This window comes from Phalacrocorax aristotelis, chromosome 15 (genome assembly GCF_949628215.1).
Source record: "Phalacrocorax aristotelis chromosome 15, bGulAri2.1, whole genome shotgun sequence".
Lineage (NCBI taxonomy): Eukaryota > Metazoa > Chordata > Aves > Suliformes > Phalacrocoracidae > Phalacrocorax > Phalacrocorax aristotelis.
In genome coordinates this window covers 1,150,846-1,292,270 of record NC_134290.1, presented here as the reverse complement: position 1 = coordinate 1,292,270, position 141,425 = coordinate 1,150,846, and the positions used below count along the sequence as shown (strand labels likewise).

General features: G+C 42.4%; 4 protein-coding genes across 16 annotated transcripts in view; all 4 read left to right on the top strand.

Moving 5' to 3' along the window:
- DEPDC5 (DEP domain containing 5, GATOR1 subcomplex subunit) overlaps nucleotides 1-43,426 on the top strand; it is a 47,274-nt gene extending 3,848 nt beyond the window's left edge. Inside the window, exons 6-43 of one of the 7 annotated variants that reach the window (XM_075110073.1) lie at nucleotides 510-593; nucleotides 1,264-1,313; nucleotides 1,844-1,913; nucleotides 2,260-2,338; nucleotides 3,274-3,335; nucleotides 4,791-4,860; nucleotides 5,235-5,307; nucleotides 6,007-6,110; nucleotides 6,229-6,303; nucleotides 7,155-7,289; nucleotides 7,773-7,834; nucleotides 7,938-8,011; nucleotides 9,175-9,244; nucleotides 9,753-9,789; nucleotides 10,534-10,654; nucleotides 11,716-11,936; nucleotides 13,495-13,698; nucleotides 14,221-14,356; nucleotides 16,067-16,164; nucleotides 19,307-19,372; nucleotides 20,718-20,874; nucleotides 22,048-22,208; nucleotides 23,267-23,384; nucleotides 23,548-23,715; nucleotides 24,589-24,808; nucleotides 25,709-25,842; nucleotides 26,690-26,798; nucleotides 29,660-29,722; nucleotides 31,291-31,442; nucleotides 32,209-32,286; nucleotides 32,721-32,853; nucleotides 33,706-33,814; nucleotides 34,110-34,334; nucleotides 38,291-38,460; nucleotides 39,405-39,576; nucleotides 40,644-40,704; nucleotides 41,689-41,771; nucleotides 42,624-43,426. In XM_075110073.1, coding sequence (XP_074966174.1) covers nucleotides 510-593; nucleotides 1,264-1,313; nucleotides 1,844-1,913; nucleotides 2,260-2,338; nucleotides 3,274-3,335; nucleotides 4,791-4,860; nucleotides 5,235-5,307; nucleotides 6,007-6,110; nucleotides 6,229-6,303; nucleotides 7,155-7,289; nucleotides 7,773-7,834; nucleotides 7,938-8,011; nucleotides 9,175-9,244; nucleotides 9,753-9,789; nucleotides 10,534-10,654; nucleotides 11,716-11,936; nucleotides 13,495-13,698; nucleotides 14,221-14,356; nucleotides 16,067-16,164; nucleotides 19,307-19,372; nucleotides 20,718-20,874; nucleotides 22,048-22,208; nucleotides 23,267-23,384; nucleotides 23,548-23,715; nucleotides 24,589-24,808; nucleotides 25,709-25,842; nucleotides 26,690-26,798; nucleotides 29,660-29,722; nucleotides 31,291-31,442; nucleotides 32,209-32,286; nucleotides 32,721-32,853; nucleotides 33,706-33,814; nucleotides 34,110-34,334; nucleotides 38,291-38,460; nucleotides 39,405-39,576; nucleotides 40,644-40,704; nucleotides 41,689-41,771; nucleotides 42,624-42,919 — 4,500 coding nt within the window. In that variant the 3' untranslated portion in view covers nucleotides 42,920-43,426. Of the gene's footprint in view, nucleotides 1-509; nucleotides 594-1,263; nucleotides 1,314-1,843; nucleotides 1,914-2,259; nucleotides 2,339-3,273; nucleotides 3,336-4,790; nucleotides 4,861-5,234; nucleotides 5,308-6,006; nucleotides 6,111-6,228; nucleotides 6,304-7,154; nucleotides 7,290-7,772; nucleotides 7,835-7,937; nucleotides 8,012-9,174; nucleotides 9,245-9,752; nucleotides 9,790-10,533; nucleotides 10,655-11,712; nucleotides 11,937-13,494; nucleotides 13,699-14,220; nucleotides 14,357-16,066; nucleotides 16,165-19,306; nucleotides 19,373-20,717; nucleotides 20,875-22,047; nucleotides 22,209-23,266; nucleotides 23,385-23,547; nucleotides 23,716-24,588; nucleotides 24,809-25,708; nucleotides 25,843-26,689; nucleotides 26,799-29,659; nucleotides 29,723-31,290; nucleotides 31,443-32,208; nucleotides 32,287-32,720; nucleotides 32,854-33,705; nucleotides 33,815-34,109; nucleotides 34,335-38,290; nucleotides 38,461-39,404; nucleotides 39,577-40,643; nucleotides 40,705-41,688; nucleotides 41,772-42,623 lie in introns of all 7 variants that reach the window. The other 6 variants (XM_075110074.1, XM_075110072.1, XM_075110078.1 and 3 more) reach the window with 6 other exon arrangements.
- Nucleotides 43,427-43,630: 204 nt separating this feature from the next.
- Nucleotides 43,631-57,416, top strand: ANHX (anomalous homeobox). 4 transcript variants are annotated; one of them, XM_075110082.1, is made up of 10 exons: nucleotides 43,631-43,783; nucleotides 45,655-45,928; nucleotides 46,567-46,691; nucleotides 46,910-47,033; nucleotides 48,277-48,463; nucleotides 48,941-49,073; nucleotides 49,345-49,646; nucleotides 50,379-50,526; nucleotides 53,972-54,059; nucleotides 55,967-57,416. In XM_075110082.1, the coding sequence occupies exons 1-10, from the start codon at nucleotides 43,770-43,772 to the stop codon at nucleotides 56,057-56,059; spliced, it is 1,488 nt and encodes a 495-aa protein (XP_074966183.1). In that variant the 5' UTR covers nucleotides 43,631-43,769; the 3' UTR covers nucleotides 56,060-57,416. The 4 variants fall into 4 exon arrangements, with proteins under 4 accessions (XP_074966183.1, XP_074966186.1, XP_074966185.1 ...); XM_075110083.1 differs by lacking the exon at nucleotides 43,631-43,783 and adding an exon at nucleotides 44,322-44,372; XM_075110085.1 differs by lacking the exon at nucleotides 50,379-50,526.
- Nucleotides 57,417-64,369: 6,953 nt separating this feature from the next.
- On the top strand, nucleotides 64,370-75,195 carry YWHAH (tyrosine 3-monooxygenase/tryptophan 5-monooxygenase activation protein eta). The gene is made up of 2 exons (XM_075110086.1): nucleotides 64,370-64,765; nucleotides 73,747-75,195. The coding sequence occupies exons 1-2, from the start codon at nucleotides 64,679-64,681 to the stop codon at nucleotides 74,401-74,403; spliced, it is 744 nt and encodes a 247-aa protein (XP_074966187.1). The 5' UTR covers nucleotides 64,370-64,678; the 3' UTR covers nucleotides 74,404-75,195.
- A 17,452-nt stretch (nucleotides 75,196-92,647) lies between these two features.
- Nucleotides 92,648-140,465, top strand: SLC5A1 (solute carrier family 5 member 1). 4 transcript variants are annotated; one of them, XM_075110486.1, is made up of 15 exons: nucleotides 92,648-92,720; nucleotides 114,646-114,717; nucleotides 122,670-122,774; nucleotides 125,105-125,164; nucleotides 125,515-125,619; nucleotides 130,230-130,335; nucleotides 130,547-130,627; nucleotides 131,770-131,990; nucleotides 132,967-133,102; nucleotides 133,888-133,995; nucleotides 135,062-135,212; nucleotides 135,830-135,998; nucleotides 137,938-138,153; nucleotides 138,462-138,564; nucleotides 139,420-140,465. In XM_075110486.1, exons 1-15 carry the CDS (start codon nucleotides 92,676-92,678, stop codon nucleotides 139,641-139,643), a joined length of 1,902 nt encoding a protein of 633 aa, XP_074966587.1. In that variant the 5' UTR covers nucleotides 92,648-92,675; the 3' UTR covers nucleotides 139,644-140,465. The 4 variants fall into 4 exon arrangements, with proteins under 4 accessions (XP_074966587.1, XP_074966586.1, XP_074966588.1 ...); XM_075110485.1 differs by lacking the exon at nucleotides 92,648-92,720 and adding an exon at nucleotides 112,083-112,393; XM_075110487.1 differs by lacking the exons at nucleotides 92,648-92,720; nucleotides 114,646-114,717 and adding an exon at nucleotides 118,570-118,646.
- The last annotated feature ends 960 nt before the right edge of the window (nucleotides 140,466-141,425 follow it).

Genomic DNA, 141,425 nt, shown 5'->3' with positions numbered 1-141,425 from the left:
ACATTCCAGAAATTCAGGATAGCCAGGCAGAGTAAAGAGAAACAGCAAGTGGCCTAGTCAAAAGAAGAGCCATGGCACGGATTTGCATTATCTGACACCAGAAAGCCCTGTAAGAGACATCTCTTGTAAATGTCCCAGCTATCAAAAGAGCTTCAGTCAGAGCTTACATGCAGCACAAGACGAAAATCTGCAGGAAACAAAGCTTCCTTAATGTCATGAACCACAGAAGTAATTTGTTTTACCTGTGCTTCCAATTTGCACTGAGACTTGTAGTACAGATTTAGTGGTCACATTGTGCAGTGTCTTGCAGCTCACAGTAGTTCCAGGTATGTGCACAACTTTGGCAGTTATTCGGATGGGACTTCCCTTTTATCTTATATCTGCTAGGAGTGTTGACTTGACTTAGAATGGCCCTCCCTGTGACGTTTGGTTCTTAACAGAACAGATTGAAGAGGGCTACTTAGAAACAACAAGTAAAACCTAAGCACTGTTTTCCTTCTCTTTGCTAGGAGGTGACCTTGGACTTGGTTGAGCTGACCTTTAAAGATCAGTATATTGGGCGCGGGGATATGTGGCGGCTGAAGAAAAGTTTGGTAAGGCCTCTGCTGTCCTTGTGTGTTGGGTGGAGGAGATTATATACCTTCTCCTTTGCTTGCTGCAAAAGAAAATAAGTGTTTTACAAAATACAGAAAGAGACCAGTATCAGCAGCTCCTGAGGAATTTATGCTGTAAGTGGTACATCAGAGCTGGAAAAATGGGTGTAAATGTGTTGCAGCAAAAATTAATCCCATGATTTCCTACTCCATTGCAGGAATGTTAATTGCTGATGTTGAGGGTTTTTTTTCTTATGTTCTGAATTTTAGTGTTTTACTACATTTGGAGGGAATTGATTCCAAATGTTTTTCAAGTAGGGGTATGCTAAAGTACCCCCTCTCCGATAGTACCTCTTGGTAAGCAGCTGTTAGAATATTTTGTTTCTGGATCTCTGAAGCGCAGTCTTTGGCTCTTCGAAGTGCAGTGAATTAGGTGGATGATCCCAATAAAAGCTTGTATCTGTTAAAAACTATTTTCTGTTGTCTGTTGCAGAGGTTCTGTAGGCTGAGATATCAGTAGTGAATATGCTCAGTGTTTTTTGTGATTTTATAGCAGAAGTCAGGCGTCTGAGTATGAATGTTTGGGGGGGTTGTTTTGTTTGTTTTTGTAAATTGGTCTGCTCACTCTGAGCCTACCGTGCTATTAACACGTGTAACTATTCTTTCTTAGGTCAGCACATGTGCATATGTCACCCAAAAAGTTGAATTTGCGGGTATCAGGTCAGTGCCTCCTTTGAGGGCTTACTGTTACGTATGACTTCAGATTAATGAATTCAGAGTATCCAACTGGAGAATATTCTTGGAAAAAATGCTTCATGTTTTATTGCTCTCTTACTCTTCTACAGATTTCTGTCTGCATCATGGGGTGGGGAAAGGCTTCTATCTGATTTGGGGTGGAAGAAGCTAATGGTAGGACAGCCAGCCACACTTGTTGCTTCTGATGAATACAAAATAATTTTCTTTTTACCTCTTATAATATTCCCCCCTTCCCAAGATGTATTAATAGTTCAGATGAGGGTTACTTTAGTTGCTGTTAAGATGAAAAAGGGACAAGAAAATGTGTAGATGCAGAGGGAAGCAGCTATTTGACACCTTTTGGATTAAAGATCAGGTTTTAACCAAATAAATTACTCTGTCTTCAAGTCATCCTTGAATGCGGATGTTGGTACATCCCATATTGCTCAAACGTTGATTCTCTCATCTTCATCTTCACTCTGGTTAGCAAATATTCTGCACTTCTTTTCTTCCAGGGCACAGGCAGGTGAGCTGTGGGTAAAGAGTGAGAAAGTCACTTGCGGATACATCAGTGAGGACACCCGGGTAAGATTTCAGGGAGCAGGGGAAAAGAAGTTTTTCCCTCCCTTTCCTTGCTGGGTTTCTTGTAATTCTGTCTTGCTTGCAGATGTGTATGGATCATTTGAATTGGCTGTGTTGTAAGAGGAAGAATGGCAGTAAATTCAGGAGAATGAATGATTAGTGAACTTCAACTCTTCTGTGCTGGCAGCACTAGGAGTTACTCGGGCTGTCAAAATGCCAACTCACTAGAGGGGAAGTGTCCCGTGATGCAGTAGAAACAGCCATATAAGTTGCTCTGTAGTTAACTTCTGCATTTGGCCCTTTCAGAGAATGTGCCTTGTTTTAAATAAGATCTTTCATTCCTTTGCAGGTGGTCTTCCGCTCCACTTCTGCCATGGTTTATATTTTTATCCAGATGAGCTGTGAAATGTGGGATTTTGATATTTACGGTATGTAAAGTAACTGACCTGCGTGGTTGTGAATGTGGATGGCAGCAGCTATCCTTTCAGCCCCTACTAGAAAACTGTCACTACTATTTATTTCTGCCACTACTATAAAACTAAAATATCCTGCCTTTGGCCTAGGCAGCGCTCCGAGGTATGCTATGGTGCCCTCTTAGATCCTTGTTTGCGGTGCCATGCTTTTCGGTCTCCATGATTTTCCTGTCCCTGCTGTAGGGCCTGGGTACCATTGTCTCAGTGATGAAATCAAGGGGGCCAACTGACTTTCATAGTCAAGCCCGTGGAATGGTTTTCTGTGGATAAAAACATGTTTGGTGTTGAGGGGAAGTGCAAGCCTATATGAATCCTGAAACCAGAAACGTGGAGGTCCTGTGCAAAAAGGACCTTCGTGTTTTAGATTTCTCTTGACTTAGGCTTAGCGAGGAAGCAAAGATCCTGCTTTAGCCCAGGTAGAGTCAGCTAGAAGTATTAAAACTTCAGGCATTAAGAATGAGTCACTTAGCTGTGTCATTGCCCTATTTTTTTTCTGGCTTAATTCTTCAGTAAACCTCTTACCACTTCCTTTGGCCATGTGTTTAGGCATATGTAACTGGGCAACTATTCAAAACTGAGCAGGGGATCAGTTGTGCATACTATGCCTAAAAGATAGTACAGGTGCTTTCCCAGCATGCTGCGGATGTGTTGGAAAAATGAATTTAAAGGTCAGATCTTTTTGGCAGTAAGAGTCTTGTTTACACTCTCTGAAACATAGTCATGCTTTTTAATCTTTTTATCATCTTTGCTTTAGTGATACTCGCATTCATTATGCACGCAGCTGCTCTGATTCTAATTTAAAAAAATTGTCCTAAAATCTCAGGGTTAAATATACCCAGTAGTTGAAGTAACTGCTGTTGTTTGATGCTTTGGAAATGCTTACTTTGCAGGGGACCTATACTTTGAGAAAGCTGTGAACGGTTTCCTTGCTGACCTCTTCACGAAGTGGAAGGTAAGTAACTGCTTGAGTTCATCCTGTTCGGAAAGAGCAAGACAATGGCATCTTAATGAGCCCGTTGATGTGCCAGTTTGAGGAAGACCCAGGTTGTGTCAGGCCGTGCTGAGATTTGCGGGCCTATGAGAGGTGGCTCCTGGGCATCAAAAGAGTGGTTACTGCAGGTCTGCATGAAATCATATATGTGCCAAGTGATCCCAATACTGATCTGCTGTATCTGCTGTGTTTGTGTCATACACTTTGTTTGCGTGGAGGCTCTGACTGGACTAAAGGCACTAAATGTGTGATACAGTTGGTTGTGCTTGTGCCGTAACGCACAGGTCTGTTTTACACAATTTGTTTCAGGACTCGGTTCCAAATATTTCCCTGGTACGGTGTGTAATCTGTTTAGTGCTGCTGTCTTTTAGCATGAGGGGAATCCAGGTTGTAGTACATGGGCCACTGACAATGTGCAAGCTTCTTGAAAGCGAGCTGCTTCAAAAACAAAGCCTCACTACCTCTTACGGCTGAACAGCCCAGAGCTGTCTCCTGTCTCAGTGCGTGACCTGGTTCAGAGCCAGGTACAGCTGCTGTTAGCAGTTGTGCAGCAGACTTCCACTGACTTGAGAGTGCTATATCACTACTCAAAAAAAGGCATACATAAAATCTGCAACCTAAATGAAAAGAATAGCTAGACAAGGCAAAAGAGTCCGAAATCCTACATGTGTAACATCTGTGCATAGTACAGCTCATGATGGTCCCAAACGTTATGGAGAGCAGGAGTGTGCCAACTGATTTGTCTCATTTTCATTGTGCTTTTTCCATTGGAAAGGTGTTATGTGCATTGTCCATTGCAGAGTTATTAGGAGCCCTGCATGACATGTCTGTAAAATGCTTGTTTTACTTTTAGTGCTGCTATACCACGTTGGACATGGGCCTGAGCGATGCTGGGGCTCACGGGGCTTTCCAAGCTTTCGCTTTCGAGGGGATGGCCAGTGTGCTCTTTACAGCTTAATTCCATTACGTGCATTAACACTGTAACTGTTTAGTAAGTTTTAATTGTTTATTTCCGTGGAATTGTTAGGGGCATGTCTCTAAACAGTAACAAATAAGAATATCTAATTGCCATGACTGAGTATAAACAAATTGAGTCAAGTCTCTCTTATTTTTTAAAACAAAAATCTTGTATCTTGCAAATATAGAGAGGAGTTTCTTTAGAGAATGGTAGAGAGTGCTCCTGTTAAATGTGATACAGCCTAGAAGCTCAGAATCTACGGGGCAGATCATTATGTTATTTCACAGAGGCATATGCAGCACTCATGCAGATATATTAATACAGCAATCTACCTTTTTCTAGTTACCTTTGATCCTGGGTGTGAGGAGAAAGAGAGTGTTTCTATATGTATATATACACAGTTTTCTACTGAATGGGACCATTAAGGTTTTAATTTTTCATCTGGTCTTCCTGGATAGGAGAAGAATTGCAGCCATGAAGTGACAGTGGTTCTATTTTCTAGAACATTTTACGAAGCAAAATGTATAGGTATGTAAGTCTTGTATTTTCATGTTTCTATTTTTAAACCTGTCTCCTTCTCCCTTGGAAGTTGGTCACAAGCTGCTAGTGACTTTTTTCCCCTATTTATTTATGCCTGTGTCCAAAGTATTTCCTACCAAGCAGTGGGGACACAGACATTCTTCTGAAAGTACTGCAGTGAAAGCTTACATAGAAGAATATATGGCAAATTTTCCTCATCATACAGAAGCTGTCGTACTGTTTTAATATTGTGTAGGAGGTCTGTTATTTCTCAAAGTTGTTGTTTTTTTTTTTTTTTAATGGAAATAACAGCTCCTTACTAGAAAAGATGAGTCATTTCTGTACAAAAGCGTAGCATAATAATGCTTTTGCTTCTGTTTCAGATGAGTTTCCTGAAACGCATCGTGCATCGATTCGGCAGGATCACGAGGGAAGATTTTATGAAGATTTTTACAAGTATGTCTTCCTCCCAGTTCGTTCACCTCTTGTCCCACAGTGTATGTGCAACTTCTGTGGAGAATATTGTGTTAGTAACTGTAGGACGTGGCAAGGAATTAAGATAGTGAAAAACATCTCTGCCTGCAACTGGCAGCAAATTGATGAGTAGTCCCCATTCCATCTGTGAGTGCATACCCGTATTTGCTAAGTTAGTCTTCCATGTGCATGTGAGTATTGTCTTGTGTAGTGTTGGGAGTAGTTTTTGCATGAGGCTTGGCTATTTTTCAGACCTTTATGTTCTTGCATAGTTGAAGAATAGATGGTGCCATTGCTGAAACCACAAGTGTTCCCAGTTAGGTACCGGAGCTCATTGGCGGATGGTCACAACAGATGCAGCTGCCGAAGCTGTATTTTGATTCTGAACTTGGACTTGTTAACGATCTTAGTGCTTTGCAGAACAGTGATGCTGTTTGACATACAATGTTGATCACCCATTTAGAAGCGAGGGATTATTCTGGGTGCGGATGTGCCCAGCTTTGTGTGTGCACACACACCTTAGTGATTGCTACAAGTATGCAGCAGTTCTAACGTGCTGCCTAGCAGAATGAAGAAACACTCACATTCTTGTACATTCCTTTTTCTAGAGTTTATTCATCCCTTCTCACTTCCTCTTCATAGCTTCCTTTCATGATACTCCTTAAGTTGTGCTCTTTCTAGAGTTGTAGTTCAGAATGAGAGACGAGAAGAGTGGACCTCATTGCTTGTGACCATTAAAAAGCTTTTCATTCAGTATCCTGTGTTGGTACGACTAGAGCAAGCAGGTACAAGAATCCTCCTTTCCCGTGCTTTTACCCTCCTCCCACCCCCCTTTCCCCCCCTGGTAGCCTATACAGAAATGATAATTCTTTTTTTTTTTTCCCCTCCTGAACACTTGTCCAGAGGGCTTTCCTCCAGGCTACAATTCTACCTCAGCACAAGGGAACTACCTGGAGGCCATAAATCTTTCATTCAATGGTATGTTATGAACAATGGGTAAAAATATTCAGGGGAGAAACCATTAAAGCAGCTGCCAATAAATGGGTGTGGACTTCTGTGGCCTGTTCCGTAACACTGGGAAGAGGAAGGAAATATTAGGTGGTGAAGTGATCATTTAATTTTCTGGACAGAAATTTTCTTGTGACTCTCTGGAAAACCAGTGGCTCTCAAATAACGGAGTATTTGGTGTTTCAGGCTTCAGGAACCATTTACAGGGCCTTGTTAGGATGAAACTACTCCTATCTGTGTGTCTATGAGAACCTCTTGGAATAGACATTGAAACTTTAAATTATGGAAGCATTTCAAAATCAGGTTAGATCAAATATGGTTTAGGTGAACATGATCCATCTTTTTTAGCAGGGAGATGGATTTGAGGGGTTGGAGATCCCAAAGATCTGGTTTTTGTGATTCTGTACATCAGGTGACATTCTGCCGCCTTAATGGCAGTCTTGTTACTCCCATGGGAGAGAGCACAGGATGTTATTTAAAATGATTAGTAATGGACTTTACCTTGTTGGACTTTTTTTGCGTTTGTTTGTTGGTTTGGGTATTTTTTGAGATGTTATAAAGGAAATGTTTAAACACATAAGAAAAATATTCCTTTTTATGTATCTGGTTCCCATCTCCTCTTCTGCCCAAACTCCTTTCTCTTCTGTAGCTTTATTAATATTTATTGGTTGGACAAGGCTGTGTACAAGTCCTCTCATGCTTGCATGTGCTTTGTGGGAACTTGCTTAATACCACTGTTAATACAGAGTCCCCTCCCTTGCTCTAAAAAAAACCATCCAGCGTCTTTTTTTTTTTAAGTATTCCATCATTCTTTCCCTTAGTGTTTGATAAGCATTACATAAACCGGAACTTTGATCGGACTGGCCAGATGTCTGTGGTTATCACACCTGGTGTGGGGGTATTTGAAGTTGATCGACTCCTTATGATTCTAACCAAACAGCGGATGATAGACAATGGTAAATAACTAATGATACTCTGCAGTCTTTATGAAGGGAAACAGATATATTTCGAAAAGCTCTAGCCTTTTCTTGCAATGCAAAGTATCTGTTGTAACTTGTGTACTCTAGAAAGAGAGGGGTTACAGGTGGAAGGCTTGTGTCCACACTTCACATCGAAATGGGCAGATTTTCAGAGATCTTATAGGTGTTTAGTTTCTTTTATTTGTCATAGAGAACTTCATCTGTCCATGCAGACGTTTCCCTTAAAGGATAATCTTGCGTGACTTGCATTAGTTCAGAAGAAACATTTCTCATACCCCCAGTGGCACTGTTGGTTTGTAACCATACCAGGGGGCTGGTAACTACCATTTTCAGTATAATTACATCTTAATCTGGTACGAATACAAATTGGACCTTCAGCTCAAATTGATTATCTGTTTTGGCCTAGCATATCTGTCCTGCTTGAGTAGATATCTGAACTCTACTGTTCTTTTTTTCCAGGGATAGGTGTGGACTTGGTATGCATGGGAGAACAACCATTGCATGCTGTACCACTCTTTAAGGTAATGCATGCTTCTTTTTCCTTCTCTCTGCTCCTACTAGAAATGTTACTCATTTTGTGACTAGCTGGACACTAGTTGCTGTGCTTCTGAATTACTCTTACAGCTTCATAATCGCTGTGGACCTGGCGACTCCAGGCTAGGTGATGACTACAATATTCCACACTGGATAAACCATAGGTAGGTGAACTCCATCAGCCTTTGCTAAACAATTCTGCTTTGCTTTCCTCTTTATAATATGTTGTATTCTCTTTCTTCTTTTACTGTTTATTTCCTCTGCTCTCCTTGCAAAACGAAGACATATATTATAATAGTCTTGCAGAACTAGGAGTGTTCTTGCAGAGCTCATGGCATTAATGCAACATATCAGAGATGATAGGCAATTTGCAGAGGAGAAGAGGTCTTGATCTTCAGCTCTCTTTCCAGCTAACTTAGTTTTAGCCTTTAGCTATGCTCAAAGGAAGTCTGGAAGCCAAACAAAAAATACAGTCACTTCAACTAGACTGGTTATTAGTGAAAACAAGTACTTCCCAAACGAACAGTTACGGGTAGAGAACATGTGGATAACGTGGATAAATGTTGGAACAGTTGCAGGAAACACTGAGGCTCAGTGTTACGTTCCTTTGCTCCAAGACATGGTAGGTTTCCTTCCTGCTTTCTGTTAAACATGCTGTACCATAATACTCCCTTCTTTCCCCACACATGGAGATCAGGTCTCAGGATGAAAACTACTTCCTCAGTCCTTGTTCTGGTGTAGCATTATTTTTTTCTCTCTCTCTTTTAATAGCTCATTTTATCTGCATGCATTAATTGACTGTCCTGACCGTTTACCATTCATAGGTTGCTTACGCCCAGTATTTTCCAGTGGCTGGAAGGCATTTGATCTTCGCCATAGGTGAAAAAGGTTTCAGACGAAGGCTTATAATAAGGCAGTATTTAAAAGATTCGGGTGATGAGAAACAAATCTTAATGAATAAATTGTTTCAAATGGGAGGAAATCTGTAGTTTTCAAGCAGCTGATGTGAGTCATTTGTCATGTAAACTGCACGGTACTGTATAGACAGTGAAAGCAGATACCTTTCTGTAGAAAGAGGAAGTGGGCTGGGGAATGCAGGTCTAAGTGCATTAAGGGGTCGAGACTGAGGCAGTACGGGAATCAAAGGCTGGTCTTTAAGGAAAGAGTAGCTTCTCTCAAGTTAACCATCCGTCAATGTTTTCCATGTGTTGTCTTATGCAGAGAAAGGTCTGATAGCTAGCTCAAATTCATGGGTTGTTTGCTGGGTAGCTAACCAGCTGGGTTCAGGTCTTAGAAGACAGCTAAGCCACCCTGTTTTTCCTTTCAGTTTCTACACATCCAAAAGCCAGCTCCTGTGTAACAGCTTCACTCCGCGGATCAAGCTGGCAGGAAGGAAAGTAGGTGTCTTTCTGCGTTATCTTTTCGTCTACTAGCTTGTCAGCTACCTTTTCTCAGCCACGCATCACAATCTTTCTAGCAAGTATTGCAACAGCTGTAACTAAGTTTCTGCGTTAGACAGTGGGAGCAAAACTGTAATGACTGTAGGGATTGTGAATGAGGGGCTAGTCTGTAGGTCTTTCTGGGGTGAAACTAGGTGAGAAATGTTTTAGCCACCATAAAAATTAGAGTTTCATTCTGTAATGAAGAATTCCTTGGAAAGGAAGAGAGGTGGTGACGAAGATGTGTTTTTTACACAGGTTTGTGACAGAGCGTCAGTATGTAACGCTTCTGAAGTGGTCTGGCTGCCTCACTGAGTCAGCAGGATAAACTTTAAGTCTAATGCTTGGTTAGACTGGGAGATATTTCCTTAGAACATGCTGACTGTCTCCCTTCTCTTTGTCTTTCTTTTCTCTTGCTCTCTTTTTGTTTTTTGCCACTTCACACCACCTTTGTTGGACCCTCCAGCCACTGACTGAGAAAGCAAAAAATAACCGAGATGCCTGTGAGTAATGTGTTCTGGAATGATCTGTCCCACTGACTCCCAAACTAACAAAGAGCTGTAGTAAGACAATGGCACTTCAGCAAAAACACTACTGATGAGACGTGGGATGGGACAACAGTTGCAGAAAAGCATCAAAACCACATAGTAATTATCCAGGATGTTAATGTGCATATATCAATTGCCTCCTTGGCAAATAACTAATAGGGAGGGGTGAGTTTCTGTCCTGGCTGCTTGTCACCTGGCTATAGGAATAGATTGTGTCAGGCTGGTGTGCTAGCAGTACTGTTCGTGGGAGTAGGACAGGAGGGCGTCCACTGGCTTGGTACACTGTCAGGGCTTGACCTCAGAAATACAGCGGGAGATGCCTGCATTACTCTAATACCACCTTGTTTCAGGAAGGTGTACATTCTAAAAGTGAGGCTGTCCATTCTTTCAAAGGCGCTTTAAAATGGGCAGCTCCATTGTGAGGGAACTTGAGGCATCTGTTCATACAAGGATTGATTTGTTGATTATTAGTTTAATGTCTTGAATATATGGGGGAGAGATGTTAGGGCCTCAGCAACCCTGATTCAGAGGCACCAACTTTGATAATTGAGCTGCTGCAGCTGTTCTGCTCATGAGAATTTTGTATGTGATTTCTTTTGGAATAGATGCCTTTCTTAGTTGTGAGAGTTGGATACTTCTACCTTGCAGATCTTGAACATTCTTGAAAGAGGCTCCACTGCTATATGATTTTTATTTCAGCATTAGGGGCTCCAAAAGATGCTGAGAACGCCCTGCCAATCCAGGTAGATTATGATGGCTATGATGCCCAGGTGTTCAGACTGCCAGGCCCATCCAGAGCCCAGCGCTGTACCACTTTCAGGTAAGAGGCATGTGAGTGTACTAGTTCTAGAGTAGCCATGTTATAGTGAGTTCTTGATGCATAAAATGCTTTGAAAAATACAAGGAAAATTAAGCTCCGCGTGCTTACAACTGAACAAAAAGCTTGATCTGTAGCTAGTACTGATGGCTGGTTGTCTGGTATTTTACTTGTAAGGTAGGGTGTGAATGTAGAATACTTTTTCCTTACATCTTTAATTTTGTCTGAAGTCTCCATTGCTAAGTTCCTAGCAGATTTTGCAAGCTGGGTGAGAAAGTACTTGCACAATAGACTTGCACAGAGTTGTAGAAGTACCATTAGTTTGATGCACTGCTTAGTAACTGGTGCTAAATGTAGAGTGGTGGGGAATCGTCCCTGAAAATGATGCCTTTCTGAATGAGAGAAGGAACAGAGAAGGTGAATACAGGTTTTCAAATATTCCATGGCCTTTCCTCTGAGAAGAAAGGCTAATTACCCTCAGGTCCTGGCCAAATTAATTAACCTATACGTTTTAGTCCTTTTTGAGGAATATCGGATTGATGAACTTGTTTTGAAGTTTGTACTAATTTTCTTTTCTTTCCTCCTTTCAGTAGTATTGCCTAAATCTCAGGAAGCTGTGCATGTGGACCCACTTGTTAATATGAGCAGCTTGTAGAAATCCATGCTGGAAGATGCCAGTACAATTTAATGTAGTTGTTAATTCTAAGTAGTTCCCCTATAGCTATGTGTTCTTGGAACTGTAGGCTCACATCTAGTATCTCCTAGACCACATCTATAGTACCAGCTTGGTGTGGTGTCTGTAGAATTGCATAGAGAGTTGAGCATGTTCTTTTCACAGCCCTTGTGCTGGAAGCATTTTAGTGTTCTCTTCTATTGTACGATGCACAAAAGTATATAGTACCCACATAGTCAAAAAAATAGCGATAGCTTCTTGTTGTCCTCTTCTTGAGTTCACCTGTTGAGTATTGAGCCTTTTACATGACTTGGGCCTGTTCAAGACCTTTGATAACCCAGGAATTAATCACTTTTTCATATCACTGGACATACCTGTTTATTTTCAGCAGGTCTGTGAGGGAGAGAGAAAGTCGTACCAGAAAGAGCTCTAGCTCCTATGACGTCTCCTGCAGCCCTTCTCTGCAGAGCCGCACACTGCCCCCGGAGGAGGTGAGGAGCCAGGCTTCTGATGACAGCTCACTGGGCAAGATCTCCAACATCCTGATGATCCCACGGCCTCATCTGCACCAGTGTGAAGTCAGCAGCTCTTTGGGCTATACCAGCACCAGAGGTCAGCCTAAGGCAGATGGGAAAGTACCTTAGGTGGTGAGAGGGGAGAGAGAAGAGGGAAGTCTGTGATGGCTACAGCCAGGCCAGCACAGGGAAGGTGGTGCTTATATTAGCATTTGTGGTACACCTTTTCTGCAACTCCAGCTCTGCCTGGGTGTGCATTCTCCCTTTCCTTCTCCAATTCCATAGCTTTTTTTTAAATGGCTTGTCCTAAATAGAAACGCCCTGACACTGATTTGCTCTTTCCCTTGCCTATTGCCTTCTTCAATATTTGACTATTCTCCTGTGCCTGCCTGCAAATGTGGACATATACAAGTAACTTTTTATTATCCAGGTCACCTATAATCTGCCAAATGAGAATTGGCCTTAGTAGTGAGCCCTGGGGGAGCCTGCTTATAACTTCTCTCTATGGGGATTTGTTGTCATTAAGAGTCACTTTCTGGATCCTTCCTTTTGACAATGTACTGCTGAGCTATCTTGGTGTGTTCTCAGACAGTATGCAGTTATCTTCCACAAGCCCAAATCATTTCTAGGTAAATTGTATTCCTCCTGCAATTCCTTCATCTTCTGTAAAAATCTATCTCTGAAGGCTCTTTATGCTTGGGTTTTGGTTTTGGGTTTTTGTTTTTTTGGGTTTAGTTTGGGTTTTTTTTTATGTATGACACCTGATACCATATTTATCCTGTTACAGGAACTGGTTTTACTGGTGTGGAACTGCTGCCACACAGTGTACTTCACGTTACATTTACCTTTCATGTTTTCCCCTGCTGTCAGTTAATACACACCTTTTTTATTTGTGTATTTCTGTTACTCTTTTAGTTTGAAGGGTAGCCTTGTGACCCAGCTGAAGGTGTGCAACTGAGTGGGGATGTGTGTGGAATAGGACTGGCAGGGAGGGGAGAGTCAGAGCAATTGAGGTTTTTCACATGTTCTAGTTGGCAGTATAGAGTGGTAAAAGAGACCCTTCTCTTTGGGATTTCCATTTGTTGAACAGAGTAATTGCTGTTTAGTCGTCTGGTTTATTTCTCTCTCCTATTTCTAAATAACATATCTTTTCCGCGCTGAATAGTAACGACTAACTGCTAGCTTGCTGGCATTGTGCCCCATGTCTTCTTGAAGTAATCACTTATTTCACTGGTCAAATCTGAATGTTACAAAAAAGGCATATGTTGCTCAGTTGTAGCTTCTGTTACGTTTCTGGTGCTCATTCTGAAGTTTCTGGTGTGGCAGTCTTTTGATTTCTCAGGAATTCTCAAAGCTCTGGGTAATTCTTCATACCTGAATTAGCAAGTGGTTTCTTTATGGCCTCACTTAGTATAAAGTGATGCAGCATACAGTGGTGCTGTAATTGCAGATTAAATAATTCTTTCTTGTCTGGGTTCTTGTTTATGTTGTAACTTGCAGACTGGATTGAAATCGCTTTCAGCTTCTCTCCCTGCCTGCTCCTCAGCTCTCCTTATTCCCACTTATCCTGGGGAACCCTTATATCCTTGAGCAATTCATTCTGTTTTGCTTGGCTTCTGTGTGATCTCATGCTGACTTTAAGTTGTGTTTTCTAGATGTCCTTGAGAACATGCTGGAGTCTCAGCAACGTGACTCCAGTGCCCCTGGGAGGTTCCATGTTGGCAGTGCAGAATCTATGCTGCACATTCGGCCTGGGGGATATACACCCCAGCGAGCACTAATAAACCCGTTTGCCCCGTCCCGCATGCCCATGAAGCTTACATCTAACAGGAGGCGCTGGATGCACACTTTTCCTGTGGGTAAGTCTGTTTCATAGCGTACTGGAATGCTGTTACTTTCTCCTTGTCCAAGCATTAACACAACGGAAGAACCAATGTGAACTCTGGCATCTTGAAGTACTCTGCGCTGTAGCAGAAGCTGAACCACGTGTGTAGGATTGATAAGTCAGAGATCCTCTTTTTGAAAATACTACCATCAATTGGCAAACTTGCAGCGTTAGGTACCGTGGAACAACCTTACAGTAAGTAGATGGAGGCTGTTGAAGTGAATCATAACTGTAATTTGGGCTGACTTTCAGATGCTGGATTGTTCTCATAGTTGTTTAGCGCCTTTTAAGTAGGCCCTCCAGAATGTTTAAAAGAATATTCTGCTTCGCTGGCTTCAGAGAAAATGCCAAAGGTTCAAGTCTTTGAAGATTTTGTAGACATGCTTGCTTAATTTCCATCAGTTAGCAATGCCTGTGTTGTTGACAGAAGGAGGGTACGAGCAACAGAGGAATCGATGCAGATGTGGTGATTAATGATCAAACTGTAACTGCGCAGGTCCATCAGGAGAAGCTATCCAGATCCATCATCAAACCCGTCAGAACATGGCAGAAATGCAGGGCAGTGGGCAGCAGGATTTGACACATTCCTCAGCTGAGCTGCTGGAGCTGGCTTACCACGAGGCAACTGGCAGGTGAGGTCCTCAGGATGAATCTGTGTAGACTTTGCATGAACATCCTTTTTCCTTAAAATTTTATATATGTAACAGTAAGGCAGTTATAGGCCGCAATCTTTAAGTTTTAATAATATGTTGTGTCAGTGCCACATATACAGTATGTACTTTCCTTTTGAGATATAAAGCTCTTTCGGCAAGGCTGGAGATGGTTTACCTCCCCCAGTTTGGGGAAGGTGGTAGTTCATCACAGAGCGCTTGCGGTGCACGAGCAGTACAACGCATCATTCATGAAATTGTTCAGAATCTCTTTATAAAAGCCTGTGTCTTTAATTCTTGACTTATTATCCCAATAGCTGTGACCTTCATCCCAGAATAGAACTTTTTTTTAGCACAGGGCATAGCTTTGCCTCACAGTAACTGTTGAGCAATTTCAGAGCTATCTGTTCAGTCCTGTCTTCCCCATGTAAGAAATACAGCCATCACAGGCATCGGGGATGGATTGCAAATGAAAGTAGCTGTTCATAAACTAGCTTGCTTTTGAAAAACAAGCTTTGGTCAGTGTTGGGAGCTTATACTGATTGTTGGCTCTGAGAAGCAAAAAAGATCCCAGTGTTACTGGATGTGGCATCGTTGTGGGGAGGCTGTTTTCACAGTGAGAGAAATTAGATTGCTTACTTCACCAAGGCCGTTTTTTGAGCTGTGCAGTTGTTCTTCAGTCTCCAGATATTTTCTTACCCATTTTTATCTGATTATTCTCTTATTGACAAAATTTTGTCCATGTTTCTCGCTCATCATTAAATGTTGCTTACCAAAAACATTTGGGTAGCTCAGGCAACTTTAGAATTGCCAATAAGTTTTTCTTTTATTGTTAACTTTGGTATCTTTCCTGCTGTGTGTTTCTTTCCTCTTGCATCGTTATAGAAATTCATGTTACATATAGTTTCTGGATGTCCAGCGTGAATGAGGACACTGCTTGTATCCTCTGCTTTTTTCAGGCCTTTATTTCCAGCTATCTTCAAGCAGTCCTTCAGGAAATTGCACTGCCTAATTAGTCTTCCGTGCTTCTTCCCCACCCCCCTCTTTATAGGGAAATTGCTGTCCTACTTTATATTTTGTATTATCCTTTAGAATACTCTAATCTCTGTGTTGCACAATTTTAATATGACATCCCCCTCACCAACTTTGTTCCCTAGTCCTACTTTAAAAAAAATATTGCCTTTTTATTACTTCATAAGTACATCCTAGTGTGCTAAAGTATCTTGTCATTAATGCCAATCTCCTGTATCATCTTCTTGATAATTCTGTTTCTTGATCTCTTTGTGGTCTCTGTGGATGAAGTACTCATCCAAAGCAATTTGCTCCGTCTGGAATATTGTTTTTATAGACCATGAAATCAGGTCTGTAAATAACTAGCTAAGTTTTATTTCTCTCCTGGGAGGTCTAAGAGTAGCTGGTTCTCCTCTGTCCTGCAAAGATAGTGCATTGGTTATCGCTAGAGGTAAAGAACAAACAGGATGGCAGAAACGGAACTCTGCCACAGCATTCTCTGTGCCACTTTTGTGGCTGTAACCATCTCTGCAAACGCCATGAAGGGCATGGTTTCACCACTGGCTCAACTGAGATGGCAGGCTGGTCGCTTATTATTTGTTGTATCAGCTCTTGTTAAAGGCAAGGAATGGCATGAGTGAGGGAAGTTTGTATAACACGGGCTATTTTGTTTGTCTTCAGACATACCAGCTCTCGACATCCAGGTGACGGTGCCTCTTTCCTGAGCTTCAGCGGAACAGAAGAGTACTCTAATGGTCTGGCTGGCAGCAACAGTGCAGGTAACAAAGCAATGATAAAGCACGGAGTTGGAAGAGAAGGCCCTTCCCTATTAGAAGTGACAAAGTAATAGAGCACTGGTATTGTTCAGAACTTTTTTTTTCTGGGTGGGGTTACCTTAAAGTGTCACACCTTGGATTAAGAAACTTGTTTGAATACATATATTCTACATGTACAAGCTAATGGAAGGCATAAAGTTTGGTCATATCTAGGTTTTGACAGAGACTGTAAAAAGGCAAGTTTATTTTGCGTGGGAAGTTCTGGAATTCAGTGTTTTCGAGCATTTCTTGTCATTATCTACAAAGGCACTTTCTCCAGATTTTAAGCATTTTGAACATGGCGCTGCTTATACTAAATGTTATTCACACAGACCAAGCGATTTCATCACATTTTTGAGAGAAGATACATGTCTGTACTTCCAGCTGAAGGTTAGCACTCTCTCTCTTACCTTACTCAGACACCTGAATTAGTGGAAAATCTCAACATTTCTTTGGAATCCTGTAAGTGGAACAGCACACCACACTAAGCGCTCTGTTGTGTCGGGGGTTTGTTTTGGTTTTGTTGTGGTGGGTTTTTCTTTTTTTTTTTTTTCTCCTTCAGCCTACCTTCTGATTTTATGGATGTGCTTTTTAGATAGGCAGATGGAAAAAGAAATTGATCTTTTGGCATTGAAGACTTCATTTTTCAAAACCAACTTAAAGATTTTTATTTTTTTAAAAAAGTTCATCCTTCTGAATTACATTTGGAAGAAAACAATTATGTTTTCCCCTGTGCTCATACTTTGGAAGAGCCATAAAGAAGACTCAATTTTCTTGTGTCTCTCTTGTCTTGTGTTCACATAGCGGCATTAAAAGTGATTCTGTTCTGTTGTTTCCTTCTGTGAATTTAATCTGAATACGTTTCAGTTTCTTGCTTTACTTCTTTTTTTTCTCTCCTGTCTTCCAGATAGAATTTCTTTGTTCTCGCAATTACTAAACTGCATTTCAGCTGCTGGATACAATTTGCACAGCATAGATGCAGAGCATATCCTGGCAGTAAACATGCTTGCGTTTTATAGAAGTCTTTTGTGTCTGTAGATTGGATATAAGTCATGTATGTGGTGGAAATTAGTGTGTGTCTGTCTTTGTGAAAGTCGTTATGAGCACCTTCCCTGGCTAAACACCCTCAGCCATCTGTAGCTGTCACGCTGTGACTCAGGGGTCTGAGTTATGTTTCTCCCTTATGGTTTGACTCACCTATGAAATGAAATTTATTTTTTTTCCAAAAATATGATTTGTCAGTGAGTCCAGTTCTCCTCTGCTGCCCACAGCATGTTTTGCTGCAACCTGGGCTCCACAGTGAAAAACCACCCCATCTATTTACATTGACATGCAGTATGTTGTCTCTGTTGTCCAGCAGATGGTAGATGATAGTTCAGAGAAAATAAATCTTGCTGCAATTCCCTGACTAGATGGCAGATGGCATGATGGCATCAGCGGAGTTGGTGAAAGATGAATGCCGATTTGAGCCAGCTCCTCTGTTTTACTGGCACCATCATGGAAGCAGATAACTATCCTTTCTGTTAGTGACTGCTATTTAGGGTAACAGCTACAGTGTTGATATCAATTTCCTGGATAAATCTACATAAGTTAGCTTTATAAAAATGGTTCCTTTTAAATGTTTGGAGGCTTCCTGAACTTTGTGTTTCGATAAATGCCTTTTAAGGCAGGAATTTTTCTTGTCTCCTTAGCTGCTTGTTGCCTCTCGTGTGGTACAACAGCTGTTTATACAGCAACATGGTGAACCAGCTCAGGGAACTGATCCAAACGAAGAGTGACGGGGGTTTTTCTTTGCTGTATGGATTGTTTCGCTGTAACTATGCAAATATTGATGCAAATATGGCAAACAGATGTGAAATGGGGACTAGGAAGAACTGGTCAGCGTGTACCATAGCATGATGTTGGCTTAATGTTCACTGAGCTCTAGTTTTAGTATCTGTTTTCCAGGTTGATAGGCTGCTTAGAATTAATCCATTTGGCAGGGAGAAAAAGCATAGTGTCTTAAGTCTTAATCAGACTTAAATTTAAATTCTCTCATTAGTCTTAAGTCCCTTACTAGTCTTTATTTAATTTAGTGTAAACTGGTTTATGCTCAAAACCACAGCATCTCTTCAATAGAGCATCTCTTCAATATCTTCAATATCACAGCATCTCTTCAATATCTTCAATATCACAGGATCTCTTCAATATCTCCTTTCACAATGAATAAAAACTTCCTTACTGTTCCTAGTGAAGCACGGACCAAGGTATACCTTACAGGTTGAAGCATAATGGAGATTGCTACCTGTTCAAAACATGATAGTTTTAAAGAGACTGTAATTAATATATTGGACTTACTTAGGAGCACTGAAGGCTTAATTAATACTTTTCAAATTTTTAGCCTGGCAAGGAATAAGAAGGTAGTTTGTATTCGCTGAATCAAGACAATCAGTTATTTGTTTTGTTTCCTCCCTGCCCCTGGCAGAGAGGTGAAATGCCTACTGGCAGTTTATGCCTAAAAATGTTGGAATTGGAGTAAATCTGTATTGTGATTTTCATAAATAACTTAGACTCTTTAGAGTCTTATATAATTAGAAGCTTATATATGGGTTTTCTTCTCCCACCAGGTGAAAGTCTCTTGTAATTTCCTTTCTTACTGCTCCAGTGTTTTATGAAATTCTTCCTCTTAACTTATCCCTTTTTCATAAAATGAGGAAATGAGTGAAAAAGATTCTGGTTTTGGGTACTGAATGTATTTAAAAGTACTAAGCTGCTGAGACTTGGAGATAAGCATGCTAAATAATTACAGCGGACTCTTCTTTTTTATTATTTGCATTTTTTATGGCACCTACTCTTCAAGATGTGTTTCACCATTTTGGGGAAGTTGTTTTTGCTTGTTTTTTCAGCTACGACACTTTTAATGAGATGTTCAAATTTCATACAAGGTCTTTTTGTTTTTCTCAGTATCTGGCTTTGTGTATTTTTCTGCTGTGCAGAGCCCCGACTTCATTCCAAGGAGAAAAACGCCATATTCTTAAAACATTTGCATGCTTTTGATCTATTTTTATTTTAAAGGAAACTTAAGTGTGTAATTGCTTAAAATAAAATAGGTATTTCATTCTTGTAGGGATGAACCTCAAAACTCAGAACAAGGATTCCATGGAAGATGCTGTCTCTACCTCTCCGGATCCAAGTAAGCAGGAGAAAGGTTTGGAAAAGGGTTTGCCTAGGTGGGAAGATAGGGAGGGAGAGGGCATGTACATACACAGAGGCATCAGGAAGTGGTAGGCAAGAAACTGAGGAGCCTACTGGCTTTTGGCAGTAGTTTGTTTTGCCCTGCAGTAATCTGCAGAATCTCCCTGTACTGTGTGCCTCACTGTGATTACGGTTCTATATCTCGTAAGAATATATGAAACTGGTTGTCGTATTAAATCTGAAATTCTTTCCCTACCAGACACTATTGTGCAATAAGCTAAAGGTGCTGAACTCTTATCTGCCTCTCAGTATGAAAGGTTTGCTTGGCACCAGCTAACTGAAGCAGACGTACAGTCAGTTTCTGAATTTGGTACCATTTACTGAGAAATGCCTGTCCTCACCTAGTACAGAAACAAGTGTGTGACTACTTCAGAAAACGTCTGTCCTGTATTAGTTTCTTGTGCAGTGTTCCTGCCCTTAATGTTAACATTCTTATAGTAAAATAACTTTCTCTCTGTAAGATCTCCATGACAAGAAGTTACGAATTAGTAGTTGGCAAAGTGCCTTGATATAGATCGTTTGAGGCAGGTTAGAATGTAGTGCAGTAGTGAACTGGTGATTTGATACAATTCAGTTAGCTTTTGCTTTTTAATGTCTAGTTTTAGATCTCTGTAATCTCAAAACTGCAACGTAACTCTAGGAAAGGGTGTGGGGAAGGATTGCTTTCCAAGTTACTATTTTTCTGGTCTTCCCACCCCTCTGGATCTGTCTTCTGTTTTTATAACTGTAGAAATACTCCCTTTTCTGCTGTTATACTATTCCAGAAAGAGGCTGGTCTGTCATTCTTTCTCTCCTTATTCCCAGCTCCTTCTGCAGTTGTCTAGGATGCAAAGCTGGTCTGATTTTCTTGTTCAGACTTGGAATGTTGATCTGGTTTATTAATAATGAGTAACTGCACCTGACTTGCTGTAATTCTGGAAGAGTGGTGGCTATGTCAGCTCTAGCTTTCAATCAACAGAAAATTAAATGTATTAACTTTGAATGCCATTTGCATGATGGGATTGAATTAGCATGTGCACTGCATTGTTTAACAAACTCTGTCTCTTTCTCTCCCTCCCTTCTTCCTATCCTACTCTCCTTTTCCCTTCCCATTTCACCCCTTTTTTGTTCCTGTTGACTTTATGCTGACTGTTGTTGTCCCTCATTCTTTCTAACATTCCTCTTCACACATTTATTTCATCTTCCTCTGCACCCTGTTTTTTCATGGGTGACCACATATGCCCCCGTTGTCTCCCCCCAATGATGCAACGAGGCAGTTCTGACGCTGTCTGCTCCCCCCGTAGTGCCAGGCTTCTGTTGTACAGTTGGAGTGGACTGGAAATCTCTCACTACTCCGGCATGTCTCCCTCTCACCACGGACTACTTCCCCGACCGTCAGAGCCTGCAGAATGATTACACTGAGGGTTGCTATGATCTCCTCCCAGAAGCTGACATTGACAGGTTTGGCCAGCACCTTCTCTCTAAAGTAACTTGCATTGAATTGAAGTGCTTAAGGAGCAGTTGATGGAAGAGGAACACGCTGGAGACTGTACAAGAGGAGGACGAATTGCTGACATAGTTAGCAGCAGAATACTTAGATTTTTCTCTCTTCAGTGGTGACTTTGCACCTTTTCTGACGTTACAGTTTGACAGTATTGTCCTCTGTCAATTTTATATTAGAAATCGTTTGCGTACAAAATTTTACATCTCTCTTCTTGTTCTGTTGTGTTTCCATCAAAAAATCAACCTCTTTGTTAATCTGTTTTCTAGCAAATATTTTGGAAAAACTAAATGAGCAAATATATGTGTACGCACAGTGTTTAAGATGCTTATCCTTGCTTTCAGGGATATTTGGTTTAAAGAATCTTTGTGGAAAATGGCGTTAGTGGGATAAATAGAACTTCTTGGCTTGCCAGGAGATATCTGGTAAATAATCTTTAATAGGGTCAGTTTGGTTCTTTTCTGAAGCTGTCTCATTTTCTTATATATTTTTCAAACTTTCCACAACTTGTAAGACTTCAGAAGGACCTGTTCGTGATGCTGCTTTATGGGAACAAAACAAAAATATTAGTCAGGGTGATGGAAATACATAGGAAATAGCAGGATTAATGAAGAAGCACCTAAAAGAAATGTCAAATCTCCCTTTTTAGCAGGAAGGCGAAGTTCGGAGCAGGAAGCAGTTGTAATAAGATGCCATAGTGATGTGTCTCTTAATCTCTCTCTCTGCTCTAGACTTCCCGCTGTGGGGGAGGGTGGAGCATTGCCTGCACACCTGCAGCCCTGAGCTCTGCTGAACATTTACAAACTGCACTGAGATTCTCTGCAAAATGCCATTAAAGTGATCATTGGTGAATTTACTGGAAGTTTTAAAAAGTGTTGTAAGCAAATTTGTTACTAGTTGCAAAACTGCTTTCACAGGCATTAAGAAGTATTGCCAGGCAGCTAATCATCACCTGTTTAAAATAGAGAGGTACCTGTTCTTCTCTCCTGTTCCTGCAGGTTGGTTTTCCCAGGCAGAGGGCTCCACTTGCACAGAGCCCAGCGCAGGCATAAATCCTCAACTAGGAAATGCAGAGCTAAGAATAGGTGTGTGGTCAGCTTCCTTATTCTAGTCTCCTTAACCTTTGTGTTCAGGAGAGATGAGGAAGGAGTGCAGATGACGGCCCAACAGGTGTTTGAGGAGTTTATTTGTCAGCGTCTCATGCAAGGCTATCAAATAATTGTGCAATCCAAACCACAGAAACCAGCCACAACTGTGCCACCCCCGCTCAGCAGCAGTCCCCTCTACAGTCGAGGTGAGTGACTTCGTATTGACAGCTCAGTCTTTTGCCTTTCTCTCCTTCTGCCGATCCCAGTAACCTCCATGAATTGGGCATAGATGCTCACTGAAGCCCTCTGTTCTTTTTGTCTTAATTTTTGTTGTTGTTTTATGAAAATCTTTCCTGGGAGAGAGCCTGATCTGGGGCACCGCAAACAACTCGGCTGCACCAGCAAGGGACAGGTGCAGGATTTTTGGACTGTAGTAAGAAACTGGCCTCATATTCATGATGGTGAACCTAAATGAAATATGGCTTGAGTGCCATTTGGGTGAATGCATCTTAAACACAATTCACATGGTGACTGCAGGGCAGGCACATCTCTAGAAGAAGGCAGACCCAAAGCTCCCAGATGTGCGTATCTAGAAGCAATTTCCTAACTCTAAAATAGCTGTGAAGTTCCCAGGTAGATAGGTGAAGCTTCATTGTCCTGAAACCATGAGTCAGCAAAACCTAGTTAAACCCCAGAGGACTGGAGGGGGTTGGGAGGGCATCATATTCCCTTGAGAGAATCTGACTTACTAGTTGGCTTCTGACTTTTTTTCTGGATATTCCCTAGACAAGTCAGTGTGATACAGAGCGCAGGGAATGCACGTGAATAGGGTATGGTTGTAGTTCACTGGTTTGGGAATGAGCAGCAAGGCTCCTTTGGTAAAGTGCCAAGCTGAAGTGGTTAGTTCCAGGAATGAAGCACAGAGAGGAAACAAAAGTGGAGCCCAGCTTTACTGTCATACCCACCAGTTTCTCAACACTTCATACTGTCTGTTCTGTAGTTGTCCTGACTAGAGAAGGTCTGTATTGGTGGTGTATGAATTGTAAATGCCCTTTTTCGGTTGTTATACTAGCAAATCTTAACTGTAAGAACAAAAGGCTCATTGTGCCATATGCTCCTTAAAAAGGTGGCCTGAAGGATGGCTTTTAGTTTGTCTTGAGCTGAGAAGCCCAGTTCTGGAGTCTTTCTCTAGGTGCAGTTTGATGGCAGAGTTCTGACTGTCGCAGTAGGCTGAAAGGGGGTGTGTTTTGCTTTTTACAATTAGGTCTTGTATCAAGAAATCGCCCTGAGGAAGAAGATCAGTACTGGCTGAGTATGGGCCGTACTTTCCACAAAGTAACATTAAAAGACAAAATAATTACTGTGACTCGATACCTGCCAAAGTGAGTATCCCTCTGGTTGAGCAGTTTGCTATTAATATTCAGATGAACATGCCTGTACTTGCTTGAAAGAACATACTGTAGGAACTGTCTTTCTCATTAGGAGAAGAAAGAGAAGCACTGCTATTGATGATGCCAGGACTAATGTTTGCATGTTCTCTTTTAGGTATCCATATGAATCTGCTCAGATAAACTACACTTACAGCTTGTGTCCCTCACACTCTGATTCTGAATTTGTCTCTTGCTGGGTAGAATTTTCCCATGAGAGACTAGAAGAGTACAAGTGGAATTACTTGGATCAGTATATCTGCTCTGCTGGCTCTGAGGACTTCAGGTGAGATCTCCTTTTCCATCCAGACTGTTCTGCGTCCTGATTGCCTATTTTCCTTCTTCACCTAAAATTTCTTCAGCAAGTTCAACCCACAAATGCTCAGAACTCCAGGGAGAGTAACCGGCCTGCTTTCACTCGTACGGTGCTAGCAGCTGCTCCCTTGTAGGAATCCCACTCTTTGTTGCTGTTGCATTATCTGATCTTTGATACAAAGTCTTGACCACAAAATTCAGCACAAACTTTTTTTTTTCTCTGCGACAAGTGCAAAGAAATATGATGGCATTTTGTACCACACAGATGCTTTTCTTGATTTCTTACTCATTTCTGGATCTGACTCAAAACTTCCATTTAGTTTGAATCTGTTGGAGGCTGCTTGAGTCCTAGGCTTATCTTGACTCTAGTCCTACTCCTAAGCTATGCAGAGCAGGGCTTATTACCCATGTGAAGTATCTCCACTAGTATCAATAGCCTTTTTGATATCTTCTTTCAACAAAACCAGTCTTTCTTTCTACTTTGTTTCTTTTCAGATCTCAAAATGCCTCCTCCTATAATGTGTACTGTTAAAATTCCTTTTTCTCTGCTTATTTTTAGAGAAAAAGCCTTTGTAGACTGTCTTTTACAGAAAATATACTTCTCTGATCTAGTTACTCTGAAGATAGCCTTGTTTTCTCTTCTGCATGTCAATGTTTTAATACTTCCCAGTGATATTCATATTGCTGACCATTCCTTTGCTTATCAGCCCTTTCTCACTCTGGGATAGCAGAATGAGATTGTCGCTATACTGGCTGAAATTTACAGTGATAGATATGTATATTATTTACTGGAAACTAATAGGAAACTGTGCTGAACTCTGTCCGGTCTTCCGTGTTCCTTCAGCCTTATTGAGTCACTGAAGTTTTGGAGGACCCGCTTTCTGCTTCTGCCTGCTTGCATCAGTGCCACAAAGCGCATTATGGAGGGAGAAGTGCACTGCGATGTGTATGGCGACAAGCCCCGTTCTGATGAGGAGGAGTGGCAGCTCCTAGATGGATTCATTCGCTTTGTGGAGGGTTTGAACCGCATTCGTCGACGCCATCGATCCGATCGAATGATTCGAGTGAGTCAGCTTTTAGTTGAGTGAGAAGCTGAGTTAGAGTTTTATCTCAACTTGATTTATCTGAACCGTCTAATGAAGCATTAGTAGAGAGACCCTGAGACAATCCCAAGCAAGCTGGGGGTAATATGTGTGTGTACGTGTGGGTAATCCATCCGCAAAGCACAGTGCTGACAGACGTACTATTTAAGATTTCAGATAGTATGGCCTTGTTAAGACCATGCTATTCTTGAGCTAATTAAATTCCCCTGGAATGGGTATCCCATGCTGCTGTGGCTGGAACCAGCATCAGAGCAGTTAGCTCACTCAGTGAGAAGCCAAGCTTTTCTGCATCGCGTAGCCATGCCTTAGCCTGTTGGTGCTCTACTTCTTACTCAGCTGGTCTTCTCTTACCACAAGCCTGGTGCCAGCTCCATGCAAATGTGCATTGCTTTATGCAGTAGATATGGTTAGCCTGGAAACGGTATTGCACCTTGTGATGCAGGTAACTGATACAAAGGGATCCGTGAGGTAGTTAAGCCGGTAACTTCTAGCTGGGTCGGCTGTGCGCTGCAGGCTTAGGGAAAGGATTGCGAAAAGAGAACCATACGGGTGAATTCCTGGTGAATGGTTTCAAGAGGGTGATGAGAAACTGGTTAGTGTGTATCAAATTCTCTTCCAGTTCACACACTGAATGGGGTAATTTATTTCCGAGTAAATCCACCTTTTTTGAAATAACATCCATTTTATTTTGAGAATAGCATCCACACAAGACACTAGGCTGTTCCATTTCTTGTGTACCAATGGTTTAACTTCCTTTTTAAAGTGTACCTAATAAAGCCCTGCTGACATGAGGTGGTGTGTTCTTGCTTACTAGTTAAGCCTAGCTTGCCTAAGTCTGTGCTTTCATTTTTCCTTTGTTAGAAAGGGTCTGCCATGAAAGGCTTGCAGATTGCTGGTCCAATACCCACCCACTCTCTGGAGCAGTCTGGGCCTCCCATTGGGAAGAAAGGAACCTCAGCACTCTCAGCTCTGCTGCAGATGGAAGCCAGTCAGAAGTGAGTCTCTGCAGCTAGGCTGTGTGAAGAGCACTAGAACATCCTTCCTAAGTATTGCACCCAGGCTGGCCAAAGCAGATTTGGGGAACTTTGCCTCCAAAAAAGGAATGTGGGATCCTGTTGCTTTAGTATCCTTGTGGCAGGGCTGGGGAAATAGTGGGCTTTTCCAATTACTTCCTTGTATTAGGTTTCCATAAATAGAATGAATACCAAAGACTAGAAAGGAACATGGAGACCAGAGACCTGAGTGTCCAGTAATTTAGGAGCATCTTTTTAAACAGCATTTCAGTCCATTACACATCAGATTTGTCATCTATTTGTGATTTGCCGGTACAGTTGTATCCACATAAGAAGAGCTTAACTGGGACATAAGTGTACACAAGTACACCACACCAGTTGAGTGGTCTCAGTGTGAACATTGGATAACAAATATAGCCTAAAGAAAACAGCTGGTTTGCACGGATAACATCTATTAAAATACCTGTGACACTTCTGGGGTTCTTTTTCAGAATTTATCTAGGATAGTTCAAAGAAAATCAGAGTGCTAATAGCAGATATGCTGTAAACACAATTTAAAACACTGCTGCAGTTAAGTACATAAGAGATTTTAATGTTTTTTTTAATAAGATAGTATTACACATACATAATAAGACTAAGTTGATGGGTCTGTGTTGTTTATGTGTGGGACAAAAGGTACTTACAGAACTCATTGGATTGACTCTGCTTGAGAGTGTGGGAAAGCAAATGTCTGAAAATAGAGTAGTACCCCTCTGCAACAGTTGCCTTCTGGTGGAAGCTGACAGAGAGTACGTTTGAACAAACTCTGGATTCCTTCCTTTCGTTTTAGGACACTGGGGGAGCAGCAAGCATCAATGCTTTCTGGGAAGAGCTCTGGGCAGCCTTCAGAGAGTGGGAGCATTGCTATCACACCCACCTATATGGACAGCCCTCGTAAGGTAAAGATTTTCTGGTCTGTCTTTAGCTACTCTTTTTATGCAAGAATTTTTCAAATAGTAGGAGATAATTTCTCCAGGCACATGGCTACATCACACCACATCTTACCCCCCTATCCAGCAAGGACTGGTCCTGTAATGGGAATGCCCTTAAGCCTTTGTGTCCAAGGGCATGAAAAGAGGTTGGGGCACAATCACCCTTTAATTCTTTAACACTGTGACAATGAGATGGAATCGCTGGGATGCTGTCTCAGCATGTTTTGCTAATTTAAGTGGTATTTGTTAATGAGTGCATTTCCTTTTCTGGTAGCACATTTCAGTTCAGTCAGGGTTTGATTTTTAGATTTAGTAGTACAGTGCTGTCTGCATCTATATGAAGGCTGTCTTTAAGAGCAAAATCAAGCTCTAGACTGTGACTGTGTGAAGCCTCAGTGGAATTTTAACAGCAGGAACTCCTGTCACTTACATCTGCTTAGAGGAGAGGATGTGTTCCAGAGTAGTGATTTAGATGTTATTCCTTCACTGGCTGGACTCCAGGCAGGAGAAAACTGTCTTCCTGGAGCTCTCTTCAGACACTTAAAGAAAAGACTGTGCTATCCCTCAGCCTTCCTGTCAACTGTCCTGGGAGTGCCAGGAGAGCAGAAACTCCACCTCCAAGTCCAACCAGAAATATTTGATGATTTTTCTGTATTCTGGCATGAAGGTCTTTCAGCAGAAGTAACAAGGAACTGAATGAAGATACAACACTTAAGTGTGACCTGTCTTTGGGTTCAACAGTTGGGAGTATTACAAACAAAAAGTTCTCAGATTCTTCACTATCAGCTTAAGCATCCATTTCAGTATTTTTCTCTTAGCATCTACTGTTTTGACATCTACCCTTTTTGCCACCACCAGGGACAAGTGTTGTGTCATTCTGGAGACCCGGGTATTGCTATTTGAAGTGATAGAGTAACTGCAATCGTCTTAGTAATAATACCCATTTTTGTAGAGTCAGTGTTTCCGATACACAGACAAGATTCTGGAGCAGGACATGCTAGGCTTGGAAAAAGTAGGGGCAGAAGCTGACTTCAGGCATGCTTGCAAACTTCCAGATCATAATTCAGGCTTTGCATTCTCCTTTTCTACCATTTTGGAAAAACAACTTCATCAAAATTCCTTCTTTAAATACAGAAATTGTAAATATCTCTTTCTACCAGTAAAATTGGTGAAAATTCCGTGTAAGACACAGAATGGAATGATGTTGTGTCTGGTTGCCCTTTGTGGCAGAGGGAAAAAGGGAAAATTGGGTTCCTCAGCAATGGCACGCTAGTGTGTTGGAAACAAAGCAGCACGCTCTGTGCTACCAGCAAGTGCTTGTAAGAAAATGTGATCCTGTGTAGTTTTAAAAGTAACTATATTCAGAAGCCTCTCGGGGGGGCTAACTGGAGGATCTGGAAGAGTGTGTTATCAATTGAAAGCCTTTCATACTACAGTAGTGAAGACCCCTATAAATATCTACACATAGGGACTGGGAGAGAAGCAATTGGGATCTCCAAATTGATGGCTCACGCGTATTGGAAAGGTGCCGGTGGACAGGTAGCCTTACCAGGCAACTTTGTGCTCACTTGGAAACATCAGCAAGTGTGTGCTTCATGTCTCTAGGACAGCACAACCCCTTTAGAGCTCACCAGCATGGGTTTGTCCATTGGCTGTCCAGAGGCTTGCAGCCAAAGTACTGACAAGTTGTCACAGCTGTGTGCTGTCAGCAGCCAAGGGAGCAAGTGCTTTTCTAGGATGCTATTCAGTGCTGGAGTTACTCCAAATCAAAACTGAGCCACTGGCTCCACCTTTACTCTGTTTCAGAGCAGAACTGACGAGTTACTTCAGCCAGTTACTCGGCAATACAATATGATTTTAACAGAGTGAGTTAGCTTGATGCATAACCTGTTTGGGAAGTCTTTTGCCCTTTTGAATACAGGGTGCTTGGCTCTGCTCCTGAACTGCATAAATTGCCAGACACATAGCCCTGGCATTGATTCTTTCCTGAAAATGTTCTATATGTACATACTAGGGTAAGCATCATCTTAACTGCAGGCTAGGCAAAATATTTTGCCTAGGGAACAGAATAAAGAATTGCAAATAGGGAATGAAAATCTAGTTGAGTTCCACTGCATTGTCTTATGTGATAAGAGAATCTTGACACATCTTTGAATAGCAGCCGGGGATAAATTCATCCAGGGTTTGCAAGTAGGCGCGGAACATAGCACAGGCAGCGTTTGTTTAATTTTGCATGGAGCATTAAACACAATGTTGGAAAGATCTTTGCGATGAATTTTTCTTCCCTTTTCTTTGCACCACACCAGACCTGCATTTGAGAGGAAGAGTGTGCTTCCTGAAGAGAGCTGCTTTCCTTCTCCCTCTTTACCACTTGAAGGACTGACAGACTAGGAAAAAAAGCTGGCCTCCTTTGGATATTTGTCATTATACATGCAGTTCTACAGGTTTCTCTATCGCTATTCAGCTTTGCATTTGGGATGGAAACTAACATACTTTAGAGCTTGAGTCTTTCTCCTGTGAAGAGTGGAGGGAAGGCTGTAGTTTCAGTTGGCTTCTGATCAGTATGGTTTCCAAAACTTTGGAAAAGCATCTGTGCTAAGGAAGAGCAATGTCTTGTTATAGAGAGAGAAAGTAAGGGTATGTGTGTGAGTAACTCCTGATGCTCTGCATTCTGCTGCATCTGACGTTCTGGGTCTGTCTGGGATTTGCATTCTCCTCATACTTTCTGTCTGTGGTCATTTCATTCTTTCACAACCTTATATTTGCTTTTCTTCAACTCCTTGTTCCTGTTGCCATTAATGGGCCTGCTTCCTCTGATGCCTTCTCAGGATGGGGCCTTCTTTATGGATTTTGTTCGCAGCCCACGTACAGCTTCAACCTTCTACTCACAGGTTAGTTTTGAATGGGGTCTTGTCATCTCTGGCTTTTGGACTGAGGTGATGGAGAGCATTTGTTGTCCTGAGCTTGCCACGCAGCCAGTTTCCAGATCTGCTTGTGGAGAGGGAGAAGCCCTGCATTAGCAGGACAGAGAGGTTGGAGGTGCTGGATGTGACTATTTCCTTTCACCATTCAGTGTTTGTGATGTGCTTTGGATGTTCATGTGCCCTGCCTTGCTGTCCTTTGCAGTACTGTCTTGTCAACTACTGAAGCTTCTCTTTTTGTGTTTCAGTAAGTACTTGTTTTCCATCTTCCTTTGCTAAACAAAATGGCAACAGCTTACTCATTCTTGGCTAAATTTCTTCTGTGGTGTTTGGCTGACAAGTGGCTCTGGGGAGATCCAAGTCAAATTGTGTCTTTAGATTCTTAAACAACTGAGGGCTGAAAATATTGGTGATACCTTGGTTTAAGAGTCATTGTGGCAGAAGTTGTTTGTACACTTAACACCACTTAGGAGTTAGCAATAACACAGCGTGTCCATAGGAAATACTGCTGGTTGAAGTGAGCTCCGAGGATGGAGAATGGTTGTGGGGATGTTGATTCCATGTTGGAGCATCTGCCGGTTTTGGCTGCCCAGAAAGGGACATCTGCCATTGCAGAGTGAGAGATCTTTGGGGTGTGAGAAACGGCATAAATAGAGGACACTGACCTGGCTATCAGACCGAAGTCAAGCTGCCAGCTTTGTGATTCTTAGCCATGCATGTGTTGTGGGTTCATCATGGCAGATCAGCCCCCATATTTACACCAGCCTAAGTTACTGAGTTACTCTGCCGTTCATGTTCCTCTCCCCCACCTCTCTAGCTTTTATATAATATGCCTTTCCTAAACCATACGTGTTAATGACAGATGGCAATTACAGCCTGTACTTTGCTGAATCTTTCAGCATTCATGTTCTTTCTGAAATGATTTTATGTTAATTTTGTGAACTATTCAGACTACCGTTGGAATAGTGCAAGTGTTCCTGCAGGAGGAAAGTGTTCTTGTTGTCTTGACGACATAGGTGTGGGTGGGTGCCAACCGGCCTCCTGATACTACCCTAAGAAAGGAAGATGAGCTGATTTTGTGCATTATGAAACTTGAATTCTGTGTGATACGTTTGCATATCTTTGTCTGAGAGTTGGAGTTGAAACTATGTTTTCTAACGGCTTACTACTTTCCCCGTAGTGATTAAGTTTCCTGTTCTGACCATTGTGTGGTTATAATCACAGTTATTCACCCAGGTGAAAATGTCACCTTGGGACTGATGTTGCTGGTTTGCCAGAAGTTCTCTTGACAAAGTTGTTGCTGGGTTGGTGACCCTTGTCTTTACTGGGGTCTGAATTTCACGTTTGTCAGTAGCTCTGTAGCGATGACAGAAGTAAGACTGTATTTATCCTTTCTGCGTGTGCTTGTGCTTGCCTGTCGGTATTGCTTGATGTTAACGAACTTGAGGTGAGGCATAGATGATGCGGGGAGGGGAGAAAATGGGAAGCAGATTACATCATAAAGTTCATAAAGATGTTGCTGTGTTTATTTCCTGCAGGTCTCTATAGATCAGTCAGTTCCTGCAACCTCAGATGGCAACACATTGATAAATGTGGGGCAGTTACCTGATAGGGGCAATGCGCAGACCGTGGGAGCTTCCCAGAACGTTGCAGACCCAGGATACACCGCAGCTGGCGCTGCAGAGGGCGGGTAAGAACAGCACAGCAGTGCTATCCTCAGTTCTGTTCAGTTACATTCCCCTTTCTGGTGTCAAGGAATGGACACTTAAACAGGAACCTGAGAACAACACGTGCTGCGTCTGTCAGCACTAGAGTGCACTTGTCACAAGACCTTGCTGCAGCATTTTGACATGCAGAAGGAGAGGCAGTAAAATAAGCCTTGCAACCCACTTTTCCAGAATTAAATGAAAACAAGGCCTGATTTCCCCACCCACAAAAAAAGCTTCATTCTTCAAGGAATGAAGAACAAAGAAATTCTATTTCTGAAATCTGTTATCAGAAAACCAGGCTTCGAACTGACATCTGTCTTCTGTCTGTTTTAGCAAAGGGGGGCCCTGCAGGTCTAATAGGTTGATGAAATCCAAGAGGTTCTAACCTGGAGGCGAGACACCAGGAGGAAGCAACATTAAAAATAAACTATATTAGCACCTGTTTCCTGCTGTTGTATATTACAGTTAAAAAAAAAAAGACCCAACTTCAAAACGTTTGCTCTCAGTCGCTCCTGAGTACAGCTGTATGTAATATAGTGTGCATTGGGTCAATATAGCAATGGTGTGACAACCTCAGGGGGAAGATACAGGTCTGATGCTTTTAGTTGTCCTCCTTGAGATGAAAAAGGAAATAAATGTGGCGAAGTCATTGCTGGAAAGAGGAAAGCATATTTCTTAAATGTACATATTTGAACAAATCTGGCAGCTTCCTTGATTTTTTTGAACAAGCTTCTGTTTATTCCCCAGCTCTCAGCAGTGTTCAGCAAACACTCTGACTTCCTCCTCCACCTTGATAGAGATTCTCGAAGCCATGAAACACCCCACGTAAGTTTTTAATCTACATGGATGTTAAGCACATTTATTTGTTTCGTAAGAGGACGTGAGGCATGGAATCACTCAAAGGAGAGCCCCGTGTCAGCTGGGGAAGTTTTAAGCTTCCTTTAGTTATGCAGTTCCAGGAAGGAAGTTTATAGAAATTGAGGTACAAGTATTGCCACAGAGACTTCAATTATTAGAATCCCAGAATCTTGTCCAAGCAAAAATTCTCAGTAAGACACTAAAGTGCTGTCAGTGTCAGCTCTTTATCTTGTTATCAGAAGCTAATGATATGTCGCTCTGGGAGCGTTGTGCATTTCTTGTCCTGTATCTTTATCTCCTTTTTTCTTTTTTTTCCCCCCCCCAGCAGTGATTTTTTTGTCTTTAACTTAAAAGAACTATCCATCAGTCCATGTTAACATGTGTGACTTGCTGTGATTCAGCACAGGGATCCAGCTGCTCTCTGAACAGAAGGGCCTCTCTCCGTACTGTTTCATCAGTGCAGAAGTTGTACACTGGCTGGTGAATAACGTGGAAGGTGTGCAAACCCAAGCCATGGCGATTGACATAATGCAGGTAAGAGAACTATCAAGGGGTACACGGAGGGCCAGAAATACCTCACTTTGTGAAGGAAGTAGAACTGTAGAGGCAAGCTTAGCAATAATTTCTGTTTCTTATTAAAATCCTCTTATTGGTAGGTATTGGAAACAGTGTTCAACAGAGTGTGAGGTAATGCTGATGTTTTTTGAATCCCCTATCACAACACAGCAACATATTCTTCAGTAGTAATATATATTGGTTTTTTCCCACTTACATATGAAGACAGTACTGTGTATAACCTCCAATAACAAAAAACTCTCCATCGTGTTAGAATTATGAGGCACTGCGGCATGGTTTGGTTTTGGGTTTAGTTTTGGTTTTTCTTCTGTTAATTACTAAATGAAAAACTGCGTGTGATCTCTTTTTTTGTGGAAGCTAAAGTATACACACTTTATGTAAGATACACTGCTTGTGTTCATGAGTTGTTTTTTTTTTTTCTTCCCTGTTGAACAGTGTCAGGGGCAGAAGGTTGGAAGTGCTTTGGATTTCATTCCTCTGCTGAGATCCCATACCAATTAACAGGGAACCTAGAATGTTTCCAACCTCTTACCTTCCTATAAATCCATCTATAAAACCAGAGCAGGGTAAGGGAGGAAGGCAGACACCTGCAGAAAGGTCAAACGCAATTTCTCAGGGAGATAAGGACTTGCTACATTTGCTGACTATCAAGAGGTAACATTGCTGATATTGTTGTTAGGCACATATCTGGATGAAAGATGTCAAGAAAAAAAAATTATTTCCTAATGTTCTCTAGCAACCTTTTTATGTAACTGGAAGAGTGACTTCTCCTTTTTTATCGTTTTTACTCTGTTCTCTTTTTTTGTTCAGAAAATGCTAGAAGAGCAGCTTATTGTCCATGCATCTGGAGAAGCTTTACGAACCTTTATTTATGGCTTTTATTTTTACAAGATTGTTGTGGACAAAGAACCAGACCGAGGTCAGCATTGTGTTATTAAAAGACTTTCCTCATTATACCTTTGTATAATCAGTAGCTGTACTTGATTCTTACGGATGCTGCAGCAGAAATGCACTTCGGGAGCAACCAAAAACATTGCTCTAAAGAGAGTCAAAGAAACTCAGCCTTTCTGTTTGTTTTTAAAAAAAAAAAAAAATTGCAGACAACATAATGAATTTTTTTTCCTTCCCCTTTTTCAGAAAGAACAACGTCTCTTTCTTTGTCTTGAACACTTGTTTCTAACTGCAGTCTGTCCTTCCCCTTGCTTTTTGCTCAGTGGGCATGCAGCAGCCTGCTATGTGGCACACAGCTGCTATGGATGACTTCTCCGCCTTCCAGAGGAAATGGTTTGAGGTGGCGTTTGTGGCAGAAGAGCTCCTGCACTCGGAAATCCCAGCGTTTTTCCTGCCCTGGCTGCCCAGCCGCCCAGCCTCCTATGCAAGTAGGCACAGTTCCTTTAGCCGCAGTTTCGGAGGACGGAGCCAGGCAGCTGCACTATTAGGTAGATGCACAGCACAGGTGACAGCTGGGGAAGTTCAAGGGGATAGTTTGAAAGGGGAAGAGCAGCCAGCCAAGGGTATGATCTCACGTGGACCAGCAGTAAAGCTGCAAATTTCATGCTGGCCTTACATGTGTCTTGCACGTGGACTTGCTCTCATATGCCGGAGGTGTGTTTCACTGGCGGAGCGGGCAATTTTGCTTCCCGAGTACTGGAATACAGTAAAAAGTATTATTTAAATATCCCTTTTTCCTGAATCTCCCCCTGCCCTGCCATCCTCTAGAATTCGGAGAGGAAAATACTGACTTTGTCTCCTTGTGGGTCCAGAGAGACTCTTCACGACCTGTGATGAGCATGGAGTAATAAGTTGTGAGAACCGTACAGCAACCAAACCATACTTAAAATGCCATGTTTAATTGCTTCTTAATGGCAAAAGCCACAGTGAGATCCAGAAGTTTTCTGTGATGTGCTGGAGGCTTCTCTGCTAATCTGAACCACGTATAGCCAGACTCCTTATATAAAAGACCATGAAGCCCAGCTACAAATGGTCCCTGCAGTGTGGAAGCAGTAGAGTCTGCATATGGAACATCTTGCTGCTGGGCAAGGTACCATTACAATATCTAAAGTTCTGTAATATGGGTAGTATAACACTGACTCCCACTAACAGCCTGTGAAACACACTGGCTGCATGACGACTGTGTTGCTTCGTCAGCTTTTTGTTGCATTTCCAGGCCAGCCTGAGTCACTTGCTTTTGTTCCTCTTTCCCTGTTTAAAATTACAAGACAAATCGTTGCTGTGGAACTGTAACTTCAGGTTTATTTAGATGCATCTTTTAAAGGCCTGTCAATTACGGATAAAAAGAAAATTCTGCTGTTCTCCTGTTTTGTATATTTGACCTTGTGAAGACAAGTAACTTACTGCTGGTGTAGTGTCGCTTAAACCTGAAGTTACAGTAATCCTTGTGTATTTCTGAAAGCCTTGTTTGAAGAGGAGCAGCATCAGAAATGGGAAAGCATTAAAGATAGGAAGCCTGAACTAATGGTTAATTCCCTGAAGCCAACATATGCAGGATATTTTTCCCTGTCACACGATAAATCTGTTGCCTTGGCTAGTATCCAGCCTCATTAGCTCAACGATTGACCAGAGCTGAAGCCTGAACGTAGGCTGGCATGAAAGTATTGTGAGGGCTGGAGGCACTTGGGCCAGATCCTGTCCCTGCTTTGATCTCTTACTCACTATTTAGGCCAAGAAAACCACTTCACTTTTCTGCATCTGTCCTCTTCTGTGAGATGAGACTTGGTAAGCTTGCACGTGGTGAAGCGGGCAAAGAAAGAAGGGTGCTTTAGTGCCCCTCTCACCTTTTCTGTAACGCCAGCCAGGAAAGAGTGTATTCCCTCAGCATGTGATGTAGTTACACACCTGTGTAGCCCCCCTTTTTCGTTTCAGTTGGACTTACGTCCATTCTGCTATTTAGCTAATTTGCAGTCCTTGGGTGAAAGAAAAATGCCTCCAGATTGCTCACATGCAGTCTGGTTATTCCAGGAATAATAATTTCTTGAAGAAAAATCCAGTGTGGAACTTCTTTCTTACAAAGGAACTGGTTTAAGTGATGTTTCTGTGCTGTCCCTCTTCTAAACGGTTTTAAAAAAAAAAAACAAACCAAAAAACAAACCCAAACCAAACTCTAGCAGTTCATTTGAGGCAAGGAGCTTTACTAAACCCAGATGACCTCTGGTCCACGTGACTTCATTTGTTCCTCTCTTGGTTTTGATTTGGTTGTAGTTTTTATTTCTTCCCCTCCCCACCTTCCCTAAATGTCAGGCTGTGACATAAAATTGCATGCAAGCATTGGGAGCTCTGGAACAAGCTCCATGTATCTCTAAAATCTTTATCCCTCCCAATTCCCCTGTCATCTGCCCAGTGATTATTTTTCCCCTTTCCCTTCCCAGTGGAAGTCTGACCTGTGATATACCTAATCTTGTCCTTTTTGATTTATAGCGATGCATGCACTAGCAACTGTAGTCTCGTAGGTAGTGTAGTCTGTGAGTGGAGAATAACCTGCCTGCTCCTCTCCGATTTACTCAATAAATCATTAGTTAAACACTCAGTGGTACAAGACAATTGGGACGCAGGTGAGTCCTCTTAAAATCACATCTATGGAAGCCAGAGTTTATTTTATTAAAATGAAGTTGGTTTTAATCTGAAGCTTCTGAATTCAGACACGTGGCTATTTCTCATCAATTTTTAAGGTCCTTCTGATTAGCTCACCTGGTTGGATGGTGTTGCTCTTGCTTTGCCTGTGAATTACGGCTGCAGGCAAGGTGGAGAGAGAAGCTCCAGCCCTAATGGGGAGTCTGAATTATCTAGAAAAAGGCAGAGTCTCAGGGAGCAGGTAGCTCATTCTTCGCAGTGTGCTAGTTTGGGTGCACTGGACTGTGGTTTTATCGCTGACCTCTGAGCTAATGACCAAGATCTACCCAACTGAGCTGCTTTTGCTTTACGGCTTCGGGAATGTTGTTTTCCAACACAGTTACAGAACTGGCCCTGTATCCGTCTAACTGCAAGCATTGCATTCCCAGTGATATTCCCCTGGAAAGGAGCAAGAAAAAGACAATCACAAGATATTGGTCTAACTGACAATACCAGACCAACTCAGAAAATGCAGATGATACATTTCCCAAAGACAAAAATGGATCTTATTTAGAAAACAAAACTGGGTGGTGGTCTTCCATTTTTATTGGGTTGGGGTTTTGGGTTGTTTTTTCTGTTCCTAAGCTGCAGTAATAGCAATATAAAGGATTTCCTTGAAAATTGTCTCCAGCTAACTTGCAGTAGAAGCGAAGGTGGGAACTTTCCATCTACCTTGAGGAAAAAAGTTCAAACTTTTTTTTTTTTAAAATGCTATTAAGGCATTAAATTATAAGGTAATTTAAAAGGTGACGATATGAAAGGGTACACATCATTCTCTACTTAAACAAGAAATAACAATATCCATCCCTCAGGCATGCAATAAAAAAAGGGCAAAGGTTTTTCAATAGTAGTGTTGCAGCCCTTTGTTTTGCTCCAATTTTTAAAATTATAGAAATGTTAAATTATGTATTTGCATAAAGAAAAGTTGAAAGTGACAATGTGGTCCGTAGCAGGACTGTGAGAGTCAGAAGATCTGGGTTCTACCCCTGGCCTCGCAGTCCCGCTGTGCGACACCAGCCAGGTCACTTCCACGTTCTGCGCTTCTCTCCCTCTCTTGCCTGATACCTGAGGTTTTCTTTCACTGGGGTGCAGGGGCGTAAGGCACAAAGGGAGCTGGGTCTCGGACACTATCCCAGCATTTACTGCAAAGCAACAGAAGGTATTGCAGTGATCGTAATGCTGCTGCATGAGTCTTGGCTGACTTTTCATGCTTTTACAAAGTGTTGGATGTGCAGTTTTAGCAATGTGGTAATGTGGAATATTGGTATGGGGTTAAAGAAACACCAAGTTTAACTTCTGATCTCCATTAGCTGTGGAAAGTCCTGGAATGCTTCTGCCTTGTGTTACAGCACCCGGTTGTGATTTCGGGGGGGGGCATATAGAAATATTAAAACCAATTTGGAATGTCTTGGGTATGCAGGAGCTGATGTTGTCTAGCCAGATTTAATTACGGCACCAGTCACTTATTGATTTGCTGCTTGACTCTTGGTTCTGTCTTTTTATTGCAGCTGAAATGTCTTTTGACTGCTTGGGGAGGTAATTCTGTGGCATGGACCCCTGATATGAGTAATACTTCAGGTTTTTTGTCTTTTCTGATCTGGATGAGCAGCATTCTGGGACTATTCTACTAGCCCAAAATATTTGGGGAGGAGTGGGAGGAGAAATTAATTTCAAATAGCCTGTCTTGTTTCTTTCGTGCTCTTCAGCCCGTCTCCCACTCTCTCTTTAATGAATCTTTTAAATATACCCCTGTTCCTTGGCTGCGTAGCTGCCACAGTGCCTGAGCAACGGACAGTGACGCTTGATGTGGATGTGAATAACCGCACTGACCGTTTGGAGTGGTGCAGTTGTTATTACCATGGCAATTTCTCCCTGAATGCTGCCTTTGAAATCAAGTTACACTGGATGGCAGTGACTGCAGCTGTTCTTTTTGAGATGGTAAGAGTCCTTGTGTTCTGGGTGGCCATGGCAATGCCCTGCTGGCCCCCGTGTCTCATACTGCTGGGGAAATTGTCATGTGAAGTATTAGGAGAGAGACAGTGGGTTGGATTTGCCCTTATTTCCATAAGTAATTTTACTGGTGGTTGTTAGCATTGCTGCATCTGGTTGTCATTTATCATGCTATCTATAGTCATTCTGTCTGCAGGATGGCGTTCTGCTTTTAGTGGGTTTCGTGCACAGTATGCAGAGATCAGTACAGGTCAAGGTGATAAATTTAAGTCCACCTTAGGCAAATCATAAGCCCTAAACTGGGTCTTTGGAAAAGAATCTATTTCACGTTGCATTCCTTCTGTCCCCAAATCTGACAACTTTAAATCTCAGTGGAATTGCTTTCATGACAGGGCTTTTCCAGGCAATGTGTTCTTCCTGTTCAGCAATGCTTTTTAGCTTTTTTTTTCTTAAGCTTGCTGAAAATGTATTGAATTGGATTGGAAATGCAAGTGTTTTTTCTCACTTCTAGAATTGTTTTCCCTTTTGTAACTTCTTTAAAACTGAAATTATTTAACAGCAGGTTTTATCCCACCCAGCCAGATAGCAATAGGTGATTGGTTTTGCCTTTATTTAAAATCTATTGCACTGTTCCAGTAAAGCAGCAGTGCTTAGCCACTGGTGATAAGTAGGCTGAATCAGTTCCTGAAAAATGTCCTATTTTAAAGTGCTTTCTGATTGATGTGGCACTTAAAAAAGGAAAGCCTGGTGTCTTGTGCTTGTAGTGCTTTGCTTACAAGGATGCTTGTGTGCTTGCCATGCAAAACAAGTCGAGCCTGTGGAGAATTGAGCATGTCTGATCTATTCCTGGGAATGAGTTGCTCCTATGCACGTAAGTGCCCTTCTTCAGTTTGACATATGTCGTGTGATTCATTGTTTGAATCTTTTCTCAGGTTCAGGGTTGGCATCGGAAAGCCACGTCCTGTGGTTTCTTGCTCGTTCCAGTCTTGGAAGGCCCATTTGCGTTGCCCAGTTACTTATACGGAGATCCACTTCGAGCTCAGTTGTTCATCCCACTCAACGTTAGCTGCTTGTTGAAGGAAGGTAGTGAGCATTTGTTTGACGGTAAGAAATGTTCTTTGTTTTACCCCCTGGTATACTTTTCTGCAAGCAGGTCCCTTCTGGCATGCAGCTGACACAAAGAACCTCATTTAGCAGACCTGCACTGGTTGAAGGGCCTGTTTTTACGTTTCAGCAGCCACCCTCAGGAAGGTGGTGCTCGGGGGAAGCTGTGCTGGCAGGCGAATCAGCATCCAACACTGCATGAAGTTCGCAGCAGGAAGTACCAAGGACAGGAAAAGTTGTCTTGCTGGTGGTCTTTGTTACCATAATGTTGCTCAGCCTTATAGAGCCTATATCAAGTAGTTACTGTCTGATGTGACATTATACTGTAAGAGTCTGTTTTGCTGGTAGACCCTGCCCAGAGCTGCTCTGCATTTGTTTGTTCTCCCCCTCAGTGAGATTAGGCTTGCATGACTGCCATCCTCTTTTTTTGTTGCCATGGTTACATTCACAGTAAGAGTGTCTGCACATGACATTAAGAGCTAGAAACTGCAATCTCCTTTTCTGCAATCGCCCTTTTGAGAGATGCTGTTGTGGTAAGTCTCAGGTGGAAGCTCAAAGGTCAGAGATCTCTGTCCCCATGCAAAGAGAGGCAAAATTGCATTGAGAGAAAGGCTCTGTTTCAAAATAGTAAAGATGATCGTTTCCTTTATTTTCATTAACCCTTGACCCAGTGTCTAGGTATAAATGTGAAACAATTGGTGACAAATCCGTATGCTGTGAGGTCACTGCAGCTCCACTGACTTCGAACTAAGTCTTTTCAGAGCATTCTGTGGTGATACACAGCAGCCTGCTCTCCTTCCTTGCCCCCCACATCCCACTTTGTTCCTCTCCTTCATCTCGAGAGACACAAAAGCTAAATTCAGGGACGAATCTGCCACCGGAGTGTACAAGAAGACATATCTCTAATGACATGGCATTCAAGGGACAGCTGACAGGAAAAAGTGTGACAAAAAGAAATGGCTAGAAAAAACAAAGTGCACAGAGGTCTTCTGAGGAAAACGGTAGTCTTAAAAAGAAGGAAATAAAGTGGCTTTACTAGGTAATTGTTGCCTTTTTGTTTGTTTCAGGCTTTGAACCAGAAACATACTGGGACCGCATGCATCTCCTCCAGGAAGCAATAGCGTACAGGTACGTACGGAGCAGAACAACGGAAAGGTTCGTATCTCCCTGGATAACGCAGGATGAAGACCTGTGCAGAACAGTCACTCCTGCATCGCGGGGGTTCTGTGCCTTCTGCCTCTCTGAAGTCTGCTGGCAGATGGTTAGGCTAAAACGTGACTAGAATGCCTGGAGGTAGTTCTGTGGGTGCAGGGGGCAGGTAGATAGTGTTTCAGCCTGTCACTCATTGGCAAGCCATACTCTCCTCCTAGAGAGGGCATTGGCTTTGGAAGGTGCCCTGTTATTCTAAGTTAGAAGCAGATAGACTGTAAATAGATTTCTTTCTGAGAAGGGACAGTTGTTTCCTTCATGTGTACTTAACACAGTCTTGAACTGGATGACAACGGATGATTGACAATAGGCAGGAGACTGGGATAGAGAGGCTGCCTTTTGTAATGGACTTTAGCTCGGAAATAAGCTTTCATTAGCTTAGGAAGCAGAAGAGGAACAAGTATTCTCCAAACAGCAAAGAACTGTCAGGTGAGCTGCTTGAAGTTCTGTGTGGAATATTGCCCAGCATGAAAAAAATGGTGTTACAGCTTGAAACATACCCAAGGAATGTCTGTCCTGACTATCGCTCTTCCCTCTTCCGTGTGCAGCTGCCCCATTTTGTCAGAGACTACTGAGTGCCCTCCCAAAGTGAGCTACTGGTGCTGTTGTTTCCAGTGTGAGTTAGGACGGAGATCGGCATGGGGTTACACGCTTTCACACCGTGCCTAGCAGGGGCGGAGAATGTTTGGAGAAGCTCAGCTCTCTTCACCCCTGTTCCCCTTGCCTTCTGGACAAAAGAAGAGGGAGCCTTTGTGATGGAAGTTTTTCCCTGGTGCCCCTGCCTTGGGCTGAAGGAATCCTAGTTAGAGTGGCTTTTATGTTTTGGTTTCATTTTTTTGCTTGGGTGGTTTTTTGTTTGTGGGGTTTTTTTTATTATTATCCCCTTGGTTTTTGTTTCTCCAGATTTGGATTTGTGCAAGATAAATACTCGGCCTCTGCGTTCAACTTCCCAGCTGAGAACAAGCCCCAGTATATCCACGTCACAGGTGAGCGATATTTGGCAGGCATCAGGGCAAGGCGGAGGCTATTATAAGCAAAAGAACCATTTTACATGCAGTTTGTGTTTTGTGTAAGTGATGTTGGTCCTCATTATGTCCCTAGCCAGATGACAAGTACCTGTATCAGCCAACACAAGCCAGAAAACTGGAAAGGCAGTAGGAAAAGCACAAAGTGTTGCTGTTAATCAATGTCATTGGTTTGAAATCTTGCTTTATAGTGTCTCTGAAACTTTTCTTTCCAGGAGATGGAAAAATAAAAAGAAGTAAGGCAGAGCTTATTCCAAGTGCAGTGTAAATAAATGTGTATCTAGAAGGAGGGAAAGGTGTTGGGACAAGTCAGTGCTCACGCTTAAGGTCAGTTCTCTACCCATACACACTGTGGGAGATAAAGCATTGAGGATCCGCTTGCTCTCATTCTTCATAAATGTTGGTGATCTGTCAAGACCTCTAAGCCACACGCACAGCATATTACAGTAAAATAACGTAGTTTGTTATGGGGGGTTGCTGAGACATGAAGACAATGATGGGAAGAGAGCTTTTGGAAAATCACAGAAGAGAATGGAAATTGATGTAAAATTAGAAAGATGGATCAGAGCCTACAGCTTTGCTTCATTCCCTTCTACCAAGAGAAAGGCAAGACTAAGTGTGCTCTTTCCCAGTGCTGTTATTTGCAGGAAATAGCATGTAAAGGCGAAGGAGGAAAAGTGTATCCCATTTTATCTTGCTAAAAGGCAATTAAATGAAACTCAGTCCAGTTTCCTTTTCAGAATTTAATGAGTCAGCTGCCAGTTGTAGGGACTCAGGTCTGCCCAAGACTAAAGTCCTGTCTGTTTCCTCCAGGGACGGTGTTTTTGCAGCTACCATATTCCAAGCGGAAATTTTCTTGTGGGCAGCAGCGGCGCCGGCGCAACTCCACTAGCTCCACCAACCAGAACATGTTTTGTGAAGAGCGTGTTGGCTACAACTGGGCCTACAACACCATGCTGACGAAAACATGGCGGTCCAGTGCCACTGGGGATGAGAAGTTTGCTGATCGGTTGCTGAAAGACTTTACAGACTTTTGCTGGAACAAAGATAGCCGGCTTGTTTTGTTCTGGACTGATTGTCTAGACAAGATGCATGCGAGTGCTCCATGAAATAGGATTGTATCTCTTAAGGAGACAGCTTGAAGCTTTACCTTGTGGCAAGGAAGTAGAGGAGAAGGATGACTAGAAAAGGGCCTCTCGGTTGGATTCATCTTGAGGCTCCAAGAGGACCTGATCAGTGTTGCTGTTGATATTCAACAGAAGTTGATTAAGCCCTTGGAAGAAGAATCTGAGCTCTTGGCTTGCCAATACCTATCACCTGACCTCAGCTTGGTTTCAAGTAGCCACAGCCCTTGATTGCCAAAACTTCAGCCAGAGCAGAGGTAAAGGAGGGAGCGCGCAAATGGCTTTCAAGGGTGGTCAGATTCAGCAGAGTGTGATGGTAGCAGCTTACCATCGTTGAAAGTGATTGGTGCTGTTTGCATCTGATGTGCCTGCCAGCAGCCTGCGTATTTCCCTTTTGAGGTGTACCTGGTTGTGTGAATATGTAAGATAAAATGTGAGACCTTTATTAAATTTCATACATGTAAATAAGTAAAAATGCAAAAACCCAAGTGACATGATGTTTTGTTGTACTTCTGTTTTGCTGTCTGGAGTTACAGGGAGTAAGGGAGAATAATTGCCAAAGAAAATACCGCTGCTTATGTCCAGCATGATAATGAAATGCTCAAAGTTCAGTGGTGAGGCTGCGTCCTTTAAGCGTCCAGGACTTTCTGCCTCCAGCTCTGGAGCTAGAACAGTGTCAGGCAGCAGGAGCAAGAAGCCGGTTACTGTCCTGCAAGGCCAGCTTCCAAGCCTAAGGAGAAATCAAAGGCAACTGAACAGAAGGTGCTGCTCATTGGAGGAACATGGAAGATTATGGGCAGATTTTTAGCGTATGCCTGCATGAAGCAAAACCAAGATGACTGCGCTCAAGTATGTGGTCTTTGTGCAGAGAAAGCTGGCGTACAGCGCAGGGACTTCGCACGAGGGAGGTTATTTAAGGGTGGGTTCAGGGCCTGCACCCAGTAGCACTGTGCGTGGAGGGGCTTTTGACTCTAGCTGCGAGATCGTTACTGTTACCTGTTCTTGCTAAACTGAAGGCAGCAGAGGGCTGACAGTGACATTCAGACCTATTTCAAGGAAAATAATAGCTGCTTCAGTTCTATCCCCTAACCTGAGTCCGGAGGGCTCATCTGTTATTAAACAGTGCCCACCTCGAACAGGTGAGCTGCATGCCTGCTCATTCACAATTCACGTGCACGTCTGATCCCTGTTAACGTCTTAGAAAGTACTCTTTAGTATGAAAGCACCTTGCTGCCGTCTAGCCTGCCCAACTTCACGCTGAAGGTAGCCGTGCCCGCAGCAACTGCTTTGTCAAAGCAACTTGCGGGGGGCGGAGTGCAGGGGCAGCCCTGCGACCCCCGGCCTGGGCAAGGACCGGGGCCGGCAGCGCTCCGCGCCTGCACCCGGGGGCCGCTCCTGGCGCTGCAAAGCCCTGTCCAGCCTGAGCCCGGGGGCGAGGGTGAGGTTGGGCCGAGCAGGGGGCCGTGCGGGGCAGGGCCGGGGCACTGCGGGGCAGAGAGGGAGGCCGAGCGGGGGCCGTGCGGGTCAGGGCCGCGGCACTGCGGGGCAGAGAGGGAGGCCGAGTGGGGGCCGTGCGGGTCAGGGCCGCGGCACTGCGGGGCAGAGAGGGAGACCGTGTGGGGCAGGGCCGGGGCCGAGCGGAGGGCCGTGCGGGGCAGGGCCGGGGCACTGCGGGGCAGAGAGGGAGGCCGAGCGGGGGCCGTGCGGGTCAGCGCCGGGGCCGTGCGGGACAGGGCCGGGGCACTGCAGGGCAGAGAGGGAGGCCGAGCGGGGGCCGTGCGGGGCAGAGGCGGGGCCGTGCGGGGCAGGGCCGGGGCCGGCTCCGCGCAGCGCCCGCCTGGGCGCGGGGTCCCGCGGGACGCGCAGCCCCCGGCGGCCTTGCCCTGAGCCCCGCTCCGGGGCCTCGCAGGTACTGAAGAGCCGGGCGCGGGTTGCCCCGCGGGGACCTGCCGGGCGCAGGGAATGGCGACGGCCCCCGCAACCCGGCAACGCGGGCGAAAACCAGCCCCGACGATCATTTGAGTTACGTGGTGCGGTGACTGCTGCCTGCCCCTGGCCTGCCCCACGCCATGCCGGGGAAAAAACGCCATCATTTCACCCAAATGTCTCTGTAAGGAGTGGGTGTAAAGCTTCACATCGTGGTTTGGATGTGGGGGTACCTGTTCTGGTAGAGGAGGTGGTGGTGGAGTCACCATCCCTGGACTTGTTCAAAAACCGTGTAGACGTGGCACTTGGGGACATGGTTTAGGAGGTCTGGGAGCATTGGGTTGGTGGTTGGACTTGATGATCTTAAGAAGTCTTTTCCAGCCTTTATGATCTGGATGGGGGTGGAGGGCCTGGGGGCACACATGTGTGCGTGGGGTGCTGCACCTCCAGAGGCCCCAGCTGCACACACAGACCAAAGCAGGGGGGATGGGGACCAGCCCGGTGCGCAGTTCCCCACGGCAGCCCTCCTGCCTCGGCCTCCTCCTTCAGCCTGCCAAGTTTTGGGGCAAGTTTAATGCTCTTCTGAGCTCTGTTTTCTCAACTACAAACCTGGTGTGGCTTTAGCCTTTCAGGGCTGCTTTAGGTCTAGTTTTATTTTAAACGTTTTCAGGTCCTCAGGCTGCTTTTAACAGGACAGTGAATTTCTTTCCTTTTAAAAAAAAAAACGCATACCATAGGAGCTAAAAATAGGAGATAATAGCTTTTATCTAACCACAACTTTCTGTACTGCATAGCAAAGGCTTCCAACAGAACATAAGGATGAAGCGGTTCATGGCCATGTTAAACAGGAATAAAACCAAGGATCCCCCACCCACCAAGCTGCTGGATCTAGCAGGAGAACTTTGCCAGGACCTCCGGAACTCGTTTCCTAGCCTGGAGAAGCTGGTTGGGGCCATGATGGGATGCAAACACAAGATGTATTTTCTCACTAACATCCACGTTGTCCGAGCTTGTGTCTTCGTTCATATCCATAACGGGCAGCATGACACAGCCTGCAGACTCCTGGAGGTAGGGACATGTTCTTTGTTTCTTCAGGGAGACGAAAGCAGTATTAGAAAAACAGTAGTTAGAGCTGCTAGCGGAGAGGTACCCAAACTGCAGCATGTGGAGCATTTCCAGCTGGCATGCAGTGGCAGAAGGTGATCTGTGCACGGTGGTTGACCTGAAACACAGGATAAAGCCTCTGTTATAGGCAGTTACTATTAACCAGTCAAGGGGTAGAAGGTAATCGGTTGATTATGAGGTTGTAGTTTATGAAAGCAGGATTTTTGTTCTCTGGTGTGGTGGTTCTTGGAGTTTTTCACAAACTTAGGGCTCAGGATGTAAAAGCCTTGGGGAGGCCAAGTTTAGAGGGCTTGCCAGGATAGGAGGATATGAGGAAAGCTGGATGGCACTGCTCAAGGTGAGGGATTTTGGCCTCTAGATCTCAAAATGTAGTCCTGCTCGCTAGGGGAAAAGAAGGAATTAGGCAACTCCCTGTGTACGTTAGAGAAGCTGTAGCGAGCCCTGTACCTGGATAATGCTACCAGCTTTGTCAAACCAGTAGGAATCTCTGAGTAAGTTTCTAGTTGTTGAGGGTTTCCTCCTTTATAGGAAGCCTGACTGACCACCTGGAAAGGGTTTGCTTACACACTCTTTTGTTTTAGTATTGCAAGGCAGAAGAGAAGGAGGAGCTGGTGCAACTTTGGCATGAGATTCACTACCGGAGGGTTATGGAGAAACACCACACGGATTTTCTGACACCGCTGCAGAAATTCCGTTGCCGGAAGAGGTACCGCAGCATGGGAGAACCGATGGTTTTTTTCTGTGCTGTAGTTAGCAGATGCAGGGGGTAGAGACACAGCAGCTGGTTTTGCAACTCAGGATGGCTTCTTCTTGGAACTAGGTTTTTCTTGGTGTTTTGACCACTTGTGGCAATGTGAGAAATTTCCCATGACTGTGAATGACTGTTTTTGGGTCTTTTTAAATCTCGTTCTCTCCCATGTACAGGAATCCTCCACCTATTTCCCTTTGTCCTGAAGGTCTGAAGAATCGAAACTATTCAGATGAAGTACGCCAGCAACTGCACAGGTTTGCTGCAGAGGTGACAATAAATCCAAACAAGAAACAGCGGGTAGGGCTATGCTACTTCCAATCAAGTCTCCTTGTCACAGAAAAGCAGAACTCTGCCATGAGGTGTCTATAACTGGTTTTATTCTAAATCCTTGTTTTCAGAAGCGCCACTGGGGCTGGGATTCCCGGTATTTGATCTTTCCCTAAAGGTTTCCTTAAAAAAATCATCAAGCTCATGCTAAGTAATTTCACTTGTTTTGGAGTAAAAGATCAGGGGAAATAAGCTCCTCACTGGGTTTTTAACAGTTCTAATTTTGTAGTGATTGAGCATAGGCAGCGAAACAACCATCACTCAGAAGAGCTATATTGCAGTGATAAATAGTCCTGACTTGACTGAATTATAGCCTGTATAAAATTACACTTTGCTTACCAGAATATGTTTCGTACTGACTTATCACATTAAATGCACAGAATTTGAAAACACGATAGGCTGTGTTATGTATGCACCTTCTTTGGACAGGGACCAATCTGTAATGAAAGCAACATGTGAATTAATTCAGTAATCCTGTTGATTACTACCTTGCAAGGCAAAGGCTTCAGACTCTGAAGTCTGCCTCTGTGGTGTTCAGTTTTTCCACCACCCTTCTCGTATGAAGCAGGGTGGCCTGGTGAATAGTTCTGCAATGTGCAGGTGGTTTATTGCTTACCCTTTTCACAGAGCAGCAACAGCTTCCAAATTTTCATTTTAAAAACCACTCCGAATTGGGAGCATAATGAAGTAGCATAATTAAGCCCTAAAAGGTCAGGATATGATGATCACTTATGCCTTAATTTCCCAATATGTTCTTCAGTTTAATACAGCAGAAGTTTTTCTGTGAATGTGATACAGATGTTTATACCACTCACAGTTTGTGAAAACTATTTAATGTTGTAAATGCATTAGTGTTGATCCTGTTAGTGTCATGTTAGTGATGTGAAACTGTCATTCTGTGGGAAGAGCATGCTTTGGTGAGGTTTTACATTTAAATATAGCAATATGAAATAGCAGTATATGGTTTCCTTTAGCAAACAAGTATATAGTTTCCTTTAGCACAGTGGAGTGTGTGTTTTCCAGCAACTCTTGAGTTTATAAATTGGTTGCCTCAATGGGATCCGCATAGACTTATTGGAGACGTAGTGAACAAACGTCTCTGGGTTTGAAAGATCTTTTGCTGGGCTGCTTTTGGAACTGAAGGGAAAAGCCTTGTTATTTGGATGTGGTTTATTCTTTTTCCCTTGATCTCTCCCTACACCTGGGTTTGCAGGAGGGATTGGCTCGCGACATGAACCTGCAGCCAACTCAGGTGTATAATTGGTTTGCAAATTACCGACGACGCCAAAAATCCTGCCTCCCTCGTTCGGAAAAGTTCAACAACTCATGTCCTGATTGGGCTTTGACTTACCGCACAACGGAGCAGCAGGATAAAGGATCCTACGCTCCACAAACTGCAGGTTTGTCTGTTCCTAATGGGCTTAGGATGTGGTCCAGAAAGTTGAAAAACAATTTTAAATTCCCTCGGGAAGGGAAGGTTATTCCTTCTCCAGAACAGTATCTATATGCTGATGGATCAAGTGGACATTGGAGGGCTCTACTTCAGTGGAGTGCCTCACTGCTTGGCCAGAGGCTCCATAGAAGGAGCAAGCATTGATTAGGCCAGTGCAGGAACAGGTGAAAAGAGGTGCCTGTTGCAGAAGGGGCACCAAATGGAAGCAAATACGTGGGAGGCAGCACGTGTTTGCTCTCAGATTCTGGGATCAGGGCAGTACTCCAGTAAAACCCAGTCCTTCCATGCCCTTTCGCAGAACCTTGACCAAACTTCGGTCACGGGGAATAAGAGGGTCTTGCTGCGTTTGGCAGATTAGGCTTGTTTCATTGCTTTTTGGAGTAACTGTTAGTGTTCCTTCACCTGCCTGGTCTGCACCTTTCAGATGGATCTTATGTAGGCGTCGGCTCTGAGCAAATGGAGATAACCTTCATGTCCTGTGACCCCGGGTGGGAGCAGTCAGCTGCAGATCTGGATAAGCCTCCTGAAGGAACTTATTTAAAGATGCTGGAATCCAGGTGATGTATGCAAAAGTCTTTACAGTAACATTTCAGAGACAAAGCAACATTTAAACCTGTTCATGGAACTGACTTTCATGCCAGTTCCCAGGGGCATTGCTTAGGAGTGGTGACTCCGTAGATGGGAATGGTCCATGCCCAGCATCAGGCAGGCAGAGCACCTAGCAGTTATCTCCCAGCTGTCAGGGCAGGATTCAAAGGTTTAGCTGGGGGGGTCTCCCCTCTTTGCAAAGCAATATGGCTGACTGGTTTATTTTCCTCATCATTACAGCTTTATGCAGAGCAATGAGCTTTATGAAGCAAGGACAAGCAAGGCTTCATGGACCACTCACAACACTGAACAACCTGTAGCTTTTTGCACGGAGCCTATGCTGGAACCAGGAACCTGCTTTAACTCTGCTGTCCTGCAGCCCAGAGAAGTAGCAAGCAGTACTGATGCCAGCCCCCAGCTGGATAACTTTGTCCTCTGCTCTTGCGGATCCCTCACCTTCCCAGATGAACAGCTGGCCATGTGGTACGTCCCTTCCAGTACCAGAGGAGTCTCTGGCTCCATGTGGACCCCAGGTGTAGAAGGTTAGTAAAACTGCACCCAGATCATTGACCTTAAGAGTTTTCAAGCTTCTCCTCCCTTTGTTGTAAACACTCTTGCTCACTTACGTGGCTTTCTGATGTCATGACAACCGGGAGTAGGGCTTATCTTGACCTCTGGAGTTCTGCTCTCATAGTAGCTCAATGAGAAAACCTGTTGATTTAAGGTGTTCAAGCAGACATTCTTACCTACTCTTTTGCTTAAACTGTAACTCCTTCCATAAGGTAGTACTTTTCCAGCAAAGTGGATTCCTCTTAGCATTTCCATTGGAAAAATATCTTCAGGTATTGTCTGCTCACGTTGTCAGTTTGCAGATTTTCTGGGTTTTTAAATGCTTGTCATTCTTAAGAGATTGCCTGAACAGAGGCTGGGAACTTTTTAGCTGTGACACAGTGCTCATTTTAGGCAATATATTCTCACTTTCCTTTCTCCTTCCTGCTATTTTTTCTCTCTCCCTCTGTGTTTCTTTCCTGTCCAGTCTTGTTCACCAGTCCCACCATCTCTTTTCTTCTCCCTGTTCTTCAGAAAAGCCTTGATAGCATACATCAGCAATGTCCCCCTGCTTTTGCTGTAGGTCTACAGAACAGAAAATGCTGTGACTGCCATTCACCCAGCCTCTGGTGAATGTGGACCAAGGAGGGGAGGAGTTGCTGGGTCAGAGGTGGGGGGGTCACGTTATCTGTAATTGTCTTTAATACAAGCATTTATTTCGGCAGGTATCAGAGCTCCCTTGAGCAGAGTCCCTCAAGGTGGCTGTATTGAGGCCAGTTCAGGAAGAATCATTCAGCAGTCAGATTTAGAGGTTGAAAGCTTCATCCTTAGAGAAGGACAGCTAGGAACCCTGGAATCTATTCTTCCCCACAGGTAAAGGGAGTGGAAAGCACAGGGCTTCTTCAAGGCAGGAGTAACAATGATGTTGTGGGTCTAGCCTTGTCCTGATCCCCCAGTTGAAGAGGATTTCAGAAAGAGTGTAGTGATGCATCTCATTCCAGGGGCCTGGCTCTCTTTATGTCCATCATATTTTGCAGATATTTATATCTGTGCACTGGAAATGGGGAATGCTGTATAAATGTCTGTGTGTTGTACTGTGGTGGCACAAAGGAGATTTGGGACCAGGCTCATCAGAAAAGATACAAACCCTTCTCTTTAAAGCAGCATGTTTAGCTTCTGAGCTATTTGCCTGTTTTTATTTTTAGCAGAAAGTTATAACCTATACCGATCTCAGTGAGGGCTGATTCTGTGGGCTGGGTTAGTAGGGCTCGTATTTAATCCTCAAATAGTTTTTGTAGCTTCATAACCTCATGACAAGATTATTCCATAGTGCAAGCTTTCCAAATTGGAAGACAGAAAGACAGGCACTGTTCTGTCTTTCTGTTTTCCACCTGTATCAAATGTTTCAGACTGCAGGTTTACTCTGGGACTTGAGATATATTCACAGAATACAAAGCAACAAAAATCCATGCCATCTTCCATGTGTTATACAACTTCCTTAACATTACATAAATATAAACACCGCAAAACAGAAATTATGAGGTTCCTTTAATTTACTGATCTGCAAGATGGAACAGGAGCAGTAGCCCTGTTTCATAACCCTTCTGCTTGACACTGTCCAGCATTTGTGCTAGCATGACACTGCCAGTAGTATGTCAAAGACGTAGGTAGAAGCAGTTTTATTTCCACTTTATAGATGAGGAAGCAGAGGCACGGGGAGGCTTTGTGGCTTGTCAGGTAACAAGGGGAGGCAGTGATTCACTGGAGATAAAGATCAGTGGGGTTTTGCCTCCCAAATCCCTGCTAAAAACATTTATGCCTTTTACCCCTATTTCCCAGTTGGCTTGGTGCTCGCAGTTGTTCACATTTGTGTCAGACTCCCCGCTATGAATTGCTGGGGAGAACCCAGGTCTGGGAATTGTAAACCCACCTCAGCCTGTGTTTTAGGATTCACAGCCTTAAACAGTGGCTTAAGATCATGAAAGATCAGTGAGGCTTGCTGGCAATATTTTGGCTGGATTTAAAATTGCATGTTCTGACTCTAGAGTGAGCTCATGTTTATTTTTAAAATATGTTCTGCCAGTAGAAGAAATCTACGGTGAATGTCTCCTTGTTGGGTATGTCAGTTGTGCCGGGAATCCACACACCCTTTATCGTATTCCTGGCAGGGGCATGACTTGCTGCTTTGTTGACACCTTCTGGTGAGGATATAGTTATTTGAACTCCATTCATAAACCCCTGCTTAGTGGCCTGGTCCAGCTCCCCCCAAAACCTTAAACTCCCCAAAATGCCTTGAATGCTGTGGAACAGCGATCTCTTTAGAAATGAGCGATGCTTAGGCTGCAGTTTCATCTTGGTATTTTTGCAGTTTCTCTCCAGGGAGCCAGGAGACCTCACATGGGTAGTCTTGGGTAAGATCACTGCTCAGTGAATGGCAATGAATGAGGATCACCTTTGTTATCAGGCAGAGCCCTCTAACAGAGTTACTGGATTAGACAGAAGTATTTTGTTACCAGAGTCATCTTTAGCAATAATATTGCAATGAGCATCACTCATCTGGGGACTCATGCATGAGTCAACAGCTTAAACTGTGATGTATTGCTATCCTGGAAGGACAGGACACTGAAGTTATCCCTGCCTTACACATGCAAGTAAAGCACAGAGAAGGAAATTATTTATCCAAGGTCACCCACCTGGAGTGGCTTAGTGTTACACCCTCAGTACCTTGCCAGCACCTGTGGCTCCTTGCTTCCTAAGTGCGCAGGGGCAGAGCTACAAGTCAGCCAAAGGACCTTTAGTCTGCTTGTCTCATTTCTAAAGGTGCTTACCTGGAAAGGACTTGGCCTGAAAGCTTATTAGAACAATTCCAGTTCATTTCTTTCACGGGCTTTTTACCGTCGGTCCTATGCACTTGGGCTGTATCCAAACCTCTTTTGATCTACAGGGCTGTGAGGTGGGAGTGTGAGGGGGAACCAGGCTGGGAGCTGACTGTCTCCATATGCTCCTGCTGCCTGGCAGGAGAGTTTGATCCAGCTAGTGAACTGCTGTGGGACACCAAACAGATGCTTGCCTTTACAGATAGTGGTGTTGTATCCTCTTCACTCCCTGAGTTGGGACCGGTGGGATGTAGCCCAGATAATGGTTCATGCAGAATATAACTCTCTCGTGCCTCACATGTCAAACAGAAAAGCACACTGAACTCTGTGAAGCAAGACAGACTGCATTTATGAGCCAGCATATTGATTTAGAAAACATCACTGCTGAGATGTTCATTGCAGCTTACTGCTTCTGCCTGCATTTCTGGGATTCCAGCTCAGAGCATTAGGAGTCCTCCTGCTGGTAGGCTCTCCCCTCTGGATAACCCAGCACCCTGACACTGGCAGGCAGCAAGGTCAAAACACACAAAAGGAGGCTACTTCTTAGCATGCTGCATAATTAAATTACATAATTTGTTGCTAAGGGCATTGTGCATGTCGATGTAAGTGGGCTATGAAAAAGGATGAGACAAATTCTTGCGGGGACAGGGGGTTGAATCTATTTGTTGTTAGTGCATGTAATTGCCTGGATGCAGCTTCCAGCAGGAGCCCCAAGCCTGACTGCTGGAACCCAGGGGCATACCAAGGAAGAGCACCTTGACACTTGCCCTATTTCTTCTACTTTTTTCCTATGCTCTATTAGTTGGCACCTTTGATCTGGGCCTGGATGGCCATTTGCTCCCTGGGCTATTCCTGGCAGTTGTATGGGTGGTGGTGTTGGGGTCGGGATGCTTTGGCGTTGGTGAGGAAGGGAGAGAACATCCCATCATCAAGTACCTAATGTCTCCTACCTGACCCAGTGCCTGTGTGCTGTGACCTCTTTTGAGAGGTTGCCAGAGGCCCCGAGGGAGGTGTGGATGAGGAAGCCAGACTGGCGGCCTTGAAAAGCTATTGTAGATTCATAGCCAATGTTGTGGCTACGTCTAAACCCACATGTGTATGTATTTTGACTCTTAAGATCTGTTTTTCTAAAACATCTTCCAGGAAAGAGACATTTTGGTAGACATCTTGTTTATGGAGAGTGTTCTGGCACATAAGGAGAGTTGCAGATGGCAATGTCATTCCTGTATACTCCTGGTCAGGCTAGTCCTCCCAGTGCAGAATCTGTATTTTCAGGCCATAACAATTTGGAGAAACAGGGCAGGTTTGTAGACAACTTAACAGAACTCTGTTGAGTGCATAGTCTTGCCACCAGCTCCTCTTGTCCTGTGCAAAACGCTACAGTAAGTGGTGAGTAGAGCATAAATACAAATGTATTTGTATGCCATCATATTCTCTTCCAGCTCCTGTCAGACTGTGTTTGGCAAGCCTCAGTGCCTACCTGTTTCTGCACCCTGCATGGACGAAAGCCAAGCCCCGGGACAAAGCCAGGTAAGAGAACACACCTAATGTTCAGAGAAAGGAGCTTAGCCCTATAGGCACTACTCAGCTGTAGCTCTCACACAGGAGACATGAAATCTCACATTGTATTCAGTATGAAACATGTTTGATCTAAGCATACCTTTTGGAATTCAGTTCAGAGCAAGCTGGGCACTCCCTGGGTGTAGCATCCAGCAAATGCTAGAAGGAGAGGTGTCTTTGTTGTTTCTTCCACTTGGGTTGCTTATCAGACCCTGATTTTACTAAATGTGTCATTGAAATGATGGCCAAAGCAACCTGTGCAGACCCAAAGCGTTACTTAAATTTTGAGTAATGGAGGACTCACCTAGCACTGTGGAAAGAAGATGACAGGAAGATGGCTGCTGGAGGGTCCTCCCCTCTAAGGCCTTCTGCAGGATTTGACTCTGCTCTCTCAGGCTTCTTAAAATCTTTCATGTAATTTTCATTTCCAAGTCTGTGTTATTGCTGAGGAAAAGAGAATCTTGCACTGTTCTGAGGTGGCTGATAGCAGTGTACAGAGCAGTGCTATTACAGGAAACGATAAAAGAAGTTACTTCCATGATCAGATGCAGTCTGCATGCCTTCTTACGGTGATTTTAAGGCAGTAGAGATTAGAAGTTAGAAATCTGCTGCTTTCAAGGGGATGGGAGCACATCTGCGAATTAAATGTTACTTAAAAATAGGACCCAAGAAAGCCCTACCTAAACTGTACCTTGAGCTATTTTTTGTCTTTACGTGCGTTGATCTACTGATCAGTTAGCATCCATTTCTGCTTCTCTTGCAATGTAAGCTGCTGAAGAAAACCTCTTTAAAAGAGATTTTGAAAAGCATGAGACCATATCTGCTGGCCTCATTATAGGAAGCGTCTGCAGCTCTGAGGGCAGTAACAGAACCTCTTTTGAGCCTTTGAAAGCATCAATATAAAGATCCATATCTTGGAAAGTGGCCTTTTTACCAACCATAATGTGAGCCAGATGAGTAGGAAAGCTTTGGGCATTAATAATGAATGAGCCTTTTCTAAGATCTCCAGAGCATGCAGTCTCTGTAGCTAGTTTTCATCTTGCTGTTTTGCCTTCTTGCACTGATTTTGCAATGGTATAGAAACATGACACTCAGTGCAATGTGGGCTGGGGAGCAAGATACCGTGTGATGCCTGCAGATGTCAAAAGGGGTCATCTTCAAATCTTCGTAACAATTACTTGGTTCAGGAATTCAGAAAAGCAATTTTTGCATGTTTTAATGTGTGCTGTAGGAAAAGGAAGAGCTTGAATGGGTAAATGATTTTACAGCATTCTACAGACTTCCTGGGTACTCTCTGGATCAACTTGTCCTGGGCTTGTTGCAGGAATATGCACGTTTGGTTCCTGTGTCTGAACCACAGGGGTGCAGATGTACGCTTCCTTTTGACCACATGTGGCTTTTAATTTGCTTTTCCTAGGTCATGCATCCCATGAGAGCCAAAATGAGAGTAGAACATAACCAGCAAACAAAAAAGTTAATTCATTTTGGAGACATTTCTTTCCCTCCCTGAACAGAGCTCCCTTGTTCAGGTGATCACTCAATTTTTTCATCCTTGTCTTACCCTCTCTCATTTACTTGCTTTTATAGGAGCCAATGCCTTGGGCAAAGGGAAGGGAATTGCTCTTCTCTAAGAGTTGAATTGTGCACTGATGGTATCTGTCATTTTTACACCCACGTCCTGTACACATGGAATACTCTACCCGAACTTAGAGGGGAACAAGGCCTCTGTCACTTCATGCACACAGCCCTCACCACTGAAATCCCCTCCCAGCACAAGATTTTGTGCTACTGTACATCTGCCCAAAGAAGCTCTTCCACCGTGAGCAGTGGCGTCATTATGTGGTGAAGCTTTGATTCCTCCTCCCTGTGTCTTTCAGGTCCTGGAAGATCCAGCTGGTGACCCATTAGCCAACGACACGTTCTGGGCAGCGTGGCTGCTCTTTGAATTCTCAGCTGGGGGACGAATGTGACCTGCCTGCAGGAATGCTTGATGTGGTCTGCAGTTCCCCAGGAAACACCCCATCCTTTCCTGGCTGATTTTTCTTTTTTTTTCTTTTAAAATGAATGAGGGGTTTGACATGGAGATGAATAGAGAGAGGGAGGTAGAACAATGAAGGCTTTTTCTAATAGTTACAAAGTTTGTTTTAGTTACAGTTCTATTAAGAATTTCGCAAAGGATAAAAGAGACCAAAGGTGCATTGTGGATTGTAGGTTTTTACTGGAGCAGTCTAAAGCTGTCCTGTAGATGCTAAAAATATCAAGTCAGTAGTTCTGTAGCAGTTATGTATTTCTACCCATAGCACTGGTCAGATCTGAGTCCTTCATTACATCATGAAGGTAAAGGAAGGTCCTGTTCTCAAAAAGAGTAAATTTAGTTACATTGCCTAGCAGTGGATAGTGGATAACTTTTTCTCAGGCCTGAAAAATAAGGTCTCAGCTAAGTGCTGGTAAAATACTGCTATTTCTCATCTGCATTTTTGTTGCACTCCTGGGTGTAACTTCCAGAGGGTTCCATACTTGTGTCACAGATGACACAGACTGGAGCATAGCAGAATTTTCAGTGCTAAAGTCAATGTTCTTGCAGGATTGGGGGGGGGGCATACCAGTATGCCAGTATTTAATACTACCTGCAGCTCAGATTGCCCGGGGAAGAAGGATGACTGGAGGAGGTGGGAACCGCTGAACCCTCTTGATCCATTTTCAGTCCCCAGATCTGGGTGGTCTGAAACCGCCACAGCAATTGTGTCACCCTTCAGGTGCCCTGCGGCGGTCTGACAGCAGGCAGTGGCCGGCAAGCACATCCTATTCCAACAGGGGCTCTGCAAAGCTGAGTTGTGCACGCTCCGTTTCCTGCACACCGTACTAAGTGTGGGGCTAACACTGTATTTGGCTGAAGGCTGCTTGTTCTACGGGGGTAAGCTGTTGCACTGCAGCTCTCCTGGGGAGCATGTCCAACCCTGTTCCTTTTGCCTGGTGCTTTTACTTACCTAACCAAGCCCCAAGCCTGCCTGTCGCACTCCTTCATCTCAGGCTGCTCACTGACCAGGAGCTCTGTTTCCTTTCTTCCTCTTGGAGACTGAAAAGCAGAATTGTGTATGAGTGTGTTAGGGCATGAGCAGCAAAGCAGACCCTTGATGCAGGTTTATAACTAATGCTGCAAGTCATTGGGCAGTCTTTTGGGTATTTTCCCCTAAGTATTACAGCTATTTTTAAAATCTGTAATGCAAAAGGGATAATCCTTGCCAAACTCCAGCCCCGAGATACACAAAGTGTGCATGCCTGCAGTACCTTTTGTAATAAAGTTGGCAAATAAAGGTTATGACAGACTCTTTCTCCAGGGTTCATTTTTCAAGGTAAGGGTGTGACGCGATTACTCACACACGGTATTTAATTATATATTAAAACCTGAGCACCAGCTGCCCTGGGTGCACTTGAGGCCCTGATACTTCGTTTTGGTGGATCTCACGTGGAAGGCCATTTTCTTGCTGGAGGTTTTGTGTTTACAACAGCAGCGCTTAGAAGGTTAGGCACACGCTTGCGTTTACTTCCTTCAACAGCGGGACCTTGGGTGAATCCGGGGTGGCGCGCAGAGAGATGACCGGTGCCAGGCGACCGCGGCCCTACCGCGACCCCGCGAGGGAGGCGCTCGCCCGGCGCTAACCGCCCCTCTCCGCGGCGGCAAACGCGGCCCCGCGCCGCTCCCGCCGCCCGCCTGCTCCCTTCCTATTGGTCCACAAGGCCGCTAGCAACAGCGATAAATATATCCTGCCGCTCCCGATTGGCTGCCGCTGCCCGCCGAGCCATAGCAACAGCGGAGCGGGCGCGCGGCGACCGTTGGCGGCGCGTGAGGACGGGAGCAAAGTAACCCTGGAGCGGGAGCCGCTGCTGCCCAGAGCTGCTGCTGCTGCTACTGTTGCTGTCTGGCGGCGAGAGGTGCCGCCATCCCAGCCGCGCTGCGCAAAATCCTGGGCGTTCGCACTGTGGTGGGCAAGAGCTGCGTCTCCCCTGCGGCGGAGTGAAAACCAGATGCTGTCGTGCGCCAGTTAGTGAAACGGCTTTCATGCAGAAACAGCAGCCCAATAGCAAAATTCGCACTGGATCTTGGTAGATTTCTGTATGAGATCCAAAAAAAGGTACTCTAATTTTCACCCCTAATGATACGTCCTGTCACTACGATCACTGTGATTTAACTAGTCAGCAGTATGTAATAAATGTGGATGAAAGCCAGGGTGGTTACGTTTCCCCTGCTATCAAAGATTGATGCACTGGAGTAAAGAGGAATGATACCTCTCTTGCAGTGAGACATATTTCAGTTCCTTTCAAATATTTAGTGCTGTTCCCTGCCAGGGAAGATGATAAAGATTAGATTAGGACTACTACACCGCTATAGAAATTTTAGGCATTTGTCATTCAAAATTAAACAGATTATTTTCTAAGAAAACAACCCATGGTAGGGAATGCAGGTGTTTTGGTTCTGGAGGTAACTGACCTTTGTTCTACCATCTTAACGATACCAGTGTCCTATGGCCTTGTAAGTTTTTTAAATAGTTCAAGACCGCAGTTGTTTTGACTTTAATTGAAAGGAAGAGGCTCAATTCACCAGAATTCCTAAGGAGTGCTAGAATGACAACTCTCTTTTCCAAGCTTAAATCTGAAAAAGGCTTTGCAGCTAAAACAGAATTAAAGGTTTTTCTCTTAGACTTCATGAATTTAATTTCTAAATTTAGTACCGTTGCCCTCTGGAGGAGAATTGAGTTTTCTAGGTCATTTCCCAGATGAAATAACTTATTACTTCTCTGGAAACTTGCGTTAGATGATTCAAAGCTTGACCTGTGAAATCTAGCAAATTAAAAGCATTTCTCTTTAAGAGATGTAAAGTCAAATGGTTGAAGCACAGTCTATTCAGGCCCACTACCTTCTTTGCCCCGTGTCACCTGGGTATTGAATCTGCACAAAACACTTTTGAGGCGCTAATCACGCTGGGGCAAGAATTTGCAAGCTGTGCCTACAGATGACCTCGCGGGACTTGACCATGCTGAGTTAGAGGCGGTGGAACAGGCTTCAGAGGTAGGCTGCTGCTTCCCCACCCATGAGCTAGAACGGATGGGTGCAGCAGAGGAAGAGATCAAGTGAATCTCTGCAGAATGGCAGTGGTGCCTAGCATTTGGCTTTCTCTGCCTGTGCTGCTGGGTGAGTTAGTCTTAGAAGGACAGCATAGCGGAGTTCTTGGTATTGTGTTCGCGCTGGGCTAGCATTTGAATTGTTTGGTTTATGTCTTACCTTGTTCTCCTCTCCTAGGTATGATTTGCATCGCGGTCGCGTTCTGGTTTCCCTGTCCTACCGTATGTAGCAAGTTCTGGGTGCGTTAATGCTGTTCTTCCTTGGAGCTGTAATTAGAAGCGCTCTGAGCATGTGGCTGACCTGCCCTGAGCTGAATGTGCTGTACCTGCTGTTGTCATTCCTCCTCCTCAACATGGCATGGCTTGTCAAAAAAAGGAGCTTGCCCTAGATCGAAAAAACAAAGCCATTTTTATCTTAAAGTGCACAAATGTTAGGAGGTGCAGCTTGGAGGCCAGTATTTTCAGGCAGTCTCTTGTTCCAGGTGCCTGGATCAACTTGCTTGGGGCCTCATTTTCAGAGGATACGAGCACTTTTGCAGCGACCCAAGTAGGGCACCCAGAATAAGAGGCCACTTTTGGAAATGCTGGCAAAGGCATTTTGTTTTATCTCTGCACTTCGTTAGTCTTAGCCCCAAAGTCTTTCACGTTACATTCTACAGTGAAAGGTTGTTGTTTCAGATCACTTTCAGTGGGATTTAATCCAGTTCTAAGTCAAACTAATCCACTTTGGTGATGTTTGAAGAGCAGTAAAAATACATTTGTTAAGACAGAGCTGGGCTTATTTTTTAAATGTGGCTGCTGATGCTGAGTTCTTAATTTTGCATGCCCAGCATGAGGTGTCTTTGGGGTGGTTCCAGAAACGCTGGACATCTAAATTCTGATCTTATCTGTAGGCTGCAAATGCTCAGCACCTATGAAAAACCCTGGGATTTAGTAGGATTGAGGGCCTTTTGTTCATTCAGGTTTTTTACTTTCAGTATTTACTTAACATAGGTTGGGTTTTTTTCCTCTTGGATGTAGAGCCTTTTTTCGTTATGGTGCTCTGGTGAGAGCTTCTGATAAGCAGGCTTTTTCATGTTCTGTTTATGCTTGTGAATTTTGGTTATTTTCCTTTGACTAAGTAAAGAATAAAACCAAATTCTTGTATCTGGACAGGACTAGCAAACACTGTGGTGTGAAGCAGCTCATGAACAGTTAAAGCTGCTTTCAATTAGCTACTGTGTTCTTGCCACTTAAAGAAACCCCCACAACTGAGCATGCTTCACAGCCTCCTGTGCATATCCCTGAATCATTCTGGCAAGTGAAAACACTGCCATAATTTTTTATTCTTCACTGGACTCTGAAATGAGCAAGCGCTTGAAAATAGCACATTTTGCCAGAGTTCTGAGGATTTATCAGCTCGTGTCCGCACGGGATTTTGAACATGCAAAAGGCTCCTGTGCGTGCATGCTGGGGGGTATTAAATACACTGTAGCGATCCCAAATAGGTTTCAGTGTGCAGACCTAACCGTTCCCACGAGGGAGCAAGAGCTTCCCAGGTGCTGTACAAATCTCCACCTTTTTGTTTCAAAGATCTTCCCATGTTGGCCGCAATTCACAGCATGAACCCTACTGCTTCTGCGCAGCACCCAAGCAGTGTGATCTTTCTCCCTTCATTCTAGGTTTTACCTTGGAGTTAGGAGGGAGGTTCGGTGAGAATGATTCCAGATTAATACGAAATTGAAATATGACAAATAGTATAATATTTTCACACACACTGTGACAGCTTAGAGGGTTCTGTTGCTCATTAAACTGTGGTGTATGGTTTGGCTAGAAATATATCATTGAAATTACAGTCCCTTGTGGTTTGGGAAAGAATCATCACACTTCAGCTACACCCACTCCTGTCTCGTGCTCCGATCTTGTAATTGGTTACACCACCTTTCCTCCCTGATGCGTGCTTGTCTCGCCTTACTGCCGGGTTGTGCTGCTGGGGTTCTAACCATAAAAATTAGGTCTAGTCCTAAGCCTGGAAAAGGATCCATCCTTACAGCACTATGTGAGCATCCTGCCCCATGCACGTGCCAGGCACAGTATTGCCAAGGCCAAATGCCCACAAACTCCGTCTGCCATACTCGTCTATCTCTTCTTCCTTTGCTATGGTGTGGGACCTGGCTAACCTCCCCCATCGACTGGTAGTTCCTTCTCTTCTCTCTGGTTTTTAGAGTCTTGTCCCCAAGACTTGCATCATTTAGCAGTTCCCTAAATAAAACATTTCCTTCCTGCAGGAAAGAGAGGGAAGATGGTTTGCTCCAGGGATAAGGAGGATGTTAGTGGCAGGGGCTTTGTAGTACCACTGCTTTAGCTCCATAAATCTCGGGAAAAGTGCTGTGAGGGGTGCTTGCTCCCTCACCCGCTCCCAGAATGGCCAAAGGGGAGGCTCCCACGGTGGGGAAAGGCTGGGAATGGCATGGGGCAGTTTCCTTCTCTGGTTTCCTCTTCACCAGTGCACCTTCTAGCTCTGCCCCTGCAGCTACGCATGAGCCGCGGGGAGGTGCCCACTGAGACTGCCCGCAGTGCCCCGGTGTGGGGCCAAGCCACGCACTGGAGTGGCATTTCAGCAGGAGCTATTTGTGGAACATCGGTGCTGTCCAGTGATCAGATACGCCTGTGGAGCAGAGCCACTGCCTTAGGTCATGGTGCAATTTTCAGTACCACAAGTTTCTTCATCTACAAATTCTTGCTGGGTGTGGTCACTTTGTCAACAACTCTCAGACCTGCCTCATGAGAGCAGTATTTCTGAGCTCCTGCCCGGCTTTGCTGCGAATTGCGGGGCTCCGTAATGGCACACGTGATGCCTGGCATCGGAGCTTGGCAGGGGAACCGCAGAGTTAGGAGGTGGTTTGCACCCCATTCAGCACTCTAGGAAAAGGTCTGCTGACACTTCCGTTTCCTGACCATTTTTATTTTTAAGACAGTGTAACTCAGCTTATAAGTATTGTAGCAGATTAAAGCTGATTGCGTGAGCTCTGGTTTGGTTTTATTTGTACCTCTGTAGATCCGTGGAGCCACTGTCATGGCTGAAGATCCAGAGCACTAGGCACTGTGCACACAGGAGAACACAGGTACCCTCCCCCAGACCTCGGATGTGTGAGAGGCAATCTCTTCGCTTTCTTCAGGTTACAGTCAGACCGTAGAAGTGCCACAGGCAGGGTTGCCTAAGCACTTTTCCTTGCAACCGTTGGATTTAGACATGTCTGGTTTTAGAGCAATGAGGTGACAGATCACCTTGAGGATTCAAGGTTAAGAACTTTTGGGATGCTTTAGACTGAGACACTGCCATTGTACAGAAGCTTCAATTAAAAAAACCAAAAGCATTTGATGAGAATGTTTCTCTGTGTGTGCTGATATATCCACGTATATTTGGCAGATCGATGCAGGTTGCCTGGTTCAGTGGGTGAGTAACTGGCTTTAAAAATACTTCGTAATCAGTTTCCCTTGGGAACCTGAAACTGCTGTACAAGACTAGAAAGCATTTGGTAGACCCTACACATTTTTAGAGCTGCTGGAACCCTTTGCAGACTGACTAATCTCTGCTAAGAAGTTATTACAGCTGCAGAGTTTCCAAACCGGAGAAGCATGCCGGGCATTCTGGATTGGCCCATCTCTCACTGTCCTTGCGTAAGTGGAGATACATTAAAATCTATATTGTTACATTGAATCATACCTTCTCAGGAGCGGAGTGTGTTCTGCTGTCCACAGGTAACACTTTATCCTTAGGTAAAATCAATACAAGTTTTGCATTAATGGTGATAATTAATTGGACTGGTGCTTGGGACCCACTGTTAGGGCTGTGTGTGTCACTGCCTTCTCTTAGAGATGGTGGAAATAAAATCCCGTTAGAAAGAAGGCACCGCGCAGCTTGCTGGTACGTACGTACAACTGTGCGCCTCCCAGTGCTGCACAGAGCTGCTTCCTGAACGTTCTGGCAATCGGTTTGCAACTTGCTACGTGTGATTTGTGTCTCTTGAGCTTTATTACAAATAACTACCATTATGCTTTTATTTGTCATAGTGTTTAGTTACCTTCTTAAAAAAAATCTGCATTATTCATCTAGTCCCTTTTAAAACTAACTGCAGCATTTATTTAAATAACCTTAGGGCTTAACATACAGAAGCCAGTGATGTTGGAGTTAAGCTGAAAACCTTTGGTTGGCACAGTGGACTGGATTTGCTCGATTGCAGCAATGCGAGAGGACCAAGGGTGGTGGGAGAACAACGCCACCAGGGAGGCCAGCCTTGCTCCCCTGCCTCCCGTGCACGCTAACGTGCATTCTTTTCTCCTCTGGGGGTGAGAACAGATGTGAGCTAAATCTGAATGGGTGCTGCAGTCAGCGGCTGTAATGCTGAGCTGTCCGGCGGTGAGCAAAGCTGTCACTCAGATGTACAGCAGCTCGCCGCATGTCTGGTGGTGCGGCAACGTTCACATGCCGGCCGTGGGTTGAATAGGAAAAGTTAATCTGTGATTTATCGTAAGAGATGAGTCAGGTGGACGCTAGTGTTCCTGCAGCCGCCCGCAGCAGCTGTGTCACTGGCACTTCTCCTTCGAGGCCATTTCTATGTAAGGCCGGTGCTCTGTCGATTCATGAAGAGGCTGGCTAGTACAGATTAAAACGCGCCATGCCGTTTGATGTAGTTGCCCCTCTTGGGGCAGGCAACGGGGTTGGCCCGCGCCTACCACCCCGAACAGGGGCGTTTCGGAGCAGCCGGGAGCGAGATGGGTTTGTTGCCCGGAGATGGGCCACAGCCGTGCGGACGCTGCGGGCCGCGGCCGGCGCCGGAGGGGCCGGTAGCACAAAGCGGCGGTGGCGCAGAGGCAGGACCGGGCAAAGAGAGCGGCGCGGCCCGCGGGGGCACCCGCTGCTCGGGGCGTCTCGGGGGGGCGGCACTCCGCACCCGGCGCTGTCCCCCGGCCCGGCTCCGCAGTGCCCGCCGCCCACCTCCACCTTTGCAGCAGGAAACTGCAGCAGGGGCAGCGCGCATGCGCCTCCCCCCGCCGGCGCCCCGGGGTAGCTATTTATAGCAAGTGACGTCACCTAGAAATAGAGCGCGGGGGAGCGGCGCCCCCTCCCCTCCCCTGCAGTCTCCGCGGCTCCGCCCCCTCCTTGCCTTCCCAGCGCGCAGGCGCGGCCGGCGGCAGCAGCGCGAGGCGCCGAGCCGGGCGGAGCAGACGCAGCGAGCGCGCGGGCTACCCGCCTTGCCGCCGCCCCTGAGCGCGAGGCGCTAACGGCCGCCGGGCGAGCGGTGGCTGAGGCCTGGGAGCCCCGCGAGCGGCGGCGGGCGAGCGAGCGTGAGGTGGCGGCGGCGGCTCCCTTCAGGCTCCTCACTCGCAGCGCCCGCGCGTTTCGAGGCGCAGGTCCCCGCCCCCCTTCCTCTCTCTCTCTCTGAGGGGCGCAGAGTGCCCAGCCCGGCAGCCACCACGGACGCGGCTATGGGGGACCGAGAGCAGCTGCTGCAGCGAGCCCGCCTGGCCGAGCAGGCGGAGAGATACGACGACATGGCCTCGGCCATGAAGTCGGTGAGTGGGGCTGGTAGCGTGGCGGCCGCGAGTCGTGCTCTGGGAGGAGTGTGTGTAGGGCGGGTGGTGGCAGGGGGGAGGGAGGGAAGGAAGGGACGTCCCGGCGGGTCCGAGGCGGGGCTGGGTCCCGGGGAGGACGGAGCCGCCAGGTCCCATCCGACGCGGTGAAGAAAGGAGGGCGGGAGCAAGAGCCGGCCCATCCCGCCGGGACACCTCGCCGCGGTGCGGGCGGTGCCCGACCCACCTGCCCCCGGGGAGAGAGGCGGCGAACGGTAGCCGGTCCGAACTGGACCCAGAGCCCCCTTTTCTTTCAAATTCCTTGTCTGTCTCCTTCGCTCCCTCGTAATGGCTCCCTCGCAGCCTTCCCTGCCCCGGGAGTGTGGCTGTCCCTGCCGCCCCAGTCCGGCGCGCGCTGCCGCCGTTTAAAGGCAGCCCGCTTCCCTCGCCGCGGCGGGTTCTTCCTCCGACTCCTGCCCGACGTGGGGCTCCTCCTTGCCTACCTCCCCCTCCGGCTTCTGGGCGCCGGCGGTGGGTTTGCTCCCGTCGGGGGACCGGGGGTGCCTGGGGAAGCCGCGCACGGCGAGAGGAGCCCCTTCCTTTTCTAGACGTTTCTCCTCCCTCGCGATAAAAGGCACGAGTAGAGGCCTCACCCACAAACGTGAGCGCTCCGGCTCAATGATGGTATAGTACTTACATCCGGGTACAAAAGCTACCCAGCGCACGGAGAGCGTTTCCCGAGCTTTAACGTTGCCTTTTTGCCTCTTCTTTGTAGGGTAACAAATTCTCAGTGCGTTCCTACCCAGTTGAATACTGACATGTGTTTAAACACTAAGTTACAGTTCCGACTCTGCTCTTTTCAGAACCAAGCAATGAAAATTACTTGTACTGACCTGTCTGTACTCATACATAATAAAATTGCAGAATGATCAAACTTATTATGTGTAGTCCCTTTTTTAAAAACAGTATTCATATAACCTGAATTTGAAGGGTAATCTTCATGCCAGTAAATGCTTAGCAGCGTCTTTGCTGTATTACCTGATTACAGCTGGTTTTTTTTCTTGCTGATCTGTCCTTTGTGAACACCAAAAGACCCCAAGAGGAATTAGGTTTCTCTTGAGAGCTCTGCTGTGTAAAGACACGAGAAGATTTTAGTTTGAGCAGCTTAAAATAGAATTCACGTTTTTACTGCAAGAATCAGTCTCTTATTCTCATTCAGGAGCTGTGATGTATGTTGTGCCCGTTAAATGATGGCAGTAAGAAGACGTATTTTGCTGCTCTTGTCCACTTTTGCAATTGTGTCAAAATAAAGACTATGATCTGATCAGTCCAGTTCTAAAGCAGCAATACTTCTGAATGCCTCAATATCAGAGGCACTAGACATTAAAATAAACTGTATTTTAATGATATCACTAGAATTCTTGACACACATAATGTAGTAGTAACAGCTCTATTTATCTCCTGACTCTTCCAACTGCAAATCCTAAAAGATTAAATGGAGAAAACACAAAAATACACTGCTGTTCCAGAAGACCATACGTCTAGATGTTGTCTGTAGGTAGCTTTTTATTTTTCCAAATATGGCTGACAGTGTATGTATGGCTCTCAAACATGTGAAACAAACAAGGCAGTTGCTCTGCTTCAGGAAATATGTAAATAAAGAACATATAACTAGTGTGTATGTCCAGTTGTCTTTTTAAACTGTCCTAGTTATTCAGTTTTCATTCATCTTGGGTCACAGCATTCTCATCTGTAATGCTACTTTTGCTCTCAAATAAGTTTTATAATGGTGAGCTGCTGTAGTCATGAGCTTGAGAACACTTTGTCAGCCGAGTCTTTAGCATTTATGAAACATTACAGATACTTGAAAAATAACAAAAAGAAAAGCTGAATTTAAAAGGCAACAGTCTCCTTAATTTAAGCTGTTCATATACTGTTGCTTGCCTGTAACCTAGCATCTCTTGGTTCCCTGGCTTTCACTGGTGCTCACTCTAACATGGTAATTTCCAGAATGCTTTTCAGTGAATTTGGTTTTGTAGGTCTGAGCATGAGGTCCCTTGAAACGTTACGTGGGCTGCCTGTTCTCACACACCTATTATTTCCTTCAATTTCAGTGGTTGTAAATAACAGCTATTGAGGGCTTTTTAGCCATGTAGAATAATCCTGTTGCACTTCAGAGATGTTAGACATCCTTCAACAGGCAATCAGTGTTATCACTCAGATAGCTGTTCTCAATGCAGGATGTCTTGACCTGAAAAGTTTCTTTTAAAAAAAATTTTTTAAATCTCTGAATATAACATGGTTTTTAAAGGTGCGATATGAAAATAGTGAGCTTCCAGTGTAAATAGAATTCTGAATGGCAAATTTCAGTTCTGGATATTTATTCCCACGCTTTTACAGTACACACTAGAGCCACCAGCCTGATAGTTACTCCTAAAACATAAAGTAGCAAAGACCATTTTTAGCAAAAGCATATTTGCATTATTTTTGAGACTGCTGCTGAAGGGAAAAAACCTATGACAAGACTGCCATTTCAGCTGTCAGTATAAAGCTGGAGAAACACTTTTCAGTTCTATCAGTTCCGTCTTTAAAAGAAGAGCCAGATGAAGGAGCAGTTGTATCTTAAATAGGGAAACTACTGCTCAGTAACACGGTTTTTTTGTTGCTGTAAAATTCTCTTGGAAGAACTGTAGTATTTTGGCTTATAATGTGTAGGCAGGAGAGGAAAATGAAACTCATTTAGTTTGCTGTTATAAATTAATGAGTTTGGTTTACTTTTTTCAGCTAAAATTATTTCAACAGAAAATACAGTCATATGTAAATGTGCCTCTACTAAATGGCATTCTTCCAAGGGGTGTGGTATTCTCATTGCATTAAATGCTGCTCCAAGATTCCAACTATTTGAAATAACCCTACACGGTAGGTAAAAAAGTTACTTCTCAAGATACAGGGGAAAAATTTGCTTTTAGTGTGTTAAAGGCTCTCACCCGATGGAACACATACTGTAGCATATTGAGAATACAGCATTGAGTACCTCTGGTTTTGGAGTGTTCAAGAGATGGTTAAACATTTTAGCTGTATAAACCCTTAGTATTTCAGGCAGTATTCATCCTAATATGTAGTGCTCAGGAGCTCTGTCTCTTTTCTAGAATAGCTACATAGCAGGTAGAGTCTCATTTACACTTCAGGATTGGTAAGATGAATCTGAATTATGCGAGATGCATAATTTTAAAAGTAGTCGTGAAATATTGCTACTCAGTGAAATACAAGTCTTCGTATGATCTAGAGTTTAAGCAAAATAGCTTGAGGTTCTAGTTTAATTTGTAGGCTTGTCTGTACATAAATGGACTTAAACGTTCAGGATGTTCCATGTTTTTAGTATTGTATTACTGAGTTCTTCAGTGTGGGTTAATGAAGTGTGTGTGGGAGGGGAGAATGGGATGCCTTTAATGTAAACAATATCCTCCCCTGCTGTGCAATGACTTTCTTACTGTGGTTTTATACAGTAAATCTGGCTATAGAACTTCCAGTGCTTGATAGAAAATACTGAAGCCATGTGATGCAAGAAACTGATCTGGTTTAAATTCATTAGTCTGGTTTCTATTTGTTCAAAAATTATGGACTGTATAACTTTGTGTCAGGAGAGTTTTAATGATTAAACCTATTATGCTGGCTCAGGTACAGACATTTTTGCAGCAGCTTGCTAAGGACTGGCTCTAGCTCTGATTACATGCTCTGGCTAACAAAACAGAAGTACCATCACATAACATTCAGCTGACCTGAGTCAAATTCTACTAGGTAATCCCACAGTGCCTCGTGGATCTGCTGTCAGTGGTGGAACCTTCACTTCGGTGTATTTTCCATGTGAAAGTACCTCAGCTCGGTGTGGCCTGTGTGGGCTCACACTCATGTAGCCGATTTCTGTGCTCAACAGCACTGTAGCATCTATATTTACGAATGCCAGGGCTGTAGTCAGGATTCCTTTTATATACTCCCATTTTTTTCCCAGTAAACTGTGAAGGAACTTTGTGGGTGTAAAGCAGAGGAGGAAACACCTGTAAGTATTATAAAATGATTTAGGCTGTATTCTTGTTAGAAAAAGTAGACTGTCAGCCTGAATGAAGACTGCTAGCTGATCATAGTCTGTGTGTTCAATTGCATCATCTGGCTCAGGACTGAAAATGACCCCAAATTTAGGTGTGAGGGAGAGGGAGGTGTGCTTGTGTAAGGAAAGTATAGAGTAACACTTGCGTAAGTAAATACTACTTTGAAGTAATACTACGAATGGCTTTTCATCTTTTAAGTGCTGTTTCTCCTAACAGCCGTTATAAGAAAGTGTCTGTGTCTAAAATGTAAAATAAATTGTTGCAGTCCAAGGTCTTTTCTCTTAAGGAAAGTCTATAGTTAGGGCGGAAGACAGGAAGAAATAAATTTCCTTTGGCATTTCAAGGTTTCTTTTTCTCTACGTTGTCCACACACGTGAAGGGAAACATGTCTGGTTTTATCTACTTTGCTAATGTATCTGAAACAGATAAAACAGTAGATAACTCTGCAAAGGTCGCATGCTTTCCTTTGAGTCTAGTATTCTTGTAATACAGCTGTTGGACCAGGGAGGTAGGTGCGATTTTTAGATGTATCTACGTGGAGTATCAGCACTTTTTTAGCTAGGATGGGGGGATAATTTGCCATTTCCTTCTCAGAAATCACCAGCTTCAAAATGAGAAGGAAATAGTTCAGGACTGATAAAATAAAAATTAGGGGGAGGGAAATGACACTGACATCCTGAAGCATGTTGAAAGGTGACACTAGAAAGGGATGCGCTTCCTCGGAGCATTGGAAACTTCGGCCACAGAATGACAGCTAGCGCAAAATGACTGGTTTGTTAGGCTGAGTTGCTACGCTCCACATCAGATGCCTCTTTCTTTGAAGTGGTTATCAGTTTCTCAATTATGTTAACAGAATCTGCCAGGAGATGCAAATTGCGCTTAGGAATGGCATGACGTTGATATTTTAACTGTACCTTATCTGAAAAAGTGATTAGCTTTGTGGTTGGAGGCTTGTGGCAGTGCTGTATGTAGTCTTCTGGCTATGGTGTGTTGTATTTGTTATGGCAGCTGCTCACAAATGACTACTTCAAGCCATTTGCAATGGCTTGAATAAACCTAAAAGCTTTATTTTTGTATTGCAAGATTTAATTCCTTTGATGCAGTGCTAAAATCTCACTACCCTAATTTTTAAAACAGATGAAATGTGAATGTCCTGTTTTCTTCTAACTGGAAATGTAGAAAACTTAAAAGAAACAAGGGAAGAATAAGCTGTTTTCAAACCTTTCTCAGTATACCTTTTGGTGGTGGTCTTCAGTGCACTGACTTTTTTTGAAACTAATTGTACTTCATCCTGGCTTTGTATAGCTTTACTGTGGAATAGTCATGCTTTGACATCTGACTGTTGGGGCTGGCGTTTGGAAAGGCCAGCCTTTCCAATGTTTGAACAAGGGATGTGTAGTTGACAGACATCACTTCTACTCTCCTGTCAATAATTTTACAGTTCAGTATTTTTTTTAATTTGTCACTAATTGTTTAGAAAACATTTTTGAAAGTCATAGTTGGCAGAGCAGATTTTTATTTCTGTTTTTATGTAGTCTAAAAAGACTACTCATTACAAAAACCCAGTTGTTTTGAGAGGGACTTGAGTTGATGGTAGTTGCCGATTCTCCAAGATATGTCAGTAGCACTTGAGGTGTCATAAAGCTCGTAAGCATCATCTAGCTTGTCTGTTAAATTTTTCCTTTTTTTTCTTTAAGGAACGGTTTCAAGGTGAGTTTAAGTCACCTTGACTTAAATTACACATCAGGGAATTAAATTATACATCAGTCTAGTGATGATCTGGTATAGTCTTTTAATTAAATCTCTTAATCTTATCTCTAAGGTACTTTGCTGTTTGATTAAGAAGTTTTTCCACATTCTTTTTCCACATATGAGCCACTGTTCTGCAGTTAGTCCTGAGAGGTGGCTTTTTTCCTGGACTGCTTTTGCTTTGCTTTACATGAATATATCTTTAGTATTCCCTGCCCTTTCTCAGTCTTGCTATGTCAGGGTAAGTTTTCTTAGTCTGGTGCTTATTGAGAGTTTCCGCAAACTTAAGCGGCCCAAGCTCATGCAAGAGCTAAATCTCACCTGGCTGGTTTAAATACTGCTTCCAAATGCTGCATTTTGAAGATTGTACTGTAGACCTTTTAAGGCTGACTGTCGAGTAAAGACCAGCCAAGACTACCAGAGTTCATGCTAGACTTCACAAGGTCCTCCCTCTCTGTTAATGTGATTGGCAGAAATTTCTGCAAATATGCTGTTTATCAACACTTGCATTGAATTGTGGTGGTGATTAGGGAAGGTTGAAAGGCTTTTCAGGTGTAGGTTATCTGCACTGGCAATGGCTTTTGTGCAAGCGGGCTTTATAAATCACCTGTTTCAGGGTGTGGGTGTGATGCATTTTCTGCAAATAAAAATGAGTAACACCATGAGAGAGACAATAGACTAGGAAAGAACTTGGAATACTCTTCCAAGGCTAGTGGTATTCCTGTAAGATTGTGTTTTGTCTCTTGGACAACTGGATGAAATTTGAGAACGGATTAGTTTATCTCCCTTTAAGTAAATACACCAGCTATACAGCATAGTAAAAATTCAGGGTTTAGTACTCAAATTTTTTATGGTTCCTGGGACATTTGTTATGTACTGTAAAATGCCAATTTGGTGTTTTGAATACAGAGAAGACATCCATCTCTCAGAGTTTATATTAGAAAGTTTAAGAAACCCCACCTTAAGGAGGTAGAAGAAATAATTATAACAAGGTTTAGGATTACTCAATTTTTTTTGTTGTTATTGAATACTTAAATACCAGCATTTGGAAGGATATTTACTTTGAAGCAGAGGGAAAGGGACGAATGTGAAGGTAGCAGTTAGCCGAGAGTGAAGAACAGAGGTGGTGAGTGGAGTGTGAGGTGAAAAATGGAGATGATGTGTCAGGTGAAGAATTAGGATAGCTGTGGTTGCAGTCATCTTGTAGCTTTAATTTCTTTCGGATGGAGCCTGGAGTGCAAAGCCAAGAGGTGGTATTTCTGTTACTATTGTCCTGTTCTACTAAGTCTCATCCTCGGTTGTTTTTGTCTCTTTGTATGGTTTTCTATACTGAGTTTTTATTTCTGTGCTAATATAGCTCAGTAGTATATTAATGGATCAAGATTTTTTCCCCTATTTTTCTTTTTAATGCTGTAAAGATAGGATGGGGGGAAGAATTTATTTGTGTGGTTAAATGATGTTTAAGTTTTAGCAAAACATTACTGACTCCTTTAAATCAACCACTGTGTTTGAGAACTTGCAGTGAACTTTCAAGGAACGTCTTCCAGTAGTGCAGGAATGATCAAGTGATTATTAGTCATTTTTGGTGAATGTCTTTATTTCTGTAAAAGCAAATGCTGCCCTAATAGGCTGTAGGGAACAAAAAGCCCTCAGCTGAGCCTTTACATCTTGAGGGAGTTAATATTGTTACTAGAGAGGGTGATATAGGTGAGATAGCAGGGATTGTTGGGAGGATGTTGAGTGGAAGCTGTGAAGAAGGTTATGAAGATGTCATTAGAGTTGATTCCTGTGCATTTCACCCTCTGTAGATTGTCTCTATAATTGGATTATGGCAGGCAGAGCAGTGCCTTTTGGGAGTTTGGGTTCCTGAGCTGTGGGCAAAAGGCATTTTGGAGATTAAACTAATTGACTTAGAATATCATAAGAACAAAACCTAAATTTGGAAGTAAACTCTCTCTTACTGTAACAGTTACAATTCATATAAATGATTTTTTAGACTTGGAAAGGTACACATTTGTTGGATGGTTCACTGGCTACAGCAGTCTCAGAATAATCTGAATATTTGTGACTTAGTTATTTGTAGTACTTGGTTGCAAACATTCTGATGCCTGTCAAGCAGTGCAAATATGCCCATTTTAAAAGAAATAGTGACTTTAGCAGTGTCTGAGCAAGAAAAAGTTTACTTTCACACCAAAGTATAGACCCTTAGAATTCTAGTGACTTCTTTTTAATGCAGTTAATGCAGGATGCTTAAAATAGTAGTTACATTTTTCACACTAATTCCTGTGAGTTTAATTTCATGTTTGTAAATCCGTAAAAGTAGAACAGTTTCAAGCGACTATAACTCTGACAGTTTTATTTCCTAAATTATCACAGCAAGTGAAATAGGCCTAAATGTGGTATTAGAAGTATTATCCTTCCTCTATCTCAGCTTTTTGTAGCAGGAATTTGGAGTTGATTGTGGCTTTTTTTCTTGATTTCCTGTTCTGTTTCTATGCTGTTTCTTTCATGACCTATCCCCGAAATTTGTCCATGGCCACCAGTTAGCAGAAATCAGGATAACTTTTGTATTACATTGTGTAAGTGGTCACTGAGTGAAAGATGCTATGAAACTCTAATTCCATTTATACTATGCAGAGCTTAATCATAACGACTGCAGCGCTTCCATCTCTGCTGGCGAATGAAAGCAAGCAGCAAGGGAAAGAAATGCAAGAAGCACACCATTTTCCAGCGTCTGTGCTGTGTTGCCGATTCATAAAACTGGTACTCTAGGTACATTTAAATTCATCGCTAAGTGTGTAGTCTTGTGCATAGTTATAGCAAAGGCTTCCTGAAAAACCTGAGCCTGCCTTCTGTGAATGCTTCTCCATTACACAAGCCTGACTCACTTTTATTCAGTGAATGTGCTTTGCAGTGGCTTCTAAAAACCCATTCTATTACAGCAGAACTGTGGGATTTTCACTCATTCAAATTTTGACTGAAACTTGAGGTTACAAGTTGAGTCCTGTCTAGAAGGAATTTGGGGATCTAGAAGGAGTCTTGCACTTCATGATGGAAGTATTTGAAGCAAGTTTGTCTGCTCTTCTCTAAGAAAAACCCTTTAAATTTGATCTTTGTCTGTATTTTCAGGTAACTGAGCTGAACGAGCCCCTCTCAAATGAGGATAGAAACCTGCTGTCTGTAGCCTACAAGAATGTAGTTGGAGCTAGACGATCTTCCTGGCGTGTCATCAGCAGCATAGAGCAGAAGACTATGGCAGATGGGAATGAGAAGAAGCTGGAGAAGGTTAAAGCCTATAGGGAGAAGATAGAAAAGGAGCTTGAGACAGTCTGCAATGATGTTTTGGCTCTCCTAGATAAATACTTGATCAAGAACTGCAATGACTTCCAGTATGAGAGCAAGGTCTTTTATCTGAAAATGAAAGGGGATTACTACCGCTATTTGGCAGAAGTTGCTGCTGGAGAGAAGAAGAACAGTGTTGTGGAGGCCTCGGAAGCTGCCTATAAAGAGGCTTTTGAAATCAGCAAAGAGCACATGCAGCCCACTCACCCGATTAGGCTTGGGCTGGCACTCAACTTCTCAGTGTTCTACTACGAAATCCAGAATGCTCCTGAGCAGGCCTGCCTTTTAGCCAAACAAGCCTTTGATGATGCCATAGCAGAGCTGGACACACTAAATGAGGATTCCTACAAGGACTCCACTCTCATCATGCAGTTACTGCGAGATAACCTCACTCTGTGGACGAGTGACCAGCAAGATGAAGAAGCAGGAGAGGGCAATAATTAAAAAGCTTTCCTCCGATATCCCTCTTTCATCCACTTCACCATCCCCATCATCACCAATACTTCCTTGCCACAGTCACACTAAATATCTAGTGCTAAGCATATCTGTATTGTACAGCTGTTCAGATCTGCTGTCCACTTCATCAAGAAGCAGTTTCAGATGAGTCTTCATGGGCACCGATGGATTGATTTGTTTATTGGCCTCATTTATTGTAGTTGCACTTGAACAGCGCAGAAAGATGCATAGTAAATGAGGCATTTTTAGTTTGCCTGTTGATTGGAAAATATGGGAAAGAATCATGGAAAGTGATTGAAGATTATTAGATTCCAGTTAAATTTTTCCCTTTTGAAATGAGCTGACAGTTCTGTTAAGCAGTACATTTTGTGCATGCAAAGTAAATTAGCCACCCCAAATTTTTTTCAGTCAATGAAAACAGTTAAGCTGATGTGAAATGACAACCCTGTTCATCAGTTTACAACGAACTGTTTGAAATGTGAGGTTTCAGTAGCAATTTGGGGTTTTTTTGCCTCTAACTTATGTGCACAGTTTCTTTTCATGCAGTGCATCTACCTAAGAGTTTTGATACTTGTAGCCTTTTGCAGTTGTTTTGAAGAATCATGAATTTATTTTTTGTAAACTCTTTGGCTGTTTCGTTGTCTGTGTACACTGACAACACTGTGTCAATATTAGCCCATGTTAAGATGGAAGACTGAGATGCCAGACTTCTAAATTAAATGTTTTGGAATTAAATGAATAAAATAAAACGCTGCTTCGGGGATGTTATCTCTACATAAAGCTGTCCTGTCTTTTGTTCAGAGATTGAGTTCCTTAACACATCACTGATGGGTTAAAACATAGCTAATCTAAGGTTTAATGAGAAGTTGCCTCACATGCTAAAAAAAAAATACACACACACCCCAGTATGCTGAAAAGAAGGGGGGAAAAAAAAAAAAAAACCCGCAAACAAAACCCTCCCCAAAGCCCCCAAACCCCCCCAGTCTTCTAGAAGGTGGTACTGCTGACCTGTGTTGAAGTGGAGTTTCCAAAGGTACATTTAGTTTTATGCTTGGTAGAGCCGTTGTATTGCAGTTCTGCTCGGGAACTGAAAATTTGTGAAGGATGTTACTTGTCACACCAGCCTAGAGACTTGGGTTTGCTTCTGCCTCCTGTAAGTTCTAAACTTTTCTTTCTGAAGTGCTAACCACCAAATCGCCTTTACACATGAAAATCCCGGTAACTTTGTTTCATACTTACCTACTTCAAAGAGAAGGAGTATTTGTTCTTAAAGAATGCCTCTCTGCTTTAGCTAACTTAAGTCTAGTCCCCAAGCTTACGCTGTTGGTCCTTTTTGTTTGTTTCTCCCAACAGTTAGTGTATATGCAGATTTTACTGGTTCCGTACATACTTCTGTAATGGTCTGCTATAGAAGCAGAAGTTGGCTGTTACGTGTCGCTGTAGCCAGGTGGCTGCTTGGCATCTGAGCTCGCTCAAAGGTTGCCTAAGTTTTAATTTATCTAAATCTGTTCGTCTTTGATTTGTGCAATAAATACTACTGGCCTGAATACCCACAAAAACTACTCATACTTTTTAAAAGCAACGCACTGGTTATTTTTAAGTAGCCAGCGGATTAGAATTTTTAATGGTAGATCTGTGCGTATTTATATATTTATCATTTTCTAGGTGATTCTAGCTTTATCACATTAGTAAGGTTGGGGCCAACTGAAAGACTAATGCAATGTCTGAAAAACATTAAAATACAGATCCTTGAAGTTGTGCTGTTGTATAACCTTGAGGTGCTTGACCTCCTAGAGTAGTTTGAAGTCTGTACGTAATATAAATTGCTACTGTCTGCCAGGGCCTTTCCTGGAAGTGACTTTTTCTTATTTGCTCCTGTTTCATCAAACAGTGTACAAGCCCCTGTTTTTCAGTTCCCGTTTGCAAGTAAGCCTTGCAGGAGTTTTTTGGCCAGTAACATCCATTTGGGCTTTACTCGTCTCCTAGATTCCTATCGCTTCTCTTCCTTTCCTTCCTTTCAGAGCTCCTTACCTGTCCCTGCAGAACCAAGGTAAAACTTGGCAATAAGGCTACCTTTTTCTGTTGAAACACTCTGGCTCATTAATAATGTTACTGGCAGTCGCTAGGGTTTTTTTCTTCCCATTTATGAAGTACCACTATGTTTTTATTAATTCAAAAGCTGAGGAGTCCTTTCTCACTTTAGTTACTGCCCTGTGTCTATCCTTTGTCACAGAACTGTGAGCATTATGTGGTCTGCAGGTGAGTCAGCAGGTCTCTGATGTCTCCAGGCCGGGCAGTTGAAGATTAGCTACTGACCCGGTGCATAAGATCCAGAATGGAGACCCAAGGCTTTCTGTAGACCGAGGCAGTTCCTGGGTGCTTTAGTAATTTCTGGTAGGCAAGTTTATGAAGTACACCAGTCAGAAGATTGTGGTTATCTGTATTGCCATCAGTCTGGGTAAGTGACGAAGTATGAAATTCTATTTTGAAATAGCTTCCTGATTCTGCTCTGCCGGAAGGGTGGATGCCCCTCTCCCAGGCAGCGTTAAGTTTCAGGGGATAAATCTGTTGCAGCCAGAAGTATCAACAGGTAAGAAGGTAGTTGTGTATTGGGAAGCTATGTGAAAACTTGCAGTTCCTTTGTCATCTCTCAATGACTCACTAGCCCGTCACAGATTCTCACTAGCTGACTGAAGGTGTTCTGACAGTTTGTGAACGTAGAGGCCCTCAGAATGACCCTGGAGGCAATGGAAACCGAGGAATGCCAGCAGTGGGGTACAGCATACTGGCCTTGGTACGCTGGCTCTGTCTGAAGGTGATTGATGCTTCAAAACTCCAGGCGTTGTACCAGGTATCAAGATCTAATAGCATAAGTAGACAGGGTTGGAGCGCAGCAGCTGCCTCCTAAGAATTTCATACCCTATGCCAGGATCTTCAGAGGAACTATCTCAAAGAATTAGGAATAGCAAGAGCTTCCTAACTGAATGCCCTGACATAAAACTCACCAGAATGACTGAGTTTGTCAGTGAACTGCCAAATGCTGGCAGCTTATTATCAAGTGCTCCTAGCAAAGCAGAACTTGGTGAACAGGAAAAGATTCTCAAGTTTAGAGACCTGAGCTCCCTTTGAAACACAGAATACTTGAAATTTGTCACGAGGAACACCTGACAGGTTATGTTTTCCTGCAAGCGGTGGCTTGTGTTTCTGCTGGGCCACCTGTGGATTTAAGGTTATTCAAGCTATAGTCTCAGTATACCTTATACCTAAGTGATGATCCAGTTCTTTTGAGGGAGATGAACTTCAGGTGAGTGAAATTATTGGGTGTATTCAGGTAACTGCACAAGGTCACAATCCCAGAAGTAGTTCTTGCCTCCATTAAAACTCTGGAAAGACTGGCTGCACTCAGGTGTACCCTTCTTTTGTGTGGTCTGCCTTTTATCTTTGTGGCAGTGGATGCTTCCCTGGGGACAAGGTGAATTATTTACCTAGATCTTCAAATAACCTGTCCTTTTTTCAAGAAATTCATTAAATGTGTTATTGCTCTGGGTGCTCGGTGGCATAAAAGGCATTTCTGTCCTTGTTAAGGGTTCATAAATTAGGTGTTGACAGACACAGCTGCTCTGCATAAATTGATGACTGCTCATCTAATGAGTCTCAGGAAGTCATCTAAGTCAAATGCTTTCACCTGCTTGTGCCACTAGCACTAGCTTTTCCGTAGTAGAGCAGATACTTCTCCCATGTTCTCCTGTTGTCAGTGAACGATGTAATGGCATGGAGAGCATGTTTCTGTGACTGCTTTTTGCTAGGAGTTAGTAGAGAGTGTTCTATACAGCAAGAAAAACAAATGCTCCAATACAATCCATATTATCATAGAATCATTTAGGTTGGAAAAGGCCCCTAAGATCATCAAGTCCAACCACCAAACCAACACCCCCAGGCTTCCTAAATCATGTCCCCAGGTGCCACGTCTACATGATTTTTTATCACCCCCAGGGACAGTGACTCCCCCACCTCTCTGGGCAGCCTGGTCCAAGGCCTGACCACTCTGGCAGGGAAGGCATTTTCCCTGATATCCAACATAAACCTCCCCTGATGCAGCTTGGGGCCGTTTCCTCTCGTCCTATCACTTGTTACTTGGGAGAAGAGACCAACCCCCACCTCACTACAATCTCCAGTCCTCGAGTGACTTTCTTTCTGGGAGCTTTCTTTGCATTGCCTCATTTTAGGTGTAATAGGATGCTTTCTCATCCTGACAAGGTGAGGGTTACACTGGTCACCTAAGGGTCACGTGAGTGTTACTCTCATCCAGAACCAAACTTTACCATGCCTTTCACAGGCAAACTTTGTTGAAAGGTTAAGTTGCTCGGATGGTGTTGATGTAATATTAGCAAGGTATATGGGTATCCTTGAATTTTTAGCAACCTGATAGTTGCTAACAGTAAAGCAGCATTTTATGTGATACCATATAAGCTTGAAAGATAAGGGATAGTCAGACCTTAAATGAACAGTGTGGTCTTTATAGGAACAGAGATACTTTCAGTCTATGTCCTAGTCTGCTCAACTATGTTCAAATTTTTAAACAATTTCATTCATCCCTTAGACTGCACACACACCACCTTTTGAACCCCACGCTGGAACAAAATGTGCCAATGATACGGGAAACTAAACTTCTTAGGCTGTATGTAGTAAGGGGCTTATACAACACAAGGGATAACACTGAAGAACACTGACTTTTTGGGCAAGCAGAAATGTTAATAAGAGTAATGAGACTCAGATCTCTGCGGATAACACAGTTACTCTGGTAAGTAACCAGTTTTTCTTGTGACTACTTTGGGATAACTCTAGTTTTGAAAATAGTTTTTCCATCTTGCCTTTCCTCTGGATGTAACTTCTGTGTATGCCTTTCCATCCTTAATACTTGCACTTGTGACCTGAACCTGTAAGTTGGATGGACTGGCTTCTAGAGCTGAATGTATTTCTGAAGGAGCACGAGGGCACTTCATGACCTACTCCCTTGGCTGCTTTAAGCAGCTGCAATAGGCTCCTATATAGTGATCTAGAAAAACAGTTATGGTAGTACACTTCATGTTGCGGGAAATGAAAAGAATGGTTGTATTTTAAGTCATGCATGAGAATGCCTTAAGAATAATAATGAAAGTCAGAAGGGTGAAAACATGTCAGTATACTTTTATCAAATACTCTCTGTCAGCATGGGACCAACCTGAAATCCTTCAACAAACCAACTGGAGTTTAAGAGAGAGAAAACAGGAACAATATTTCAGTGCTTTGGATTCTTGTTTTTTAGTTCTATCCACACCATGTATTTGAATTAATTTAGCATAGCTGCTCAAGAAAAATTAACCAAAACCAGTGTAACAACATGAAAAAACATGTTGGATATGTTTTAGGTTCACTGAAGAAGCTCACTGAAATCAACAGCGCTTTTTGAAGAGTGTGAAGTCAGTTATACACGTAACTGACAGAGGACGTTTAGATCTTGTTCTGGACAAACCCAGAGCACTTGAAGTTCCACGTAGATGCAGATAGTTTCTGAGTGTCAATGATTTCTGGGATAAATGAAGATGTATTCCAAACACTGAGGTCAGGCCAGGTAGATTTTTAACTAGTGTCAGAAGTTGAGCTGTTAGAAATAAAGTAAGCCAGGCTTCCGACTACCTTTGCCTGCATGCCACCAAGCAAGAAAGCACTTTATTGATACAGTTCCTTCCACAAACCAGTCCCAGGTAACTGTTCTTCCACATAGTTGTTAACAGTCATTGTCATGCCTGTAAGAAAATAATCTATAGGTACGATTATTCAGGCTCCTCATTTGATTTTTATGCTTGTGTCTACGTAATATGAAGATGATAGGTAAGTGTAAAATATTGCAGGAGGCAAAAGACTTTAGAAGTCAAAGAAGTTTGTCTTCTGCATGTGAAAGAGCAAGATTAAGCACTAGAATATTGTAAAATACCTCCAGAAAAGAGCTATTTCAGATAAGAATGTTTCGGAAGCAGGTAAGACAAAAAAGCTGGAGGAGAGTGTGATAAATTAAAAAAAAGGTTTCCATGAAAGTGTACACTACAGTGGAAAACTTTTGAAAGTCCTTTTGTAATCTCATTCTGTATTTTATTCTATTGAGTAATAAAATGTCAAACATGAATAACAAGGAATGTATCCTGTTTTACCACTATAAACTGATTTAGAATACACAAGCTTCTGGATTATTATTACTGTAATAGCCATCTTCCGCTAGTCAAGCATATATGAAAAAATATTAGACTTTCACTATTATTGTTCTTGATGAGAAAACCAGAAAAACACAACACACTGAGAAAAAATATTTGAGTCAACAGTTACATAGCAACAGGAGCAACAATAACGCAGAATGAGCCTCTCTTTCTCTCATCTTTTGATCATCTTTTGATAAATCTACTTTCTACAGTTAGGGAGTTGAGTCAGCATGCTTAGTAGACTCTGGCCTTAAATCTGTAATGTTACTTAAAGGAGAACTGATCTCGTTTGGACTATATAGCCATTCCTTTAGCCTCCTAAAAATTTGTCACTTTGGTTGTGTTTCAATTTCTCAATGTATAAAATATTAGCAAGATAGTTATCCTGGACCAAATTTGTCCAGTTTTGGCTCGGATTGTTGGCTCCAGCAGAATCAGAATCACAGAATAGAATCATAGAATCATTCCAGTTGAAAAAGACCCCTAAGATCAATCAAGTCCCCATCATCATGTCCCCAAGTGCCATTTCTACACATTGTGTGAACCCCCCCAGGGATGGTGACTCCCCCACCTCTCTGGGCAGCCTGGTCCAAGGCCTGGCCACTCTTGCAGTAAAGACATTTCCCCTCATCTCCAACCTAAACCTCCCCTGATGCAGCTTGAGGCCGTTTCCTCTCGTCCCATCACTGGTGACTTGGGAGCAGAGACCAACCCCCCCCTCACTCCAGCCCCTCTCAGGCAGCTGCAGAGAGCGAGAAGGGCTCCCCTCAGCCTTCTGATAATACAGAAGGATACAGAATAGATTTCTATGCATTCTGAAAATAATAGTCTGACTTTTTAAAATGGTAATACTCATGTGGTAGAAAGCTACCACAATTGTTCTGCAAAACGTTCTTAACCCTTGTGCCAATTCTCTGCTTCCTGTCCTCCAAAGACATTCAGTTCTTACTTGTGATCCAAATTATCTTATTTTGTGATTGTTTCATATAATTTGTCTTGAAAGATACATATTTATTGTTGAAAAGTGTTTACAAATTTGTATCTTAAAGAGAGGGGACTGCAAACAGATATAACAATGGAATTTTGTATTCAAAAGAGATAACACTGAAAATATTTTATTGAAAAACAAGCATTACAACTGGAAGTCAAAGACTAGGAGGCAAGGCATCACAAATTAAAGTAGTTCGTATAAAGTCCTATTATTCTAACTGTGGTTTATGTTTGCATAAAGTAATTTTCCTTAGTGTTGATTTGCTTTAACTACTCAGATGTAACTGGTCTTGAAAGTATTTTGCAAATAAATTTGAAAACTTGTCTTTGAAAACTTAAAGGATTGACAATGAAGGTTTACAAATACAATACTCCAATTATCTGTTACTTATATACAACTATTAAGTAATGGTAAGCAAAAGTAGTACATAAAATGTGTGTATACATCTTACAGTTTCTTGAGACCTTGAATGGTCCTTAAATTGATGGACATTGATGGAATTTGATGGAATTAGTGAAGAGCCACTCGTGTAAATTAAGTCAGAGTCAATTTATGCAGAACTGCAATGCAATATAAGCTGTGTTGTGTTCTCTTCACATGGCACATCATTTGGAGTAAAATTGGAATTGATTTCAGTTCTTGAGTTAGAAACTCAAAACACTTAGATGTATTTGTTGTTCCACTCTAGTATAATAAAGGCCATGGAGAAGGCAATCTGTTAAATATTTGCTTTCTCTGGCTATTGAAAGGGATTGCCAGTCATTAGTGTCCCCCAATTGCTGCAGGTTGTAGGTTGCCGAAAACTTGGGCAGGCGACAGCATAGTTTTAATTTTCTAATATTTTGAAATAAATTTCTATTAACCTGTGTATATTTTATCACTGTGGAGATCATTAAGAAATTTTTTGCAGGAAGCTGTCCTATCAGATTCCACTTCTCAGTACATAGAAACTTTTTTTTTCCCTGTTGATTATTGATACATTAAAAACATCAAATGGAGGCTACTGAACCTCTAAAACCCCAAAGCTTATACCATGCCACTGTTACAGTTTAATACTCTCTGTGAATTTACATTGGAAACCACTGGTGTATTTGAACCAAACTTTATAGGCAACTGAAAGACTCAAAGGGATCAAATTCCATCACATTTCATGTACGCAGTGGCTGAATAGAGCAAAGAGCTCTTGTTAGTGCTCAATTATGGAAAAGCTGAAGTGAGCGCTTCCTTCTCCTGAACAATATGAAATCTACCCAGGAGCTTCATCCCCAACGTACAGATTCTTTGTACTCCAGGTTTAAGTTAAATACCGTTTGAAATATCAGTACCATTCAGTAAGTGCTACATTCTACATTTCGCTTATACCTACATTTTACTCTGTTTTTCATCTGTTTAAACTGTGTGCTTTTCAGTGCAAAGACTACCTTATCTTCTATTTCTATGCAGAGTGCTTGTCCCTTTAGATACCTAATGAGTTTGGGGTTATCTGTGTGCCATTTCAATGAAAAAACGGTAATGGTTTAGGTAGGAGTACTACCTAGTCACAAATGTACTCAAAAAACGGTGTATGTAAACTTGGTGTGTCTCCTTCATTACACAGCCACCTTATCGGTTGTTTTTCTTGTACCTCATTCTGCCATTACATTAAGTGAAGTTAAGCTCATACGTTCCTAATACATAAAAATAAAATTTGTCTCTTATTACACATGTGAACAAGGGTAAAAATCACAATACAAATATGTACTTGCTCTGTATTCTGAAATGTCACTAAACACCTCTGATTTCTTTTAAATTTGTTTATAAATTTAAAATATTTTTTTTTAGATTTTTAAAATTGATTCAGTGAGTGCTATCCATTTCAATGATTTGCTTTGTCTTTGCTTGAAATTGGCAATGGGTAGTTCATCTGCCAAGACTTGTGTGAAACATCTGCAACTTTTAAGTCCTATGCATAAGGCCTGATACGCAATGAGATAATAATAAGTCTGATCAGCTGACTGTACTCACTGCATACTTACGAAATCAACATAAAATACTGTTTGGCTACTGTGAAAAACTACAAAGATGATTTTGGACACAGGGATATTTATTGAACGTTTCGTACAGATTGATTTCAAGGTAGCCCAGTATAAATTAATTCCATCAGGCGATTATGGAAAATAAATTGTCAGCTTCAAATTTTCATGTGTATTTAAGATTTATCTTTAGAATAGTTTAATTAGATGCTTAAATATTACCCAGAAATATGGAAGCTGCATACTGAAAGCAATACAATTAGCATAGAGCACAGCTATTATAACACATTTTTCATGTTGGAGGAACCAACCTAGTACAGTATGTCTCTCTGCCATAAGCACAATCAAGTGAAGGAAGCATTTAATATCAGCGCTTTGCTGAAATTAAGGTACAGTTATGGTGGGGACTTTTTAAAACTGTAAACATACTGTAAAGCCCTCTGCCATAGAGAGTTTATAGCCTGGGGAAAAGAAGATGGACTGTTTATATCTAAATATTAAAATATATTTCTTATATATGTGGGTTTTAATGACATGCTTTGTTTCTTTTCCCCAGTTACTTCCCACTTGGCTTATATGATATCAGATTTTTTTTCTTATATCACAGCTAACTTTGAGCTTTGATAATAATTTATGGGACAGTATCTATATGGATCGGCTGAGAGAAAGAGGGCTGTGGAATGAAAGGAACTAAAAATTCTTTGTGAGAAACAGGTGGAATTTTTAGGAGAAATTGCAGCAAAAAAAATGTTTTTTCACTGTTCTAGTGGGGTAAAGATGCTTGGACATTGAGAATATGTGAATCAAGAAGCAATATCTTCCTCTTTAAAACTTCGGGATAAGTGTGGATATCAGTACTTTCTGGCTATATCAGCAAGATGCTTTTTTATCACTAGAATTTGATTTTCTGCAGTTGTAAACTGCGGGCAGTGAAGACTGGTGCCGTTTTGTGGGTGAGCTGCGTAACCTTCCATGTGCTACAGTGCTACAGTTACAAGTACTTTTTCCATTTGGTTGTTAATCACAAGGGAAATATGTTTATTATAACTCTTCCCTATATGCCAATTGTGATCTAATCTTCCATAACTATAAATATAGTTATATATTTACTATATGTATTATATATAATTCAAGTATACATATTTCTTTTTTCTGAATTTTCAGTGTTACATGCTGTCTTATATTTTAGTCTAAATAATTTTAACTAATGATTGCAGAGCAGTTTGGTTTGTCCTAATGCAAACGTTCTAGCCAGATGGATTATTTTCACTTGGGTAGGTATTCGTCTGTAGCCCTCAGGTGCATTAGGGCAAAGCACTTTGAGTATTCCAGCAGTGATCGCATTTTTATGGAGGTAATCATTAAGAAATTACTTATGTACAATTATGTACTTAAATTAGTATGAGCTATTTTCACATAATTTGATAATATGATCGATTCCACTTTAGGATTTAATCTAGAAGTAGTCAAACTCTTCCATCTCTGAAGAATTATCTGGTTTAATGCTATATCTAAGGGAAAAAACAGATCAAAGCATGCTGTCCACATGACTTCCAGTGCTGGAAACCCGGTTGTGTTTGCAGTAATTATATGTAAAATCTATGGCATTTGGAGAGCTGCATCCTTGTTTGAACATCTGAGGAATGACCTTTACTCAGAGTTTTCTCAAGCAGAAGCTACTGAAAGAAGAGGGATTACAGTAAAGCACTGATTTCTTTCCCAAGCATGTAACGCACACGTTGGAAGGAAGAAGGAGTTGTAGGGGGTTGGCAAGAAAAGCATTTTGCTAACAGGCTTTCTGTCTGTTGCTGTGTCCTCAGCGTCACAAAGGGACGTCTGACTCCTGCAGAGGGCAGAGACACGGCAGGGGTGCAGTAACATAGTACCTGAGTAGCTGGTTTCCCTCCGGCGTCAAATGGAGAATGTTCTCTCTCTGCAGCGAGAACCTTGTGTTTGTGCCATGGTTACTTTGCTTTAAATCACAGAAAGAACCCAAATCTGAGGTGATTATTCTTTTATTGAAGTACAGTCCTTGTTACTTTAGTGAGATACCTGCCCAGGAGAGTCTGAGAATTAGGGGTGCTGGGACTTGAAAAGACCACCGAGAGAAAATGCATTTTTCGTGCGTGTTGGGGAGGTGTGTGCGGCACGCCAGGATGATCCAGCACGGCCGGGGACCATCTGTAGCGGCTTCCTGTCTCCATGGCAGCCAGAGCCGTACCGGAGCAACCGTCTCTGTTCCGTCTCTGCACCCCGAATCCCGAGCAGGGAGCAGAAGGCCTAATCCCACGTTTGGCGGGACGCGGCACTGCTCTCTCCCAGCGTGTCTTGCCTGGAGACAACCAACATTGGGTCAGTGCGTCTCTGCTGAGGTTCCAGCATGTCCTTAAAGGGCAGGAACATTTCTTGTTCACTTGTGCCACCTCAAGCTTTTTAAGGGCTGCTCTTTGCCTCTGCTGAAACATGTCCTGTTAAGCCTCTCTGGGCTGTAAAACAGTATGGGAGGGTTGGGAAGCTGAGGCCTTTGCTGTCATCAGTATCATCAGCCACCAGCATTGTCAACAGATGAGGACGCTTTGGTACGACCACTGGTTCACCCTCCTGGTTTTCACAGCCAAGACTTCCTTGCTTTGAGATTGGCCCTGCACTTTTCTTCTGTGTTAATAATGTTCATTTTTATGTACTGCAAAGTATGAAGCACTGCAATGACCATCACTAACTACAGATGTTTAGAATTGTTCAATAATAAAAAGTAAATGGTGCTTTAACTTTGGAAATACCTCATGTTACAATTTGTCATGAGCCACTGGGATAGAAGGCAACCTAAAAAAGCTCACATCTGAAATTTCTAGTAATTTATGATAAGGCTGATTTGGAACATATCATGGGGGAAAACATTTCACTTTATTGGGAAATTATAAAATTTCTTGATAGAATTTTAATATAATAACATTAAAACTATTAACTATTAAAACTATTAATATTACAAATATTAACTTCCTGTTACAGTATGAACTGTATTTTGACTTAATGTTTGGTATTGCTGAGAAAAAAAGGTGCAAGTTCCATAAACTGTTCATCTAAAGTTAATTTTGAAGGTTCTGTTTGTTCTCCTTTGACAGCTGAACATAATTTCACTGAAGAGGAGAGTTAAAATCCCAGTGGTGGTAATAGTTCTTTCCATTAAATATGTTCTCGTCCTTCCAAAGATCTGTCAGGTGGCTTGCTTGTCCTGGCTGGACCTTCATTTGTTTCAGTGTTCAGTTGTTTAAAAAATAACTGATGCTTCCACAAAACTAAATTAAGAATTCATTATTTTAATCTTCTCTTAATTTGTAAAAGCTTCTCCCTGCCACTGTCGTGTCCGGTCCCCCCCGCCCCCCCCATAAATATTCCATTATTTACATTAAATCTGACAAGGTAAAGGACTTAAGAAGTGAGCTCTAAAAATGAGAGAAACTAAGCAGTCAAGTTCTCATCCAAAGGGAGATGCAAAGAAAAACAAAAAAGCAAATAAGACAGATTATTAAATCAATTTAATTTTTAATGAGCTACGTTTAATGTAGATAGTTACATCACCGAGGCTGAATTGCAGGGAAAGTTCTTTACTGTTGCTTTTTCTTTGTATTTTGAAATTATACATTAGGACCTGAGCCTTTTCCTGGACTAATTGTACCATTGATACCCAGTTCACCAGCTTTGACGGTGAATGCAGTCAGCCGTCAAGAGACCTTTTCTATGCTTGGAAATTTATGATGCATTTAGCACAGCATTTATTCTAGAATAACGTAGCATAGTCGACGTTGTGATTGGAACGAACAATTATTCTGAAGCAGCCATTTTCATAAAAGCATCTTTGTAGATGAGCTCTAATGTACTGTAAATAAAGTTAGAATTTCATCTTCAGTACTCTGTCATTAAATGGTTTGTCCTTTAAGCTTTTATTGCACTATGTTGTCCTCAGAAGACATGTAGGAATTTTGGGATTTACAGTCCATTGACATTTTACTGGGAATGAAAAAACTCAACAGTTGAGGCACCTGACACAATATTTATGTCACTTTGACTAGTCTGAAAGTGGACGGAATTAACTATTAGTTTTAGCCTAGTAAAGCCCAGCTTTATCTGAGCTTAGTAGCCCACTGTTAGTTGTGTTTAAAAAAATTGCTTAAAATTTTTACTAAATACATTATATGTGTTAATTCTGCCGTAAAAATTATGCTGTATCCTGGGGTTAGGGACCGATTAAGAACCACTAATGTGCCAGATCTCTGGGTAAGGTATTATGAATTATTCATGCTGTTATCCCAGTGCAATCACAATAATGTCTTGGTGCTAATTAGCAGGTGGATGGGCTGACACAAAGTCAAGAATACCCAGGAGGTATTCTGTTCAACAGTTATTTGAATTCCTGCTGATAAATATCTTTTCTGCTCTTAAAATTTATTTCTTATTTAACAGAAAAGACTCTTACTTTGGGGTCCTTTCTGTTATTTCAACATTAATTAAAAAAAAACACCAAAAACAACGAACCAAATACTTTTTTAGAGTTAAACTGGTCTGAGAGCTGGAGCATTTGACAGCTTTTGGGAAAACTCTGCAAGGTTTTATTGTTACGTCTCACTATATTTGTCCATACTGGTGAGCTGCATTTTACCCTTTCTTCTATTACCCGTGAGCTTTATTGCCTTGTATTAATCAGACCAGAATTTGTCTTATTTTTAGTGAATGCAGAACACCTGTATGTGCAATTGTAAAGCACAGCACTTACTGTAGTAATGAAGTAATTAGGTATTTGTACATATTATTATTTATGAGTTAAAGGAACACAGTTTAAAGCAGCTAACAGATAACCCGCCTTCCTTTTTTTTACTTGGCTGTTATTCATTACTCTATTTTTTCTCCTTCCTCTCTTTTAAGTCAACTCTCAGCATTTCACTTTGACCTAATGTTGGCATGTATCACTGTTTATTAAAAAGGGATTATTAGAAGTCAAACTGAAGGGCATTATCAAACCACCTTGTATTTTGCCACTGTTTCTTAAAAAAATCCTTTTTTTTTTTAAAAAAAGACTGCAGCCTGAAACAGCTTCATCAATGGAGAGGTTTCAGTCTCACAGCTCAGCCTCAGAAAAAAAAACACAAACGAAACAATCCTCCCCACCACCTATTTCCCACTTTTTTCTTCTCTAGCCGTCGTCTTCCTTCATTTCGTGCTGACCCTGCCAAGGTTTCCTTCCCCCTATGCTCCCTGAAGAAATACATTCTGGTAGCTCCATGCAGAGGTGACTGGCCGGTAGGACCTCTTGGCTCTCCGAGAATGCCCAGCGTAGCCTGGCTTTGGTGGGGGATGTGGCACTTAGCTATGCCGCTGAATAGCTTTCGGTTTAGGGAGGAAGAGTATGAGGACTGAAGAGCAATACTGGGGGACTGATGCTGGCCTTGCTTTATGTTCCTCTCTCTGGTGTTTGTGTTTCAGCTCATCCACAGCGTGAGATATTTTGCCTCCCTTTCCTCTCCTCCCCTTTTCCTGTTTCTCTCCCTCAGCCACCACATCCTTCCTGGTGCTGCTTATCACGGAGATTTGTCTTCTCTCCCTCGGTTCTCACTCTGCTGCATATGATTAAGCACCTGGAACATTTCCAGCCTGATGACTGCAGAGTTTTGCAATGAAACTCCTCTGAGGTTTACTGCAGTAAGGCTGCCTCAAAATGCACTGCTGTGAAGGAGTCAGACTTCATGTACCCTAATGCCTGTCTTCGTACAGATTTTAAAAGTGCTTGGCATAATAAATGCATCGTCGTTATCTGAATAACAGCAACAATCTGCGTGAGGTCTCATAGTAGAAAAATGTTTCATTGTTACAAACGGTACAAAATCCTTCATGTAGAAAACTATTCTCTTGTTTTCTTCTGAAATGTGCAGGCAGCTGAACTGATGGACGCTGCTGCCATTGACTTCTCCGACTCTGCTTTTTAGGGGCTAGCCTGGAACAAAAGCTTCATCTACTGTTATGCTCAAATTGAACAGGTTTCTATACTTATGTAATTTGGAATTTGGGTCTGAATAGACCAGCTGAGGTTCATCTTGGCTTCAACTGTAAAAACCAAGCGCTTTTGGTGGTAGATGTCACTGCTACAACACTACACTGCTTAATTGCTATGTTACAATCACAATTGCTACATCGGATTCTACATTAACTCCTTCTGAAATGAATGGTGGAGGGCAATTATTGTGCTAACTAAACTAAATTAAGGTTTTGCTTAAGAGAGAATATGTGAAAATGCTTTGCTGAATAGAAAAATAATGTGAGATAGACTTGGAAGCTTCCTCAAGAACATTGTCCTAAGCTTTTAGCCTGCAAGCTGTCTCAAAAGGCACTGCTTTTTTTTACTTGGTCTTTCACTCGAGGCTGTGTACACTGATAAAATGCTGTGTATCAATAATGCCAGTGTTCCATTGCCAAGAAGCTTTTTCACAAGGCTTTATAGCCATTTAACATGAAGCTGGTAGTAATGTTGTCCGCTGGCTGAGACTTTCCAGAATTAAAAGGCAGTTGAATTCAGAAAGGATATTTATCTTCAGCAAATCCAAACATTTGAGAGTAGAATAGAATTGGAAGAAGAGCTAGAAAATTAAAAAGCAGGAAGAGGCTCTTTGCTTCCATCTTGGTGAGGGTCTGAAGGAGCTTTTGATCAACGGGAAACACATTCTTATTTGTCAGTTGGCCAGGGTCTTGTTAGCTTGTCTTCAAGTGCAGAGAACAGAATGAAGAGGGCAAAGGAATCTCCTCAAGCCCTGTGCAGGCATGACAGTAGCACCTGGTTACTGGCATTGCTGTGACAGAGCCCCTGAGGAACTGGTCAGTCAGAGAATGGAAATGTATTAGAAAATGTACCTTGTATTAGAGAGAGTACCTGGTATATTCTATATATTGCGGCTTCACTTGGTGCCTTTCTGGAAATTTCTGACAGTTTCTTATGGATTGTCAAAAGTCTCTCTGCTAAATCAGCGCTTAAGCCATGCCTAAGCTTCATGTGACCATGTGTGCTGTGGTTCAGCAACTCTGACCTAAATAATGGATCATTAAAGTAGATAATGGAAATAAGATATGTGTTTTTTTTTAACAAATAGTAGTTTAATTCTCTCAACACTTCTTTTTTGTCCCAGTCTCCTGTCTGTCCTTACACTCCATCCATCTATACCTTTCCCTTGTGTCTATCCTTCTCAAAAGGCTCATGTTTTTACCTCCATTATCTTTTATCCTGCTCTTCCCCAAGTCCTCTTTTGCCCTCCCTGACCTACCTTCCCACTTAAGATACTTTCTTCCTGGCCTCGTGGAGCATTGCCATGGTGACCACATGATGTCATTGCACTGGGAATGGTTGCCTAGGAAACTGTATGATGTCATTGCACTGGAGACAGTTGCCATGGTTACCGAGTTGGCTGAGGTAACTGGGGAAACAGGGCTGGTCATCTGACCAGTGCCAGGAAATGTTCCCATTAATGGGAATGAAGAAGAGACTTTCATTCGTATTTTTATATTCCGGGGAGGGCTGCCTGCGATTCAAAGACTCTGTTTCTTTTTCTGCTCTGAAGTGCTCCGTTTGGGCTGCTTTCTGTTGGTCTGTGTGATCTTGCTCACCTGTTTCTACCATTGAATGTTACTGTGATTATCAAGCCGCAATAAAATGGGGAAAAGCTCTGTTGTCCTGTGGTTCTGTGTAAGGTGGGTGCCCACCTTCTATTGCTGTTTGATTTTTCCTGTTTGGTTCCTTTTGCTTCTGGGATGAGTAGCCCAGCCTGGTTATTATCCCAGCAGATGTCAGAGGTACGGTGAATGTCACATGCCTGAGCTTGCTTCATCTGCACCAGGCTCTGTGTCTGTCTGTAATTTGTTTTCCACTTCTTTCCTGCCTTTCCCAATTTCTATTTCACCCTTGCTGAAATGTAGCTGTCTTGTTTTAGTAATTCCAGGAGTTCCAAGAAATGTCCAGTGGGAAAGGTGAAGCAGAGGTTAAATAAAAAGTAGGAAGCAGCTATTAAAGGCCAAGAACAAGCTTGTTAGCCTTTACTGAGAGCATAGAACAACGTGTAAGAGTGTGTGAGGCTGATCATGATTCGCGTAAGGATTTGGGAATGTAAACGGCGGTTAGAGCTCTGTGTGTGTGATGTGCAGATTGGTAGCTCTGGCAGAGTGTTGTGTATTTATACAAACATACATATAATTGCTCTATGGATAAATAAGATTTTACAAAAATGGCTTTTCTAGACTTCCTGTAATTTGAGTGAATTCCATGTCTAAGGTAAATTAGGCAAATTATGCATGTGTAAGTGTGGGCATCCCCACATATCAGAGGGTCTTTACTCTCCATACCCATGCAGGTGCTCTGGAGTTCACTAGAAACTCTAGTTACAAACTTGCCATTGGTTAACCATGAAATGAGCCCTTCTCTGGCCCTCATGTGCACTGTGATCCTCAAACTGAGAATCATAATTTGGGTTAAAATCCTTACAACTACTGTGGAGCTGAAAACAAGGCTGCTATCAAAGAAGATCTGGAGAGTGCTTGTGGCAGGCCAGATAACTGAGTACTGCAGGGTTCCTGAGTGCCTAAATGACTGATTGAAATCCGGGGCTCCTGAAATGGGATGGGGGTAGCATCCAAGTTTTGGCAGAACTAGGTGAAAGGTTGGGAAGAGAGAATGTAACTTCATTGGGTGGGAACAGAATTTCCAGACTTAGTCACGGGGGGGAACAAAGGGGTAGGGGCTGGTTTTTTTGATGTTTGGGGTTGAAGTAGTAAAACCTTTTATTAGAGTTTAATTTGGCTTCCCTTCCTCATACTTTAAAAATACTCTTTGGATAACTGTTTGTTTGTTCAGTGGACTGCACAAAGCAATCTCAGCCTCTGTGCCGAAGTTACTGTAAAAGAAGATTGTGCTTCACATCTGTAGCTAGGTAGGGCTGCAGGAACCGACGGTCGTAACAGACCAGACGGCAACGGGACAGAACCGCTAACGAGATGGAAAGCAGCAGCAGTCAGCGCTGCGGGGTTCCCAACGGTCAGGTGAGAGCCGTCAATAATCACTGGCCTCTGCTCCAGACCTGTGCGTTAAATTCTAACTTGATAACAGCATTTAGTTAATCAACATGCAATGGCGGTGTTTGCAAATCAGGTCGCTTTGTTCATTTTGAGCTAACGGACTTTCCTCTCTGTGAAGTATGTGTCAGTAATCTTGCAACTTTCCCCGCCTCTAACGGGCTGGAACAATCCTACAGTTACTAGCGTGGGTTCGTGATCACTTGTCCTGTCAACTGAGCTTCAGAATGACGCCCGAGCTTGCGTTTGGTTTATTTCAGCACTATACCTGGCAACTTGGGTTTGCTGGATTTAAGTACATTTTAAATATTTGCATTTGGATCACATTTATTGGTAAAATATGAGAAAGAAAGCAAGAAGCTGGACTGTGTTTGTTTAACTCTCAGGGAGGTGTGGGAGAAGGTTGGTAGAGCTTATGATTTTTTGGTAAATTTTGGCTGGAACCAGCAGGCACGTTCATGATTCATATTCCAGCTACCTGCCTGTGGTCTTTCACTGGCATCAGGTGGTGAAATACTTGTAAATATTTTAAAAAATAATTGTATGCTGTGACATAGCAATACGGGAGATCTCGTCGTGATAAAGAATTATAGGTTTGTTTTCCCCCAGAGTCAGACTCGGGGTGCCTACAGCGGCGGCCAGCCCACGGGCTGTGCGAGCTCCGCTTTTGCTGACTAATGCTTCCATCTACTGGAGAACGCCGTTCTCACAGTATTCGCTCTGCACTGCATGCCGAGATCCAACGTTTTGCTAATTAAAACCCCAAAGATTTATTAATTATGAATTATTATAACAAAAATAGCTCCTCTGCGATATTAAGTAGCTAACACGAAATGCTTTTACGCGCTCTGTAGCTTTACATTTGAAAGGTGTGTAACTGCCTGCCTACCCTGAGCCAATGCGTTATGTTTTAGTCTAAAATACAGTCTCTAAGAGTAGCCATATAAATCAAAGTACAGAATCTACAAACGTCTTCCTAGTGGGCAATTTTGTGACTTGTGACACAAAATAGTGTTTCCAGTAAGAGACTTCAGAGGCTGCAGGACTGCCCCTTTGTGCTTTATGACCAAATGAGAAGGGGGCACGTCTCCACTGAGACGTGATGTATGTTAGTATTGGGATGTAGAATCGTCGCTCTATCCTTTTGTTGTTTATTATTCTTGTTAGGTTTTGTAGGAAAAGTGTACAAATAAAAAAACCTCACCCCAAACCCTAAAATTTAGAGCGAGTAAATAATTGTTCTGTGTTACTCTTATTTATGACGGTTGTTAAAGTGATGATATCAAAGCACCTTTGGACTTGATCCAGTGGCGTTACAAATAAATATAACATGCTTATATTAGATATAAATTGTGAACTTATATATAAATGATAAAGTTATAAAATTTATAAGCTCATATGTAAGACTAGATGTACTAGTTAAAGGAATAATTTTCGAGGAATTTATACAAACTACTTAAATTTTTCTATATAGTATAATCCTATATGAAGATAACATACTTAGCTATGTTTATTTTTATTAAATATATTTATATCTGTATAAGTAAACAATACTTAGTGCATTATAAAATACTTAGTACAGTATAAAAAGGACGTAATAGAGCCCTTTGCCCCTGCCTGCCTGCAATCTGTGCAATTCTGTGACCTTTGGGATCATTATTACACTGAGATATGTATCTTCAGCTGTTCACATGAAAGCTTGACACACTCTCCATGTTGGCCTTCAATAACTCTGTCGAATAATCAGCTTTTGAATTTTATGCTACCATCAAGCTTCTTGAGATGCCTGTGCTTGATAAGGTGCTATGCGGTTTGGGTGTTTAACTTAATCATACAGGAACCACACCAAGTGCTCTGTGGTTTAAAGCAGGGATTTGCAACGGTGTTCGAAATCCAAGGCACAGGAATGGATTTTAGGGGTTTAACATTTTTAAAACGACGAGAATGGTAGGAAGTATAGGCTTTAGATTTGCATTGGTTGTTCTCCTGTTGAGGAAAAATAGTTCCAGATATCTTCTGTTGATGATACTATATGTTTTATAAGTAAATTGATCCTGTGTGGGTGTTTCTGAGCTTTTTTGAAAATAAAAAGCTCGGTCCTTCTAGGCAGCATGTATTCTGCCCTGAGTGTTGAGAATGTGGGGACATGAAGCTGTGAATGGTAGGAACACTACAGCCTATGTCCCAGATTCATAATTTGTGTGGACAAATAACTCCTGTTTACCTCGGCAGCCCTTGGAAGGTACTTTTGACTAGGATTAACTGAGCTGAAAGTGCAGTTTAAGAAGTTATGTGGAGCCCAGAGGCAAAAATGTAGGCATTTACAATTTCCCTTGTGTTGTTTCTTCATTTGCAGAAGCAGCAGTCTCTGAAGCTGCCAGCCGTAGTCATTTAATAAAAAGGATTTTCTTGGAGTTAAAAAAAAGAAAAAAAGGCTGTCAGTCCATCATGTTATATACGCAAACACAGGTGGAAGAAGTGCTTTTCTCTGAATCACCATGCAGGAGCACATTCCACTGCTGATGTGTGTGCTTTCATCTTCAGAGTGTTTTGGCTGCCAGTATCTTTATGGCTCACATACCATCCAGAGTCTGGGCAGACCGTAACTCACACATGCATGTCTGTCCACTATGGGCTTTAATGTTTTTACTACCTTTGAACTGAGATGGAGCTACTTACTGTCATTATTAGTGGATACATGTGGTCTTGCTGCTTCAAATAGTTTTCTCAGAAAGTTATTAATAATTTAGTATTTAGTCAACCGACAACTTTTAATTTTCATTAGCAATCTACTTAGGGTGGTCCCAATTGTCTCTTATGTGATGTCACTGTAACTTTGGACAGTTGGCATATCCCAGGGAAATGATGTTTTCGTATGTCCTTCACCTTCTAGGGTTGTAAACATAGGGATGTTGTGATGCTGTGTTGCCGGATTGTTTCAAATCCTAAGTTGGCATCAAATTTTAGAACCAGTTTCCTAACTGATGAAGAACATCAATACAAAACACTTGCACCACAATTGTCCGTGACCAGATTCACAAAACCTGATGCCAAATTTTTCATTGGATAACGTAACAGACAGAAAATGTTTCAGGGTAGTTTTGCCCTGAAAAATATATTTATACAATCTTAATCACAGTATGATGCTCCTTAAATTTGGAGATAACATTGGCTATTTTATTATGGATATTATGGATAATATTGGTTATTTTAAAAGAAGAAAACTGTCTGGCATGTATGGGAGAAAGGGAGGGTAGGTATTGATTTGAGCAGTTGAGTCAGACAGAAAACAATTTATTTTTCAGTTCCTGGAGAATAAGCATTGAGTGGGTTATTCATGGCTGCCTCACGCTTTCTGCCTTTGAGTCACCGATGGAGCAGAGAGCAATTCTAGTCTAAAGCAGAAAGCTGCTCTGCATTGGCTGTGCTCTTAAACCGGGAATAAGGATTTCTTTCTGATTGAATAATGCAAGGATGGCAGCGTTCACTGGCGAAACAGTGACTGTGCCAGTTTGCAAGCTTTATAAAAGTCGCCTTCTCAATACTTTCATGGTGCTTTGTTGTACAGTGTCAAAGTTGGTTTTGAGTACCATTCCATTACATCTTGTGAAGTAGCAAGCAGAGGCAAATTCATTTTAATATTCTTGATGTTCCGTCATGCTCAGCTTGGTGCAATAGCAGGTGGGGAGTCCTGGGTACAGTGATCTAGCCTGGTGTGATGTGACTGAACAAAGGAGAGATATCAAACAGCGTTCTCTGTTTACACAAGCTTATGTGATATAACAGTTTTGCTATTGTCTTTTTTTCCCTACGCCACTTGTAGTGGTTCAGTGCACACCTTATTTACTCATTTCAGTTCCGTTCAGTATGATTTGTAGAGTTGTCTCTTACACAAATTGTTCCGTTGTATATTTTGGTGCTAATTCTATCTTCCTTTTTCCTCCCTATCTATTAGATCTTGTTTCCATGTGTTTAATAAGCCTTTCATTGTGTTTCTTGCTTCAGATGGAACAATGGGGAAATCGTTTTCTATGTACGGAATCATTTCTTCCTGAAGTTTCCAATTGCTTTGGATAAACAAGCCAAACAGACGAACGCCAACTGTAACAATGGGAAGAAGCAAGTTTCTCTTTCTGGACCATAAGTTAAAAACCAAGAGATAAGGTGTGGAGGGGAAAGAAAGGCCCTGTGATGGCCTCTCTGAGGAACACTCCAAGACTGTCAGTGAGGTGTGTTCAGCATCATCCAGACAACCTCTCTTACTCTGCGGTTTTATAGCACCAAAAGTAGCTTTCAAACCAGGAGAGGAAGTTTCGTTTCTTTTACTGAGTCTCTCCGTGTTGAGTGGATGTCTCTAGGACTGCACCAGCATTTCCCTCCTCATGCTGTAGATATTGGAGCACCTCCTAGCCCTGAAAATGTCATCTGGTTGCTTTCCATGGAAGCTCAGGAGACAACCCACCTGTTGCTCTCTTCTGTCCCTGATGCCACAAGTAGACTCAGTAGCACAGGAGTCTGTATAAGCTGACTGTTAAATCACGCTTAAATTTACCTCAGTTAATAAGGTCTTGTTATTGTGTGCCTGAAGCTACTTGTGAAGATGTAGAATGTAGAAGCTAGCTGTAGCTCCACAGAGCTCTCTTTCCTCTTATTTCTGGTACTGCTGCCAACGGACATCACAATGGGATAGAGTTCTCAGTAGCCTCCCGTAACTCTGAGCCCTGTGTGAATTACTCATCCATAAATGCGTTAAGCTGCTTATGGATCATGTGGTTGTACTTTTAGTAGTTATGTCAGATACTATGTGAATGACAGTCTAAGAATACAAACAAGTTAATTATCTGGTACTTTGTGTTAGAGGTCCGGTGTTCCACCCCTTTTGCCTGTTGCTGTTTTTATAGTGTTATAAAGATCGGAGTCAGCCAAGATTTATATGCTGTCAATTAGATTACTTATTTCCAGGGACATGACAAAAAAAACCAAACCAAACCAGACCAGACCAAACCAAACCAAACCAAACCAAACCAAAAAAACCCTGACCTTTTCAACATAATTTCCCACCTTCAGTCTCTGCTGAAGTTCAGTCCGGGCACAAGGTTTTTTTGCTGTTTTTTCCATCTTTATAACTGCAAGTTTAGTTTTCTGGGGAGGCGGACAGTTCTTCCGTGCTGCTTTCTTTCCAAATGTTTGCCTTGTTCCACTGAGAGACATTCACACATCCTCTTAACTAAAAAAACAAACAAACAAACAAAACCAAAAACCAAAGAAACCCAAAACAAACCTTCATTGTGGGTGGTGAACAAACAGTTGCTGGATGAAATCCAAAACTTGGTGGGAACATCAGCAAGTGAGGTGAACCATTTGTAGAATGAGGTTTTTCTGGAATGCACAACAAATCAGAAGATGCTGCATTGTATAGGATCATAAAGTTGATTTCTCTGCCTTTCACTTTCATTGGATTTAAATGAAAGTGCTACAAAGATACAAAGTCATTGCCCAGTCAATGAAGTAATTGGTTTATCAGTATTTTGTAAACAATAGGTGCAATAAGTGCTTCTGGTCAGTGCCTGTTAAAGAAGCAGGTACCCACGTCCTTTTGCAACCAACAGCCTTCATTTCCCATCACTAGAATTATCTCTGTCCAAGTATCTGTTGCTGGGGTGGGAGAGTCCTGTAACCTGAGTTTTCTTCTCTCTGCCAGGACTGGTACCCTGCAAAGTAGGTTTGCAGCTATTCATGGCTTAGGAAGAGAAAGCAGTAGTCACTCGTATATTGGAGTAGAGGACTCTGCTTTTCAGAACTAACAGGTGACTACCTTTTCCAGTATTTAATAAATAAGAAGGCTATGGAAAATTTTAGTGGGAAATCTATAACTTTTTTTCATCAGTACGGCTTATGTAGTTCAACGTTTGGTTTTTGTGGATGTGGGATACCCTCTTGTGCTCCTTAGAAGATTTCACAAAGCATGTTGAAGGTCTCAAAAAGGCTGCAGCCTATTTCCTGTAACAAGTTGTTCTGTAGAAAAATATGAAACAAAATAAGCAGCTTATTTTTTTCTCCAAGACTTCTTCAGGAGAAACCAAAGTGCAGCCTTACTGGCCAAATTTAATTCCTGGAATATCATCCTGATTTTTTTTTTTTTTTTTGGTTGTTGTAGAATATTTAGGTGGATAACCAGGAAGTTAATGAAATCAGACTGATGGAACATAAGTGAGGATAGTTCCACAATGTTGTCTTTTGCTTGAATAAGGACTGATCGCTGACTTATGCGCAGTGTGAACCTTACAGACACACACAGCAGAGACTGCAGTTTGAGCAATTTTATAAAGGCTTGGGAAGGCGCTCGCTCTTCTGCCAAATCACCCTTCTGAATTCATAATGTTTTAGAAACCTTGTCAGCTGGGATCTCTGGCATGGTCCTGTACACAGCTCATATGTAAACCTTATTAAAAAACACATTATGTGTTTGTTGCCGAGGCAACACAAGCCATTAAGCCCTAGAAGCACAATTCATAAGAAACAAATATTAGCTATTAACAACTACTTTCTCCATTAGTGCCATGAAACCTGCATGAAATAGCCTTGCAGTCTCCGAGCTAATGGAAGTGACATAACTGGAGAATGAAAAGGTGAACCGAGGAATGACAATTCACTGAGCCAGAGTAAGGAGAATGCAGGACTGTGCATGCTTTCTTCTCTTGTATTGATAATCCACTGAGCACCTGTTTATCCTACTGGTGTTACCACTTATTATGGATCACATTAAAGGCAAGCCTTTGCCAAGTGAAGCAAGTTCAGGTCTACATTTTCCAGGAGGTCTATTTGGAATATGAAAATAAAAATTAGAAATGGGAAAAGTGAATGGTGAAGTATTTTCTATTGGTTTAAGTTTTAATATCTTAGTAATTTTAAATTTGACTTCTCTGGATTTAACATGTGATTCCATTATAATTAGCTAACTCACAATGAGGTTAACACAAAGTGTGGTTAAAGATAACATTTTTAAATTTTTGTGTTTTGGTCAATCTCAACTTGATATTACAACCTAGAATCTATTTTCTTCCTCTTCATCCTTCTCTTTCTAGTAACACATTGGATTAATGACTTTTTTCATATTAATAATGCAAAGCACCTGGAAGCTTCTTGTGAAGAACCCATTGCAGCTACACAGGCCACTCTGTGCCCAACTTCCACTGTGCTTGTATTCTAGCAAATATTTCTAAAAAACAAAAAAGAGGAGGGAAGTGAGTCTGGCTCAGTGTTTGACCGGTCTAAACAGTTGCCACTCCTAAGTGTGATCCAAGACCACGACGGACAGTCAGGACCCCCAAGGCTGGCCTATGTTATTGTTAATACGTTGTGCTCACCCTTGTTCAGCTTTGGGATCATGAAGTCAAAGTCATTATGGCCCTTTATTCTCAGCTCTTCCACTGATTTTGAACTATTCTTTCTGTATTTGAGGGGAGAATTAATGTTGCTGTCTGATTTTACTATAGTGGGGTAAGACTACTGAAATACTGCGGTATGTAACATCAGGCTCCAAGTCACCTACCAACAGTTTAGTGTAGTAAATCAGTTGTAGTCAGTTGGTGAAGTCCATTGTCAGCTTTGCTCAGACTTTTTTCAGGCATCATACCTGCAACCCCAAAGAGAGGTCTATGTAAGAACTCAACAAATAGCCATTAGAAGCTTCCAGACTTTGCCCCCATGGCCCTAGTGTAGTTTCAGCTAGCTCACGTGCAGTTTCTGTTCAGATAAGTCACAATGAAGTAGTGGCACCGAAGTATACTATGCTTTCTCCAGGGTTTTATGGGACTCTGCCTGACAGCAACCTTAAGGATTTGGCAGTGAGTACTAAGAAATTAGTATATGACAGTGTTGACTTTTTTAGTGGCGTAATTGTGAGAATATGCATCAAAGCTCTGGTTTGTGAGCCTGTGACAGCATACCCGCGTGCAGACATGAGCTTGCCAAACAGCCTTGTGTAGCAAGGTGGCCTTTGAAGAATGAGAAATGTGTCAGGGATCTCCAGACAACAAAATTTAGTTTGAAATGGGCCTCCAGACACCATGAAGGGCAGGGCTAATTTCAAAGTTAGATCACACTGCTCAGGGCCTTGTCCAATCAGGTTTTGAAAACCTCCAAGAACAGAGACTTCTCAGTCTTTCTGGGCAATTTATTTCTGGGCTTAGCTGAATTAACTTACACTGAGTTTCCACACATCCACACCCCCCACCCCCCACTCCCCCGCCACAGTCTGCGAGCACTGCTTCTTGTCCTTTCACTGTGTATCTCTGAGAAGAGCGGCTCCGTCTTCCATATAACAGCCCTTTAGATATTTGACTATTTGACAATGACAGTTGAGTTCCTCTCCCAAACGTTCTCTTCTTGAGGCTAAACAAACCCAGTCCCTCAGCCTCTCCTCATATGCCGTGTGGTCCAGACACTTCCTAATTTAGTGACCCTCCACCGTACACTCTTCAGTTTATCAGTAGCCCTGAAGTGATGAGAGGCCCCAAACTGGATGCAGTGTTTGAGGTGCTGCCTCACAAGTATAAAGCAGGGTTCGCGTCCCTCAGCCTGCTAGCTGCGCTCTTGCTAATGCAACCCTGTACGGACTTAGCCCGCAGCGTTGCAAAGAAATGTTGCCATGGCTCACTCATGCTGAGCTTGCTTTCCACCAGCATCCTCTAGCCTGTTTCACGAACTTATTCTGTCCCAAGTGCAGAACTTGTGTTTGTCTGCGCTGAATTTCACAAGGTTATTTTTGGCCCGTCCCTGTAGCTGACCTGTAGCACCTGAATTGGTCTCTTGCATTTGATGTCGTCTGTGAACTTGATGAAGGTATGTTCTGTCCTATTGTCAAGGTCCAGGCCATTGATGAAGATAGTATTAAACCTGATATAACCTGTAACCATCTTTCACTTAGACTGTGAACCTGATGGTGCAGCCAGTTTTTCACCCACCTTTTAAGCTCGCTCATCCAGTCCATGCCTCACCAGTTCGTCTGCAATGATACTGTGGGAGGCCATGTCAAAAAAAAGTCAAAAGTCCATGCTCACAGAAACAATTGTTTTATTGGGCAAAATTTTCCCTTGGTAAATCTGCATCAGCTGTTCCCGGTCACCTTTTTTTTCCTTTGTGTGCCTGGAAATGACTTCCAAGAAGACTTATTCTCTTCAAATAAGGAAAATTCCTATGTTTTACAGTGTGCTCCTAGCCAATTTCAGTCGCAGAATTAAAATTACAGCAGCGAGTTGGTCAAACTTAGAAAATTCTGCCTTGGTATCCTGAGAGAGAATTACCCCTCTTGTAAGTTTTATCTGTGGTAAGGCTGGATCACTTGCAGCTCAGGACTGATGTGGCTCAGGCATGTCAGCATGAGCACAGGTGCAGTCTTTGTGCTGGCTGTTAACACAGTATACGAAAGGATGTCCTCGAATGTGCCGTATACTGATAGCCATGTGTTTTCCTCTGTGAAGTAAGAAATCAGGACACATTATAAAATGCAGAAGTTTGTGGAGAAATTTATTCTTTTTCAGATTAGTTCTTTCCAGGTTTAATGTCAGGGAAAACACTGGGCTACTGTGAGGACACTTGTACTTCGTGACTGCCAGGATACCGTGCCATTTTTGTTCTACCATCAAACACAATTTGCCAGGCTGTAGCAAAAAGCAGCCTGAAACTGCCTGGCAGCTATCCTACAAGCTGCTCTTTTTCTTTGAAAGCTAGCGACAGAGATGCATGCAGACTCCCTTTGCTGAGAATGCAAGTTCCTACTCATCACAGAATACATCTAGTGAAAAAAAGGCAGAAGGGGAGGTGGAACAGATGGAAAAGGCTGCACTGAGTAGAACTTTTTTCAGATGCCGACAAGACACGCAAATCAAGACTGAAGGACTTTAATTTGTCAATCTAAGCAGTGTCTTGGTCTGACAGGAGCATCCAGAGTACAGGATTGCTCTGCAAGTGTACAGAAACTACCAGTGGAAGCAGGATTTTGGAATGGGACAGACAACGTTTGTGTTACTGGGTGGGGAGCTCAATGCTTTTTTGGCAAAGCAGCAACTGGGGTGGAGCAGTGAGAAGGGAAGCCTTGGAACCTAGGAATGCCATTGCTCTGTTTTCATTCAGGAAGTTTGGGACTTAAAACCTGCCATTGCAATCTGGGAGGTGACACCAGCTGTGTGGAAATTTCTTGGCGCGTTGTTATGTGTGCACAAGTATTAGTAGCAGGCTTCCTTTGCGTAGCTATAGGTAGTTAGCTATACTGTCGTCACCTCTGACAACGAAAGTTGTCCCGTCCTATCCCCAAAATGTTGAACAAGTATGTCTTGATGGATTTTATTTAACAGTGATTTGACCATAAGTGTACCTCAGTTCTGGCATGGTCTGAGGCACCCTATGTTTGGATTCAGTGAAGCATCTGATCATGATGAAGAGAGTCTTACATGGTAAAATGAGTCTTTCCTCTGTTATTGCCAGTTGTTCTGGACTCTTAAGGAATCATTAACAAGTAGTAAAACAATAGACACTCTTCATCAGTTTGGTGTCTTTTGATTGTACAAGAACAATTAGTATTCTCTACCCCTTGTGATCTCTGGGAAGGGTATGTTTTAAGTACTATTTCAATTAAGTGAGGTCATTTCTAATTAATGAACATGTAAAAATAGCTTTTTATGTGTTTCCTAGTTTGGAGACAGCTCTCTGATGAAAACTCCTATAACTGATAGTTTTTCTAAGTGGCAATGTATTGTAAAAAATGAGTGTTTCTAGATGTGGGAAGAATTCCAACAAGTTACAAATCTACAGTTTTCCAGCAAACATATGTGTTTATTCACACACATGCTATTTCTCCTGACAACCAAAGGGCCTAATTTGTGTAGTCTTCAAAAATTATTCTTTTTTTTTAAATAAATGTGTGCTTTGCTTACTCTCTAAACTATTCAGATCAAACTTTATCTGTGAGCACAAATGGAAACTCAGGCTCTAATTGTCCCTCTGGGCTACACCCAGAGTGTCCTGGAATGTGAATCTCTCATACTATCTGAGATCTTTGCATGATGTTCCCAAAGCATTTACACTTCTTTTGTATGACTTTAAAGGAGGATCACTGACATTTGAGGAGTTAGAAGAGATTTTTGCTATTCTGGGACTAATCTCTGAGAGTAGATTGTGAGCTTGTATTCCAGTGTTATGTAGTCCCTCTGGATGTGGTCTGTTGGGATGGCAATGGAAGCTACATTCTTATCCGGGGTGACCTTAGTACTCAACCTGATCTACATAGGTATGTCTTACAGGCCTCAACACCGTTTACAGTAAGCAACGTCCTGATTATATGAAACTTCTTAAATGACACTGAAAAATATGTTCCAAATTTTACACACCCTTCTTAAACATAGTGTAGTACACTTTCCAACTGCACCTGAATCACAGAAGTTCCACACCTGAAGTGTTGTGAAAGTAAAGGGTAATTTAAAGCTAACTGCCTTCTCTTGCTGTAAGCACGTATAGAGAACCTGTCATCAGTGCTTAACTTCCTTGCCCAGTCACCACTCAGTTCAACGTTTAGTATGTCCGAGGCTGTCAAAAGCTTTATTCAATGGTCCGTATTTCTGATGGATTGCCACATATGGATTTTATGTACTGCATTAGTGTAGCAAGGCTGTGGGGAAAGAGCACAGAAATTATTACTGCAGGTATAAGTGTCAAGTATAATTGCTTAATAAGCTGGATTTGGTTATGACCTGTTCTACGTATCCATTACAGAGCATGCTGGGCCCTGAGCTTTCTGGCAGTTAAATGGGTTGTCAAAAGCTATCAAAGCCCACAGGAGTTTTTTCTTTCAGCAGTATTACTTGGAATGTAGGTGAAGTTTGGTATGTCTTGCTGCTAAAAGCATTCTTTATTAGGCTTTTATCGATTTCTCACTCCTAATTGCTAGTAGTATCCTTCTCTGACTTTAAAGCAGAAAACTGGAGATGTGGAATCCCCATGGAACCAATATGACAACTTTTATTGGGGTTCTTTTGGAGGGTGGGGGGAAGGAAAAAACATTCCAGGATATTTTTCTCCCCTTCTTTCAGTATTGGCGTAATTATCTTGCATGTGGATGTGTTAGTGATTCCATTTAACACTGTTGAACTGAATAATTTGGTATATGATACTAAATGTGTGTTCTGGATTTCAGCTACAGATTGTGCAGTGGATTGGATGAATGAAAACTATTACTTTAATGACTGCTTTGGGTAGAAAAGTTAATTTTTAATCAGATCTTTGAGAAAGAGCTTGACACCATTGAAGAGAAGAAAGAAGGAAACAATGCTGATTTTTTAGTTACTTTACGCTAATCCTGGGGTGGCTGTTCCAGGAATGCACAGAAGAGCTCCAGGAGGTTTTTTTCCCCCGAAGAACATTTGAAGAACATTTCTTCTGATGGAGAACATCCATAACTGAGTATCACTTTCATCCTCTATATTCTCTACATTCTGTAGCGGTTTGGGGAATACCTGCTCATCCAGTTGGTCAGGCTTGGTGGTGTTTTGAGCAGCCAGATAACAGGAAAGATAGGGCTTTTGAAGCCAGTGTATTACTAAATATTTTCCTTCTTGTTTCTGAGCGGTGCATTCCTAGGCAGCAATCGGCGTCTGGGTTCCCTTTAACAAAGAAGGCGGCAAGTGTCGATAACATTGAGAATGCGAATGTCTTCTTGACGGTTGCCTCTGCTTGAGCACTGTTTCAAATTAAAAGTGCCCTCAGCACGGTTTATGTCTAAACCACCAGCAACCTGTCTACCTGAGGGATTTAACTGTCAGAACTGGGAGGGCTGATTTGTTCTAGCACGAGCTATAGGCATTTTGAATTGTTTCCTTACTGTAAAGAGACTATTACATTTAATTATCAGTTTGTCTGTCTTTCTAGTTTAGCTCCTTACATCACAGTGTGAGGAAACAGATTTCACAGCACCTGATCAAGCGTGGTTGTTTTTTCTTTTTCTTTTTTTTTACGTGTTGGTGTCATCAAACATTTAAAAATGTGACCAGCTTACGTCTCAGTCACCATCCCGGAAATATCCACGCCCATCGATATGTCATCTTTTAATCAGGCACTGACATTTTGATATCCATGGGAAAATCCTCACATAAACACACGTTACGCATACTGGTAAACATATATGCCACAGAGGGGGAAAACATAGATATAATGTATAAAACTATTAATCTGTGAGTCTGTGAACTAAAATTCCTTCTAGAAATGTTCAGCTTTCTACAAAACAACAATTAAAATCTATCTAAAGGCTGCATCACACTGATTAAGGGGGAGGTTTAAATGATGAACATCTATTATTAAATTCTATCCATAAATCTTCACATCTCTTTTGGCAGTGCAAATAAAATTATAAATTTAATGTATATTGAGATTTCAGTTTTAGTTGTCACAAAGTGACTGACACTTGGCACTGTATCAGAAGGCTTCATGAAGTATTTTAAACAGAATGTATGTAGATACTTGATTTTGATTGTTCACCAGACTAGCTATAAAACTCCTGACCAGATGTAGTTCTAATCAGATACACACAGTCATTGAAGTTATAATTGGAATCAAAAGAATATGCTAGAAAAAAACATGTATTGTGAAGCAATAATCTACATCAAAGCTTTGACCATGAATGAGTGATAACTCTGTTACAGCTACTGAGCTATTTAACTTCTGCTGTGCTTAGCCATGAGCCTCTCGTGCGGTTCTGGATTATAGTTTAATTAAATAATTAAATTAATTCATTAATAATTTAAAAGTTCTGATTTCCACAGAACTTCGAAATTGAGGGATGGTTCTTTTAGAAGGAAGGGCATGGTTGCCTCGGAATTGTTGTATTGCTTCAGTCTAGCAGTCGGTGCAATGGTCCTTCCTTTCACCTTGTCCTAGGAGTGCAGTGAGAGGTGCAAGACCTTCAGATCTGATACACAGCTATGATGATTCCTGTGATCATAGTGTTTTATGAAGTTTTCATGTTCTCTCCCTGTCTTGCCCTCAGTGATTACTAAAGTAAGAAAAGATGTAATTCTTTTAGTTCAGGATACATAGGTCGTAACTAGAATACTTTTCATATCTGCTAGGAAAGTTTGCAGGCTTCCTTAGACACCAGACTAGGCTAGAGTTTCTCCAGGAAATTAATGACAAAAGTAGTAGTTTTGTAATAACTTCAATAGTTACTGTTGATTAAAGAGATTGAAACTATAGAACAAGTATTTTTTGGTTTTGAGGTTTCATAAGTTGGCAGATCAATAAGATCTCACTTTACAAGGGATCTCCATTTCATGGCAAAATAACGCTTGTGTCCTTTGTTCTGTTCTAGATTCTGTCAGAACTCAAAGTCTGACCAAAAGATACATCTGCACAAATGTTTCTGGTAATTTATCAATATTTTTCATTTTCAGATAATATATTTTTTACACTCTTCATGTTCAGTATTTCCATTTCTCTCATTTTTTCAACTGTAATCTGTGTATGGTCTTTTTTGTTGTTGGTTAGGATTTTTTTTCTTTCTTTCTTTGTTAGCTTTTCGTTCCTTCTAATAGGAACATGTTTCCAGGTGATTCCTTTCATTTTCATCCTGACTAGGGATTCCCATGTCTTGTTGCTCCCAATCAATTTGTTGCTCCAATAGCAAAAAAATATTTGTGCCAAATGCCAATACCACCTTTTTCAGTCCAGATTCATTAAAGAATGTTTCCCCTGGGTTCTCTCCAACAATGTTTGCTGTTCTGACTGGTTTTCCAGAAGTCTTATACTGAATTTTCTATGGTTTTATTCAGATTTTTTTCCTCATTTAATTTTCAAACTGAACACTGTGCAAACAAGAGGCTTAACTGAAGAGCCCCTGGGACCCTGTAGAGCAAGTTGGACATATATATAAGGCTATTACGTTAGTAGATTATGACCTTTCCCCCCCTCTATTTAGAAATCTTTAATCAAATTAACTTGACAATTATTATCATCATCATCATCATCAACATATTTGTTGCTACTTATTGTTGTAGGATAATCAAAAATTGTCCACAGGGACTGAGGCTATGCATTGCTCAAGGCTGATTACATTTATTTTGAGCAAAATAGAGGATGAGAAACTAGGGTTTTCATTAGGTCACCTGAAAAACTGGAGAGTTATTTCAGTGGAAGGAGCATTAGCAGCTTATCTCCTGTTCATTTCTCTCCTGTATTTTATGGAGTGGAGATATTATTTTCCCTAAAGCACCTCTGAAACATGAGTGACAAAAATATTTGTGAGACTTGTGATCATGATTATGCAGCCACTCTGGCTAATTCCTTCTATCATTTAATTTTAGCTGTAGTAGAAGTGGCAAACCAGCATGTATTGATCTCTAAAATATATTCTTCTGGAAACATTGTTTTACGGGAAAGGTAGGAAGCTCCCAAGAAGGCTTATCAAGCCTCTAACATATCCAAAATATGATAGATCAGATCATGAGGATAATAAATGTGTTGTGTGTTATATAATCTATGAGCTAATAAACATACTTCTGTTTTAATGAGAATACTACTCAAATTAAGAAATTTCTTGTGGGGAATAATCTGCTCTGCTGTCAGGTGGTTAAATCTGGTGACAATCTGCATTTGTTTTGGGAAGTATTTTTTTAATCTGCTATTCAACTTTATTAGTTCCAAGGGAAATTTCAAACCCATCTTTTGCCATTAATCCTCCCCTATTAATCTCCTGAATTACAAGATGGAAGAAAACATTAATAAAACAAAAATAAATTCACATTACCTCATTTGTTGTCTTGCTACTTTTGTAGGAAGAGTACAGTCCTTGGACTGTTGTTTTTATAGCATTGGCAATGCTTAGATACTACAGGGCTGGTGATCACACAGAATTTAATCAGTTGCTGAAGAACTGAACATATTTACCTGCTTTAATTATGTTGGTCTATCTGCATATAAACCTATTTTTATGTCCTCTGATATTTCTCCTCTGTAGAGATATTAATTAGAAAATTGGTCTAGAAATAGTGTTTATTTTTCTGAGCCTCTAAGTGAATAAGAATATGACCTTGCTTTCTTTCAGACAACCTTTTAGAAAGGCACCTGTTTTTCTACTGATTTTTCTTCTATCTACATCACACCTACTGGCATTTGGATCTTTTTTCCTTTTAGTAATTCCTCATCTATGGATTCCACTTTTTAGTTTCCAACATTTTTGTCATCTTTCTGCGACTAATTCTTCTAATTAGACCCAAGTTTTGCTCACTTAAGCAAGATTTCACAAAAAGAAGGAGGACTTGTGGCATCGACAAAGGTGCTAAATAAGCCTCCAGTCTCCCACTGTAACTGCCATCCTCTATTGTTAGGACCATCTTAGGAAAACTTTGCTGAGAGCCTTCGAATTTCTATTTTGTCCATTTGCAAATATGATCTTTTTTCTCACTAAATTCATATACATGGCTAGGACACCAGCAAAGGACAGGAGAGACTTTACTAACGTAGTGTATAGCCTTCCACCAGTAAGATAACTGCAATGTTTGTTTTTGTCCTTTATTAATTGGGCAAAGGATGCTGTGTATAAATTAGCATTTCTGAAGAGCATCCCAAAAAGAAATCTGCTTGCTTTATAAAGAAATTTGGAGGAATGTCAGAGAAAAAGTGAGAGGAGTTCCTCTGTGGGAGGTAGCTTGCATACTAATGCATCTTCCTCTTTGTTTGTATTTTGTTTGTTTTACTATTAGTTTTATCATTTGCCACCTTCAGGAGGAAGACTCGCTGACAAGCTTTTAAGAGGCTAGGCTAAGTGGCAGCAAGGGCTATAATTCTCAAGTTTTCTGTGCTACAGCCCCATTTTCTAGTGACAACAGAGCAACTTCAGCTCCTGCATAGTTCATGTACCTGCCCTGTGCCCCATAAGACACTGGTGCCTCTGTCAGCCCTTGCAGTTTTACGGTTGTATATGCAAATCCATGATATAATCCTGTTTGCTCTCCATCAGTAATCTGGTGTGTGATTTTGAACAAGTTACTACACCATTCTGTAGCTGTTTGTGCTCTTGTCCATTGTCTGTTTTGTCTGTTCAGGTAAGAACAAACATATTCATGATAAGCTAAATGTAATCAGGCTTGATCCAGAGGGGAGCGATCATTATAGACATGGATCACAATTGCTGTGCTGTGCTACTCAGACTAACCGTTTTTCTCCCTCCCGTTAAAATCTCTCTTACTTCGATGAATTGGCCTGGGTCACAGGAAAGAGTGGAGGAGTTTCTTCAGTGTATAAAATTGTCATTTTGTCTAGTATTGGAGCCCTATACTTGCCTGACCAGGCAGCTCAAGGTGATGAGAGCACATCACTGGCTGAGCATTATCATTGTCTCCTGATGTGAAGTTCGCTATTCACATCAGGAGATTTACTCATGCTTATCTTTAATGCAAAGGTAGGTTCAGCCTTTTCCAAATCTGGAGTCTTGGCTGACTTTTCAGACACCATTTTTACACATTCAATTCATGAAGTGATTCATTTAGTACACCAACAATCTGCCGAGTATAGTGCTTCTAGGTTTCTCTTTGGGCTGCAGATGGGAGGATGTGGAGATGAGATATTAAGAACCTCAACAAAGCTGCCTCCCCTTTTTAAAAATCTTGTTGAGAATTTTTGGTTCGGGTTTGTGGCCTCCAGAGAGAAAACAGAATTAAGTTTGCTTACACTGTATATAAAGATAGGAATTGCATGATTACTATTTTATTTAGATGCTGATTCTACATTACTCTTTCAAGCCTTGGGGTCCTGTTGGTGTGGCCACACCAGGAGCTGTGGTCAGGAGGCTGTAGCGTTTCTTAGCCTCTGAGCTCTTTTTTGCAGAGGTCTGGATGAGAACATAGTATAGTAGATAAGTTCCTGTCTAATGTTTTCTTTGCTTTACCTCTGTAGACTGACACAGAAATGGAATCCATGAAAACTAAACTTTTTGTTAGTTGCAAGGTCCCATGGGAATCTATGTCAATCTTTGTAAAGAAGTGCCACCTACAGCCTATCTTAGGCAAACTGTTTCCTGATAATTAGGGTTAGTAAATAAGTCTTTTATTTTCCTCTGAAATACACAGCAGGAAAGGCTGCAGGTAATGGGAATTTTGGATGCTCAGCAGCTTCCAGGGTTAATTTTTTCTCTGTTGGATTTAAAGCTAACATTTCACAGGCCTGTAGGACAAACTGAAGAATGTGTTTTGGGAGATGCCGAAACTATCAGAGGACAGGACTGCTTTATAACAGTATAGGTGCTCAAACAATAGTGAAATTTTTGTTTTATTCCTCTAGGTAATCACATTTTATTATAGCTTCTTACAATTTGATGCTTTTTATTAGCCACAATTACCAAAGCGTAGTTTACCTAAGAAAAAATCATTGCCAAAGAACAGAGTGCCAGACCTCAATTTCAACTCCTGAGGAAATAACCACTGCCAGATCAGTCAAACCCACTGTGCTTTCTATCTACTGTACTGCTTGTTCTGCTCAGTGTCACTTCAGGGTAGCACTTTAGTCCCAAAAGGCAGCCCAGCCAACTGTAAATGAATAATGATTCCTGAGTATCAACCAGAGAATTGGACTTTCACATATCCTCAGAGGCCAGAACTGTGCCTGGCACCTGTGCCTCTTGTTCTAAATATCCTGGGTTTTTCTGACCTCTTGTAGCTCAAACAGGATCACAGGCGTTGTTTGGGAAAGCTTCCTTATTGAAAGCTGTAAAGCTCTGTCTATAATCAGTGTGTTCCACATCTTTGTGACCAGTTATTTTGATTCTGAAGTAGAGGAACAAATAAAGGGAGAGCAGACCCAAGCTCTGATGAACTTTGAGCTTACTTGAATGTGAAGCTGATTAGCTACAATAGAGAGAACCAGCACCGCGGTCTAAACACCCTGAAATTCAGCACAGTAAGCTCCTGGATGTGAGTCTTATGGTTCACATGCATCTTTACCTGGATCCATGTGAGGCATTAAAGCAGCTTCAGGTCATCTCCTTCCCAGAAATATGGGGCTGTTTCTCCATTGAGTAATGCTGCTGAGTTGAGAGATGACACAGAGCGTGTCCCAGCTCCTGGACCCCTGGGTTTTCCCCAGGTGTCAGGTCACTCCTCACGGATAATTGCTTACCATCATCATCTAAAAGAATCGCATCTTCCATGACTAGATTTACAGGTACAACCACTTAAAAAAAAAAGTATTCACACACAGTGAGGTAAATATGCAGGTTTATTGCAGCCAAGCCACTCCTTTCCGTGCTCATTCCTTCGTGGACGTTAAAACCCTGAGCACTTTTGGCAGGGGGATTGAACTCAAAATCTGCAGCACCTGTAGCAGAGGAGTAATACTTGGGAAGGAATTGTCCGAGGAAAACCAGCAGCTTCAACTTACGTCCCATGGGAGACAAGTGAATCTGAAGTTATGTATTGTATAAGACGCAGGGGATGACACCAGTTTATCATTAACCTGAACTCTGCAAGAAGCATATAAGGAGAGGAAAGAAGAAGAAAGCCAGAGAAGCAGCCAGGATGCAATCCAACATAAAGATCAACAATCCTGCAGACATCTCTGTTATTGTCATCTATTTTTTGGTAGTCCTGGCAGTGGGACTATGGGTAGGTTGAGATTTTATTTTCTTTTTCTTTTTTTGCTGCATGGGCAGGTAGTTTATAGGATCCTGGGAAAACGGCTCAGTAAATGAAAATGTATGATTGCATAAAGATTTTGGTGCCTAACTGAGATAGTTAAGTGCACGGTGGGGAAAATGTGGGTATTTACTGAAGAGCAGGTGGTGACCTGGGGAGGCAACTGTTTAGGTGGATGAATGGAACTAGTGGGGAAGGTGGAGTAATGAGGTTTGCGTGGGGAAGGAGCTGAGATCTGGTCAGTAAAGACCAGGCCAGTGAGAGTACCTGTCAGAAAGCAGGCCAGTGGCGGGTCGGCACTGCAGAGCACTGCGGGCTGCAGTGAGGCCTGGCGGCGTGAGGTGAGTGAGGGGCTTGCAGGGAGGAGACCTGAGGTGCAGCCAATGTGGGGGAGGGCAGTATGGTGGTGTAATAGTAAAATCGGAGCTGTGACTGTGTGACAGACGGGGGACTGCAGACATCCTGGATGCGGCCCTGTGCCCCCTGCTCTGGGGGTGCCTGCTCAAGCAGGGGGTGGGGCGGGATGAGCTCCAGAGGGCCCTTCCAACCCCCGCCAGTCTGGGATTCTGTGACCGCTCAGCAAAGAAGTGAGATGGGTCAGGTCTGTAGGGGCAGGGCCATTTAGAAGGCAGCATTATCGTGGCTTTTTTTTGCCAGCAGGACCTTGACTACGGGGTGTATGCAATGCCATTGGAACTATGAGGAAGGAACAGTTTCAGGGGTGGCAATGACTTTCTGTTTGTGATCGAAGTACAGGGGTGCCTCCTGCCCTTACCCCAGCAATGCTGAATGTGCTGAGGCCTGCAAGGGAAAACTCAGTGCCTAATCTGAAAACAAAGCCTGGTGCTTTCACAGCTAATGGAGAAAGGCAGATACCATCCTATCGGTGTAACCCCAGTGCTTAAGTGTTTGAAGATAATCGGGCAATACTTTGAGCTACAAAGCTCTGAACAGTGGAATGTCACTAAATTTTGGTTTCCTCGGGGCAAGATCTCCTGGTCACCTGCCCATTACCAGGCAGAGAGGAGGCATTGTCCCTGTAATTCTGTGCTTGCCAGGAGCACCTCAGGGGTCCGTTTCACAGAGCAGAGAAGTCAGCTGCAAAACAACACACCCACACCCACACCCCTTCTAGCAGCCTGGCAATGTTTTGAAGAGCGCAAAAAATTTGGGGTACACAAGATGGACACAAACTTTCCTTTACCTCTTCATCATGGTAGTAGATACCAAAAAGCAGCAAAAAATCTTTAGCCCCCAGTGCACCTGAACACCTTGCTGTCTTGTGTGAGGGAGATGGGTCTTTGCCATGGAAGTCTGGCCGTTGCTGTAGTTGAAATTTGTATTAAAGGTCTGTGACAAAAAAGGGCTGATCTGTGTGTGGCTTACCAGGCAGCTGTGTGCTCAGTAATTCTTGGAACTGTTCCTTTCCAGCAACAATGTCCCCTTTATTGGACAAATGCTTACTCAGTTGCTGTGTGTAGTTAAGCATAAATCTATTGTATTAACTTCCTTTCTTCTGCATCAGAAGAAAAATTCTGGCTAATTTTCCCAAGTCATCTTTCTTTATTTGCCTATTCAAAGTCCATCAGAGGAGACAATGGGGATCCAATATTTGGATCAGGGTCATTAATAAAAAATGGATGAAGCTTCCCTCTAAAGTCCATCATCCCTTGACAAATACAAAATGAGTGTGTGAAAAGAAAATTCTAGTTGCCTCTCTTTTTTTTTGGACTTCAGAGAGAAGTGGGTACACTGCTGATAGCGCAACAAGAATATAGATTTTTCTAGATATCTGCTGGGGCTGGATAGTATTGAGTAAAAAAGCTGCACAATTTCTGTTAATGAACTTGCAACTTACAGTCTTTTTTGATGCCTGAAATCAAAGACATTACAACCCTGATGAATTGGTCACACGAGCTTTTATGTAAGTGAGCATCTGTTTGCCTAAATTTAATTTTAATGTAATGTTTTGCACTGTAACGAAAGGTGACACAAGGAAGCTTGAATGGTTAAGGTAGACCTAGATACAAGAGTCATTGCTCAGTTGTATTATTTTCTTCATCATAAGCTTGTTCTTTTTAGTCACTCTCTCTATTTCTACCACTTTACCCTCCCCATATATTCTATCCCTCTATTCTAGCTGTTTGTTCTTAGTCTGTGTATAGCTTGCCTATTATATTTAAAATATGATTGAATCTTTCTTTCTTTCTTTTTCTTTCCAGGCTATGTACTCCACAAACCGAGGGACAGTAGGTGGATTCTTCCTGGCTGGACGAAGCATGGTTTGGTGGCCAGTGAGTACAATATAGTGTGTGTATATAAAACATATGTATGCGCATCCACTTCCATATGACTATGTCTAGTCCTTAAATATTAAGTATCTCTACAATACTGTGAGACTGTGATGGCCCTGTCATGTAGATGCACTTCAAACTCTTTCTCTAGCTGTGGTGACACAGGGCAAACTGCACAACAAAAGCCACCTGACAGGCAGGGAAAAGTGCTGGGGAAGTTGTCGGTGTTGAGCCCTGAGCTACCTTGATTATATGACCAACTTGTTTGAACTCAGATACATTGGTAATGTCAGTGTAGACAAATCCAATACTTTGCCTTTCAGCCCACTTTAAAACTTTTTAGTATTTTTAATTTATTACTTTCACTGCACTCAAAGAAGCTAGCTCGTTTTGAGGTTATCACAGAAAAGAATTAACTTACTAAATTTTTTCCTTGTATTGCTCTATTGTTTCCACTTTTGGTAGCAAGTTCTGGTCTGTACAAGGAGAAAATCCTGGAAATCTTATGATAAGTTACTGGTAAAATATAGTTAATATTTATTTAAAGATTACATATGACTTATATTCTTTGTCTCCTGTGGAGCTGTATTCTCTTCCAAGGTGGAGAAAAGGAGTCACAGGCACAAAATATGTTCATAGTCATCCATCAGGCCTCTGGCAGAAATTATATTAGAAACTATTATCTATTTTTTCCAGAGCATACAGTCTTAGTGTGACTTCTTGGAGAAGCAGAAAACTTAGACAAACCTGTGTTTTCTCTATCACTTGTGTTATACATGCTTCCACGTGCTTGAATGGAAACCCTCAACATTCCTGATGTTGCATTCAGCCTCCAAAAATGTTTTTGGACTTCATTAAGACTTTTGAATCAAGATTCCACCCATATGGATTCAGTTACAGAATCAGGGAGAGTAAGAGTAAATAGTTGTTGTGTAAAAACTCAGGAATTCTCTTAAACTAGGCTGCAGAAATACTTACACATCTTTCAGTCTTGTGCTTCAGGGAGCACCTCTCTGCCTTTAGAAGGGATTGGGACTTCCTCTTTAATAACATAAAAAGAGTAAAAGCCAATGACAGTAAAAGGTTTCCTCATTTGGTATAGTAGATCTAAGAAAATTCAGGTTCCGTTAGCAGGCTGAGGAAATAGAAAGTTTCCAAGTTATTTTAAGATAAACCCCATAATTCTAGGGGGAGAGGAAAAGACCCAACAGATTACTGGCACAGAAAATACCACTATCAGTGGGCTCGTTTTAGTCTAGTGCAAATCTGTATGCCTGTCAAAGGTGAATATGTCCTTTTATGCAGATGTAAATGAAAGTGGAAGAAGCAAGGCAGGCAAAACTCACCATAAAAAACCTCTGTCTTGCTCCAGTGGCACTGAGAACTCCTAGTGATTCCCCTAAGACCCAGGGAAGATTACCTAACACAGAGTTCTCTGCCAACATGAAACCAACAGGTTCAGCAAGCTCCCTTCCTCCAGTGGAAAGACAAAATGGATGATCCCACAGGGCAGTGATTGCTGCTATGATCGTCCCTCTCTCTTGCCCAAACTCTGCTGAGTTCAGCATGGGTGAAGTGCTAGCCTTCCTAGACCATCCCTTCAGGCCTTCCCTTTGGAATGCCAGGAGTGTCTTTCTGCACCATAAAAATAAACCCGTCTTGCTATTCTTCCTGGTATCACTCAAAATAAACAAATGACGAGCACTGAAACCACAAACTAAATACCATGTCAGCAGCACCACCTTGGAAAGTTTGCCTTGGATAAAAAGAGATTCTAAACCACCTATTTCCACAGTTTAGCAGGTAGATAGGATGTCCATCACCCAGTGCAAACTCAGCTGAAATGACTAGGAAACAAATGAAAGTATAGGAAGTTCAGTCAAAGATGTGATCTCAGCTCTGCAGCAGCTAATGCTGTGTGTATTTTTTCACTTCTGTGCTTTGACTTTTCTTTTGTGTTACATCAGGACTAACCTGGCATGGTTCTGGAAAGCCCAGATACATTTCCACTGACTGTAGAGGAGAGGCAGGGTGGGGGAAGTTGTTTTGTAAGTGGATTCTTATTTATCAGATTTCTTCCCTGTGATTTCAGGATAATGACTCTTGCCTTGTAATTGCTTTCTGAAACAGAGAAAAATGAAAAAAAAAATCATTCCACAAACTTGTTATAAACTTAATTCCCTTAATCTAACTGTATTTTTCAGTAGTTGTGCTATGTTCCATGTTCTTCAGGGCCACTCTAAGTGGCTTTTCTGACCCCACAGGGAGAGAGGCTCATTAGCAGTGTATTAGGATCTCTTACTAACAAGCCTGGGAAAGGGATTCTATTCACTTAAATGCTGTAACAGCCGTGGCTTAGTAGACTTAGAGGAGACTCCGGCAATGAAGGGCTGGAAGTGAGTCCCACTTTTGACATGGATTTTGCAAGTTCGTCAGTCATTGTGTCTGATTGTGTTTCAATTTCTCAATGTATAACATAGGAGCAAGATAGTTATCTCTCCAATGTTGGCTCCAGCAGAATCAGAATCATAGAATAGAACCATAGAATCATTCAGGTTGGAAAAGACCTCTAAGATCAAGTCCAACCACCAAACCAACACCCCCAGGCCTCCTAAACCATGCCCTGAAGTGCCACGTCTACACATTGCATTGTGTGAATGCCCCCAGGGATGGTGACTCCCCCACCTCTCTGGGCAGCCTGGTCCAAGCCCTGACCACTCTGGCAGTAAAGACATTGTCCCTAATATCCAACCTAAACCTCCCCCGATGCAGCTTGAGGCCGTTTCCTCTCGTCCTATCGCTTGTTACTTGGGAGAAGAGACCAACCCCCCCCTCACTCCAGCCCCTCTCAGGCAGCTGCAGAGAGCGAGAAGGGCTCCCCTCAGCCCCCTCTTCTCCAGGCTAACCCCCCCCAGCTCCCTCAGCCGCTCCCCAGCACACTTGTGCTCCAGACCCTGCCCCAGCTCCATTGCCCTAATCCATAAAGGTTGCTTAGTATTTTGCAGAACCAAGCCCACCATTAGTCTTTTCTGGCAGTTCTGCAGAGATAAGAAGTCACTTCTGTGTTAGGTCACAGAAATCACTGCTCTTGTGCAGTGGATGAGCCAACTCAGTAGGTCCAGTAGTTAATTAGGTATTAAGGTATATAATTACATTCTCACTGATTGCCAGAAATTGAAATCCATCATGTGTTAATCATAATAGAATGAAATGCTGTGCTCTTTCCACAGACTTTTTTATAGAAACTGAGGCAAGACTCTTCAGGAAACTGATTTTGGTCTCTTGGGCTTGGAGGGAAATGTCCTCAGGAAAGACATATGGCTCTTTAAATACTTATAACCAGCTCTGCTTTTTCCAAAAAGACACAGAGAAGCTCAAGGAAAGTGACAGATTTGTAACATTGGGCCTTGCAGACCAAACTTTAGCTTCATTTGTCAGGTGAAGGAGTTAGGTTCAACCAAACACTTTCTACCGTTGCAGGAAATGAAGTATCTGTTCCTGGAGAACAGTCAGCTCTGGCAGCAGATGCAGTCACAGCATTAACAGGGTTTCATGCACAATTAAAAAAAAAACCCCACAACTTCAGTTTTGAAGCTTTCCTGCTTTTGTTCTTCAGGTTCTGTAGTTTTGCAGACAGAGCTGTCTGCATAAAATTATGGGTTACCTTATACACCTCAGTTCCTGAGGCATAAATGCTCATAGAACAAAGAGAATCTGCTGGACATCTGAAATCCAACCATGGTTAGAAAGATTTACTGAATAGTAAGTAATGTAACTCGGCTCGTTTGTTGTCACTGATGTGTTGATTTTTGTGAGGGAGCTAAGAATTATGGGAAAAAAACCCAACAGGTTTTTGCTTCAGTTCTCTGTGGCTTATTTTCATGGCCAGAACTGACCACTGGCACAATTTCTCTGATCTCTGCATCCAGGTAAGTTTTACATATTCTCAGAATTCTCCCCACTTGCTGAATCTGTCACTGCTGTGAGGGGCCAGGAAAGGCAACTCTGGTGTGAATAAGATTTGCATTTCTTTTTCTTAGGTAAAGTGGAATAAGAAATTAAATTATTTTGTCAAGTTCCATGCAAAAATTAGCGTGAAATCAAGAGTTTTCAGAACAAAAAGAATAATAAAATAATCAAAGCAGGTAGAAAAGGAGAAGTTCAGTGAAACAGATTTCTACAGAATCTGTCAGAATTTTCCTGCTGGCCAGGAGGTGTTGTTTCTGTCTCAGAGGACAAAGGTGGACAGGTATCAGCTCAGCCGTGCTGTGTCTGCACTGTGCTGTTCCAGCAGCCACCAGAGACATGTCATATGTGTCTGTCTTTGGGTCTCAGAGCCTTGAAAGGGTGGAAGTAATATGTCATTGTGGTAAGTGTACTGACTTTTCCAAAGTGAATAAGGGTGATCTCAAAAAAACTCAAGTAGGAAAAATGTTATCCTTCCATCAGGGTAAAGTCACATGCTGTAGGGAAGAGTTGTGAGTTAAAGCATGGACACTGTCAAGGCATAGTTCTCAAACAAGGGAATGAGAAATTTGTCCAGGGAAGAGGGGTTTGAGAAGCAGCTTCTGCAGGTGATCCATGGGAGAAGCAATACCTCAGGGCAAGGCTCATGACGTTGTGCTGATGTGAGGGACCCTCTGCTGTTCTCTGAAAGGCGGCGAAGGCCACAGGCAAGGTGTGCTTGGCACTGGAGAGAAGAGTTTGATACTGAGCTAACACTTTCAAACAGGAATGCAGACATTAGGGGCATAGGGCATGTATTTCCTAGGAAGGAGAAAAGCCATAATGTGTGAAGTCTGCACACTGTTGCTGCAGTGGTCACTGATTTGCAAAGTACATCATATATGATTTGGAACAGCAAGCGCCAGGATATCACTGCATCCTCAAGTTAATGAGAAGAACAAGGTGAAACAGTTAATGAATAACATGGGAAAACATAGTGATCATAATCTCTCTGCAGTGCCGGGTACTTTTACTGAACAGAGTACTCTTGTTAAAAGCTGACCTCTTGAAAGATTTAAAAAGAGTTAATGTTCCACATTTGCCTCAGGTTAGTTCAGTTTTTGCCCTTTCTTTCCCTCTTAACAGCTTTTGTTCCTTTCAATCAACTTTCTTCTTTACTTTTCCTCCTGTTTTTAAAATCAATTCACTGACACATTCACTGAGGACAGTTAACACTTATAGAAAACTGTTTCCCTCTGTCATTGCTCAGTTTCAGCCCAGCGGTCTTTAGGTCATGCATAGGTGCACTGCAGCACCTACCAATGGCAAATCAAGCAATTCCAGTAATCGGCCTTCTTGGTACAAAAATACCCCAGCAGTAAGCTCTTCAGCAAGCTGGCTTGGGCCCCGAGCCCATCTGCCTTCTTCCCTCGCCCTTAAAGTAGTACTGTGGCAGACTGGACATTTCTCTTTCCCCTCTGGCACCAGCAGCTAACAGGGCACAAGCATATTTAGTAAACATGCCTCTTGCATTAACCACCCTGCAGTTTTAAGGGTAATATGCATTTTCCCAGCTATGAAGCCATGTTCTACCTTTCCATGTATAAGTAACAATAGAAAACATTTTTTAAATTGCATCCATTATTAGTATGTATTGATCTTACAGTTCTGCTGCACTGGGTGTTCCCTAATTCAGAGAATAAAATTTAGAAAGTGATGGTGGCATCTGCATTCACATTGTTTTGTCTTCGCGCTGGCCCTAAGTATGTTGGTAATTTTGCATTGATTAGGTTTGGTTTTCTGGTTGTCTTGCAATACAGTTGTACTCTGGGTGAGGTTGGGAACAGCACTGTCAATGAATACTACAACATGTCCTGGGATTTCAGGCACTGCGCCAAAGCTTACTACAGCTGTCAGTTCTTCAAGTTCTTCATTAGCTCCTTTTGTTACTTGGATCTGCTTGCACTACATTTTAAGCCTTTGAAACAGGAGAGGGAACGCATTAAATAAAATCAGAGATTAATGTGGTTAATCTTTTCTGGTGATTGCATTTCTAGTAACCTAGACTTACGTTTAATTATTCATCTCCAGGGAAAGCACTGGACAACAGTGCTTGTGCTTGGTATAAATGGTATTTGTTTCTTCATGATCATTGCTGGGAAAACGCTGTCACAGAGAGGTTAGAAGAAAAAGTTTTCTTTATCACTAGTGTTCTCTCTGGATTATTTGCTAATGCTTGTTGCAACACTTATCATTTCTGTAGAAATCTCTGTCATATGACAAACTGGTTACACTTCTGTAGGGCACAAGTGTCTTCTAGAAACGTGTGGGGAAAAAAATTAAATCCAGAACTGAGTGAACTTAGAGACGTACATTTCCTGCCACAGCAAAAGAATGGTTTGTCTGCAAAAGGACTGGAAGAAAATCTGTTTTGTGATTAGCGGTCAGGATTGTGAGAGGAACAACATGGTTGCTGTTCCTGGTTATGGCATAGCTCTATAGAACAAATCTGATCTTCAGAGGGGGATTTCTATGATGAAATAAATCCCTTTTATCCTCCTGGCTCTCAGGCAACTGTCCCTGTGCTCTCAGAAAGCCTGACTAAATTTTTACTGCTACTCAAAGAACTCACCATAGTGACTTCAGACATGGAAATTTGTAACTATTCCCTTTATATACATTTTAGGACCCTAAAAATCTCCCAGTGAGTTGCAGACAGGCAGTATTTCTCCCTTTCATAAGGTGACTCTGAACATATTCCAACCACCTGTAGCTGGGAACTACATAAGGAGCATGTGCTGGGTGCAGGTCCTGCATTCATATGTCTAAAAACCTGTTTTTAAGCACCTTGGGACCTTTCAACCTGAGAGGTCTACCTCAAATGAGAGCATTAGAAGCTGGTCAGCAGAGGTTCTTTTGCCTGCTTTCTACACATTTTTCTCTTATTTTTAACCCTGTTTCCTTTTTTATTTGTAGCTTTCTGAGGACATAAAGATAAAACGTAATTGAATAAAAAAATGTTCACTCGCCTCTTTTAATCTCAGAACTACTTCAGCTCACATCTGCCTACAATAGCCAATCCAACCTCTTTTTCATGCTCAAGTTTTCGCTCTGCATCCTTCAGTGTCTGACCTTGTAAATTACCGTTAGGCATTTCTGCTGCCTTTAACCGTTTCATTTTGAGGAAAGGAAGCTCATACCTTTCCTCTTCATCTTTTCTATTGTCTGAGCTATTTGATGAAGCATTAGATCTTTTGGCACAATCTCTTTTGTGACTGGTTCCTGCTTCTCTGTAATCTAACATAAACATTTACTTTTTTTTTTGTCTCCCTCTTCATCAATTCCTATGTTCTTCCCACTGTTCTGTTTGTATGATCAGTACAATAGCTGGGGGTCTTAGAGATCCAGCACTTCCTAAATAAAACTCCTTGATTTGCTATTGTTTGTATCTCCCAGAAGCACTTCCTCAGCAGACGTTTCTGTCCTACAGCTTTCAGAATTTAATGCAGTAATCAAATATCTTTTGACTAAAAGTGAACCAAGTACAAAGTCTGTACAGCTCTCACTGATGATATATTTAGTTCCACAGACTGTGGAATATGAAACAGGGAGTGCCAGTTGGACAAGTGCATATGCACTTATCATTTCCTTCTTGAGCAAGAGAGATTGCAGCCGTCTTCCCTAATTATCTGGGTATCACCCAAATGTAAGTTAGTCAAGTCCTGCAAATATTTTAACATCTATATTGGTGTCATAAACTGTTTGCCTCAACTGGAAGGTCTTCTGTGTTACATCCTATTCACTCTCATTGTTGTAGATATGATGGCCGAAGCCTCAGGCTTGAGGGGGAATAAGAGGGAGTCTTGAAATTGCCAAGGAAGTTGGTTGTCAATCATTCTCATCATCACCTTCTAATGATAGACAGGCATGAGTTCAAAATGCCAAATGAACACGATTTTTTGCAAGGTACCATGAACAGGGCCAAATATTGTTCTTTCTGTTTCCAGATTGGTGCTTCTCTGTTTGCCAGTAACATCGGCAGCGGGCATTTTGTGGGCATAGCAGGAACAGCGGCAGCTACAGGAATTGCCATTGGAGGATATGAATGGAATGTAAGTGGCATGCATTTAAGTGATCATATTTGTGACACAGGATTATCTGCAGAGGTTAATCAAAATAACATTGCCTAATAATTTAGGACTGTCAAAGTTTGTGCTTGGCAACACTTGTTTTCTGTACAGACCAGTAAGTGCCAATGTAATCTACTATTTAGCTTGTCCTCCTTGGTCCTTGTCCAAGCCGCTGGGAGAAGATGACCCTCTTCTGTTGAGTGAGGCTTTTTAGAGAGCTTTTGAACCAAATAAATTGGTGGATTCTCTTCTCTATACATATCTTTTGATTATATTTAAAGTATTTATAAAGACCACTTTCAGACTGCAGGATGTTCAAAGAAATTATTAGTTTTGTAAACCATAGTGTTTTTTACAGCATTTTGCTATGTAGGGATTGCTGAAGGGGCTTTGATTTCTTCACAGGCTATAAGAAATTTTGGGCATCCTTTACAACAACCTGCATTCCAAACATCTTTCTCCTTCCTCTAACGATGTGCGTGTTTTGCTTATGGTTGCAGTATAGGGCAGAGGTACCCAAGCTGACTTTAAATGAACTACCTGGGGTACCAGGAGAAGAGTTAACTGCAACAGCACGGACATTCACATAAGCTAATTCAGTCCATTTTCTTTACTGTCAGGCTCAGTGGGTGTGGATAATAACGCCCTTGTTCTGCTTGATTCACCTTCATGGAAGGGATTATACTGTGACAGAAATGACTTAATGAATGTACATAGGTCAATACTTTCCTTGCATATAATTCTGCACGGTGAAAGAAACATACAACCCTGAGGGACTTGGCTTTTTTTCTTACAAGTAGATGGTTGCTGCAAATAGCCAAGTACTCATATGATATAAATATTTAAGGATAAAAGCTAAAATGAATCTATGCGATGTGCACAGTTAATCTGTCATCTTTCTCTATTTGTTTACACTAGTCCTGTAACAAACCTGATTTCCCTTCACTTTGTAACAAAACTAAGCGAAACAAAGCAAAAGCAGCATTGCTTGAAATTTCACGGTATTTGAATCTCTAGGACCCATATACTTTTTCAAACATATCCACCTCTAACACTTCATCTCCTGCGATATTCTCTGTGGACTAATATCAACACATAGTGTACAACTGTTGTTCAGGAAGAAGCAATGATGCATGTGTTTGAGCAGATATGTTACATAGTTCATTACTTATGAAGTAGTGGGGCTGGTGTACAGGTTAATAGGCATGGTGGAAATATTGCTCTTGACTGCATGATCTGATTCTCCTCTTGAAAGAAATACTAAGTTTGACTGTTATTGTTCTTGTGTATCTCTATTACTCCACTGAAATGATTTCTGATTTGTGCTAGTATGAAAGCAGAAGCTGATCTTGTATTTCTTGTCCACCTTATGGTTTTGATCTGAGGGAGAACTTAAAAGATGTGGACAGAATAAATGCAGAGTGCAGCTCTAAGAGCAGGATTTTGTTCTATATTTGTCAATTTAAATATGCACAGCCCTATATCAGATAGCAGTTGCCAGCCATGTCAGTCAGAAAACTGTGACGCTGCAATAGAGTAAGATCTATAGTTCACAAAATACACACGGTAACGCAAAATATATCATGAAATGGTAATGTGGAAATACAAAATGTTTTACTAAATGCATGTGGTACATCCTGTACAGTATGTGGGATTGGTGTAAAATGTACAAGCATCTCACAGAGACCCAGCACAGAAGGCAGTTAATGATCAAAACAATAATCAAAAGAAGTGCTGCTCTCCCCAGCGCCTGATTTGCAGATGTCACAACATACCATTGCAGCATCCCTGATTCTGAGTGGGAAAGTATCCTGCATTAGTGGCTCTGGGGTCAAGATGCTAGCAAATAGGGCTCAGGTAGAGTTCACCTTCCTTAATATTTCCCAGAAATGGTAGTCTTATGGCTGCTTGCATTTTAACCATTTTTAAACCAGGCTCCCTGGGCCTGCTCTGAAGAGGGTTAGGGTAGTCTGGTGTTGCTAGTGGTGAGGTTCTTTGACACTAGAGGAAAATCCTGTGAGCAGAAATTGGCTGTTTTTCTAGAAAATGTATTATTATCATGTGTGCTTCTCTGGGACATCTAGCACGAAATCCAGGCTGCGTAATACCTGACAAATTTTTTGGCCATTTCATTCTCAAATTTTCAACTGTAAATCAAAGGACAGAGTAGTTGCTCCTTCCCCCTGAGCCCTGCAATGCCTAGGTTTATGTGATCTCAATGGTCTCAAGCTGCTATTTGGTCTGATATATGGTCTTCGGGAGTGCTATCTAGAGAAAGGAGGCTAATTCAGCTGTTCTTGTCTTGGCTGCAGGCTCTCATATTTGTGGTTGTTCTAGGATGGCTCTTCGTACCCATCTACATCAAAGCTGGGGTAAGTCAAATCAGTGTGTTATGCTTTTCTTTGCTGCTTATGTTTGTGGATCAGGTCATGAATACTGCAAAGTAATTATGAATGGCACAAGATCTGAGCACGCTAGAGCTGTACTATAGTATGTCTGTATATATTTGAAAAGTCAGGATTCTCTTTCTGAGACCTAAGCTGAGAAGTACTTGGTACTCTCTCCTTGTTCTGTGATTGCTGGAGCTGCTCTTCCTTGCAACTGCATTTGCAGCTTCCCTCCCTTTATGCTCCACACTTACAGTATCTGAGTAGCAAAAAACCCTCTAATTTGCTTTGTATCTGTTCCCCATTATCTGAAACCTTATCTACCCTTCCTGCAGGTGGTGACAATGCCAGAGTATCTGAAGAAGCGTTTTGGTGGGAAGAGGATTCAGGTCTACCTGTCAGTCCTTTCTCTGATCCTGTATATTTTCACAAAGATCTCAGTAAGTAAAACTTTTACAGCATTTCTTCCCTCCTACATTGATCTAAAGAAAAGAATCTCCCATTTACAATATTGCTCACACAATTGGTCAATTGTTTCTGATTTGGAGCCCTTGGTTTAATTAAGGACTGTAAAAATATTATTTTATGTTTTCCTTATTCTGTCTAGTGAGGTCATGTATCCAATTCTGTTCTGCAATCCAGGCTTTTTCCCTCCTGGCAACATCTCTTGATGCTTCTTGTGCTTCCTCTTTCTTTCTTAGGTTTTAAGGTTTACTTCTACTTATGCTCTCCTCTAGAACAAGTCAGAGTGGAGGGAAATTTGTATTGTATTGCAGACTATTATCCTAGGGATCCGTGAAACTTGTGGCAGGAATTTGTGTCCCCAAACTTCATATTTATCTGTTTTGCATCCTCTGGTGAACAGAAAAAGAGAATTATAGGAATTAGAAAATAAGGGAGTGGGGAAATGCAAAGGAGGGAAATGGTAACAGCTGGGGTCAAAGGAGGGAAGAGGAGAGATTCTTTTACTGGGCAAGTGTATTGAGTAAGTGGTTGTGTTGCTGTGAAGTAGTGAAGGGAGCTGGTATTTTCCATATATCTTGAAACTACCAAGCCTCTAAAGAAGTCCACAGTTCAGGCATATCTCAGTCTGTTGTTTTGCAGAGGTTGCCATGGCAGATTACTCTTTGCCCTCTGAATGGGAGCTGAGTGATAATGGTGCAATTTAAGCTAAAAGATTGGCCTTTTGCTCTCATTCTCACATCTTCACGATAACTGATCCTTAGAAAGGTTGTAAATTAAACAGGTTGGTACTGTGGAGCTGGCCTCAGCGTTGGATTTCCGTATATTTCAAAAGGTTTAGTTAATTTGCTGTTGTTGTGCTTAACTACCATCATCAGAAATCCCAGATATGACGCAGAGTTCTGGCAGCTCTAGCAGCTGAGAAACTCTTCCAGTCGGATGATTCACAGTCCTGTTGTACAATACATGTTTTTAACAAGCTCATCAAGGTGTTTCATCGGTTCTGAATTTATTAACTATCTGTTATTTCCAGCCTCTGTCTGGATCTGGTCACGGGATTTCACCCCGTTTCAGTTGGAGTGTCTTGCCTCCAGGCAAGACAGGTTCTTCATTTAAGCTTCCAGTGTGGTCATGAGGCTGAAGCACCCTCTCCCGCTCCTGTGGTCCTGTCTTATTAGGGAGCAAAGCAATAGTCAAGACATCCATGCAGCAGCAGTTTACTTGGGCCCCACTCTACCAGTGGCCCATCCCAGCTTCCCATCAACCCAATTATTCCAGATGTCTGCAGGGAACTGCCACGGACCTGGCTCTCTGTGTCACACAGGGGAAATATCTGGTGCACAAGTTCCTCTCACCATTTCCCATTTCCCCCATCTGCCCAGAACAACTCTGACAGTGCCTTTCCCATGTACAAATGTGGCTCAGATTCCTGTAGTACAGACACATCTTCTGCGTTGTCTTATATCACTACATTTGGTAGGGCAGGATTTGCCCAGGTCTGATTTACTTGCCAGACCTTCGTCAGAATAGGCAGAAGAGGTCAAAGTCCTTGGAGGTTTCAGGTACTATCAGAGGATGTCAGAGTAGGTTTATCCATACCATGCTATGCAACACCATGCCCAAACTGTCTCCAGAGGAACTAGCTCCAGAAGCAGAAAAGGAAGGGCTGTTCCACCCTGGACTGTAGCTAACGTCTTTGCGCTGTGTAGCGCTACGCATGCTATGTGAAGCTAGCACAGGTCCCTCTTCCCAGAGGCACGTTGTACATCCAAACATGTCCATGTGTTAACAATCCATGCCATAGCCAGCTCAGAGATTTGCATTTTACTTCCTTGATTGTTGCCTTTGCAAACACTCCTTTGTGATCTTTGGGGCTTTTTGAGATTTGATATAGAAGGATGGGTTTCTGCCCTGCCCTTAACAGGTAGTCACACCTATCGCTTTGGCAGTGATACTAACTGCTCCTTATCCTTGTAGAAGAGTGGCATCATGTTTCTGGTGTAGTTATTTCAAGTGCTGCTTCCTTGATATGTTAAAATAGTAGCTATTTTTCTTAATAATATAAGTATTACAGTGATTTCCAATGAACAATATCATGCATCAGGTCACGTTAACCCCTGGCATGCTCTTTCTTGGCACAGTTCCCACCACCACGTGATGATCAGATTCCCTTTGCACACCCCTGTACAACATCATGACCATGTCTTGCTTTTCCTACACATTTTCTATGTAGTTTTTATTGATTCCTCACCTTCTTTTGTGGCTAATCAAACCACTTTTGTGGCTAGTCAGCCACTTGCCAGACACAGCCATGCTGCAAGGTGTTGACCTTTGGGATCAGGGCACACGTGACCTTTGAGCTCAAAGGATTTTTGTTGCACAGGTGCCTTGCATGCACACGCTTCCTAAGCAGGCAGTGCTTTGTGAGTAATGCCAATAGCAGCTTTCAGGGGCTTGCTAGACAGTAGTGTTGCTGGTATTGGGCATTGTGCCAAAGCAAATGGCCTAGTAAAAGTAAAATCTTGATGGAGAGTAATTGACTAAACTGTGACAAGGCAAAAGGGAATTAAGACTTGAATGCTTTTTAAGAAATCAGAAATTGTAACCTGGAATTTCTAAATCTATTACAGCATTTTCTTTACATTCATTGTGATTAATTTCAGTAGTAAATGTATGGGTATGGATGTATGGGGGGAAGTAGGAGGTAGAAGGATAACCTCCTCTTAGGACACAGGGATAAAGAGCATGCGCCACTCCCCTGACTCCCACATTACCATTGCAGCTGGATTCACTCAAGTGATGTGTTCTGCCAGTTGCCTGATCTGTGGACGGCTTTGGAGAGACAGCTTGTAATGCAAAGGAAAGATTTACTTTATTCAGAGATAAGGATTAAGTAGTGTTCACAAAAGAGTATTCATAGAGAAACAAGGAAATACTGGAAGAAAAAAAACTGGGATGGAGGAGCAGGGAAGTTGGAAGGTAACTCAGCAATTCAGAAGCTGCTATATTGCCCAGGATGCTAAGTAATAAACTATATGTTTCTTTCTGGCCATCATTTTAGGACCATTATATTTAATGCTATGTAGGCTAAACTAAAGCCAAGAAGAATAAAAAAAGATCTGGGACATAAGCTGGTCAGCGGTGTGAAAAGATAGGAAAAAATATTCCCATAGAGAGAAGGGACACAGGATATCATCTAACAGCCACTGGGGTTGAGTGCTAAACATCCTGGTTCCACTTCCAAGCTAAAACCTCTAAGAAATCAAATCATCTCAAGTTGCTTCCGAGGCAGAGTTTTGGGAATGGGACCTCTGCTGTGATTCACACGCTGCTTCAGAGTTGTTTTCTGCACGTCCGGGCTGCAGGGTTGGAGGACCTCTTGCTGCAGAGGTCTGCTTCTCTTCCTCATTCTTCAGAGTGAGCTAAGGGTGAGATCATACTCTGCAGTCTTGGTTTCAGTGTCTCTGGAATGGAGAGCGTTTCTTTGCCCAGCGCCTCCCAGCTAGCCAGGCTGCATAACTGCTTATTAGTACCTCTGCCCTGCCTTACCTCAGCCTAGCCACGGACATAAGCGGTGCAAGTGCCTGTTCTGTGATCACAGATTCTGGTTGTCCCACAGCCTGGCCTGTGGGACCTCTCACTCCTCCAGCAAGCTGCCACCTAGCAGCTGCCCTGCAGTAATTGTGTGTGCAGGCTTTACCCCAGAGCACAAGTAATGCTGTTTATCTTTGTTTCTCAGACCCTGCATATGGGAAGTTCCTGCAGCATTTTGCAGCTCCTGAGCTTGCTGCACACCACTAGGCCTTGTAATGCTAAATAAGGGTAGGGCTTCCTATATAGAGCCCTTGTGTAGGTGATGTGGTACACAGAAAGGAGGCACGCAGGTGGGACTGGGGATGACCCCATGAGCTGGATGCTCAGGATCAAGGATAGGTACAGATGCAAACCTCTAATGAAGGCATAATTTACAGTGTACTGGGGTAGATTATTCTGACTGCAAGCTAGGATAAATTACATTGATGCAAATTATCTCTAAATCAGGAAATTATTTATTGTGATTAAAATCCCACAGTGTTACTCTGAAACCTGAACAATTCCCTTTTTTTATGCAAGAGCTAAAGGGCTCTTCTGTTATCCAACTGATGTCAAGTATCTGCCAGGAGCTTAAAAAAGAGATAATAATCAGATGTTTGCCTTTAATCACCATTCGTCCTTAACTGGCAAGACTAGCTATACCACATGTACCCAAGCAGTAAAGAAAAAATAAGACACTTATAGAGACCATGCCATGTCTTGGAGGTGTCACAGAGTCCACCCCTGCACATTGCAGCAAGCGTAACCCGAGCTGTAAGGAATTTGTTATTGCGCTGTCTCTCAGTATGTAAGCAGAGAGTAGCGAGGTGCCTCTGGTGTCCAGCTAAAATGATCCATTGGAAAAGACCTGGAAATTCTTTGAGAAGCGTTACAACTCTTGCACTGAAAGCACCACAGCACTGAAAGGAGGCTGGCAGCTGTACTAAAATGGCCTGTATTTTCCTTTCCATCATGAATTTAAACATTGCTTAATCTACCATTTTTTCTTTTATAGGCAGACATATTCTCTGGAGCTGTATTTATACAGCTGGCCGTAGGGCTGAATCTTTATTTGGCCATAATTATCCTGCTTGCTATTACTGCTCTTTACACCATCACAGGTGAGTTTGCAGAGCAGTCTGATAAATCAAAGTTAGGGGAGCCAGAAAAAAGAGACAAGGGGAGAAATGAAAACCTGAAAGGGGATTTATTTGCAGCAGTCTTTGTTTGAAAGAGAGAGGTGGTGAGAAAAGGTAAAAAAAAAAAAAGGATTTCCACTGGGGCATTTGCACAGGGGCTAACCTATTTGCCTTGACTTTTCTTTGCCATTAGGTGGCCTTGCAGCTGTGATTTACACGGACACCCTACAAACATTTATCATGGTAGTGGGATCCTTTATTCTCATGGGATTTGGTACGTAAATCAGGTGTATTAAACTGGAATGTTCAACCACAAATCCCACAGTGGCTGTGGAAATTGATCCTGCAGTATGGAACTCTGTTATCTTAACCAGCAGATTTCAGTTCATATGCCTATTAATCAGAGAAGAAAATAGGCATGTTGCCAAAAAATAGGCATATTGCCAAGCCCTTTAGTCCCTGAGGCCACTCCATCGCCAAAGCACAGGTGAAAGTGTAAGGTAATATATAGCATCCCATGGCAGAACAGGACTTGTGAAGGCTAAGGAGGTAAAAGCAGAGCTGTTCGTAGGTGATGATCATACCCTGGGGAAGTTCAGAGAGTATCGTGTTTTAGCAAGGTTATAATTTCATAGATATTCAATGCTAATGCATGAAAATTTCTTATTCAAAGTGAAGAGCTGTTGGTCACAATGCATGTTTTTTCCTTGTTTCTATGTTTCTAGCTTGGTATGAAACAACACAAACATATTAACATTTTAAATAAGCCTTGTAGCTGATCTATGGATGTCGCTATTTTGCCAGCTAGACAAATGATACGACCTGAATTATGAATAGGACAATGTGTGTGTCCAGAAGACCATATGCATTTTAAAAGAGAAATCATGCTGTTAAGTAGAATTAGTAGGAAGGGATCATAAGAAAGAAAGTAGCGATAAGATTCCTTGAATTTGCAGTGTCCTTTCCTTACCCTTCTAGTTACTCAGTGCTTGGTTTTCCTCTAGCTAGGTCTTTCATGGAAATGAAATTATTCCACCATTGTTACAACAGAAATAACTTCAGACTGACCTAACCTGGTAAGACCTGGCCTGGGGTTCTCCCCAGGTTAACACTGTGTGGAAATAATGTGTATTCATTTCACTTCTTGGCAAGGCATATGTAAGAGATGTTGAGACAGTGGAGCCTAAACCAGCATTTGTGAGCTACACAGAAACCTGAAAAGAAAGGTCACTTTGCTACTGTGGTTGTGTGAATGCTAGCAAAACACTCTATACTGTTTTCTGAGGATGTTGATGTATACTGGCTAGGGGTTTTTTTACATCCATATTAAGGAGGTTTTTCTCCTCACATTCTCTAGCTCTATTTGAGATTTCAGTACTAAAATATTTATCGCTACTTTTACTTTCTATTTTTCAGCATTTTCTGAAGTAGGAGGGTATGAGGATTTCATGCAGAAGTACATGAATGCAATCCCATCCAATATCTCCTATGGGAATATAACGATTAATGCAGAATGCTACACTCCTCGTAAGGATGCCTTCCACATCTTCCGAGATGCTGTCACTGGAGATCTGCCATGGCCAGGGCTTGTCTTTGGTTTGAGTATCATTGCTTTGTGGTACTGGTGCACGGATCAGGTAATGTGGAAGCCGTATGCCTTGGAAGTGCCGAACACAAAACTGCAGCCTAGTGTGCTCTAGGGGTACTCTTCCCCCCACTGTGATTCCAAGCTGGGTCACAGAAATGGCAGTTATTTCAAGTCTGGTCAGTGACTTTTCAGTTTCTGGTTTCTAAACCCCTCCCACATGTGTGAAAATGGAATGGGTGTTCTTTCAATTCTTCTTATATACTGTGTCCAGCAGGTACTGTGTATAATTCCTTTCTCATTTTTTGTGTGTGACCATGTGTAAAAACACAGAGACGTTGTAATGTGAACATTTACTTAGGAAACCATGCCTAAGTCTGCAAGATCAAATGATCCTTGTTAGACTGGGTCTAGATACAGTTCCTCATTCAGTAATCCTAGTTTGTTTCCCATTTGTGCGGCTTTCAGCTTTGCATGCTCAGTCTTCGGAGGATGCTTTTTGCATGTCGGGTCTTTCAGTCTGGGGACTCTTCCCCAATCCTCCTTTCTTCTCCCTAAAACCTACCGTCCAGTTTCTCCCAGAGATCACACTGACACGAGTAGAAGAAAATGTTCTCCTGCAACTGCAACATGTGAATGTGTGCAATCTCTAGCAAGTGATCTATCTGCATTCTGAATTGTGAGAAACATAATCTTCACAGTTTGTAAGCAAATGATCAAAACCCCCGCTGTAACTGTATCTGTTGCTCAGGGGAATATCCTATTCCTTTTTGGCTTTTTAGTCTATCTACTTTAAGAACATCTTGTGAGAGTCTTGCCTCTTAGGCATACACTGGATAAACTATATTTTCCTTTACTTATTTCAAATATCTCCTTTCATTTTCATGTAGTTTTTCCTAGTGACAGAAACCATAAATAGGCTCTTTCACTATTGCAGAGGTTAAGAAGTATGTGGAACTTGGCATGATGTATTAGTGAAAATGCTGTTCTCGGTTGAGTCACGCATGCTCGCTGTGTCTCTTTGGCAGGTTATTGTCCAAAGATGTCTCTCTGGCAAGAACATGTCTCATGTGAAGGCTGGCTGTATCATGTGTGGCTACCTGAAACTCTTGCCCATGTTTATCATAGTGATGCCTGGAATGATCAGCCGAATTTTGTATACAGGTATGCATATGTATACAGAAATGCAAATTTCTTCTTGCTGCCTGTCTTTCACTGCCGATCTCCCTCCGTTTCCTATGCTCTGTCCCTTCCAAAATACCTGTTAGCTGTCATCTTGTCATCCAAATCGTCCAGGCACATGTATGCACAAAAACTAACTACCGTGTAAGAAGCCACAGGTCTTCCTCTTTCCCCTGATCCCAGGTTTCTGCTAATGCTACTGTGGTTCGTTTCAGGGGAGGGGTGGTCCAGTGTCCCTCCCCAGTTGTCTGTCTGTTACAGCCCCACTTGGGCTGAATGAGTGGGAAATGCTGTCCAGGGCCGATGCTCTGCTGGCAATCAGACGAGGAGGGTCAGCGGTCACAGACAGCAATGTTTTGGGCCGTGGGCTGTCCCGAGTGCAGCGCAGGGGAAATGCCAATCTCCCTTCTCTCTGACCATCAGTGTGTTTAACAGCAGGCAGAGGAGAGACGTTCAGGTTGGAGGGAGGCGTCTTTGTGCTCCTCTGCTTGTTTTTCTACTTGCTCTCCTTGTGTTGTTCAGTCCCGATCTGGCAAATTAATGCTGGGTTAGTTTTTATTTTTTTTTGGACCTGCATCACTTTTCAGTCCTCTTTTAGAGAGGAAAGGAAGGATAGAGGCTTAGAATCACCCTCCTCCTTGCGATGATATCAAGCACATCAATCCAGTGGTTCAACACAGAGATAAATTTTAGAAGCTCTACTAATTTAGGAGCAATTTGCTGTTTATATGACCTTGTCTAACGCTGTCTCATTATCCTCTCCTCAGATGAGGTGGCTTGTGTTGTGCCAGAAGTCTGCCAGCAGTACTGTGGCACCGCAGTCGGCTGTACAAACATTGCCTATCCAAAAATGGTAGTGGAGCTTATGCCGAACGGTAAGACAATGTCTGCATTTGTTTGCCTTAGGAAAGGTCAGGCTGCCAGACTGAAAAACAGGTGATAGAGGGAGCCCAAATCCCATATTTGGTTCAAAAACTCTTGCTAGAACTATGTACTATTAATCAAAGGGGTAGTCTGTATTAGTTGTAGCTGTAGGTACAGAATAGCTACCCACTGACAATGGCAGCTCTCGGCTGGCAAATGCTGGGTGACGAAATGGTAATTGAGCTCCCTTTCTGTGAAGGTGAAAAATAACCTACTTTGCCCATCATTTATAAAAAAACTGTCTCTGTCAGGGTTTCTGAGTTGGAGGCATACACCTGCAGTCCTTCTGCTAAACCCGCTGAGGTGGGAGGCAAAAATATTCTGTGTACACGTCCCATAGGACACCTGTTCAGCGAGGGGATAAGGCACCACTCTGGAGAGGGCAATGTATATGGAGAAGATATATTTCTGCAGAAAACCACAGAGCTGGTTCATAAGGCTAGAAAGACAGATTATGATACTACACTTACCGTGGTACTTCCCTGATGTATTTAATACTTCCCCATCATATTATAACTTGCAGATAGTGTTGTTAAAATACTATGGTACTTCCTCATACTGTGTTGACCAGATCATACCATCTGGGAAAGTGGCTTACTCTCATTTTCAAACACTAAAAGAAGCTTTTTTAGGCCAAGCAACTGGTTTACAAATATACCACAAGCAAGTACTCACCTGCAAACAAGAGAAATTATTTTTATAACTGTTGGGAAAAGTCTGCTTAGTATTTTTTTCTTATTATTTCAGCATTTAATTCAACAGCATTCACAAAAGAAGTACCTATGTTCTAAAAGCTCAAGAGTTGCCCTGTCACTGCAGCAAAAAGCTTTTCAAAAGCTCAGCAGACATCGCTGTGCTTGCATTGCAGGAGAACTCGGGCAGGCATCGGCACATAACTATGCCAGACATGCTGATAGCTGACCGACTTGAAGGGGTCAGACGAGCACTAGGGGTGGTGCCGCACACCGAGACTCTTCACCGAGTGCTCACCCTAATTCACTTATCTTTGTGTTTCAGGTCTGCGGGGTCTGATGTTGTCAGTCATGCTGGCCTCCCTTATGAGCTCCCTGACTTCCATTTTTAACAGTGCTAGTACTTTGTTCACTATGGACATTTACACCAAAATTCGGAAACGACCATCTGAGAAAGAGTTGATGTTAGCTGGAAGGTAAGGGTAGCCGCGCCTTCTCCAGCCGTACGACCACGGCCAGCACCAGGGGCGTTACAGGTGCAGCCTCCAACACCCGCACCAAGTGCCTGGTAAAGACCTGCTTCGCAGTGTGCAGGCAGTGCAGCAGGGGCCTCCTGCGGCCAGGCAGGCTGCCCCACAGCACACTTTGCTTCTGGGAAAAACCAAAGCTCTTGCTTCCAATTCAGTTGACAGTGGCGCATGAAGTAGCTAAACTAATTCCCAGCACTTCCTACTGCTATTCAAAGGGAACTATTTTAAAATATCTTCATAGGCTTTGTGTTACACCATGCTACAGCATCAATGAACTGGTTCCAGTTGATCTGCTATTGATTTTTCTCTAAACATAACAAACAAAGGAAAAAAGTGATTTTCTATGTGTTGATTGCATGTTTAGCTGTATGCTGATGGATATTGGACAGACACAATATCCAGCTTGGATTTCTTTGGTTTGTTCAGTGGTAATTGGCCATTATCATTGATTTTGCTGTTTGAAATACAAAATGAACATTTAAATTATTAATAGCTGTTTTTTTTTTCTTTCTGATAGATGCTTCTAAGCAGGTGGCTAATTGAATATCTGGCTATGTTTACAGGGCATTTATGTTAGTTTTAATCGGCATCAGCATTGCCTGGGTTCCTGTGGTGCAGTCAGCTCAAAGTGGGCAGCTCTTTGATTATATTCAGTCAGTGACGAGCTACCTGGGACCTCCCATTGCCGCTGTCTTCCTGCTTGCCGTCTTCTGCAAGCGGGTCAACGAGCAGGTAAGTACGAATTAGGAACCAGGTATGCTGTGTGTTCCTTTAGGCATTAGGACAACCTTTTTTGTTTTGTGGTTTTTTTTTTTTTTTTCTTTTTTTAGCAACTTTTTCCTGTTTATTTTGATCCTGCTACAGCCCAGGGATTCTGTGTTTCCATACCCCAGGGCCTCAGGTTTCAGGGATGAGTTTGGAAAAGTTCCTTGCTAATCTGATAAATAAACAGTCACCTAGGAATTCCTAGCTCTAAAACCTAGATTATCTACTACTTTGCCAAGAAGTATGTCAAATGGATAATTTATGGGCACATATTTGAAAGTAATCTTTTAAGATATTGGCCACCAAACTGCTTTATAAAACATATCGCCTTTTACCTTCCTCTTGATCATTATGTACTTTGTCAACACTCTTTTAAGCAAACAAGCTGTTGTTTTATGCATTGTTTCCCATTGCTTTTAGGAGCCAGTTTGGGAATCACTGATTTTGATTTGTAGAGCAGTGAACTGAGAAATATTGTACTTAAGACTTTGTAAGTAACTCGGAAGGCACGAGGTCTGTCACATGCTTTGACGAGACCATAGGCCAATCACGGTGACTGGGGTCTCATACATACTGAAAACTCAGTACTCAGCAAATCATATTCTTTTCTATAATACTAGGAATAACAATACTTGCCTACTGCTCAGCTTTGCTCCAAGGAGGATGAGTTCAGTGAAAAAGCCAATAGAGCGAAGGTTTTTGAATATGCCTCAAACTTTTTTCTCACTATTTTCTCTCGAGACCTGTTCAGTGGTTACTTGTGTGTATATCTAAGAAAAGCCTGCTTCACACACAAGGAATGTTCCATTTCTTATCCCAATATGGCTAAACCTTCATCAAAACCTGTCATTGACTGTAGCTGGAATTTTACCTGAGTGAGAATTCAGTACAATCCCTGGGGGTTTGGGTACACTGCACACTTTAAATTTGGGTAAATAGGGGACGCGAGCACCAAAGCTTCCGAGAATTGGAGCCTTGCATAAGATAAATTCCAATATTGTAATTACTTATAAGATTTACCAACATTCCTTGTTCAGAATCATTCTTTTTCCTGCTAGAAATAGAACTAACAATCTTGTCCTACTCCAAAATGTTTTTGTGACTTTAATCACTGGATAATTAAAACTCTTTTGTTCTTAAACCCAGCATTAAACCTAGAATATTTTTAAAACAGGAATTATAAATTTGTGTTACCATCATCATTTTTTTGACTTCACAAAGTCACAGAATGTTTGAGACTGGAAGGCACCTCTGGACTAGCGCAAATCCCCCTATTCAAACTAGGGCTAACAAGAGCAGGATGCTCACGTCCTGTCCAGTTGCGTTTTGAATATCTCCAGAGATGGAGACTCCCCAATGCCTCTAGATAACCTGTTCCAATCACCCTTACAGTAAAGAAGAAATATATTTATGTTTAAACAGAATTTGCCGTATTTCAATTTGTGCCCAGACACCACTTAACTAATTACTAACAAGGTCATTAGGAAATAAACCAGACACGTATTTCAGGAGGAATGGCACACACTTGCTAGCTGGTTCCATCAGGCCAGAACAGTCAGGGATTTAGCCCTCAAAGACAAAAAGATATAAGAACAACCCCTGGGGTGTGTAGTCTGTGGCTAGACCCTGTCCTGTATAAGGAGAGCATTGTGTGGAGATGGGTGAACTTTGAGAAATGAGCTGGAAAAGGCCTCCTCCATATTCTTTCTCTGAGCTGTTGGTGATTGCCCTTTTCAGTTGTATTAATACACTGAGTTGTAAATATGGTCCCTGAAAGTGTCTGGGTTAACATCCATGTGCCAAAGCCAACTACCTCCATGTTTCCTCCAGCAGCTATTCAATGTTTAGAGCTTATTCATATGCCTGAAATAACTCTTTTTGGTAACTTCTGCCACTCTGCCTGCAGGGAGCCTTCTGGGGCCTGATGGTTGGGCTGCTAACCGGACTCAGTAGGATGATTGCAGAGTTTGCCTATGGAACTGGCAACTGTGTGACCCCTTCCAACTGCCCGTTCATCATCTGTGGGATTCATTACCTTTACTTTGCAATGATTCTTTTTGGCGTTTCCTCCATGGTCATCCTGGCAGTCTCCTTCATGACTAAGCCCATTCCCGACGTACATGTGAGTATTATTGGCATCCTGCTCCTCAAGAACTGGAACTCAAGGAAACCACTTAGTTTTAAACACTTGTACTTGGTATATTACCTCCTGACATTTCAGCTACCCACATCATATAGCTCTTGTAAGAAAGCAAAGGAAATAGTCTTCACTTATGTGTCACAAATCTTCAGTGACTCCTAATAATCTTAAAAGTTGACCTAACAGATGTGGGATGCCATGGTCTTATAACTTGCTCATGTGCTGGCCAGACTGATTCGTCTCTGTGTAGTAAGGCCGTAGATTTATAAACTCATTTTGTTTCACGGCAGCTTTACCGCTTGTGCTGGTCTTTGCGGAACAGCAAAGAAGAACGTATTGATCTTGATGCAGATGAGGAGCAGGACAAAGCTGATGAAAAAGATGAGGAGTCAGGTAACTGTTGAATATCTATAGAATCTATCAATATATTTGAGTATCCCTATTTCATTCCTGAAGAACATTAGCATGCTTGATATTGAGAGACACTCCCTTTGCCCCAACAACAAAACCTCCAACCCCACATATTTAAATGGCTACTAAGCTGCCTTTTACCAGCCTGTCAAGCTCAGTGTAAATCAGAAGTGAAGTGGATTTGAGGGGAGAAGATCTTGTTCTGGAGGTAGCTAGGTGGCAGTTCTAGGAGTAAAACAATGGAGGTGCTTTAGGTTGGAGGTGGTGTGCATTGGCAGAACTGTGTGTGACTCTAGCATTTGGAATAAAACAACAAGAATTCACTTGGAAGTAGTGGGTAGTAGTCAGGATTGAAGGTGCAAGGATGTGGTGCAAGGCACCATGAAAGTGAATTGCCAGACATCCACCTGGGCAAAACCACCTGCTCTCTTCACTGGGTTTCTGGTTCTGCTGCCAAGTTCCTTTCACAAGTATCCTCAAACTCATTATTTTCCCTTTAATTAAAAGTGTAGAAAGTATTGAAAAAATAGAGTTTAATCTTTGCAGCATGGCTTGCTTCTCCAATACCAGACCAAGTCACTAGGCTGCAAGAGGTGCACTGTCTTCTGCAAAAAGCTCTCTTGCAACATGTAGAAAATTACTCCTTTTCCAGGCAAGCTGTGAAAACACAGTATTAACTTGATCATTGTACTGCCTTGTAGTAAAATGTTTCCATGTAATTACGACCATAAACCAGAACTGCTGTTTAAACAGAGGAATGTCCTCAGTCACAGAGATCTTCTAGTGCATGCAGTGGGCCACGCTTACAGTTCATGACCAGTGTGTTATTCCTTCCAGTGAACGAGGAAAGTGAAGAAGAACCAGGATGCTTTAAGAAAGCGTACAACTGGTTCTGCGGCTTAGATCAACAAAAAGGACCCAAACTGAGCAAGGAGGAAGAGGAAGCATTGAAGAAGAAACTGACTGACACAAGTGAAGTGCCACTTTGGAGAAATGTTGTGAATATTAATGGCATCATCCTGTTGGCTGTGGCTGTATTTTGCCATGCCTTCTTTGCATAAACCTCTGATTATAGTTCTGAAATTGTACTGCATTATCATGCAGAAGTGATGACTTGTAGATTTAGAGAGTTAGATACACTTAGTATTTTCATTGTTACGTTTGCAAAAAATCAGGGTGATTTACTCGCTGATTTTGTGATCTAGATCTAAATCTAAAGATGAAGACCACTGGGATTTCAAGAGAGAGCATTTCTGTTTAGACATTGACTCAGTCCAGGGCTAATAGAGGTGCAGAATTTCCATCCAGTATTTTCTCTACTCATGATCCATTTCATATTTTAGGTGCAGAACAAGGCTGCATGAGCCACATTTCATATCAGGGTTGATTTTCAACCCTTCTTCTTCTGATCGTTCAGATTTCTTTTCCTTTGGCTATGAGAATTTGATTACAAAAACCCCACAACAACTGAGGACAGTATTATGAATTAAAATTTAAAGATTGTTTTCGTTCCTCCAAGCATGGGACATCTTAAGTAAAGGCTTTATGTATATATTGATGTATTTGGCACTATATCTAACTTTCCATTATAATTTTTTCCCTTTTTTCTCACTTTCCATTGTGTTGTGTTTCTCAGTAATCAGTGGAACACTGACTGTCTGAATTGATCACATTTTGAAATTAGGGAAAACATGTCTTGATGATCTTAAGAATTCTGCTTAAGATAGATTCTCTGTTTAAGGTTAACTTCAAAAAGCCCTCCTCTCTTTATATTTTAATATGTATCTATACTTGAATGTGAGGCTTTTTTAATACAAAATACATATATTATATATAAATATACAATACATTATATATATGCACTATATATATAACATATATTTAAAATATATATGTGTGTGTATACGTATTTATTTCTTACTGATCAATTCCCATCTTGGAATGTCAAAGATAATCTCTACCCACAGTTACTAGGACCTCTTTACTGTGGGGCTGCTGTTCATGTATTGCCTTTTTCTTCGGACTGTGCTACAAAATAATCCATGAAGATGCTTAAAAGTCCAAAACGTCAGAATGCTGGGCTTGCACTTTTCTGTCAAATACATTTGAGGGCTCTGCACTGCTTTTCTGCAACGCTATAAATCTTTCTTCTGAAGATTTCATTGAGAAATAGAATTCATGCTGTCTGACAGTGTGAGTTAACAGTTCATGGAGGAGAATAATCACAGCTGTGGGATGTCAGCTAAACCAGTCTGATTGTCTCCACTTGGTAAGTCTGATACCAGCTGGAGATACAGGACAAGATAGATTTAAACTTCAAAGCAAAAAGCAATAGATCTTCTTATAATCTAATTCAGCTTCCCAGGGAATCAAGTGTAAAAAGAGGACATCGGTTGCTGCAGTCAGGCTGCAACACAATTCCTTGTTCCTTGCACACATATCACAGAGTCACAGAATAGGGGGTAGGGGTTGGAAGGGCCCTCTGGAGCTCACCCCGTCCAACCCCCTGCTGGAGCAGGCACCCCCAGAGCAGGGGCACAGGACAGGGTCCAGGCGGGGTGTGAATGTCTCCAGGGAAGGGACCCCACAGCCTCTCTGGGCAGCCCGTGCCCCTGCTCTGGCACCCGCACAGGGAAGGGGTTTGTCCTCGTGTTTAGCTGGATCTTCCCGTGTTCCAATTTGTGCCCGTTGCCCCTTGTCCCTGTCATTGGGCACTAATGAAAAGAGCCTAGTCCCATCCTCCTGACACCCACCCTTCAGATATTGATAAGCATTGACAAGATCCCCCCTCAGGCTTCTCTTCTCCAGGCTGAACAAGCCCAGGTCTCTCAGCCTTTCCTCCC

Coding starts and splice junctions, on each gene's coding strand:
- ANHX (XM_075110082.1), top strand. Junction 48,464..48,940: donor CTACGCTCCACAAACTGCAG/GTTTGTCTGTTC, acceptor TGCACCTTTCAG/ATGGATCTTATGTAGGCGTC. Junction 50,527..53,971: donor GAATCTATTCTTCCCCACAG/GTAAAGGGAGTG, acceptor ATTCTCTTCCAG/CTCCTGTCAGACTGTGTTTG.
- SLC5A1 (XM_075110485.1), top strand. CDS start 112,307: ATGCAATCCAACATAAAGATCAACAATCCTGCAGACATCTCTGTTATT. Junction 130,336..130,546: donor TGCTCTTTACACCATCACAG/GTGAGTTTGCAG, acceptor CTTTGCCATTAG/GTGGCCTTGCAGCTGTGATT. Junction 130,628..131,769: donor CTTTATTCTCATGGGATTTG/GTACGTAAATCA, acceptor TCTATTTTTCAG/CATTTTCTGAAGTAGGAGGG.
- YWHAH (XM_075110086.1), top strand. CDS start 64,679: ATGGGGGACCGAGAGCAGCTGCTGCAGCGAGCCCGCCTGGCCGAGCAG. Junction 64,766..73,746: donor TGGCCTCGGCCATGAAGTCG/GTGAGTGGGGCT, acceptor CTGTATTTTCAG/GTAACTGAGCTGAACGAGCC.